This window comes from Manis javanica, chromosome 8 (assembly GCF_040802235.1).
Source record: "Manis javanica isolate MJ-LG chromosome 8, MJ_LKY, whole genome shotgun sequence".
NCBI lineage: Eukaryota > Metazoa > Chordata > Mammalia > Pholidota > Manidae > Manis > Manis javanica.
The window spans coordinates 96,543,508-96,687,686 of record NC_133163.1 but is presented as its reverse complement, the minus strand read 5'-3'; positions in this window follow the sequence as shown (position 1 = coordinate 96,687,686).

The following is a 144,179-nucleotide window of genomic DNA, read 5'->3' as shown; positions in this document are numbered from 1 at the left end:
GTGTGAGCTCTTTATATATTTTGGACGTCAAGCCTTTATCGGATCTGTCATTTTCAAATATATTCTCCCATACTGTAGCGTTCCTTTTTTTTCTATTGATGGTGTCTTTTGCTGTACAGAAGCTTTTCAGCTTAATGTAGTCCCACTTGCTCATTTTTGCTGTTGGTTTTCTTGCCCGGGGAGATATGTTCAAGAAGAGGTCACTCATGTTTATGTCTAAGAGGTTTTTGCCTATGTTTTTTTCCAAGAGTTTAATGGTTTCATGACTTACATTCAGGTCTTTGATCCATTTTGAGTTTACCTTTGTAGATGGGGTTAGACAATGGTTCAGTTTCATTCTCCTACACGTAGCTGTCCAGTTTTGCCAACACCATATGTTGAAGAGACTGTCATTTCCCCATTGTATGTCCATGGCTCCTTTATCAAATATTAATTGACCATATATGTTTGGGTTAATTTCTGGAGTCTCTAATCTGTTCCACTGGTCTGTGGCTCTGTTCTTGTGCCAGTACCAAATTGTCTTGATTACTGTGGCTTTGTAGTAGAGCTTGAAGTTGGGGAGTGAGATCCCCCCTACTTTATTCTTCTTTTTCAGGATTGCTTTGGCTATTCGGGGTCTTTGGTGTTTCCATATGAATTTTTGAATTATCTGTTCCAATTCATTGAAGAATGTTGCTGGTAATTTGAGAGGGATTGCATCAAGTCTGTATATTGCTTTGGGCAGAATGGCCATTTTGACGATATTAATTCTTCCTAGCCATGAGCGTGGGATGTTTCCATTTATTAGTGTCCCCTTTAATTTCTCTTAAGAGTGACTTGTAGTTTACAGAGTATAAGTCTTTCACTTCTTTGCTTAGGTTTATTCCTAGGTATTTTATTCTTTTTGATGCAATGGTGAATGGAATTGTTTTCCTGATTTCTCTTTCTATTGATTCATTGTTAGTGTATAGGAAAGCTACAGATTTCTGTGTGTTAATTTTGTATCCTGCAACTTTGCTGTATTCCGATATCAGTTCTAGTAGATTTGGAGTGGAGTCTTTAGGGTTTTTTATGTACAGTATCATATCATCTGCAAATAGTGACAGTTTAACTTCTTCTTTACCAATCTGGATTCCTTGTATTTCTTTGTTTTGTCTGATTGCCGTGGCTAGGTCCTCCAGTACTATGTTGAATAACAGTGGGGGAGAGTGGGCATCCCTGTCTTGTTCTCGCTCTCAGAGGAAATGCTTTCAGCTTCTCGCTGTTCAGTATAATGCTGGCTGTGGGTTTATCATATGTGGCCTTTATTATGTTGAGGTACTTGCCCTCTATTCCCATTTTGCTGAGAGTTTTTATCATGAATGGATGTTGAATTTTGTCAAATGCTTTTTCAGCATCTATGGAGATGATCATGTGGTTTTTGGTTTTCTATTTGTTGATGTGGTGGATGATGTTGATGGATTTTCGAATGTTGTACCATCCTTGCATCCCTGCGATGAACCCCACTTGGTCATGGTGTATGATCCTTTTGATATACTGTTGAATTCTGTTTGCTAATATTTTATTGAGTATTTTTGCATCTACATTCATCAGGGATATTGGTCTGTAATTTTCTTTTTTGGTGGGGTCTTTGCCTGGTTTTGGTATTAGGGTGATGTTGGCTTCATAGAATGAGTTTGGGAGTATTCCCTCTTCTTCTATTTTTTGGAACACTTTAAGGAGAATGGGTATTATGTTTTCTCTGTGTGTCTGATAAAATTCTGAGGTAAATCCGTCCGGCCCCGGGGTTTTGTTCTTGGGTAGTTTTTTGATTACCGTTTCAATTTCTTTGCTCATAATTGGTTTCTTTAACTTTTGTGTTTCTTCCTTGGTCAGTCTTGGAAGGTTGTATTTTACTAGGAAGTTGTCCATTTCTTCTAGGTTTTCCAGCTTGTTGGCATATAGGTTTTCATAGTAGTCTTTAATAATTCTTTGTATTTCTGTGGGGTCTGTCGTGATTTTTCCATTCTCATTTCTGATTATGTTGATTTCTGTTGATTCTCTTTTTCTCTTAATAAGTTTGGCTAGAGGCTTATCTATTTTGTTTATTTTCTCAAAGAACCAGCTCTTGGTTTCGTTGATTTTTGCTATTGTTTTATTCTTCTCAATTTTGTTTATTTCTTCTTTGATCTTTATTATGTCCCTCCTTCTGCTGACTTGAGGCCTCATTTGTTCTTCTTTTTCCAGTTTCGATAATTGTGATGTTAAACTATTCATTTGGGATTGTTCTTCCTTCTTCAAGTGTGCCTGGATTGCTATATACTTTCCTCTTAAGAATGCTTTCGCTGTGTCCCACAAAAGTTGGGGCTTAGTATTGTTGTTGTCATTTGTTTCTATATATTCCTTGATCTCTATTTTGATTTGTTCATTGATCCATTGATTATTTAGTAGCATTTTGTTAAGCCTCCATGTGTTTGTGAGCCTTTTTGTTTTCTTTGTAGAATTTATTTCTACTTTTATACCTTTGTGGTCTGAAAAATTGGTTGGTAGAATTTCAATATTTTGGAGTTTACTGAGGCTCTTTTTGTGACCTAGTATGTGGTCTATTCTGGAGAATGTTCCATGTGCACTTGAGAAGAATGTATATCCTGTTGCTTTTGGATGTAGAGTTCTATAGATGTCTATTAGGTCCATCTGTTCTAGTGTGTTGTTCAGTGCCTCTGTGTCCTTACTTATTTTCTGCCCGGTGGATCTATCCATCGGGGTGAGTGGTGTGTTGAAGTCTCCTAACATGAATGCATTGCAGTCTATTTCCCTCTTTAGTTCTGTTAGTATTTGCTTCACATATGCTGGTGCTCCTGTATTGGGTGCATATATATTTAGAATGGTTATATCCTCTTGTTGGACTGAGCCCTTTATCATTATGTAGTGTCCTTTTTTATCTCTTGTTACTTTCTTTGTTTTGAAGTCTATTTTATCTAATATTAGTACTGCAACCCTTGCTTTCTTCTCACTGTTGTTTGCCTGAAATATGTTTTTCCATCCCTTGACTTTTAGTCTATGCTTATCTTTGGGTTTAAGGTGAGTTTCTTGTAAGCAGCATATAGATGGGTCTTGCTTTTTTATCCATTCTATTGCTCTGTGTCTTTTGATTGGTGCATTAAGTCCATTTACATTTAGGGTGACTATTGAGAGATATGTACTTATTGCCATTGCAGGCTTTAGATTCATGGTTACCAAAGGTTCAAGGTTAGCTTCTTTAGTATCTTACTGCCTAACTTAGCTCGCTTATTGGGCTGTTATATACACTGTCTGGAGATTCTTTTCTTCTCTCCCTTCTTATTCCTCCTCCTCCATTCTTTATATGTTGTGTGTTTTGTTCTGTGCTCTTTTTAGGGGAGCTCCCATTTAGACCACTCCCTGTAGGATGCCCTGTAGAGGTGGTTTGTGGGAAGCAAATTCCCTCAGCTTTTGCTTGTCTGGGAATTGTTTAATCCCCCCATTGTATTTAAATGATAGTCGTGCTGGATACAGTATCCTTGGTTCAAGGCCCTTCTGTTTCATTGCATTAAGTATATCATGCCATTCTCTTCTGGCCTATAGGGTTTCTGTCGAGAAGTCTGATGTTAGCCTGATGGGTTTTCCTTTATAGGTGACCTTTTTCTCTCTAGCTGCCTTTAAAACTCTTTCCTTGTCCTTGATCCTTGCCATTTTAATTACTATGTGTCTTGGTGTTGTTCTCCTTGGATCCTTTCTGTTGGGGGTTCTGTGTAATTCCATGGTCTGTTCGATTATTTCCTCCCCCAGTTTGGGGAAGTTTTCAGCACGAATATTATTCCTTTTTGCTTGGTCACATAGTTCTCTTAGTGTTGTTTCATTCCTGGAGATCCTTTTATCTCTCTCTATGTCAGCTTCTATACATTCCTGTTCTCTGGCTTCTATTCCTTCAATGGCCTCTTGCATCTTATCCATTCTACTTATAAGTCCTTCCAGGGATTGTTTCACTTCTGTGATCTCCTTCCTGACATCTGTGATCTCCTTCCAGTCTTCATCCCACTGCTCTTGCATTTTTCTCGGCATCTCATCCCATTGCTCTTGCATTTTTCTCTGCCTCTCTGTCAGCATGTTCATGATTTTTATTTTGAATTCTTTTTCAGGAGGAGTGGTTAGGTCTGTCTCCTTCTCAGGTGTTGTCTCTGTGATCTTTGTCTGCCTGTAGTTTTGTCTTTTCATGGTGACAGAGATAGTGTGCAGAGCTGGTACAAGTGACCACTGGAAGAGCTTCCCTTCTTGTTGGTTTGTGGCCTTCCTCACCTGGGAGAATAGCGACCTCTAGTGGCTTGTGCTGGGCATCTGTGTGAAGACAGGGCTTCTGCTTCCTACCCGGTCGCTATGGGGTTTATCTCCGCTGTTGCTTTGGGCATGGCCTGGCTGGGGCTGCTCCTCCAAAATGGTGGAGCCCCATTGGAAGAGGAGTGGCTGGGAGGCTATTTATCTCTGTAAGGGGCCTCTGTGCTCCCTGCTGCCCAGGTGGTTACAGTGCCCAGTGATCCCCAGATTCCCTGCCTCTGGTCTAAGTGACCTGTCCGGCCCCTTTAAGACTTCTAAAAAGCACTCTCCAAACCAAAACAACCACAGCAACAATGAGAGAGGGAACAGGAAAAAAAAAAAAAGAATGAAAAAACGCATAATTTTTTTTTTTTTTTCCTCATGCGCCGGTCCCAGGCACCCGCTCACTGGTCCTGCTGCCCTGCCTCCCTAGCACCAGGGTCCCTGTCCCTTCAAGGCGTCCAAAAAGCACCCACCCACTGGTCCTGCAGGAAAAACGCATGATATTCTTTGTCCTAAGGCGCCGGTCCCAGGCACCTGCTCACCAGTCCCGCCGCCCTGCCTCCCTAGCACCAGGGTCCCTATCCCTTTAAGGCTTCCAAAAAGCACTCACCAAAAAGTGAAAAAAAAAGGGGAAAAACGCGCGATTTCCTCCGTCCTCAGGTGCCGGTCTCAGGCACCCGCCCACCGGTCCCACAGGGAAAAACGCGGGATATTCTTTGTCCTCAGACGCCGGTCTCAGGCACCCGCTCACCAGTCCTGCCGCCCTGCCTCCCTAGCACCGGGGTCCCTGCCCCTTTAAGGCTTCCAAAAAGCACTCGCCAAAAAGAGAAAGAAAAAGGGGAAAAACTCGCGATTTCCTCCATCCTCAAGTGCCGGTCCTGGGCACCCTCTCACCGGTCCCACCACCCTGCCTCCCCAGCAATGGGGTCCCTGTCCCTTTAAGGCTTCCAAAAAGCACTCGCCAAAAAAAAAAAGAAAAAAACGCTCTGGTTTCTTTCCACCCGCCGGGAGCCGGGGGGAGGGACGCTTGGGTCCCGCCGGTCTGGGGCTTGTATCTTACCCCCTTCACAAGGCGCTGGGTTCTTGCAGGTGTGGATTTGGTCTGGATGTTGTCCTGTGTCCTGTGGTCTCTATTTTAGGAAGATTTTTCTTTGTTATATTTTCATAGCTCTATGTGTTTTTGGGAGGAGATTTCCACTGCTCTACTCACGCCGCCATCTTGGCTCCGCCTCCCTAGAAGAATTTTTAGTATCACATTTTACACTTAGGACTGTGATCCATATTGACTTACTATTGGTATAAGGTGTGAGACAAATGTCAAGATTTATTATTTTGTAAATGGTGTCCAGTTTTCCCATAACTATTATGTGGAATGATTATTTTATATCCATTAAATTTTGTATTTTGGTAAAAATCAGTTCTCTATATTTGTTTAGATCTATTTTTTGAGTTCTCTCTTCTGTTTAATCTGTGTCTATATGCTTAGCATTACTCTGCTTGATTGTTGTATATTTACTGTCTTAAAAGTGGATAGTGTGGAACCTCTACTACTTTTTTTCATAATTATTTTAGCTATTCTAGCTATTTTTCCATTTTCTAAAAAAATGTTAAACCATATTATAAATATCTGTAAAAAGCTTGTTGGGCTTGGGATTGGAAATGCATTGAATCTAGAGATAAATTTGGGGGATTTGACATCTTAACAATATTGAGTCTCGTATTCTATGAACATAGTGTATCACTCTTTCTGCATCTTTGGAAAAATGTATATTCAGGTCATTTGCCAATTTAAAAAATCAGGTTATTTTTATATTTGCTACTGAGTTTTGAGTTCATTATGTATTTTGTATATTAATCTATAATCAGACATATGGTTTGCAAATATTTTCTCCCATTGTATAGATGCTTTTTCATATTGTATATGCATTGTTAAGGTCACTTGATCAATATTATTGAGGTCTGATGTTTCTTCATTAATTTTCTGTCTGGCTGGTTTATCTAATGTTGCAAGTGGGGTACTGAAGTGTTTTATTGCTGTCTATTTCTCCCTCAGATTTTCTAATATTTGCTTTGTATATTTAGGTGCTCCAATGTTGGTTGCATATATATTTACAATAATTACACCTTCTTATTAAATTGACCTCTTTATGATTAAATGACATTGTCTCTTGTTACTGTTTCTGATATGAAGTTTACTTTGTCTGATACAAATGGTTACCCCTGATCTTTTGGTTTCCATTGCATGGAATATCTTTTTCTATCCCTTCATTTTCAGATTACATACATCTTTAAAGCTGAAGTGAAGTCATTGTAGGTAACATAGTCAGGTCTTCTTTTTATCCATTCAGTCAATCTGTCTTTTGAGTGATAATCTATTAAAAATTAAAGTAATTATTGATAAGTAAAGACTTACTGTTGGTATTTTGTTAATTGTTTTCTGGCTGCTTTGTAGTTCTTTTGTTTCTTTCTTTCTCTCCTGCTTTCTTCCTTTGTAATTTCATGATTTCTTACTGTGTTATGCATTGATTGTTTTCTCTTTCTCTTTTTCATCTACTATGTTTTTGTTGTGGTTATCGTGAAGATATATGAAACATAATTATAATAGTCTCTTTTATGCTAAGAACAAGTTAACTTTTTTTTTATTACTATGGTATCATTAATATACATTGTGGTTACTAGATTTCCCCCATTATCATGTCCCCATCACATACCCCATTACAGTCACTGTCCATCAACATAGTAAAATGCTACAGAGCTACTACTTTTCTTCTCTGTGCTATACTGCCTTACCTATGTGCCCCATCCTATATTATGTGTGCTAATCATAATGCCCCTTAATCCCCTATACCTCCCTCCCCCCCCACCCTCCCCAGTCCCTTTCCCTTTGGTGACTTTTAGTCCATTCCTGGGTTCTGTGAGTATGCTGCTGTTTCATTCCTTCAGTTTTTGCTTTGTTGTTATACTCCACAGATTAGTGAAATCATTTGATACTTGTCTTTCTCCACATGGCTTATTTCACTGAGCATAATACCCTTTAGCTCCATCCATGTTGTTGCAAATGGTGGGATTTGTTTTCTTCTTATGGCTTAATAATAATCGAATATGTATATGTACCACATCTTCTTTATCTGTTCACCTACTGATGGACACTTAGGTTACTTCCATATCTTGCCTATTGTAAATAGTACTGCAATAAATATAGGAGTGCCTATGTCTTTTTGAGTCAGGGATCTTGTTTTATTTGGGTAAATTCCTAGGAGTGGAATTCCTGGATCAAATGGTATTTCTATTTTTACTTTTTTGAGGAACCTCCATACTGCTTTCCACAATGGTTGAACTAATTTACATTCCCACAAGCAGTGTAGGAGGGTTCATCTTTCCCCACAGCCTCGCCAGTATTTGTTGTTGTTTGTCTTTTGGATGTTGGCCATCCTAACGGGTGTGAGGTGATATCTTATTGTGGTTTTAATTTGCATTTCTCTGAATATTAGCAATCTGGAGCATCTTTTCATGTGCCTGTTAGCCATCTGAATTTATTCTTTGGAGAAGTGTCTGTTCAGATCCTCTGCCCATTTTTTAATCATGTTATTTGCTTTTTCTTTGTTGAGGTGTGTGAGCTCTTTGTATATTTTGGATGTCAACCCCTTATCAGATATGTCATTTATGAATATATTCACTCATACTGTTGGATGCTGTTTTGTTCTACTGATAGTGTCCTTTGCTGTACAGAAGGTTTTTTTGTTTGATATAATCCCACTTGTTCATTTTTGCTTTTGGTTCCCTCGGCCAGGGAGACATGTTCATGAAAAAGTTGCTCATGTTTAGAATCAAAAGAGTTTTGCCTATATTTTCTTCAAAGAGTTTAATGATTTCATAACTTCCATTCAGGTCTTTGATCCATTTCTTGTTTACATTTGTGTATGGCGTTAGACAGTAATCCAGTTTCTTTCTCTTAAACGTAGCTGTTCAGTTTGGCCAGCACCAGTTGTTGAAGAGGCTATCATTTCCCCATAGTACATTCATGGCTTCTTTATCATATATTAATTGAGCAAAGATGCATGGGTTTATATAAGGGCTCTCCATTCTGTTCCATTGATCTATGGATCTGTTCTTGTGCCAGTAACAAATTGTCTTGATTACTGTGGCTTTGGAGTAGAGCTTGAAGTTGGGGAGCATAATCCCCTGTGCTTTATTCTTCCATCTCAGGATTGCTTTGGCTATTTGGGGTCTTTTCTGGTTCCATATGAATTTTAGAACTATTTGTTCCAGTTCATTGAAGAGTGCTGTTGGTGTTTTGATAGTCATTGCATTGAATCTGTAGATTCCTTTAGGCAGGATGGCCATTTTGACAATATCAATTCTTCTTAGCCAAGAGCATGGGATGAGTTTCCATTTATTGGTGTCCTGTTTAATTTCTTTTAAGAGTGTCTTGTAGTTTTCAGGGTATAGGTCTTTCACTTCCTTGGTTAGGTTTATTACTAGGTATTTTATTCTTTTTGATGCAATTGTGAATGGAATTGTTTTCTTGATTTCTCTCTCTGCTAGTTCATTGTTAGTGTATAGGAATGCCACAGATTTCTGTGTATTAATTTTGTATCCTGCAACTTTTCTGAATTCAGATATTAGTTCTTGTAGTTTTGGAGTGGAGTCTTTTGAGTTTTTTATGTACAATATTATGTCATCTAAAAATAGTGACAGTTTGACTTATTCTTTACCAATCTGTATGCCTGTGTTTCTTTGTTTTGTCTGATTGCCATGGCCAGGACCACCAGTAGTATGTTGAATAACAGGGGAGAGTGTGTATCCCTGTCTTATTCCTGATCTTAGAGGAAAAGCTTTTAGCTTCTTGCTGTTATGTATGATGTCGGCTGTGGGTTTGTCATATTTGGCCTTTATTATTTTGAGGTACTTGCCCACTATACCCATTTCTCTCAGAGTTTTTATCATGAATGGATGTTGAATTTTGTTGAATGCTTTTTCAGCAACTATGAAAATGATCATGTGGTTTTTGTCCTTCTTTTTATTGATGTGGTGGATGATGTTGATGGATTTTTTAATGTTGTACCATCCTTTCATCTCTGGGATAAATACCACTTGATCATGTTGTATGCTCCTCCTAATGTATTTTTGAATTTGGTTTGCTAATATTTTGTTGAGTGTTTTTGCATTTATGCTCATCAGGGATATCAGTCTGTAATTTTCTTTTTTTGTGCTGTTTTTGCCTGATTTTGGTATTAGAGTGATGCTGGCTTCCTAGAATGAGTTTGGAAGTATTCCCACCTCTTCTATTTTATGGAAAAAATTTAGGAGAGTGCATATTTTGTCTTCTCTGTAGGTCTGATAAAATTCAGCCATGAATCCATCTGGCACAGGAGTTTTGTTCTTGGGTAGTATTTTGATTACTGATTCAATTTCTTTGCTGGTTATTGCTCTGTTTAGATTCTCTGTTTCTTCCTTGGTTAGTCTTGGAAGGTTGTATTTTTCTAGGAAGTTGTCCATTTCTTCTAGGTTTTACAGCTTGTTAACATATAGATTTTCATAGTATTTTCTAATAATTTTTATATTTCTGTGGGGTCTGTCATGATTTTTCCTTTCTCATTTCTGATTCTGTTGATGTGTGTAGACACTCTTTTTCTCTTAATAAGTCTGGCTAGAGGCTTATCTATTTGGTTTATTTTCTCAAAGAACCAGCTCTTGGTTTCATTGATTTTTTCAATTATTTTATTCTTCTCAATTTTGTTAATTTCTTCTCTGATCTTTATTATGTCTCTCCTTCTGCTGACTTTGAGCCTCGTTTGTTGTTCTTTTTCCAATTTTGATAATTGTGACATTAGACCATTCATTTGGGATTGTTCTTCCTTCTTAAATAGGCCTGGATTGCTATATACTTTCCTCTTTGAACACACTTGACTGCATCCCACAGAAGTTGGGCTTTGTACTGTTTTTGTCATTTATCTCCATATATTGCTTGATCTCTGTTTTAATTTGGTCATTGATCCATTGATTATTTAGGAGCATGTTGTTAAGCCTCCATGTGTTTGTGAACATATTTGTTTTATTTGTACAATGTATTTCTAGTTTTATGCCTTTGTGGTCTGAGGAGTTTCTTGGTAGAATTTCAATCTTTTTGAATTTACTGAGACTCTTTTTATTGCCTACCATGTGGTGTATTCTGGACAATGTTCCATGTGCACTTGAGAAGAATGTCTATCCTGATGCTTTTGGGTGTAGAGTTCTGTAGATGTTTGTTAAGTCCATCTGTTCTAGTGTGCTGTTCAGTGCATCTGTGCCCTTACTTATTTTCTGTCTGGTGGATCTGTCCTTTTGAGTCAGTGGTGTGTTGAAGTCTCCTAAAATGAATGCATTGCATTCTATTTCCTCCTTTAATTCTGTTAGTATTTGTTTCACATATGTTGCTGCTCCTGTCTTGGGTGCATATATATTTATAATGGTTATATCCTCTTGTTGGACTGACCCCTTTATCATTATGTAAGGTCCTCGTTTATCTCTTTTTACTTTCTTTGTTTTGAAGTCTATTTTGTCTGATACAAGTACTCAACACCTGCTTTTTTATCCCTATTGTTTGCATGAAATATCTTTTTCCATCCCTCGACTTTTAGTCTGTGTATGTCTTTGGGTTTTAGGTGAGTCTCTTGTAAGCAGCATATAGATGGGTCTTGCTTTTTTAATCCATTCTATTATGCTGTGTCTTTTGATTGGTGCATTCAGTCCATTTACATTTAGGGTGATTATTGAAAGATATGCACTTATTGCCATTGCAGGCTTTAGATTTGTAGTTACCAAAGGTTCAAGTGTAGCTTCCTTACTATCTAACCATTTAACTTAACTCCCTTGTTAAGCTTTTATAAACAGAGTCTGTTGATTCTTTATTTCTGTCCCTTTTTATTCCTCCACCTACATTCTTTATATGTTTGGTGCTTTATTCTGTACTCTTTTATGTTTCCTTTGACTGCTTTTGTGAGTAGTTGTTTTTATTTTTTGCCTTTAGTTAGTATTTGGTTTGTCTTTTTGCTTTGTTATAATTTTATTTTCTCTGTTGACATCTATTTAGGCTTAGGAGTGCTTCCTTCTGGAGCAGTCCCATTAAAATCCTGTAGAGTTGGTTTGTGGGAGGCAAATTCCCTCAACTTTTGTTAGTCTGGGAATTGTTTAATCCCTCCTTCATATTTAAATGATAATTATGCTGGATACAGTATTCTTGATTCAAGGCCCTTCTGTTTCATTGCATTAAATATATCATGCCATTCTCTTCTGGCATATGTTTCTGTAAGATTTCTGTTGAGAAGTCTTATGATAGCCTGATGGCTTTTCCTTTGTGGGTGACCATTTTTCTCTCTCTGGCTGCCTTTAATAGTCTGTCCTTGTCTTTGATCTTTGCCATTTTAATTATTATGTGTCTTGGTGTTGTTCTCCTTGTGTTCCCTGTGTTGGGAGTTCTGTGGGCTTCCATGGTCTGAGAGACTATTTCCTCTCCCAGTTTGGGGAAGTTTTCAGCAATTATTTCTTCAAAGACACTTTCTATCCCTTTTAATCTCTCCTCTTCTTCTGGTTCTCCTATAATGTGAATATTGTTCCATTGGCTTGGTCGCACAGTTCTCTTAATATTCTTTCATTCCTGGAGATTATTTTTTCTCTCTCTGCCTCAGCTTCTCTGTGTTCCTGTTCTCTAATTTCTATTCCACTAATGGCCTCTTGTATGACATCCAGTCTGCCCTTAAGTCCTTCCAGAAATTGTTTTATTTCTATTCTCCCTCCCAACTTGATCCTTTCACTCCTGCATATTTCTCTGCAGGTCCATCAGCATGGTTATTTCCTGTATTTTGAATTCTTTTTCAGGATGATTGGTTAAGTCTATCTCCCCAGGCCCTCTCTCAGGGTTTGTTTAGGTAATTCTGGGCTGGACCAAATTCTCCTGCCTTTTCATGGTGATAGAGGTAGCTGTAGATAGGTAGCATGTGTGTCATCTGGGAGAACAAAATCCTTTCCTGCTTGCTGGTTGCCCTGCCCCTCTCTGCTACCTGTGTCAGTTACCTGCACACCTGGAGCAGCCTCCAGATTAAGCCCCTAAGCTGCCATGGTCAGGGTCACTGTCACGGTAGCCCAGAGCCCTGTGGAGAGTGGTAGGCACACTAGGTGTGCTCTCCTGCAAGAACGGCACCCTTTCACACCTTACCCCAGTTAACTCTGCATGTACCAGGCAGCTTCCCACTGGCAGCAGACTCTGGGTCTGGCACAGCTGGCTGTGTGCCAGGAGGAGATTCTGGGCCATTGTTGTTGGTGCTGTTGCCCTCCAGCTGCTCTGCCTCTGTGGGTGGTCGTGGCCACGTGGCCTCCGCAGGCACACGTGTCCACTCTCCACCTGTCAGCCACTGTGTCTGGACCATGCCGGCCAGGAAAATGATTGGCAGGCTGCTTACCACCATGAGGGGTTTCATGGATGCATTGCCACCCAGGGGGCAGGGGCGTCTGAATTTCCTCAGGATTCCCAGCCTGCTGGGTTGAGTGTTCCGGGACACTTCTGTCCAGCTGTGAGGCCCCTGTCCCTTAAAGAATTTCAAAAATCACTTGCTTTTCTTTTGTCCCAGGGAAGCTGGCTTCAAGGGCCTGCTCACAGATTTTATTTTTCCATTTTTCTAATATCCAGCACACCATGCAATGTGTGTCTGTGCTCCCGGTGTGCATTACTAGAGCTGGTTATTTAGCAGTCTTGGGCTTCCACTCCCTCCCTGCTCTGACTCCTTTCCTCCTTCCTGGGACCTGGGGTGCGGGAAGCACTCGGGTCCCACCGGCCGTGGCTTGTATCTTACTCCCTTTGTAAGATGCTGAGTTCTCGCAAATGTAGATGTCGCCGGGCTGTTGTACTGTATCCACTGGTCTCTCTTTTAGGAATAGTTGTATTTGTTGTATTTTCCAAAATATATATGGTTTTGGGAGGAGATTTCCGCTGCCCTACTCACACTGCCATCTTGACCCCCCCTTTTTATATATAGTTTTGCTGGTTATGTAATATTTTCAACTTTTTTTGTGTGTCTCTGGAATTTCTTTATTTGGCCTGCCTTTTTGAAAGAGATGCTCATTGAACATGGAATTTTAAGATGACATTTTTTTTCTTACTACTTTAAAATGGTCTCTCCCTGTCTTCTCACTTGAATTATTTTTGATGAGAACTCTCATGCTGTCTTTATCTTAGATCATATGTACATAATGTGTCCCTTTTTTCCCTTCAGACTGCTTTTAAGATTTTCTCTTCCTATTTGATTCTGAGAAGTTTGATTATTATGTGCATTACTACACTTTTCTCCACGGTTTTGTACCTGGAGTTGCTCGACCTTCTTAGATCTGTAGGTATGTAGTTTTCATCAAATTTGGGGGAAAAAATTGGCCACTATTTCTTCAAATATTTTTTCTTTCTTCTTTACTTTGGCGACTCCACTTAAATGTATATCACATTTTTTGAAGTTTTCTCACAACTAACTCACTGATACTCTTTTCATTTTATTAGTTGGTTTTTCTCTGTATGTTTCATATTGGATAGGTCCTGTACTATGCCTTAAAGTTTGTTAACCTTTATCTCTGCCATGTCTAATCTGCCACTGGTTATAGCCAGTTGATTTTTTAAAAATCTGAAGCACTGTAGTTTTCACCTTTTTTTCCTTTTATTTTTGTTAAGTTATAATTGATATACACTCTTATGTAGGTTTCATATGAAAAACAATGTTACTACATTCACCCATATTATCAAGTCCCCCCAATATCCCATTGTAGTCACTGTCCATCAGTGTAGTAAGATGCTGCAGAGTCAAGTAGTTTTCACCTCTTGAAGTTTGATTTGAGTATTTTTTGTGTCTTTGATATCTCTACTTAAATTTTAGAATGTTTGCAATACTATTATAGCAAATCTCAAAATGTCCTCTACTAATTAGAACATCTGAATCAATTCTGAGTTGGTTTTAATTTGTTGATTATTCTCCTTATTATAGATTATAGATTATATTTGTTTGCTTCTCTGCTATAATAAGTAATCTTTGCTTGGATACCAGACATAGTGAATTTTTTCTTTGCTGAGTTCTGAGTATTTTTGTATTCCTATAAATCTTTTGCTTTGTGCTGGGATTCAGGTAAATTCTTTGGGAAAAGTTTTATTCATTAGAGTCTTGTGTTGTGTGTAATTTTTAGGAGGGACTGGAGCATTGCTATTATACAGATAATTATTTATTACTACCAAGATAAGAGTCCTCTGTCTGTATTGGAGGCTGCCTCATGAATCTTGAGGTTATCCAATATGGCTGGTAGGAATAGGTGGTGTTCTTAGGCTTGTGTAGGCATAAGGCACAGTTACCTTTAATCTTAATGGTATGAGTCTTTCTCTAGCCTTGGGTAGTTTCCCCACACACATGGGCTAAGCAGTACCCTAATGATTACTTGAGAGCACCTCTATGCAGATCTCCAAAATTTTCTCTTTGGGTGGCTCTCTCCTCCCTGGTATTATGTCCTTTGAACCCTGATCTCCTTTTCTCCCAAAATCTCAGCTCCATCTCCTCTAGTCAGGTAATCTGGATGTAGCTGGCTTCCTCCTCTCCGTGCTATAGCCTAGAAACTCTCTCAAGGCAGTAAGCTGTAATCATCACAATACTCAGGCTCACATCATTTGTTTCCAGTATTTTGCAAGCCCTTACTTTTAATATTTTCTTCTATCCTACCCTCCTACTTTTCTTTCCTTACTTCTACTGTAGTTTCATGAGGATATTACCCTATACTTGTCAGAAGGAAACTCCCAAAGAACCACTTTTTATTTCTTTGACGTATACAACATGATCATTTGATATACATATACATAGTGAAGTGATTACTGCAGTTAGGAGACCATTATGCTAAATAAGAACATTGCTGAAAAGAAAATACTGCATGACCTCACTTTTATGTAGAGTCTAAAAATGTGTAATATATAGAAGAGAGTAGAACTAGGTTTCTAACAGGGGAAGGGGTGGGGAAAAGTGAGATCTTAGTGAAAGTACAAAGTTGTAGCTATGAAGTACAAATACTCCCAATGTATACAGAATAATGACTATAGTTAATACTGTATTGAATATTGAAAATTTGTTAAGATAATAGATCTCAGATGCCCTCATAGAAAAAAAACACTTTGTTTGATTATTGCCCTATTGTTGCATTGTTTTTATGCCTTTGTTCTGCTTTCTTGTTATTTCTTTTGGTCATTTTATTCTATTTTTTATTTTCTTAACTTCTTGATTTGGATACTTGGCTTATTAATTTTTAGTTCTTCTAGTATAAGATTCAGTAACTTTTTCATTAGTTTGATGCATCATGTTTTAAATATTGTTCAGTACTGAATATTTTCTAATTTCTTATGATTTATTCTTTCATCAGACTTATTTTGAACATTATTTTTGAAAATATTTAAATATATGTTAGTTAATTGCAGTTCTGTTATTGTTTCTAATTTAAATACATTATTAACAGAGAACAGTCTTCATAATTGAAATTTGTTGGCAATAGTTGAGATTTTATTTGTGACCTAGTTTTGTTTTGCATGATGTTTGACAAACATTTGGCTGATATAAATTATTTGATGGCAAATCCTCAGTTAAATAGAATTGAGTGCTGTACATTTTAGATTTGGTATATTACTCTGGACATTCAAGGAATACTGTATAGTCATGCATTAAAAGAAATGATAAAAGAGTCTAATCTAATTATTATTTTTTATTTATTTTTATTTTTTTATTTTTTATTTTTTATTTTATTATTTTTTTTTTGAGAGGGCATCTCTCATATTTATTGATCAAATGGTTGTTAACAACAATAAAATTCAGTATAGGGGGGTCAATGCTCAATGTACAATCATTAATCCATCTCAAGCCTAATTCTCGTCAGTCTCCAATCTTCTGAAGCATAACGAACAAGTTCTTACATGGTGAACGAATTCTTACAGAGTGAATAAATTCTTACATGGTGAACAGTACAAGGGCATTCATCACAGAAACTTTCGGTTTTGATCATGCAATATGACCTATAAACCATCAGGTCAAATATGAATATTCATTTGATTTTTGTACTTGATTTATATGTTGATCCCACATTTCTCCTATTATTATTATTATTTTTATTTTTAATAAAATGCTGAAGTGGTAGGTAGATGCAAGATAAAGGTAGAAAACATAGTTTAGTGCTGTAAGAAGGCAAATGTAGATGATCAGATGATCAGGTGTGTGCCTATGGACTAAGTATTAATCCAGGCTAGACAAGGGCAGCAAGACATCCACGGATGCAGAAGATTTCTCTCAAAGCAGGGGGGGTGAGGTTCTGAGCCTCACCTCTGTTGATCCCCAAATTCTCACCTGATGGCCCCCCTGCGACTATGCCTGTCTTAGGTTGTTCCTCCCTTGAGGAATCTTACCCGTCTCTGGCTAACCAGTCATCTTCCGGGGCCATACAGGGAAATGTAAAGTTGGTAAGTGAGAGAGAAGCCATATTGTTTGCAAAGGTTAGCTTTTTACTTCTTTGCAGATTTATGCCCTGTGGCTTCTATGCCCAGCACTTGTCTCGAGGTATCTTTACCACCTGGAGGAATTATGATACTCGGTAAATTAGATATGAGGCACGAATTCTATTTAAGGTTTGTAATTAGGAAGGAAGAAGAAAAGCTATAGATGTAGCATATGAAGGAAACTTGGGAGGATTGATTATTTCTTTGACATATCTTCTTGTATAGTACCTTAAGTATGTATAGGTTTTAAACTACTAACTAATTTGCACACACATATTAACATAATAGGAATACGGTGACATAAACAAAGCAAATCTATAATTACCAGCCATCTCCAGTGAAGCCAAGAAAACCATTTAGGCACCCTAGGCATTTGTGAAAATTTATCTATGATATGATGGATATTTTCCAACTGTACTTGAACCATCAGACAAATTAAAGCAGCCCATTTCTGGGATCTGTTCACATCCCATATGTTCTTTTAACCATAGATAGTCTATAGTCATGAGATTTTGGGGTGCTACAACTTGCACCCCTCCCAACCCCTGGTTGAGTTCCAACAGTACAGATCCAGTCAAATTCGTTGTCTCACTGTATGCACATGCCAGCCTAGACATCTCCCTCCTCCTTCTTATGGCAAGTCCAGGAGACGGTGGGCTGGATGCAGCCACAACCGCAGCATCGTCCGGATCCCTGTGGAGGCTTTTTGATGATCATCCCCCGGCACGAGTCCTCCAGAGAGTGCTGATGCCGGAAGCTCCTCCTCATATCGTATCTTAGTTCATTTTCTGGGTATCCAAGCTAGGCCTTGATCTTCTGCGTAGAAACAAACAGACCCTTTGCCCACACTTTGACATGCCCTCTATACCACTGTGCAGAACTCATTGGAGGTCAGCACACAGGAACTGCTTTTTTTTTTTTTTTTTTAATTAAGAGAAAGGAATATTATCAGCAAAGAGTACCTCCATAGCTGATCATCTGACACCCTTTAAGTGATCAACATTAAGGATATTTAAAGCATGCGTTGATCTTTGATTTACCAATAATTTTATCCTGTTAAGGAGTAATCCCCCTTTTCTTTCTTTCTTTCTTTTTTTTTTTTTTAAATTTTTAATCTACACTTACCTGAAGAATACTATGTTTACTATGCTCTCCCCTATATCAGGTCCCCCCTAACAACCACATTACGGTTACTGTCCATCAGCTTAGCAAAATGTGGTAGAGTCACTACTTGTCCTCTCTGTGTTGTGCAGCCCACCCTCCCCTTTCTCCCTCCCCCCCATGCATGCTAATCTTAATACTCCCCTTCTTCTTCCCCCCCCTTATCCCTCCCTGTCCACCCATCCTCCCCAGTTCCTTTCCCTTTGGTACCTGTTAGTCCATTTTTGGGTTCTGTAATTCTGCTGCTGTTTTGTTCCTTCAGTTTTTCCTTTGTTCCTATACTCCTCAGATGAGTGAAATCATTTGGTATTTCTCTTTCTCCGCTTGGCTTATTTCACTGAGCATAATACTCTCCAGCTCCATCCATGTTGCTGCAAATGGTTGGATTTTTCCACTTCTTATGGCTGAGTAGTATTCCATTGTGTATATGTACCACATCTTCTTTATCCATTCATCTACAGATGGACATTTAGGTTGCTTCCAATTCTTGGCTATTGTAAATAGTGCTGCGATAAACATAGGAGTGCATCTGTCTTTCTCAAACTTGATTGCTGCGTTCTTAGGGTAAATTCCTAGGAGTGGAATTCCTGGGTCAAATGGTAGGTCTGTTTTGAGCATTTTGATGCACCTCCATACTGCTTTCCACAATGGTTGAACTAATTTACATTCCCACCAGCAGTGTAGGAGGGTTCCCCTTTCTCCACAGCCTCGCCAACATTTGTTGTTGTTTGTCTTTTGGATGGCAGCTATCCTTACTGGTGTGAGGTGATACCTCATTGTAGTTTTAATTTGCATTTCTCTGATAATTAGCGATGTGGAGCATCTTTTCATGTGTCTCTTGGCCATCTGTATTTCTTTTTTGGAGAACTGTCTGTTCAGTTCCTCTGCCCATTTTTTAATTGGGTTATTTGTTTTTTGTTTGTTGAGGCGTGTGAGCTCTTTATATATTCTGGACGTCAAGCCTTTATCGGATCTGTCATTTTCAAATATATTCTCCCATACTGTAGGGTTCCTTTTTGTTCTATTGATGGTGTCTTTCGCTGTACAGAAGCTTTTCAGCTTAATGTAGTCCCACTTGCTCATTTTTGCTGTTGTTTTCCTTGCCCGGGGAGATATGTTCAAGAAGAGATCACTCATGTTTATGTCTAAGAGGTTTTTGCCTATGTTTTTTTCCAAGAGTTTAATGGTTTCGTGACTTACATTCAGGTCTTTGATCCATTTTGAGTTTACCTTTGTATATGGGGTTAGACAATGGTCCAGTTTCATTCTCCTACATGTAGCTGTCCAGTTTTGCCAGCACCATCTGTTGAAGAGACTGTCATTTTGCCATTGTATGTCCATGGCTCCTTTATCAAATATTAATTGACCATATATGTTTGGGTTAATTTCTGGGGTCTCTAATCTGTTCCACTGGTCTGTGGCTCTGTTCTTGTGCCAGTACCAAATTGTCTTGATTACTATGGCTTTGTAGTAGAGCTTGAAGTTGGGGAGTGAGATCCCCCCTACTTTATTCTTCTTTTTCAGGATTGCTTTGGCTATTCGGGGTCTTTGGTGTTTCCATATGAATTTTTGAATTATTTGTTCCAATTCATTGAAGAATGTTGCTGGTAATTTGAGAGGGATCGCATCAAATTTGTATATTGCTTTCGGCAGGATGGCCATTTTGACGATATTAATTCTTCCTAGCCATGAGCATGGGATGAGTTTCCATTTATTAGTGTCCCCTTTAATTTCTCTTAAGAGTGACTTGTAGTTTTCAGAGTATAAGTCTTTCACTTCCTTGGTTAGGTTTATTCCTAGGTATTTTATTCTTTTTGATGCAATGGTGAATGGAATTGTTTTCCTGATTTCTCTTTCTATTGATTCGTTGTTAGTGTATAGGAAAGCTACAGATTTCTGTGTGTTGATTTTGTATCCTGCAACTTTGCTGTATTCCGATATCAGTTCTAGTAGTTTTGGAGTGGAGTCTTTAGGGTTTTTTATGTACAATATCATGTCATCTGCAAATAATGACAGTTTAAGTTCTTCTTTACCAATCTGGATTCCTTGAATTTCTTTGTTTTGTCTGATTGCCGTGGCTAGGACCTCCAGTACTATGTTAAATAACAGTGGGGAGAGTGGGCATCCCTGTCTGGTTCCCGATCTCAGTGGAAATGCTTTCAGCTTCTCGCTGTTCAGTATAATGCTGGCTGTGGGTTTATCATATATGGCCTTTATTATGTTGAGGTACTTGCCCTCTATTCCCATTTTGCTGAGAGTTTTTATCATGAATGGATGTTGAAATTTGTCAAATGCTTTTTCAGCATCTATGGAGATGATCATGTGGTTTTTGTCTTTCTTTTTGTTGATGTGGTGGATGATGTTGATGGATTTTCGAATGTTGTACCATCCTTGCATCCCTGGGATGAACCCCACTTGGTCATGGTGTATAATCCTTTTGATATACTGTTGAATTCTGTTTGCTAGTATTTTATTGAGTATTTTTGCATCTACATTCATCAGGGATATTGGTCTGTAATTTTCTTTTTTGGTGGGGTCTTTTCCTGGTTTTGGTATTAGGGTGATGTTGGCTTCATAGAATGAGTTTGGGAGTATTCCCTCTTCTTCTATTTTGTGGAACACTTTAAGGAGAATGGGTATTATGTCTTCTCTGTGTGTCTGATAAAATTCCGAGGTAAATCCGTCCGGCCCCGGGGTTTTGTTCTTGGGTAGTTTTTTGATTACTCTTTCAATTTCTTTGCTTGTAATTGGTTTGTTTAACTTTTGTGTTTCTTCCTTGGTCAGTCTTGGGAGGTTGTATTTTTCTAGGAAGTTGTCCATTTCTTCTAGGTTTTCCAGCTTGTTGGCATATAGGTTTTCATAGTAGTCTTTAATAATTCTTTTTATTTCTGTGGAGTCTGTCGTGATTTTTCCATTCTCATTTCTGATTATGTTGATTTGTGTTGACTCTCTTTTTCTCTTAATAAGTTGGGCTAGAGGCTTATCTATTTTGTTTATTTTCTCAAAGAACCAGCTCTTGGTTTCGTTGATTTTTGCTATTGTTTTATTCTTCTCAATTTTGTTTATTTCTTCTCTGATCTTTATTATGTCCCTCCTTCTGCTGACTTTAGGCCTCATTTGTTCTTCTTTTTCCAGTTTTAATAATTGTGATGTTAGACTATTCATTTGGGATTGTTCTTCCTTCTTCAAGTGTGCCTGGATTGCTATATACTTTCCTCTTAAGACTGCTTTCGCTGCATCCCACAGAAGTTGGGGCTTAGTGTTGTTGTTGTCATTTGTTTCTATATATTCCTTGATCTCTATTTTGATTTGTTCATTGATCCATTGATTATTTAGTAGCATGTTGTTAAGCCTCCATGTGTTTGTGAGCCTTTTTGTTTTCTTTGTAGAATTTATTTCTACTTTCATACCTTTGTGGTCTGAAAAATTGGTTGGTAGAATTTCAATATTGTGGAATTTACTGAGGCTCTTTTTGTGAGCTAGTATGTGGTCTATTCTGGAGAATGTTCCATGTGCACTTGAGAAGAATGTATATCCTGTTGCTTTTGGATGTAGAGTTCTATAGATGTCTATTAGGTCCATCTGTTCTAGTGTGTTGTTCAGTGCCTGTGTGTCTTTACTTATTTTCTGCCCGGTGGATCTATCCTTTGGGGTGAGTGGTGTGTTGAAGTCTCCTACAATGAATGCATTGCAGTCTATTTCCCTCTTTAGTTCTGTTAGTATTTGCTTCACATATGCTGGTGCTCCTGTATTGGGTGCATATATATTTAGAATGGTTATATCCTCTTGTTGGACTGAGCCCTTTATCATTATGTAGTGGCCTTCTTTATCTCTTGTTACTTTCTTTGTTTTGAAGTCTATTTTGTCTGATATTAGTACTGCAACCCCTGCTTTCTTCTCACTGTTGTTTGCCTGAAATATGTTTTTCCATCCCTTGACTTTTAGTCTATGCTTATCTTTGGGTTTAAGGTGAGTTTCTTGTAAGCAGCATATAGATGGGTCTTGCTTTTTTATCCATTCTATTACTCTATGTCTTTTGATTGGTGCATTAAGTCCATTTACATTTAGGGTGACTATTGAAAGATATGTACTTATTGCCATTGCAGGCTTTAGATTCGTGGTTACCAAAGGTTCAAGGTTAGCTTCTTTAGTATCTTACTGCCTAACTTAGCTCGCTTATTGAGCTGTTATATACACTGTCTGGAGATTCTTTTCTTCTCTCCCTTCTTATTCCTCCTCCTCCATTCTTCATATGTTGTGTGTTTTGTTCTGTGCTCTTTTTAGGGGTGCTCCCATCTAGAGCAGTCCCTGTAGGATGCCCTGTAGAGGTGGTTTGTGGGAAGCAAATTCCCTCAGCTTTTGCTTGTCTGGGAATTGTTTGATCCCACCATCATATTTAAATGATAGTCGTGCTGGATACAGTATCTTTGGTTCAAGGCCCTTCTGTTTCATTGCATTAAGTATATCATGCCATTCTCTTCTGGCCTGTAGGGTTTCTGTTGAGAAGTCTGATGTTAGCCTGATTGGTTTTCCTTTATAGGTGACCTTTTTCTCTCTAGCTGCCTTTAAAACTCTTTCCTTGTCCTTGATCCTTGCCATTTTAATTATTATGTGTCTTGGTGTTGTCCTCCTTGGATCCTTTCTGTTGGGGGTTCTGTATAATTCCATGGTCTGTTCGATTATTTCCTCCCCCAGTTTGGGGAAGTTTTCAGCAATTATTTCTTCAAAGACACTTTCTATCCCTTTTCCTCTTTCTTCCTCTTCTGGTATCCCTATAATACGAATGTTTTTCCTTTTGTATTGGTCACATATTTCTCTTAGTGTTGTTTCATTCCTGGAGATCCTTTTATCTCTCTCTATGTCAGCTTCTATACGTTCCTGTTCTCTGGCTTCTATTCCTTCAATGGCCTCTTGCATCTTATCCATTCTGCTTATAAATCCTTCCAGGGATTGTTTCACTTCTGTGATCTCTTTCCTGACATCTGTGATCTCCTTCCGGACTTCATCCCACTGCTCTTGCATTTTTCTCTGCATCTCATCCCACTGCTCTTGCATTTTTCTCTGCATCTCATCCCATTGCTCTTGCATTTTTCTCTGCATCTCTGTCAGCATGTTCATGATTTTTATTTTGAATTCTTTTTCGGGAGGACTAGTTAGGTCTGTCTCCTTCTCAGGTGTTGTCTCTGTGATCTTTGTCTGCCTGTAGTTTTGCCTTTTCATGGTGATAGAGATAGTTTGCAGAGCTGGTACAAGTGACCGCTGGAAGAGCTTCCCTTCTTGTTGGTTTGTAGCCTTTTCCTGGGAGAATAGCGACCTCTAGTGGCTTGTGCTGGGCAGCTGTGCGCAGACAGGGCTTCTGCTTCCCGCCCAGTTGCTTTGGGGTTTATCTCCGCTGTTGCTGTGGGCTTGGCCTGGCTGGGGCTGTTCCTCCAAAATGGTGGAGCCCCGTTGGAGGGGGAGCAGCCAGGAGACTATTTATCTCCGTAAGGGGTCTCTGTGCTCCCTGCTGCCCAGGGGGTTAGAGTGCCCAGAGATCCCCAGATTCCCTGCTTCTGGTCTAAGTGACCTGTCCTGCCCCTTTAAGATTTCCAAAAAGCACTCTAAACCAAAACAACAGCAGCAACAATGAGAGAGGGAACAGAAAGAAAGAGAAAAAAAAAAGGAAAAAAAAGGAAAAAACAAGCGATTTTTTTTTTTTTTTTTTGTCCTCAGGTGCCGGTCCCAGGCACCCGCTCACTGGTCCTGCTGCCCTGTCTCCCTAGCACCAGGGTCCCTGTCCTTTCAAGGCTTCCAAATAGCACCCACCCACCGGTCCCGCAGTGAAGGAACGCTCAATATTCTTTGTCCTCAGGCACTGGTCCCACGCACCCGCTCACCAGTCCTGCCGCCCTGCCTCCCTAGCACCGGGGTTCCTGTCCCTTCAAGGCTTCCAAAAAGCACTCGGCAAAAAGAGAGAAAAAAAAGGGGAAAAACGCGCGATTTCTTCCGTCCTTAGGTGCTGGTCTCAGGCACCCACCCACCGGTCCCACAGGGAAAAATGCGGGATATTCTTTGTCCTCAGGTGCCGGTCCCAGGCACCCGCTCACCAGTCCCGCCACCGTGCCTCCCTAGCACTGGGGTCCCCGTCCCTTCAAGGCTTCCAAAAAGCGCTCGCGAAAAAGAGAAAAAAAAAAAAGGGGAAAAACGCACGACCTCCTCCGTCCTCAGGCACCGGTCTCAGGCACCCGCCCCCAGGTCTCGCAGGGAGAAACGCGGGATATTCTTTGTCCTCCTGCGCCGTTCCCAGGCACCTCCTCACCGGTCCCGCCACCCTGCCTCCCCAGCAACGGGGGCCCGTCCCTCTAAGGCTTCCAAAAAGCGCTCGCCAAAAAAAAAAAAAAAAAAAAAAAAACCGCTCCGGTTTCTCTCCACCCGCCGGGAGCCGGGGGGAGGGGCGCTCGGGTCCCGCCAGGCCGGGGCTTGTATCTTACCCCCTTCACAAGGCGCTGGGTTCTTGCAGGTGTGGATGTGGTCTGGATGTTGTCCTGTGTCCTGTGGTCTCTATTTTAGGAAGATTTTTCTTTGTTATATTTTCATAGCTCTATGTGTTTTTGGGAGGAGATTTCCACTGCTCTACTCACGCCGCCATCTTGGCTCCGCTCTAATCTAATTATTTTAATAGCAGTATACTTTGTTTATTCCATTAAATCATTTAAATTGTTACATTAATTTTAATTGTAATAATAGCAAGTTTTCCAGCTGAAAAACAATAAACAAGAAGCAATTTTAAATACTACAGTAATAGTATTAGATTCTTACTGTGTACGAGCGTGTTGCATACAGATTTCTCCTATAGGACACAAAGGAGATCCTTTTGGAGTAACGGCTCAAAAAATTTAAATTACCTTTGAAATATGTCAAGTTCCAGTCCACATTTACTGTCACTTAGTCCTTCCTTTTCTCTCAATCCCACAAAGCCTTGAAGAACCTGAGTGAATTTTGTAGTGTCACCTATATTTAATGACTTCAGATATCAGAAAAGTCTGTGGGCTCTGAATTGGTTTTCTTTTGAGTAAAATAGCTTAGATTTTATAATTGTAATGCCTGAAGTAGGAGTGTTGTAAATATTATGTGAAATATGGGCTTTATTCTCACAGTGACTCTGTCAAGCTGAATTTGACAGAAACAGCTGGTTTGATTTATGAGCTCCTCCAGCACTAGAAAATACTGCCTCTTTGGGAGTCTGTGAACAATGATGATGAGCCAAGAATTGCATCTAAGCCTTCTAAGTAAAAGTTGTCCTGTTCTTTATTGGATGCAAATAGTAAATATGGTGGTATGAATTTATTGCAGCATGACAGATAAACTTAATAAAAACTCTTCATTGGAGAGAAAAGTCAGAATGGACAGTCTCATATTGGTACTCAACCTCAACTGGATTTGAATCTGTATCTCTCCTTTTTCACTTTGAGATATGGCTAAAAAATACACACCAAAATACCCCTAGGCCCTACGTCAGCAAAGTACTTCACAGCATTTAGTGTTTTGGTTCTGAAGTAGACAATGAAGAAACAATTAAGAGGCTACAAGTGATTTTAAAGGGTCTTTTCAGAGTAACATATTTTGATAAATGTTTTGAGAATAACAGGTAATTAACTTACTCTTCTTTTGGGATCATATATAAATTTTGTAGCTTTTCTTGTGTGGCTGGAAAAGGGTATCCAGTAATAGGTCAAAGAGCATGAAAATGAGAGAGAGGTGTCTGTTTAAACGTGGCGTCCTACTGAAGTCAGTGTATCTGGCTTCTCAGCAGTGGACCTGAGGACATGAAGTCTGCCAGTCTTTCATATATACTTCCCTATTTCTTAGTATCCTCCATGGGAGTGTGTGGGTCCTACTTGAGGAAGTGATAACAAAAGTTACAGTTGAGATGTTATATACTGCTTTGGTTTATAAGCTTATTGAATACAAAGATTGCTTCTTATCTTTGGATCTCCCATACTACAGAATCATTTCAGGCATGATAGGTAACTATATATGTTCTTTAATTGAATTTCTACAGCAGCCACACACCATTGGTATCCTAAAAAAATTATTTTTGTTTAGATTTGCTATAACTTGTTAAATTGGATTTCTCAGATTGGTTATGAGCACATGTCAAAGTGTTTTTGCAAACATTTCAAGAGAGGAGAGATTCAAGATGGCAGTATAAGAGGTGAGACAGAGAACTCCTCCCAAAACCACAAATAGTATAAAAATATAGTTAACTAATACAACTAACCCTAAAACAGCAACAAGAAAGAAAGTGGAACCAGGCTGCCTACAGACCTCACAACAGAGCAGACCTCACACAACAGGGTAAAATTTGAAGTCTTAATTTGGCAGGACCCAAGCCCTTCCCCAACCCCAGCTGACCTGCGGGAAGAAGAGAAATGGAGTGGGGAGGGGGTGAAAGCCTGGGACTGCTGAACACCTGGCCCTGGAGAACTGCTTTGTGAGCAGAAACCTACATTGTGTGGTGCTCTGGAGGTTGGGGAACTGGGACAGGTGGAGTGCTTGAGAGACTGAGATTCTGGCTGTTTGTGGAGGAGGGGATCTACACATGGCCACTCTGGGACAAGGGAAAGACAGGCGGTCTGAGAGGCTTCCCAGCAGCAAGTGGGCTGCTGAAAAGGTGGGGTTTGCATGGAACTTACTGTGCGGGGGAGGGGAGAGCTAGATGAAGTTGTCTGGGCATGTTCTGCCGAGCTGGTTGGGAACTTTGAAGAGCTTCAGGCACTCCATCTCCCTGGTTGCCTACTCAGCTCCGAGTCCCCCACTGTGACACACAGCCTGCTGTGCCTTCCTCCTAGCCTGCCAGCACCAGTTTGCAAGCCAGCAGTCAATATGCTGGCATCAGGACAACCAGAGGGAAGCCCTGCTTACAACAGCTAGAAACACTGAGCACAGAGGCTTACACCTGTGTGCTCAGCCCACTGGCTCTGACACTGGAGACAGGTACCACAGATGGGAATCACAAAAACAAATCTTTCATCCCCTAAGGGACAAGCTCCACTGCCCTATGACCCCCAACCTCACTCTAAGGGGCTGAGCAGCTCCAGAGACTGGAGCTTCTCGGCACTAGTGGGCACCACACAGAAATATGAAATATCAAAAGAACATGGTTCACACCAAAATCTCACAGACCCCAGAAAAAGGGCCAAATGAAACAGAACTCACGAACCTTCCTGAAACAGAGTTCAAAATAAAAATTATAGACATACTTATGGAGGTACTCAGGAACGAATTTATGATGGAGATTCAATCATTAAGAAATTTTGTATGTGAAATTGAACATACAATGGAGGGATTTAAAAGCAGGTAAGATGTAGTAGAAGAGAGGGTGAATAGAATAGAAATTAGAGAAGAGGAATACAAAGAAGCTGAGGCATAGAGAGAAAAAAGAATCTCTAAGAATGAAAGAATATTTAGAGAACTGTGTTATCAATCCAAATGGAACAATATTTGCATTATAGGGGTACCAGAAAAAGAAGAGAGAGAGAACGGGGATAGAAAGTGTCATTGAGGAGGCAATTGCTGAAAACTTCCCCATTCTGGGGAAGGAGATAGTCTCTCAGGCCATAGAGGTGCACAGATCTCCCAACACAAGGGAATCAAGTAGACAACATTAAGACATATAATAATTAAAATAGCAAAGATCAAGGATAAAGATAGACTTTTAAATAGTAGCTAGAGAGAGAACAAAGATCAGATGCAAAGGTAAACCCATCAGGCTATCATCAGATTTCTCAACAGAAACCTTACAAGCTAGAAGGGAGTGCCAAGATATATTTAATGCAATGAAGCAGAAAGGCCTTGAACCAAGAATACTCTACCTGGCAAGGTTATCATTTAAATTTGAAGGAGGGATTAAACAATTTTCAGGTAATCAAAAGCTGAGAGAATTTACCTCTCAGAAATGACCTCTACAGTGCATTTTGGAGGGACTCCTATAGATGGAAGTATTCCTAAGACTAAACAGATGTCACCCTAGGGATAGACAAAGAGTACAGAATATAATTCATAACACACAAAGAATGGAGGAAGAAGAAAAAGGAGGCAAAAAAAAAAAGAACCTTTAGATTGTCTTTGTAATGGCATATGAAGTCAGTTAAATTAGACTGTTAGATAGTAAGGGAATTACCCTTGAACCTTTGGTAACCATGAATCTAAAGCCTGCAATGGCATTAAGTACATACCTATTGATAATCACCCTAAATGTAAATGGTCTGAATGCACCAATCAAAAGAAATAGATTTACTGAATAGCAAAATAAAAAGACCCATCTATATGCTGCCTACAAGAGACTCACTTCAAACCCAAAGACATACACAGACTGAAAGTAAAGAGATGGAAAAAGATACTTCATACAACTAATAGAAAAAAGCAGGAGTTGCAGTACTTGTATAAGACAAAATAGACTTCAAAACAAAGAAAGTAACAAGAGACAAAGAAGGACATTACATAATGATAAAAGGGTCAGTCCAACAAGAGGATATAACTATTATAAATATCTATGCACCCAGCACAGGATCACCTACATATGTGAAACAAAAACAAACAGACTTAAAGGAGGAAATAGAATGTGATGCCTTCATTTTAGGAGACTTCAACACACCACTCACTCCAAAGGACAGATCAACCAGGCAGAAAATAAGTGAAGAGACAGAGGCACTGAACAACATATTAGAACAGATGGACCTAATGGAAATCTACAGAACACTCCATCCAAAAGCAACAGGATGCACATTATTTTCAAGTGCACATGGAACATTTTTAAGATTAGATCACAAAAAGAACCTCAGTAAATTCAAAAAGATTTAAATTGTACCAACCAGCTTCTCAGATCACAAAGGTATGAAACTAGAAATAAATTACACAAAGAAAACAAAACAGCCCACAAACACATAGAGGCTTCAGAACATGCTCCTAAATAATCCATGGATCAGTGACCAAATAAAAAGAGAGATCAAGCAATGTATAGAGACAAATGACAACAATAATTCAACACCACAAAACCTGTGGGATGCAGTGAAAGCTGTGCTAAGAGGGAAATGTATTGCAATACAGGCCTATGTAAGGAAAGAGGAACAATCCCAAATGAACAGTCTAAGCTTACAGTTAAAGAAAGTAGATGAGAAAGAACAAAAGAGGCCCAAAGTCAGTAGAAGGAGGGACATAATAAAGATTAAAGCAGAAATAAATAAAATTGAAAAAAATAAAACAATACAAAGAATCTGTGAAAGCAGGAGCTGGTTCTTTGAGAAAATAAGCAAGATAGATAAATCCCTAGCCATACTTATCAAGAAAAAAAGAGAGTCCACAAACATAAACAAAATCAGAAATGAGAAAGGAAAAATCACTATGGACACCACAGAAACACAAAGAATTATGAGAGAATACTATGAAAAATTATATGGTAAAAAACTGGATAATCTAGAAGAAATGGCCAAGTTTCTAGACAAATACAACCTTCCAAGGCTGACCCAGGAAGAAACAGAAAATCTGGATAGACCAATTACCAGCAAAGATATTGAACTGGTAATCAAAAACTACCTAAGAGCAATACCCCTGAACAGATGGTTTCACTGCTGAATTTTATCAGTCACTTAGTGAAGACCTTATACCCATCCTCTTTAAAGTTTTCAAAATAGTAGAAGAGGAAGGAATACTCTCAAACTCATTCTATGAGGCTAACATCACTCTAATATCAAAACCAGGCAGACACCACAAAAAAAAGAAAATTGCAGACCAATATCCCTGAAAAATGCAGATGCAAAAACACTCAACAAAATATTAGAAAACAAATTCAAAAATATATAAAAAATATCATCCATCATGATCAAGTGGGATTCATCCCAGGGATGCAAGGATGGCACAACATTCAAAAATCCATCAACATCATCCACCACATCAACAAAGAGAAGGACAACAAAGACATGATCATCTCCATAGATGCTGAAAAAGCATTTGACAAAATTCAACATTCAGTCATGATAAAAACTCTCAGCAAAATGAGTATAGAGGTCAATGACCTCAACATACTAAAGGCTATATATGACAAACCCCCAGCCAGCATTGTACTTAACAGAAAGATGCTGAAAGCATTTTCTTTAAGATCTGGAACAAGACAAGGATGCCCACTCTCCCCACTTTTATTCAACATAGTTTTTGAGGTTCTAGCCATGGCAATCAGACAACACAAAGAAATAAAAGGCATCCAGATTGGTAAAGAAGAAGTCAAACTGTCCCTGTTTGCAAATGACATGATATTGTACATAAAAAACCCTAAAGAATCCACTCCAAAACTACTAGGTCTAATATCTGAATTCAGAAAGTTGTGGGATACAAAATTAATACACAAAAATCTGTTGCATTCCTATACACTAACAATGAACTAGCAGAAAGAGAAATCAGGAAAACAATTCCATTCACACTTGCATCAAAAAGAATAAAATATTTAGGAATAAACCTATCCAAGGAAGTGAAAGACCTATACCCTGAAAACTACAAGACACTCTTAAGAAATATTACAGAGGACACTATTAAATGGAAATTCATCTCATGCTCTTGTCTAGGAAGAATTAATATTGTCAAAATGGCCATCCTGCCTAAAGCAATCTACAGATTCAATGCAATCCCTATCAGAATGCCTATAGCATTCTTCGATGAACTAGAGCAAATGGTTCTAAAATTCATATGGAATGACCAAAGACCCCAAATAGCCAAAGAAATACTGAGAAAGAATAATAAAGCAGTGGAATTATGCTCCATGACTTCAAGCTCTGCACAAAGCCACAGTAATCAAGACAATTTGGTACTGTCACAAGAACAGAGCCACAGACCAGTGGAACAGAATAGAGATTCCAGACATTAACCCAAGCATATATGGTCAATTAATATATGATAAGGAAGCCATAGACATACAGTGGGGGAAATGACAGCCTCTTCAACAGCTGGTGTTGGCAAAACTGAAGAGCTACATGTAAGAGAATGAAAATGGATTATTGTCTAACCCCATACACAAAAGTAAACTGAAAATTGATCAAAGACCTGAATGTAAGTCATGAAACCTTGAAATTTGTAGACAAAAATATATGCAAAAATCTCTTGGACATGAACATGAGCAACTTCTTCATGAAAATATCTCCCTGAGCAAGGGAAACAAAAGCAAAAATGAACAAGTGGGACTGTATAAAACTAAAAAAGCTTGTGTACAGCAAAGGATAGCATCAGTAGAACAAAAAGACATTCTATAGTATGGGAAAATATATTCATAAATGACATATCCAATAAGGGGTTGACATCCAAATTATATAAAGAGCTCACGCACCTCAACAAACAAAAGGCAAATAAGCCAATTAAAAAATGGTCAGAGGAGCTGATCCAGACACTTCTACAAAGAAGAAATACAAATGGCAACAGGCACATGAAAAGATGCTCCACAGTGCTGATCATCAGAGAAATGCAAAATAAAACCACAATGAGATATCACCTCACTCCAGTTAGGAGGGCCAACATCCAAAAGACAAACAACAAGAAATGTTGTCAAGGCTGTGGGGAAAGGAGAACACTCCTACACTGCTGGTGGGAATTTAAACTAGTTCAACCACTGTGGAAAGCAGTATGGAGGGTCCTCAAAAAATTCAAAATAGAAATACCATTTGACCCAGAAATTCCACTCCTAGGAATTTATCCTCAGAATGCAGGAGCCTAGTTTCAAAAAGACATATGCACCCCTATGTTTATCACAACACTATTTACAAAGCCAAAAAATAGAAGCAACCTAAGTGTACATCAGTAGATGAATGGATAAAGAAGATGTGTACATATACACAATGGAATATTATTCAGCCATAAGAAGAAAACAAATCCTACCATTTGCAAGAACATGGATGGAGCTGGAGGGTATTAAGCTCAGTGAAATAAGCCAAGCGGAGAAGGCAAATACCAGATGATTTCACTCTTCTGTGGAGTATAAGAGCAAAGGAAAAACTGAAGGAACAATACAGCAGCAGAATCAAAGAACCCACGAATGGACTAACAGTTACCAAAGGGAAAAGGACTGGGGAGAATGGGTGGGAAGGGAGGGATAAGGGGAATAAAGGGGAATTATGATTAGCACACATAATGTAGGGTGGGTGTCATGGGGAGGAGTGTATAACACAGAGAAGACAAGTAGTGATTCTATAGCATCTTACTACGCTGATGGACAGTGACTGTAATAGGGTATGTGGGGGGAACTTGATAATAGGGGGACTTTAGTAACCATAATGTTCAAGTAACTGTACATTAATGATACCAGAAAAAAAATGTTCATCTAAAAAGAAAAAAAGAAAGAAAGAAAGAAAGAAAACACTGTCAAAGGTTTCTGTCCTAGAAGAGATATTTTATCGGAAAGAAACATTGTTAGTTAATTATTGTTAGGGTAGATTAAAAAATATCTGTTAAAATATTTTAGGATTCTTACTCAGCTGGATGGCAAACTTTATTTCCCAGAATTTTAATCTCATTTAGGTATACAATAATTCACTCAAGTACTTTATCAGAAGTCGCAATTTCTTCCTTGATGAATTAATGTCCCGCATCATTATAAAACCATTGTTTTATTAACACAACAGAAGACACATAGGTTAATTTTTCAAAAAAGAGTAGAAGGCTCAGAACAGGTTTGGAAAACATTCCTTTCACATTAGTTTTATTAAAATACTTTACTATTGAAGACAAATAGTGATTCTACAACATTTTGCAATGCTGATGGACAGTGACTGTAAAGGGGTTTATAGGGGGGACCTAGTATAGGGGAGAGCCTAGTAAACATAATATTCTTCATGTAAGTGTAGATTAATGATAACAAAAAAAAAGAAATAAAGAAAAGGGGGATTACTCTCTGATAGGATAAAACTAACTGTAAATCAACAATTAATGCATGCTTTAAATATCCTTAATTTTGATCACTTAAAGAGTGTCAAATGATCGGCTATGGAGGTACATCTTTCTGATATTATTCTTTTCTCTTAAAAAAAAACAGTTCCTGTGTGGTGACCTCCAATGAGTTCCACACAATGGTATAAAGGGCATATCGAAGTGTGGGCAAAGGGTCTGTTTGTGTTTATACAGAGGATCAAAGCCTAATTTGGCTACGCAGAAAATTAACTAAGATACGATATGAAGAAGAACTTCCAACATCAGCACTCTCTGGAAGACTCATACCAGAAGATGATCATCAAAAAACCTCAACAAAGATCCACGCACTGCTACAGCTGTAGCTGCATTCATCCCACCGGTTCCTGGACTTGCCATGGGAATGAAGAAGGAGATATCTAAGCTGGCCTGTGTATACAGTAAAACAACAAATTTGACTGGATCTATACTGTTGGAACTCAACCAAGAATTAGGAGAAGTGCAAGTTGTAGCGCTCCAAAATCTTACAACTACAGACTATCTACAGTTAAAAGAACATATGGGATGTGAACAGTTCCCAGGAGTGGGTTGTTTTAATTTGTCTGATTTCTCTCAGACTGTTCAAGTACAGTTGGACAATATCCATCATATCATAGACAAATTTTCACAAATGCCTAGGGTGCCTAACTGGTTTTCTTGGCTTCACTGGAGATGCCTTTTAATTATAGATCTGCTTTGGTTATGTAACTGTATTCCTATTATGTTAATGTGTGTGCACAATTTAATTAGTAGTTTAAAACCTATACATGCTTAAGTTACTCTACAGGAAGATATGTCAAAGAAATAATCAATCTTCCCATGTTTTCTTCCACCTGCTACTTCTATAGCTTTTCTTCTTCCTTCCTAATTACAACCCTTAAATAGAATTCGTGCCTCATATCGAATTTACCGAGTATCATAATTCCTCCAAGTGGTAAAGATACCTCAAGACAAATGCTGGGCATAGAAGCCACAGGGCATAAATCTGCAAAGAAGTAAAAAGCTAACCTTTTCAAACAATATGGCTTCTCTCTCACTTACCAACTTTACATTTCCCTGTATGGCCCCGGAAGATGACTGGTTAGCCAGAGACGGGTAAGATTCCTCAAGGGAGAAACAACCTGAGACAGGCACAGTCACAGGGGGGCCATGAGGTGAGAAATTGGGGATCAACAGAGGAGAGGCTTAGAACCTCACCCCCCCTGTTTTGAGAGAAATCTGCATCTGTGGATGTTTTATTGTCCTTGTCTAGCTTGGATTAACACATAGTCTACAGGCACACACCTGATCATCTACATTTGCTCTCTTACAACACTAAACTATGTTTTCTACCTTTATCTTGCATCTACCTACCACTTCAGCATTTTATTAAAAATAATAATAATAATAATAATAATAATAATAATAATAATAATAATAATAAGGGAGAAATGTGGGTTCCACATATAAATCAAGTATAAAAAGCAAATGAATATTCATATCTGACCTGATTGTTTATAGTTCATAATGCGTGATCAAAACCGAAAGTTTCTGTGATGACTGCCCTTGTACTGTTCACCATGAAAGAACTTATTCACTATCTAAGAATTTGTTCTCCATGTAAGAACTTGTTCGTTACGCTTCAGAAGATTGGAGACTGACAAGAATTAGGCTGGGGTGGATTAATGATTGTGCATTGAGCATTGACTCCCCTATACAGAATTTTATTGTTGTTAACAACCATTTGATCAATAAATATGAGAGATGCCCTCTCAAAAAAAAAATTTTTACTATGACTATAGTATGTTAAAAAAAACTGCTGTTGCATTCCCGAATTTCAATTTGCATATAGCTTGGTTGGTAGTTGGCTCTTCTCTGGCCAGCTCTTTTTCCTGAAGAGAGCAGCCTGTTATTACCTTTTGTGGAGGAGGAGATAGGAGATGTGGAGGCGAGGTCATGGCTGTGCAGAAATTGTTTGGCACCCTTTCTAGAGAAGCAAGAAGGCAGAGGAGGGATATCTAGATCACCACTATTTTCCTACTTTCCCTTTTCTTAATTTTATATATATGTTCAAATTGGAATTTGCCTCTGTAGTTGGTAGTAGGTAAAGATCAAATAGTATGTTTTTTTCTTCTAATGAGTCATTGTTACCGCTCTCTACTCTACAGTTAGTCATTCCTTATTTATTAGTAATGCTATCCATGTGGTATATTAAAACCCGTGTATTTTGAATCTCACTGTGAGCCTTCTACTCTTTTTAAAAAAATTAACCTGTGTCTTTTGTTGTGTTAATAAAACAATAGTTTTTTAGTTATGCTTTATATTATGTCTTAAAATGTTGTGGATCAGATCCTCCTCTTTACTCTTGTTAATTGTTATCTGAAGCCTGGTAGTCCTTCATTATCCCTTAAATATTGAAGTAATTTCCATTAACTTTTTTAAAATAATGAAATAAATAGATACTCTTTTTAATTCATGGCTAGTTTTAAGAGCTCTTGGTCTTTTGTTTTCTGACATTGTACTGTTTCTATGTTGACTTTTTTTTTTAACTTCCTCAGTCTAAGAATTGGTTTTTCAATTCTCAGTCATATCTCCTCAAATATTGCTAATTTTCCATTTTCTCTGTTTTTACAATTTGGACTTAATGTGTTGGAGTATCTTAGCCTTTCCTCCATGTTTCTTCTGTCTTTTTTATAGTTATCATCTTTTCATATCTCTGGATTTCATTGTGAGTTATTTATTCCTGTTCATAAATTCTCTTTAAATGTGTCCAGTCTGATTCTTCACCCAATTGTTACTTTAGTGTTTTCTCTTATTAACTTTTTTTTTTTTCCAAATCCATCTGGACAACTTTGATAGTCTCTAGTGCCTTCACCATTTGTGCAACTCCTTTTATTTTATCTTGTTAGAAATATTAAAATAATGTCTCTATTTGGAAGCTGGTGACTCTAGTATCTGTAATACTGACGGGGTCTGCTTCCCTGTTCTTTGTGCTGAATCATGCTCATAGTTCTTGTGTTCTTCTTAGCCTAATGATTTGGTTTTAGATTTGTACTTTTGAAATATTATTCATTGTGGCCTGAGAGAGGATTTGTGTTTACTTCTTCCATGAACCTAGAGTAACCTTGGGATCATTTAAAACTAAATGTATAGGTTATGTGAATTCATTTCCAAAGTCCACATAGCTGTGAACTTGTAATCAGCATTTTCAGGGGAGGTTCTTTTTTCATCTTACCAAGAGCAAAAGCTAACACAGACGTATTTCTCAGTTTCCTCTCTCTAAGGAGTGTGTTTTAGTTCATCTGCTCTGGGTCCACCTTTCTGTAACCTTGGCTTTATATAGAGCTCTGTAGTCAGACCTCTCATCTTTGTCAAAACTTACACTTTGTCTCCTGTCCATGACAGTGGCCATTAAAACTTAAGAGTATGAGCCACAAGTATGACATATGTCTCTGGGGCTTTGGTCCCAGTTTGGGTTCATGCATCCTTACCATATTTGAATTAATTTGTCTGATTGTCATGAATTCAACCATGTTATGTATAACACACCAGACACAGATAGACACACAAATACACACACACAAAAGCCCACTATGTTCATTTCTCCACAATTACTACTTTGAAACATTTTCTCTGAGCTTCTAGTCAGGCTTATTGCTAGAAATAGAAATTTTATGATGATAGTTATCAAATGTTTGATGGTTTGATGAGTGAGTTGATGAATGACTATATGAATAAATTAAAAAAATATATAGAGAGAGAGCCTCTATAATTTTTGATGTAGGATACTTGAAAAAAATATTCCTGAAAGGTCTTGAGGTTCATAAAAAACTTTACATTTTGGTCTGATGAAAAAGTTGACTAATATATTCTTTATACACACATTTTGCTTTGGTGAAGTTTTCAGAAATAGGAAATATGTCCAGTCAAATCTACATTTCCCAGCAGGAAAACTAAATAGTTTTTATCTATGGAAAGAGATAAATCACAATTTAACAATGATTAGTGACTTGTTAAACTTGTATTTCATATTTTGTATAAAATATAGAATAACAATAACCACATTAATAGCAAGTAAGTTAAATTCAAAATTTGATATCACATAAATTGCTGAGTATTTAGTGGTTTTCCAGTGTAATGTGAATTTACCTTATTGCCATCACATATTTCTGGCAGAAAAGCCTTTTTTTAACAATTTAATTCATTAGTTTATTGTTGGAAATAGAAATAGTACTTTATTTCTAAAATTTTATTATAATGTAACCATTGCATTTTCCTTATTTTAGCTATGCCTGCAACCTTGAAATTTTCTATAATAGTTGGAGCTTAAAATCCTTAAAATCAAACTTAGGTTAAGACTGGTAAGGTAAATATTAATAGATAATAGCAGGCTTTGCATATAAATATAAGTTTTATTAAAATTCTGGGTTCTATAACCATACTCTATGTTAGGAATATCTGCGAGAGCAGGAAGTGCTTTGAAGATGTCATTCTGTTGACATGTGTAAATTGGCATTAGTGCGAATGTGATTCAGGGTATGAGAGAGAATGATTTCTAGGAATGGAAGAAATGCTTTCTCCAGTGGTACACAAATAGTGATATTTGAATGTTATTGCTTTTCTAAAGAATGTGGCATGCACAGTAGGGCACTATGAGTAGTCAGGATTGTGGTTCCTTAGGCAAGTTACTAACACCTAAGTTTAGGGGCAGAGGTTTTGGTATGACACAAATCTGGGTTAATGTCTCAGTCTCTGCAACTTCTGTAGCTGTATGAATTGAGCATGTTACTATCCCTTAACCCACATTTTCATCTCTGAAATGAGCATGAGATCATACCTTCCTTACAGGGTTATTGGAAGGATTATTGTGATTAAGGTTATTGAAAATGGAGGCAGAGTGCTAACTAATGGGTCTGACACACATAAGGCATTCAACATCATAATTTGTAGAGTTGCTGTGAGGATCACATGATATAAAGCAAGTGAAAATGTTTTGAAAACACTGAAGCACTATACAGATGTTTCAGTGTTTTAATAAGGATTAAATTAAGATGGTAACATTATCTTTCTTGAAAATTATCTTTACACAAAATCAATTTTCCAGAAAAAGTAAAACTTGCTAGATTTTTCCAAGGACTTAGCCAAGAAATCCTTGTGCTTCTTCTTGTATATACTGAAATAATAGTTTATTGTCATTCTACCCATCAACTTTTATCAAAAAAAATTTTAAGGAAAATTCTATGTGTCTAATTCTATAGTAGGGATTTAGAGAATAAACACATACCTAGGAGATACTATGTGCCTGAGGACATTGGTATGAAAGCAGAAAATCATACTGAAGGCAGGATAAAATATAAGCTCTAACAGGAATAGAAAAAATATGATGGAGAATCATAAAAGGAGGTGTAATACATTTTGATTCAGGCGATAGAGAAAGCTTCAGGAAAACAGTTGGATTTGAGCCAAGTCTTGAAATAAAAATAGCATGTCATCCTGCATTGGCAACAGTGGGGACATGACAGGCTGTGTGCTCAGCCTGATCGGTGGCATGGAGGTTTGCATGTAGGCAGTGAGCTTGGCACTTACTAGTAGTCCTATGGAACTGAAGAACACTATATATGAGAGGTTTAGCTGTCAATAACGAAGGTTATCCACTGTTGGCCTGGCATTTGCCTGTGTGCCCTGGACCTGGCTGTTGTGAAAGGCTGGCGGGTCTAACTGTCTGAGATGGGGCCAGTGGCTTTTGGCAGCATAATGTACAGACAAGTGTAGAAAGGATGGTTTAAAATAAAAAACTAAGAGTCCTAGTCTGGATCAGAATTGGGCCCTGCCATTATTATTTTTTTCTCTGCAGAGAGCTGAATAATGAAATGAGCAGTGAACTGCCAAATTATGTTATGCAGAGGTGAAAACATAAAGACAGCTCTGGGTTAGGGACCCAGAATCAGAAAATATGGACTCAGTAGAGATCACAACACAGATTAAATATACACAGAAAAGAAGAGACTACCTTTTGGTGACATTCATCACTTCCTTAAAGCTATACTTCATAGCATTTCTATAAATACAAGAACATTGTTGTTGAAAATATGCAGAACACAGTTATGGAATATACATTTACTTATATCTTATTTTAAAATTCTTTAAAAGCTGTCTATGTAGATGCTTACCTTATTTCTCAGCTCATTATTATTTCATATTTACATTAATAAATAGAAAATATCAAAATTTAAACAATGGTTAAATCATGAAATAATGATATATATACTTTCTAAAACAGTATACCATCATTCAGTAACAATTGTAGAGGTAATGTAATAATGTAGATAAATGTTCTTAATAAAAAGTTAGATGAAAACAAAATAGAAATTGATATTTGCATTGAGATTACCAGGATGAATGCATACAGAAAAAATAATCAAAAGAAGCATGGAAAATGAAAGTTGATGGACTAGTTGATAGAAGTTGGTATACTTCTTTATTTTCATTTTTATTGTGTAATCCTATTTTTATAATCAGCATTGAAAAATCAATCCTTGTTTAAAATGCAGTGAAAATCTCTGGACTTGATATAGGGCATCTGAAATATTATACAACATTTTTAATTAGACAAGAAAATCTTCCCTTTACTTCAAATTCTGTTTACTTTCATCTGAAAATCAATCTGAGTATTTGCAACAAAAGGAAGATACTAGGATAGTAAAGAAAGCTGTGTAGATGCATGCTTAGATAGCGGTGGAGGGATCTGTGCATTACAGAATATTTCAGAAAAGTGTTTAGACAGGCATACAGTGTATTAAGATGTAAAATGTAATATTTTATGTAGTCAAATATTACAGTGAGAATCTATGAAGTTATTGTTAAAATGTCGACTCATATCATTAAGCATTGAAAAAAAAGTTGATATCTAAGTTGGAGGCAGAAAAAAGAATACTCTGTTCAATCATATATCTGTAAGGTGGCAATAACCAGGCATTAAGTTGTAAAAAAAAGTGTGGAGATTTTTCTTTTTTTCTTTTTAAGCAGAGAAAGGCGATTCTAGTTTGATAGGGAGGAATGAAAGTAAAGAAAGGGCAAGAGACAAGACATTATCACAAAAAATGGAGGCCAGAAAGAAAGTAGAGGAAAAACTACACAAGTCAATAAGGAAGAAAATGAGACAGGTAACAGAAAATAATAATGAAAGAATAAAGATAAAGAACTGATTATGTATGATTTGGGGGTAAGAAAATACTGCCTACATCATAGATTTAAAAAGGAGGAGAAACAGAGATTCCTAATGGAGGAGAAGTGTGAGTAATTGGGCATGGAAGGTGATTGCAGTGCATTTTACTCTTCCAGTGGAGAATTCCTAAGTGTCTATTTCATACCACTCTTTGTTCTAGGTATTTCCACAGATGTGAGCTGACAGATCCTGTGTCTGCTGCCATCCAAAAAGACAAAAAAGTGTGTGTGAGTTAGGGGGAGGTTGCCCAATATCAGAAATGTGATTAATTTAACCTTTGGTAAAGACAAAAGTTACATGATTGTTTCTTTAAAACTTTTTACATTTATATAGTTGATGTACACTGGAATAGGAAAAAAAGTCCTTTGTATCTGAATGGAATTTCACAGGTGAGAAAATACCCTTCAGAATCATAGGTAAACTTACTATAACTGCCATAGGGTATAAAATGAAGCAGTGGCTCTTTGAACACTGTTGAAAATAGGCACCAAGTCCAGTGCTGGATGGGAGGTAAAAATGAATTGAAAGCAGTTGTTTGGCTGTGGAAACTCACAATCTGCCTTCCAGAATGATGAAGTAAACTGCTGGAACCGGCACCTGGGGCCTCTAAACTGCTGTTGCTGTGGCTTCTGGCCTGTGGCTTGAGCTTGCACTTGCACCTGGGTATTAGTGATCCCACTGTACTGACAACTGATTCTCCTCATGCTCTGCTTCAAAATGTTCCTCTCGTGTGATTACAGGGAGGATGGTTGTTTTCTTTCTCACAGTGCTGTGTATGAGCTCTTGCAAGGTGTACCGGTGATGAGGGTGCCCCTGCCACATCCATTTAGTCCCCTGACATCAGCACAGATGTAGCGGGCAGCTTCATCACGCTGCCGACTTCCCTCAAGCATGCTGGTTTCTTCATTTCTTTCAGTCCTTTCTCTGCTGTGCTGTGAACTTTAGTAACACCACATAGGATATGATGCCCATCAAACTCCGATCCTGCCCTTGGCCATTAGTTGAGCTATGATGCAGGATTTCAAAGCCACATCCAAAGAGACATCACCTCCAAAGATGATCAAAATAAGCAATTGGAAATATGAGTAAATGGAATAATATCCAACCAGACTGTACAGTATGAATGAGGAGGACAAAAATTTATGCATAAAATGTATTATAACCTAGGATAATCTGAAGATTTATTACTAAAATGACCACAGGCAAACCAAATGTGTCCGTAACAAAAAGAGGGTTCCTATTTAGAAATAAAGAAGCTGATTGGCACAAAATGGTTCTTACAATGATTGGAATCATGAAGTAATGGTTGAATTTATGATGAGAAGTGATAGTAGAAAAATAGAAGGTAGACACATATCACAAGGAAGAAATGATCAGAATGAGAAAAATGTCAGAAGGTGCAGGAGACTGTCAGAATAGAGAGCAGGTGCTGAAGAAAATGCAGCAAACGAAACAGGACTAATGGCAAAAGAAAACATTTGAGCTAAGATGTAACGATTTTTAAAAACCTTGCTGAAATACCAGCAAGCTGCTGTATGTAACTGGTTTATTGAGCCTGGTGGACCCTGAAGGTCTCATGCAAAAAAATAAACTCGTTTCTACCATCTGTTAAACAAGCTCTGCTGACTTTTCTTCTGCACCTGGATGAAGCCACTGTGGCAGTGGCTCTGACTCTAGCTTGATTAAAATCACCTAGAAGGCTTGTGAAAACCAGATTTCTAGGTCTCCTCCCAGCATCTCTTATGCATAGGCCTGGAGTGGCTCTGAGAAGCTGTATTTTAAACAAGTTTCCAAATGATTCTGATGCTTCTGGAGAGGGTGGGGCAGCACGCTTTGAGAGCATTGCATTAGGATTTCTCGTTCTCTCAAGTAATTAGTAGTTACATTTTTGTGATGTTAAAAAAATAATTGTCTATAATTACAGCTTTATCTCTTTATCTGATTCATAGCTTTTCACTCAAGCCCACTCCCACTTTCCCAAAAAATGAAGGAAAAAGAGCTGCTTTAGCTGCAGTTCTGGAGTGGAAGCGTGCAGTCGGGGGGAAGGCTGTGTTAGGTCTCCTGCTCCCTCTGGGTGCACACCCTTATCTATATGTTACCTGCCTCTTTTGTCTCTTCAGGCTTGGTAAGGGGAGGATGGGCATAATCTTTTGTACTAAGGCATTGTTAAGGAGAATCTGTGTACGTTAAATGTCTAATATTAATGCCTTTTCACTGAAAAACACAGGGAACTCTAAGGAGCACCTTCAGTAGTGGGTGGTGTCGCCTCAGTAGCCATATCAGCTTCCCCTCAGTTCCTGGCTTCCTGCCAATGGGGTCCCACTGACTTCTTCTTCTGTGGTCAACATTTCTTTTCTAGGAAGTCCCAGTTAATTGAGAAGTAGAGAAGGAAATGGAGTAAAAAAACCAGTCTTCTAAGTTTTTAGCCTGTCCTGCCTTGTCTTCTATTGTTCTCAGAAACTCCAAAAACTACAGGAAAAATTGAATTTAACATCTTTTTACTATAAAATATAAAATGTTCAGATATGTTCTGCATGTTAGTTTAAGGCCATAGACTCAAAAATATAAAAATACAGTTCTGTGTTATCTCCCATGAATTTAAATCAGACACTGAACCTCCATCTTACAGTTGCTTTGGGGATTTTACTCCCTCCTAGGATTATACAGAATCTACCAAGAAAATGAGAGTTAAACTTCTAAAATGAGGATAAGACTTCAGATCTCTATTTCATGCTTGCCACTGATACCCTGTTGTCTAAACTTTCAAAGACCCCTTTATGCTGTTAACTCTTTGATTGCAAATGCTACATGCTAGATACAGAAGAGATGTTTGATGGTGTGGGAAACTTGGTGCCCTTACTCCTGTGAGTCTAATCACTTTCCTGAGGACACTGCCATATTGGGGTTGGAGTGGCATCACATTTAGTTGAATGATCATATGTGTTGGTGGACAATGAAATGCTAGTAGATAGTAAGGCACAGGACAATGCAAAGATGTGGTTCTATATGCTTTACTGACAATGGTATTGATAAAGACTGTTGTTAACCTAGGTAACTGTAACTGTTTGGAAAGCTCACAAAATGAGAACATTAAGCTTAAGGCCCTGTACTCCTGGTCAAGTTATGGGTGGAGAATCAAAATCCTCTAAGTCGTTGCAAAAGAAATCCCTTATCACTTGTAACGGGAAGGCAGACATAGCCACAGGTCACATCCAAAACTTGATTTACAAGTTACAGTGTTATAAAACTATTTAAATCTCAACCTTTTCAGGTCTCCTATGCTAAAATAAGATAAAGAGGAAATAGTGGGATCCTGAGACTTGGGTTGGTACAAATTTGGGCATATTCAAGCATGGCTAAGAATTTTAAACTGAAAACTACTGCAGAATCATTGCTACCTATGAAAAGGAGGGAGCGTATATGGAAATGGTTTCTAAGGATGTTGGTCCAAAGATGACAATGTGGAAAGTTAGCTTAAGCCTAACTTATTGGTATGCGTATACTCATCTGGAAATTGTGATTTGTATTGTTGGCTGAAGCAAGTGACTGTGGGCCTTCCTCAAAGGTGACCCACAAAGAAGGGAGATAGTGGAACCTCCTAAGCATAATCCGGAGGAAAGTTTCTGAAAACTTAAGGAGATGAAAATGTTGGAGTAAAACTCTTATGTATAATATGTTCGGCCACCTCCTAACCCTAGGAAAGCCTAAAGAACACTCCCTTGATCAGTGCATTAAAAAAAAAAGTCAGCATCTATAAAACATTCTTTGGAACTTGTCCTCTAATGGCCAGAGATGATCATGGACATCCCAGTATGTAATTGGGTCCCCCAATTATATAAGAATATTCAGATCACAGAGTAATAGGGGACATGTCATGGTCCTTCAGCGCTGGTACATCCAATTTTCACAAGTGGGTAACTGAAGGGAGCATAAAGTGTTTCGACTCTTAAGCTCTCGTGTTGCTGAATGATCAGCTGATCAAGGATGGGATTCCTGTGAAGGAAACAGAGGGGCAGGTGGGTTTACATAAACTGATAAATTTCAGGTCTAGTTGGAAGAAACATGACTCAAGCCACCATAGTGGGATCCACACCCCCTTACCCAGTTTGCAGACCCAGAGTTCCTTCATCGAGGAGTAGACTGGTCCCTTGGCACCATGGCCACAAGGGCACAGTATAACACTTCCTTCCAGCATTCATCATCTGTGGCCATTTAGCAGGGTGTGTGCACTGGAAAAAAGAAAACTTTCAAGTTTTCTAGACATTATTAGATACTGACTTCAAATGAAAGCTAGTTCTTAACCACTGCACTTTCCCATTTATCATCATGACCACTGATTAATGTGTGGCTTATGGATATTAAATGATAGAATGTGTTTTGGCCAGGATCCATTCCAGTGCACATCCAATTGGTATGTAGAAATATCTATGGTTATTTCTCCAGTTTGGGTATGTATAGTAGAAATCTATCTAGCTATCTATATCTGTCATTATCTCTACCTAATAACTGGCAGAAAACCCACACTGGTTCCCTGATCCATGAAATAAGGACTGTTATATGCAGAAGACCAAATTCTCATTCCTGGTGCCCACTCGTTGCCATGATAGTAAACTAAAAAGCAGCATCACTTCTAGGGAAGTGAAGAAACTGGTACCATGTCAAAACCCAAGTATGTTAAAGTGCTTATTCGTCTCATGCCCATATTTGAATAGCCTGTTTGACCAAGCAAATAATATACATATCTTGGAGAGTGACTATGGAAATCTTAAAAGTAATCAAATGATGTGTTAATTTGAGTTCTTGGAAAAGCCAACCCTTAGACAAGAACTTGGGTGCAGGCGTTTATAGGAGAGGTGATCTCAGAAAGCACAGGCACAGGTACAGGGGAACTGAGATAGGGAGCCTTACAGTTTTCATGCACATTAATAGGGGGAGGTCACTGCTCCACTCACCTGGGACTCAAGTCTCCTTTGAGGGACCATGTGACTTAGAACTGGCCACTGAGGGAGACTGGGAAGCTGACGTACTTGTCACTGATTCCTGCCCTCCATTGGTTGAGATATGCCTTTGGTGACCTTATATCTGGCATTTTGAGGCTGACCTGTGCTTGGGCTGAACAAGCTCTTATTTCTCAGGGGAAAAGGAAGAACACTCAGGCTGAGAAGCACAGTGATACATGTGTTTGACTTAGAATCCATTCGTGTACACAGGAGCTGCAAGGGGAGGTACGGGGACATGTTCACTCTGAGGTATGAACAGCAGCTGTTACAGGTGGAGATGCCAGTACGACGTCCCCAGATCCTGGTATGCAGCTATTAACATAGAATATATATTCTTTTCTATTTCAATCACAAAGAAACCCTAAGCCTGACTGATATACTAGCTTTCTAGAATCTCTTCTCTTTCCCTTTCTTTCTTTGCCCTTAATGACATTCCTGTCACTTCCCTATGCCAGTTGGATACCTACAATAATCTCTTCAATTTTTAAAATTTGTATAAAACAAAGCAAAACCCAAAACTGCCTCTGATTTTTTGCATCTTTTGCTTTTTATCTTACAAAATACATCAACAATCAATAAAACACTCAGATCTCTGAAGCAAAGAATTACCTGACTACCTTATTGAAAAACAAAGAGAAAACAAAGACAGAAACATATTAAGAGAATATATGCAGGTTAATATTTTAAATATCATTCTGTCATGCATTTTCCCCTAGTGTTCTCATAAGTATTGTTTTCTTTGTTCCCTCAAGATTTGACTGCTCATGACTTTCATATGATCAAGAGTAAATGAATACAAAGACTTCTAGTAAGGACAGGAATATCTCACCCAGCTGGACCTTGGGAACATGTTTAGGAGTTTCATACATACAGAATGAACTAAGAATTCTCACTTCTTAAAAATTTGCTCTATTCCAGGAATTGTGCTAAGTACTTTGCATGCAACTAACTCTTTATCCTCACAAACTTCTGTGAAGAGAATATTATTATTATCCCCATTTTAAGTCTAGGAAACTGAGGATCAGAATGGTCAAGTAGTTTGTCTAAGGTCATATAATTGGCAATGGCAGATGGGGCTTTGGACTAAGTTCTTGTCCCTAGAATCATGCTTCCTCAAACAGCTATGCCAATGCAAATTCTCAAGAGTTTAAGAAAGTGGCTATTGGTACCAAAAATTGAGAGACTGCTCACCAGATGAGGGTATAAGGATGAAGGTTTAGGGGAAGTGTAAGGCACTGGTTGTGTGTGTATATATTTGTGTGTGTGTGTGTGTGTGTGTGTGTGTGTGTGTGTGTGTGATCTTGGAAATTAAAGAGCCATAAGAAGGCTGACGAAAACCCTCCACAAATCTCAGGTTGATGAGAAAACTGTGCATGCACAAGAAAGAACCCAGTAATGCCAGTGAAAAGTAAAAGCCAAGGGAGACAATAAAAATGGCTGCAACTCTGACTGCACCCCCCAGTTGGTACCCAGATCACCTGACAGAGTGAGGGAGCCTTAAGAGGTTACAGAGAGTTGAGCACAATCTTTGCCAAAATCACTGGCCGATCACTGAGCTGTGCAGACACATATGTGACCCCTAAGAAGCTGGTTAAAAAGTAAAAATAAAAATTTTATAAAGTTAATGAGCAGAGAGAACAGTGGTCACCTACCATGTTGGGTGGGGTTGAAGGGGACTAGAGTCCTAGATTAAGTCTAGGAATTTGTTTTTTTAAGTAATTTAGCAGAGACATTAATGGTCACATGCTTGGGGGGAGAAGATTCTAGATCAAGTCTAGGCAGTTACTGAAAGTAAACCAAGCATCGTCAGGAAAATAAAACACAATCCAGTGTGGCTACAATATTCTCCAAAATGTCTAGTTTTCCACAATAACAACAGCAAAAAAAACAAAATACTGGTGTAGAGAAAGAGGAAAGCATGGACTATACTCAGGAAAAAGAAATAGAAGTTGAGTGAATTAAAGGAAAATATATGAAAACAATTAAGAGATCTTAACAGGAAAATAGAAACTATAAAAGAGGATAATGTGAAAATTCTAGGGTTGAAAATCACTACAACCAAAATGAAAAATGCAGTAGATGGATGCAACAGAAAACTTTTGATGTCATAAGAAACAGCCAATGAATTTGAAGGCAGAACACCAGAAAGTTTCCAGTCCAGAAAGTACAAAAATAAACAATTGAAAGGAAATGGAATCTCAGAAACCTGCCATATAGTTGTAAGCATCCCATCATACATATAAGACAAGTCCTGGTAGAAGAAAAGTAATTAAATGGTGCTAGAAAAGTCATTTGAATAAAAAAAGAGGCTGAAACCTAAAATTTGATTAGAAAATATTAACCTATCAATTCAAGAAGCTGAATGAATCTCTAGTCAGGAAAACACAAAGGTAACTACATCTAAACTACCAGAACCACAATACTTAAGGACAAAGAGAATTATTAGCCTGTATTTCTACCTCAGGAAACTACCAAAAAAGAAAAACTTCGAGGGAGAAAAAGGAAATAATAAAGATCAAAACATAAGTCAATGATATAGAAAATGAAAAGTTTAAAGAAAATGAGTGAAAATAAGAGTAGTCTCTATAAGAAGATCCTTTAGCTAGTTAGACCCAGGTGGTGGGGAGGGGATAAGAATGCAGATTATCATCAGAAATGAAAGAGAGGACATCTCAAAAAATTCCGTCAAAATCAAAAGAATTGAAGGAAATGTTATAAACAACTTTATGCCAACACATTACATAACTTAGATAAAATAGATTCCTAGAAAGACACATTAGCCAAATTGATTTTTAAAATTAATATTGGAAAAATTAATTGGAAAAATTAGACTTCTATTAAGCAAAGTTACTAAGTCTTTATTATAATTCTTCAGTAAAAAAAAAAACCCAGACCAAAATTGCTTCATTGATAAATTTTGTAAAAACAGAAGGAAGTAATAATGCAAATCCTATGCAAACTTCTTCAGAATTAGAGAAGGCACAATTTCCTAAATCATTTAAGGAGACTAGTATTAATGTAATAAAATTATGAATACATCACAAGAAAAGAAAATGACACTATATATGCTCATCAACATTGACGAAAAAATCTTCAAACAATATTAGCAAACTAAATCAATCAACATATAAAAAGAACTCTTCATCATGACCAAGTTTGGTTTATCCCCAGAATACAAGTGTTTTTCTTTTAACATCTGACAATAAATTAACATGGTACACTATATTAATGAAATGAAGGTTAAAGTCATATGATCATAATATATATTGAAAAAGCATTTGACAAAATCCAACATTCATTCCTAGTAAAAACTAAAAAAAAAATGTGAATAGGAGGAAATGTTCGCCATAAAATTGTCAGTAGGTCGCTTGTATTTTTGTATGTCTTGCAAACAAGGTATTGATTGTTCTGGACTATGTTTTCAAAACTGGAGAGCAAGAGGTTTAGAAAATAGAGAAGGTGGTTCCCTCCAGAATAAACAGTACACTCCTTACATGTTTAATAAAGACATCCTTACATGTCTACTTCTGGAACTAAAGACAAACATGTGTACTGCCTGTTAGAGAATATTTGGATCCCCTAAGATCAGAGTTCCTCTTCAGTAACACAAGTCACCAAATGTGCAGGTATAACATGGCCCTCTACATCATATTGAGGGAATTAGGGCTCCAGGAATGTGTGCAAAAAAATGCCGATACTTCAGCAGCTGCTATCGGTATGAGTTAAAATCTTTTGTTTTTGAATCAAAAGTCTTTTGCCTTCTGCAAGTACATTAAACTCTGTCAGGCTAACTCATTAGTTTGAAAATATGGTAAGATCTCAGACCCTTCCCAATTCTTTAGAGGTATTTCCTCAATCTGATAAAGGATATCTAGCAATAACATACATCTAACATAATACTGAACATTAATTCTTTCTCACTAAGATCAAGAACAAGCCAAAGTTGTCCTTTATCTCCACTTCTCCTCAAAACTGTGCCTGAGATTATAGTCAGTATAGTAGGAAAGAAAAAGGTGTAAAGATTAGAAAGGAAGAAGTAAATCTGTCTCAATTTCAAGATAACTTGATATCTACATAGGATGTCCTATAGCTTGCAGGTGGGGGTGAGGAGAAGCTACTAGAACTAATAAATGCATTTAACAAAGTGAAAAATTCAAGACCAATGGACAAAAATCCATTTTATTATTATATAGTAGTAACAGATAATTGGAAAAAGAGAATTTAAAAATAATACCATTCAGAAAGCATCACAAATATGAAATACTGTGGGATACATTTGAGAAAAGATATAGAAAACAAATACACTAAATTATGAAATTTTACTGACTGAAATTGAAGAGGATCTAAGTGGAGCATTATGCCATGCCAATTAATCAGAAGTTTCAATACTTTAAGATGTCAGGTCTCTAAACTGATACATAAATTAAATGTGAGCCCAATCAAAATATTAGCAGGATGTTTTGTAAAGATTGACAAACTGATTCATAATTTTTATGGCAATGAAAAAGACCTATAATAACCAAAAAAACTTTGAAATAGATTAAGAAATTTCAAGGATTCATATTACTTCAACTCTTTTTATAGAGCTAAAATAATCAAGAGAATATGGCATTGGTGTTGTAAACTCGAATCAATAAACTAAAGAGAAAATTCAGAGAATTCAGAATTCTCAGTCTTTCCTTTTTATGATCTTGATGATTTTTTTCTTGTTTTTATTCTCAGAGTTAAGATTTATTACAGTGAAAGGACATAAAGCAAATTCAATGAAGAGAAAAGGAGCATGGGGTGAAATCCGGAGGAATCCAGGCACAGCTACCAAAAGTCCACTCCCAGCAGGCATACAGGACAAGCGTAATTCCTCAGGTATTGTGTAGAATGTCTTTCAACTGATATTTCTTCATGATTAAATTGTGTTTATGGGTTTTGCGGAATAATACACAGAGGTAAGTACCTTCTCATTGCATTGTATCAGCGTGTATATAATAATGGCATGAGCATATATTTTCTTCAGTGAAGTGTCTGAGTTGACATTTTTAAGATAGTTACTCTTATTATCAAAGAATGTGCCAGATCTTTTCAATTATAGCTAATATTATCTTTTTCCATCTCTGAACATTTGGAATGTTTTTGATTTTGAATACCTTTTTCATATAATTTGACAAATGTTTTAATAAGCTTCTTATTATATAGTTTATATTTTTATTGATTTTCCCCTCCATTATATCTATTGACAGATTATATGTCTATAAATGAAAAACACTAATTCCTGCATATTTATTCTTTCATTTGGCCACATTATAGGAGTATCTATAGTTTATAATGGTGTTTAATGGATTATTTTTAATATTCCAGTTATACTATATACAACAAAAACTTAAATCATAGCATTGTTACATGGAATATTCAAATATTTTCAAAACAATGTTGATTGCTACATTAATACACGGAAAGATTGCTATGTCACTAAGAAAACAAAGCAGAAGAGAAAATGATGGATTTCATCTGGAGTTGAATTTACTTGAGGTACTTACTAAAGATGTAGACTACTATCCTCCCCATCCCAAAGCTAGTAAACTGAAAATTCAGGGAGACCCAGAATTCTGTATTATTAACAAACACCCCTGGTGGCTCTGAGATATATATATATATATACACACACATAATTCACAATAAAATCTGATTATGTATAAGACATATACATAAGAAAATTTTAAATTATCCACTTGAATAATAGTGAATTCAATAATAATTTTCAATAAATTCTTTCATTCTGTGATCATCATACTATCTCTTAATTTAAAATAAGATGTGACAGGATCCCATCAATGATAAGGAATTCATCAAATTACTTCTACTTCAGTATTAGAAGAGAATTAAAAAGGTCTTTAATTAACACTTTAATTATTTTAAGAAACATCATGGGATTTCAGATTTTGGAATACTTTTTAATGGTAATGGTTCTGTTATGTGAGAAAGAGACAGAGAGACCCTGTGGAAGAGGGCCTGTGTTACTGGTTTTGAGGAGGGTCAAAAATAGCTCACTTAAAATTCAGGAACATCTAAATAATTTGTGGGGACAAGTGCAAAATGAAAATATGACTTACTGCTTTTGTACAAAATTTTTAATTTTAAGACAGTAATAACAGACTATTGAACCAGGCCCAAGGCCCTTCTAATCATAGGATCCATTGTGACTGTCTACATTGCATGCCTGTCAAGCTGACTCTAAACTTAATATTCTAAGGATGAGTTCAAATTTAAAAATAATTATAGTCTCAGCTTATCATGTACTTATTATAGTTTTTGGGGAACCATTGAGCAGAGAGTTCCGAACGAGATTACAAATGGTTAAGTCTTTGTAAGAGACATTTACTTTCAAACATTCTTTCCTCAGGTGATCTAATTATTATATATTTTTTTCAAATGTAAAACACACTTGCATAGTGATTAAATTCATTCCGTGGAATTTTATTTGCTCTATACATATTTTTAAAATATTTCAATGTCTATGTAGTAGAATCCTTGTAAATAAAAAATACGTGCATATGAGGGCAATGACAAATGTATATTTAGAACGTTTGGAAAGATAAAAGGCATCTTGAGCCAGTTGGTACTGCTTTAAAAAAAAAAAAACTTCAGTAAGTTCAAGAAACAAAGGATATTTTGTTCTCTCAGGAATATTCATCCTAAATGGTTAAATGGTTTGCACCTTAAAACAGTTTTAACTCTGGTAAGTTGTTATATTGTGGATTTCCATCCAGTGAAAGGAGAAATTCTGTCTTCTTCACTACAATGTTACTAGTGAGGTTTTCTTACTTGAATTCTTCCACTGATAGCAAATGCTGGTGTCTTCTGAGTAATGGAGGAAAGGATTTTTTAAATGCTAGGATTAGGCCCTTTTGTAGTCCTTCTGAATTTTAGGTCTTCAAAACATTAGATTATGAAGATTGGTTCACAGAAAATTGTTCTCTCTCAACCCCCACCTCTCCAACCCCATACCCTGCTCCTGTTTATATTCAGCATGAGACTAATAGAGTCTGGTCTCCAACTGTAATGGACATTATTATGTCTTTGAGTATTCAAGGAGATCATCTAATGGAAATGTACAATGGAGTAATTTACATTAAGTCTTAAGTCACATCTAAAAATTCTCACTGTTAATGAATCCCTGCGGTCCTGGGGCAGTATATTATAGCTAATTCTGGTTCTTTCTTGAAGATTTGATTCAGCAAGAGGAGTATCCTTTGTGGGTTTGTTACTGTTTCTGTTTATCAATGTCCCTGAATGTAGTAATAGGAAAAATGGAGACATATATTAAGCAAAAGTAATTTGTAAAACAATTCTGTAATCACACAATTCTGCCTTCACCGGGAACAAGAATTAACATTTGTAAGGCATAATTGAAACAGTATTAAAATATCTTATGGTCATCGTATGAAATGAGTATTAATCCTCATTACACTAAAGAGAGAAAGGCTTAGGGAGGACAATGTGCCCATTGGTAAGGCAGGGACACTTGCCTGGAATTTGGCTGTTGGCCTCTGAATCCCAGGATTATCCTCCACACACCACGGAAGTCCAGGATAGAAGTGTATAGGCATCTTCACTGTGTTTTTCTCTCTTACTCAACACCCAGTATCTCCATATTTTGCTAGTTCATCACAGCTCCTCACTGACATATCTGCCCAAAAAGTTGCTGGATAGTTCGCCTTAGTTATCTTTGATCTAATAGTCTTGCTCTTTATTTAGGCCCATTAACTATTCTTACCACACTCAAAGCCCAAGTCAAGTTTCACCTCTAGAATTACTTTCTAAATCCAAATTACATGAAATTCTACTAACATAGGACAACATGGTTTGTATTAAGTGCTGGGGTGACAGCTGAATTGGAAAGAAAATGACTTTGAAGCAGAAAAAACCTTGGTTTATAACTTAAAATTTGTGTGTTGTTTTACAAGAGATATCACATTTCAGTTTTCTCAACCATTTATGGGCTAATAGCTTCCACATAATTTTGTGAAGATTAAATAAAAATTATATCTTAAGTCCCAAACATGGTAATTGGTACATGCTAAGTATTAGAAACATTATTTCCATTGTTTTTCTATTCTGCATCTGTGAACTCTATAGCCAACACAATCAACACGGTCAAATCACCTGTTATCTTAATGTAGCACTTAAATAGTTGATGTTCACCAGGTACTGCAGCAAGACCACCAGATACCGGAGTATATTTCAAATGAAAAGAAAACTTATATGTGTATTTTATAATAATCTCTTTCTTCTAAAACTTCATGTAAAGCAATGTCAGCTCTCTAGTCAAATCAGAACAACATATGTATTTTGTTGGGCTTGACAATGTTTTACATTTTTGTAATTAATGGTCAACATTTCAGAATCGGAATTTTCCAATTTATCTTAAAGCATCTGAAAAATTTGTAACACAGGTTCTATATTCCTCCAGGGAAAAATTCAACCAAAATTCCTGAACAGCTGCTCCACCTGTTTGGCACATGCCTTGTCTATTTCTCTGTGATTCCATTTTTGCCTGTTTTTTGGGACCCAGGCATGTTCATTCAGTTACCTGTTTGGTAATTTTTCCCTCTCATTCCACATTAGTAGAATTACTAACATCCATGTATCTGCCAGCAGTCTGGTTAAGGTGATCTAGGCTTTTTCTACTGTGCTCTTTAATATTCTTTCCTTCTCTACCCACTGTCCAATACTGAATCCACTCCCACTTCATTAGGTATGTGTTACAGTGGCACTCCCCTTCCAAGTACAAAAGTCCGTATAATTTTCCTGTTGCTGCAGTAACAAATTACCATAATTTTAGTGGCTTGAAACAACACACATTTATTACCTTTCAGTTCTAAACATCGGAAATCTTAAATAAGTTTCACTAGGCTAAAATCAGAATGTCAGCTGAATTGCATTCCTTCTGGGATCTCTAGTGGAAAATTCTTTCCTTTCTTTTTCTAGCTTCTTTATTCTTACCACATTGCTTGGGCCATTATAAAGACCCTTGTAATTATGTTGGGTCTACCTAAATAATCCAGGATAATCTCCTCATCTCAAAACACTTAACAAATCATAGTCCTCTTGCTGTATAAAGTATCATATTCACAATTTCTGCGGGTTAGCATGTGGGCATCTTTGGGGGGAGCATAATTCTGCCTGTCATGGTGGCCTGCCCCTAAGACAGTCTTGATCACAGATTTGATTGGGAGAGGTGAGATTCTTACGTTCTGCCTGACACCCTTTGTTGGAAAGTCTCTTCCTCCTCCAGACCAGCTATTTCAGGTATCTGTAGATATCTCTTCTCTGCTTCCATCATAACACAAAATATCTTCCCGAAGTGGTTTAGAAATCACTACTTGTAACTTTCCTGTATGGCTAGGTATCCTCTACTTCCCTCAGAAAGAATGGGAACCAGCATTATAACTTGCTCGTGTTCTGATTATGCTCTGTGAAAGGAACTCTTACATGGGGATCCACTTATGTAGAGAAGAGAGAAATAGCTCACCTCTAATACCCATCTGTAAAAGTAAAATAATTAGTCTTTCAAAACAAAACTGATGCATAGCTCTATTAATGAAGGTACTTCCTTGTAACATGCTGCATTGACAGCCCTATCACTGCCACCATTAGTGATAAAATATATTTCAGGACTTGTGTTATTTGTAAGGTGTGAGAATGCACTCACGTCATAATTGTCAAAACCTCTTGAGAGAGGATTTGCCTGTGTCTCATTGACTTGGGTGACTTGGGGGTGATCAGTAGTCTTCCTTAATCAGGATCCTGTTCTGTGAACCATTCTCTTTCAGCTTCACTTTTGTCTTGGCCTAACCTCAAGGAGCATGCAATTAAGGTATTATGATTGCTTGAAGAAATCTTCTTCAAAGTAATTTATACTAACCCAGAGGTGAGGGAACCAAGACTATATGCCACCTTTATACAAATCAGACCAACTTTAGTTTCTAGGAATTTTTAAACTGTGTGTATGTGCAAGTTTTCAGAACCATTTTTTTTTCAGTAATCTTAATGAAAAGGTAATGAAGTATAGATTTCTTTGCCACAATCAGAAGTTTTATGTTTAGTGGCTAAAGACCACATTAATAAGTAAGTTACTTAAATTTAGCTTTTAATGTATAAATAGAGTATACAATAGGAAAATAGTGACATTACTGAAAAAAAACAGTCATTTTTTTTAATGCTATTGTATTTTGCAATTACTCTGTACCTCCTAGGTGCCTATCTCCCAAATACTCACTGATGACTTTATTTACCTTTAGGTTGCAAAGTCCATGACATTAGATCTTCGTCTCCTAAAATCTGAATTTCCAATCTTCATTCTTCCTAGTGCAGGTCTTTTTATTGATCAGCTGAATGTCTAACTAAACAAATATGATAAAAACCAGGTTTTGGAAAGAAAATGTAACTGTGCAAACATACATTTCTTCTCCCAAATCAGTTATTCTTTACTGATGTAAAATTATTTTTAATTATTAAAACTACTTAAGAAATATGAACACCAAGAATCTTCCCATTTTCTACTGCTTAATACATATCTTGCACTGTAGCATCAGCTCATTAAGATGGATGAGATAGGAAAAAAGAATTTTTTCTGCCAGCAGTTAAGCAGAAATTTTCATTTGTCAGGATATACTGTTATATGTCAGAATATGAGACACTGATTTTATAATGAAGAGAAGAATCTGGATGAAATTCTAAAGATGAAAATCATAAGCAAAGCAAAGGCTGCCTTACCTTACCTCTGAAAGCATTTGTGAGGATGAATCCTTTCTTCTAAGGGAAAATAATTAACACAATCAATCATGTTCTCTTTAGAGCCTATGGATACAAATTGCTAGTCTAGACAGTGTTTGTTTAAAAGTGGTTTAAAGTTTTTAATATAAACTAATCTAATGTTAACTAGCAAAGGGAAAAAATAAAAACTATGTTCAGCAGTATTTCAAGCATTTGTCTTTACTAATATCTTAATAATATAAAATCATTACAGAAACAATGAAATTGCTCTTGGACTAGACATGGGATAAATTGAAAAGCAATGTGTCTTTTCTAGTGGACTATGGACAGAGCTACCCAAAGTTCAGAATTGATGGAAAAAATAAAACTATCTTAAGATGACATGAGATAATTTCCAGAGTTACTTTCATTTGCTCAATATATTGAGGGATTGTTAATCATAAGCACATAAACACCACAACAACTGAAGACACTGGATATTTGATGCACATGAATATGTTAAGAATTAGTAAAGGAAACTATAAAATTAATTAGGGACATGAAAGATATTGTTACTTTCCTATATAGTAAGACCAAAGGATGTCTTTTAATAAAAGGAAGAAAAACCATAATTTTGAGAATGCATTTACATTATTACTTTAAGCATAAAGAATGTCCAGTGTTCTGGGCATCTTTCCTTTGCACCTTCAAATCTTATTCATGCTCACCAAGCCCAGTGCTGACCCTTACACTTGGCATTATAGATTCTATTGCCCTGTGGCTTCCAGACAGGTTTTTGTCAAGGAGAAAAAGGGAAGGATCACATGCAAGAGGTAAGAGGGAAAGAATGATCAGCATATCTGTTCCCTTGGTTTCCTTCCTCCATAGTCATTTTTTGCTGTTTATGTGTCCCCACTGAAAAATCTCAGCCTCACCCTCTGCACCCAGTCCTCTCTCTCTTCATATTGTAGTTTACCTTCCTTTTATATACCCTTTAGTTAAAGAGTAATATTGGCCTCTACTGTTACTACCTTACCGGCCCAAGTACAGCACTCACATTTTTCTTTACCTATTACCTATGACTTTACAAATGCATTTTCTATTAAATTCTCCTCATACTATCTTAACTTGAGTTTTCATCTATTTCTTCCTGAGAGTAGGTGGGGTATATAAAGTATATGCTCATGTGGCCTTAGATTCTCACAGTTAAAAAATGAGGATGATATGGTTCATCTCAGTTGTCTCTGAATAAGCTGAGCCGAAATTTCCAAGTATAAGAATGAACTGGTAAAAAGCTTTATTTCAATTTCTTATAAAAATATTTCTGGGGCAGGGGGGGCGGAGCCAGGATGGCGGTGTGAGTAGAGCAGTGGAAATCTCCTCCCAAAAACACATAGAGCTATGAAAATATAACAAAGAAAAATCTTCCTAAAATAGAGACCACAGGACACAGGACAACATCCAGACCACATCCACACCTGCAGGAACCCAGCGCCTTGCGAAGGGGGTAAGATACAAGCCCCAGCCCAGCGGGACCCGAGCGCCCCTCCCCCCGGTTCCCGGCGGGTGGAAAGAAACCGGAGCGGTTTTTTTTTTTTGGTGAGCGCTTTTTGGAAGCCTTAAAGGGACGGGCCCCCGTTGCTAGGGAGGCAGGGTGGCAGGACCGGTGAGCAGGTGCCTGGGACCGGCGGCTGAGGACAAAGAATATCCTGCATTTCTCCCTGCGGGACTGGCGGGCTGGTGCCTGAGACCGGTGCCTGAGGACGGAGGAAATCGCGCGTTTTTCCCCTTTTCTTTTTCTCTTTTTGGCGAGCGCTTTTTGGAAGCCTTAAAGGGACAGGGACCCCAGTGCTAGGGAGGCAGGGTGGCGGACTGGTGAGCGGGTGCCTGGGACTGGCACCTGAGGACAAAGAATATCCCACGTTTTTCCCTGCGGGACCGGTGGGCAGGTGCCTGAGACCGGCACTTGAGGACAGAGGAAATCGCGCGTTTTCCCCCCTTTTTTTTTTCTCTTTTCTGCGAGTGCTTTTTGGAAGCCTAAAAGGGACAGGGACCCCGGTGCTAGGGAGGCAGGGCGGCGGAACTGGTGAGCGGGTGCCTGGGACCAGTGCCTGAGGACAAAGAATATCGAGCGTTCCTTCCCTGCGGGACCGGTGGGTGGGTGCTTTTTGGAAGCCTTGAAAGGACAGGGACCCTGGTGCTAGGGAGACAGGGCAGCAGGACCAGTGAGCGGGTGCCTGGGACCAGCACCTGAGGACAAAAAAAAAGAAAAAAAAAATTGCTTGTTTTTTCCTTTTTTTTTTTCTTCTTTCTGTTCCCTCTCTCATTGTTGCTGTTGTTGTTTTGGTTTGGAGAGTGCTTTTTGGAAGTCTTAAAGGGGCAGGACAGGTCACTTAGACCAGAAGCAGGGAATCTGGGGATCTCTGGGCACCCTAACCCCCTGGGCAGCAGGGAGCACAGAGACCCCTTACGGAGATAAATAGCCTCCTGGCCGCTCCCCCTCCAAACGGGGCTCCACCATTTTGGAGGAACAGCCCCAGCCAGACCAAGCCCACAGCAACAGCGGAGATAAACCCCAAAGCAACTGGGCAGGAAGCAGAAGCCCTGTCTGTGCACAGCTGCCCAGCACAAGCAACTAGAGGTCGCTATTCTCCCAGGAAAAGGCTACAAACCAACAGGAAGGGAAGCTCTTCCAGCGGTCACTTGTACCAGCTCTGCAAACTATCTCTATCACCATGAAAAGGCAAAACTACAGGCAGACAAAGATCACAGAGACAACACCTGAGAAGGAGACAGACCTAACTAGTCCTCCTGAAAAAGAATTCAAAATAAAAATCATGAACATGCTGGCAGAGATGCAGAGAAAAATGCAAGAGCAATGGGATGAGATGCAGAGAAAAATGCAAGAGCAATGGGATGAGATGCAGAGAAAAATGCAAGAGCAGTGGGATGAAGTCTGGAAGGAGATCACAGATGTCAGGAAAGAGATCACAGAAGTGAAACAATCCCTGGAAGGATTTATAAGCAGAATGGATAAGATGCAAGAGGCCATTGAAGGAATAGAAGCCAGAGAACAGGAACGTATAGAAGCTGACATAGAGAGAGATAAAAGGATCTCCAGGAATGAAACAACACTAAGAGAAATATGTGACCAATACAAAAGGAAAAACATTCGTATTATAGGGATACCAGAAGAGGAAGAAAGAGGAAAAGGGATAGAAAGTGTCTTTGAAGAAATAATTGCTGAAAACTTCCCCAAACTGGGGGAGGAAATAATCAGACAGACCATGGAAGTACACAGAACCCCCACAGAAAGGATCCAAGGAGGACAACACCAAGACACATAATAATTAAAATGGCAAGGATCAAGGACAAGGAAAGAGTTTTAAAGGCAGCTAGAGAGAAAAAGGTCACCTATAAAGGAAAACCAATCAGGCTAACATCAGACTTCTCAACAGAAACCCTACAGGCCAGAAGAGAATGGCATGATATACTTAATGCAATGAAACAGAAGGGCCTTGAACCAAGGATACTGTATCCAGCACGACTATCATTTAAATATGATGGTGGGATTAAACAATTCCCAGACAAGCAAAAGCTGAGGAAATTTGCTTCCCACAAACCACCTCTACAGGGCATCCGACAGGGACTGCTCTAGATGGGAGCACCCCTAAAAAGAGCACAGAACAAAACATACAACATATGAAGAATGGAGGAGGAGAAATAAGAAGGGAGAGAAGAAAAGAATCTCCAGACAGTGTATATAACAGCTCAATAAGTGAGCTAAGTTAGGCAGTAAGATACTAAAGAAGCTAACCTTGAACCTTTGGTAACCACGAATCTAAAGCCTGAAATGGCAATAAGTACATATCTCTCAATAGTCACCCTAAATGTAAATGGACTTAATGCACCAATTAAAAGACATAGAGTAATAGAATGGATAAAAAAGCAAGACCCATCTATATGCTGCTTACAAGAAACTCACCTTAAACCCAAAGATAAGCATAGACTAAAAGTCAAGGGATGGAAAAACATATTTCAGGCAAACAACAGTGAGAAGAAAGCAGGGGTTGCAGTACTAATATCAGACAAAATAGACTTCAAAACAAAGATAGTAACAAGAGATAAAGAAGGCCACTACATAATGATAAAGGGCTCAGTCCAACAAAAGGATATAACCATTCTAAATATATATGCACCCAATACAGGAGCACCAGCATATGTGAAGCAAATACTAACAGAACTAAAGAGGGAAATAGACTACAATGCATTCATTGTAGGAGACTTCAACACACCACTCACCCCAAAGGATAGATCCACCGGGCAGAAAATAAGTAAAGACACACAGGCACTGAACAACACACTAGAACAGATGGACCTAATAGACATCTATAGAACTCTACATCCAAAAGCAACAGGATATACATTCTTCTCAAGTGCACATGGAACATTCTCCAGAATAGACCACATACTAGCTCACAAAAAGAGCCTCAGTAAATTCCAAAATATTGAAATTCTACCAACCAATTTTTCAGACCACAAAGGTATGAAAGTAGAAATAAATTCTACAAAGAAAACAAAAAGGCTCACAAACACATGGAGGCTTAACAACATGCTACTAAATAATCAATGGATCAATGAACAAATCAAAATAGAGATCAAGGAATATATAGAAACAAATGACAACAACAACACTAAGCCCCAACTTCTGTGGGATGCAGCGAAAGCAGTCTTAAGAGGAAAGTATATAGCAATCCAGGCACACTTGAAGAAGGAAGAACAATCCAAAATAAATAGTCTAACATCACAATTATTAAAACTGTTAAAAGAAGAACAAAGGAGGCCTAAAGTCAGCAGAAGGAGGGACATAATAAAGATCAGAGAAGAAATAAACAAAATTGAGAAGAATAAAACAATAGCAAAAATAAACGAAACCGAGAGCTGGTTATTTGAGAAAATAAACAAAATAGATAAGCCTCTAGCCCAACTTATTAAGAGAAAAAGAGAGTCAACACAAATCAACATAATCAGAAATGAGAATGGAAAAATGACGACAGACTCCACAGAAATACAAAGAATTATTAAAGACTACTATGAAAACCTATATGCCAACACGCTGGAAAACCTAGAAGAAATGGACAACTTCCTAGAAAAATACAACCTCCCAAGACTGACCAAGGAAGAAACACAAAAGTTAAACAAACCAATTACAAGCAAAGAAATAGAAACGGTAATCAAAAAACTACCCAAGAACAAAACCCCGGGGCCGGACGGATTTACCTCGGAATTTTATCAGACACACAGAGAAGACATAATACCCATACTCCTTAAAGTGTTCCACAAAATAGAAGAAGAGGGAATACTCCCAAACTCATTCTATGAGGCCAACATCACCCTAATACCAAAACCAGGCAAAGACCCCACCAAAAAAGAAAATTACAGACCAATATCCCTGATGAATGTAGATGCAAAAATACTCAATAAAATATTAGCAAACAGAATTCAACAGTATATCAAAAGGATCAGACACGACGACCAAATGGGATTCATCCCAGGGATGCAAGGATGGTACAACATTCAAAAATCCATCAACATCATTCATCTCATCAACAAAAAGAAATACAAAAACCACATGATCATCTCCACAGATGCTGAAAAAGCATTTGACAAGATTCAACATCCATTCATGATAAAAACTCTCAGCAAAATGGGAATAGAGGGCAAGTATGTCAACATAATAAAGGCCATATATGATAAAGCCACAGCCAACATTATACTGAACAGCGAGAAGCTGAAATCTTTTCCTCTGTGATCGGGAACAAGACAGCGATGCCCACTTTCCCCACTGTTATTTAACATATTACTGGAGGTTCTAGCCATGACAATCAGACAAAACAAAGAAATACAAGGAATCCAGATTGGTAAAGAAGAAGTTAAACTGTCACTCTTTGCAAATGACATGATATTTCACATAAAAACCCTAAACACTCCACTCCAAAACTACTAGAACTGATACCGGAATAGAGCAAAGTTGCAGTATACAAAAGTAACACACAGAAGTCTGTGGCTTTCCTATATACTAACAATGAACCAATACGAAGAGTAATCAGGAAAACAATTCCATTCACAATTGCATCAAAAAGAATGAAATACCTAGGAATAAACCTAACCAAAGACGTGAAAGACCTATACCCTGAAAACTACAAGACACTCTTAAGAGAAATTAAAGATGTCACTAACAAATGGAAACTCATCCCATGCTCGCGGCTAGGAAGAATTAATATCGTCAAAATGGTCATCCAGCCTAAAGCAATATACAGATTTGATGCAATCCCTATCAAATTACCAGCAACATTCTTCCACGAACTGGAACAAATAACTCAAAAACTCATATGGAAACACCAAAGACCCTGAATAGCAAAAGCAATCCTGAGAAAGAAGAATAAAGTAGGGGGGATTTCACTCCTCAACTTCAAGCTCTACTACAAAGCCATAGTAATCAAGACAATTTGGTACTGGCACAAGAACAGAGCCACAGACCAGTGGAACAGATTAGAGACTCCAGAAATTAACCCAAACATATATGGTCAATTAATATTTGATAAAGGAGCCATGGACATACAATGGTGAAATGACAGTCTCTTCAACAGATGGTGCTGGCAAAACTCGACAGCTACATGTAGGAGAATGAAACTGGACCATTGTCTAACCCCATACAGAAAAGTAAATTCAAAATGGATCAAAGACCTGAATGTAACTCATGAAACGATAAAACTCTTAGAAAAAAACAGGCAAAAACCTCTTAGACATAAACATGAGTGACCTCTTCTTGAACATATCTTCCCGGGCAAGGAAAACAACAGCAAAAATGAACAAGTGGGACTATATTAAGCTGAAAAGCTTCTGTACAGCAAAAGTCACCATCAATAGAACAAAAAGGAACCCTACAGTATGGGAGAATATATTTGTAAATGACAAATCCGATAAGGCCTTAATGTCCAAAATATATAAAGAGCTCAGCCACCTCAACAAACAAAAAGCAAATAATCCAATTAAAAAATGAGCAGAGGAGCTGAAAAGACAGTTCTCCAAAGAAGAAATTCAGATGGCCAACGGACAGATGAAAAGATGCTCCACATTGCTAATTATCAGAGAAATGCAAATTAAAACCAGAATGAGGTATCACCTCACATTAGTTAGGATGGCTGCCATCCAAAAGACAAACAACAACAAATGTTGGCGACGCTGTGGAGAAAGGGGAACCCTCCTACACTGCTGGTGGGAATGTAAATTAGTTCAACCATTGTGGAAGCAGTCTGGAGGTTCCTCAAAAAGCTCAAAATAGAAATACCATTTGACCCAGGAATTCCACTCCTAGGTATTTCCCCTAAGAATCCAGCACTCCAGTTTGAAAAAGACAGGTGCACTCCTATGTTTATTGCAGCACTATTTACAATAGCCAAGAATTGGAAGCAACCTAAGTGTCTATCAGTAGATGAGTGGATAAAGAAGAGGTTGTACATATACACAATGGAATATTACTCAGCCATAAGAAGAAAACAAATCCTACCATTTGCAACAACATGGATGGAGTGGAGAGGGTATTATGCTCAGTGAAATAAGTCAAGTGGAGAAAGAGAAATACCAAATGATTTCACTCATCTGTGGAGTATTAGAACAAGGTAAAAACTGAAGGAACAAAACAGCAGTAAAATCACAGAACCCAAGAATGGACTAACATTTACCAAAGGGAAAGGGGCTGGGGAGGATGGGTGGGTAGGAAGGGATTAGCGGGGGGAAGAAGAAAGGGGATATTATGATTAGCATGCATAAAGGGGGGTGGGAGAAAGGGGAGAGCTGTACAACACAGAGAAGACAAGTAGTGATTCCACAACATTTTGCTATGTTGATGGACAGTGACTGTAAAGGGGTTTGTGAGGGGGACCTGGTATAAGGCAGAGCCTAGTAAACATAGTATTCTTCATGTAATTGTAGATTAATGATAACAGAAAAAAAAAGAAAGAAAAGGGGGATTACTCCCTGATAGGATAAAACTAACTGTAAATCAACGATTAAAGCATGCTTTAAATATCCTTAATTTTATCATTTAAAGGGTGTCAGATGATCAGCTATGGAAGTACAATTTTCTGATAATATTTCTTTCTCTTAAAAAAAAAAAGCAGTTCCTGTGTGGTGATCTCCAATAAGTTCTTCAGAATGATGTAAAGGGTATATCAATGTGTGGGCAAAGGGTTTGTTTGTGTTTACACAGAGGATCAAAGCCTGATTTGGCTACCCAGAAAATGAATTAAGATATGACATGAAGAAGAACTTCCAAGATCAACATTCTCTGGAAGCGTCATTCCAGAAGATGAACATTAAAAAACTTCAACAAAGATCCTGGCACTGTTGCAGTTGTAGCTGCATTCATCCCACCGGTTCCTGGACTTGCCATTGAAATGAAGAAGGAGATATCTAAGCTGGCCTGTGCCTACAGTAAAACAAAAAATTTGACTGGATCTCTACTATCGGAACTCAACCAAGAATTAGGAGAAGTGCAAGTTGCAGCACTCCAAAATCTTGCGACTACAGACTATCTACTGTTAAAAGAACACATGGGATGTGAACAGTTCCCAGGAATGTGTTTTTTAATTTGTCTGATTTTTCTCAAAGTATTCAAATTCAGTTAGACAATATCCATCATATCATTGATGTTTTCACAAATGCCTAGGGTGCCTAACTGGTTTTCTTGGTTTCACTGGAGATGGCTGGTAATTGTAGGTCTGCTTTGGTTATGTAGCTGTATTCCTATTATGTTAATGTGTGTTCGCAATTTAATTAGTAGTTTAAAACCTGTACATGCTTATGGTACTCTACAAGAAGATATGTCAAAGAAATAAACAATCTTCCCATGTTTTCTTCTGTCTGCTACTTCTATAGCTTTTCTTCTTCTTTCCTAATTACAACCCTTAAGTAGAATTCGTGCCTCATAACGAAATTACCGAGTATCATAATTCTTCCAAGTGGTAAAGATACCTCAAGACAAAGGCTGGGCATAGAAGCCACAGGGCATAAATCTGCAAAGAAGTAAAAAGCTAACCTTTTCAAACAGTATGGCTTCTCTCTCACTTACCAACATTACATTTCCCTGTATGGCCCCGGAAGATGACTGGTTAGCCAGAGACGGGTAAGATTCCTCAAGGGAGGAACAACCTAAGACAGGCACAGTCGCAGGGGGGCCATCAGGTGAGAAATTGGGGATCAACAGATGTGTGGCTTAGAACCTCACCACCCCCCTCCCTCTTTTGAGAAAAATTTTCTGCATCCGTGGATGTTTTGTTGCTCTTGTCTAGCTTGGATTAATACTTAGTCTATAGGCACACACCTGATCATCTACATTTGCCCTCTTACAGCACTAAACTATGTTTTCTACCTTTATCTTGCATCTACCTCCCACTTCAGCATTTTATTTAAAAAAATAATAATAATAACAATAACAATAAGGGAGAAATGTGGGATTCACATATAAATCAAGTATAAATATCAAATGAATATTCATATTTGACCTGATTGTTTATAGTTCATAATAAGTGATCAAAACTGAAAGTTTCTGTGATGACTGCCCTTGCACTGTTCACCATGTAAGAACTTATTCACTATGTAAGAATTTGTTCACCATGTAAGAACTTGTTCATTATGCTTCAGAAGGTTGGAGACTGTTGAGAGTTAGGTTTGGGTTTGATTAATGATTGTGTATTGAGTCCCCTATACAGAATTTTATTGTTGTTAACAACCATTTGATCAATAAATATGAAAGATGCCCTCTCAAAAAAAATAAAATAAGATAAAATAAAATAAAATAAAATAAAATAAATAAATAAAATGCTTTAATGTCAATTTAAAAAATATTTCTACATGTTTACATTCTAAATAAGAATGTTTGCATTCATATAGTATGACCTAATTGCACATATTCATAACTGCTGTCAATAATGCAGGGTTACATAGATATGAAAATTAGCTGTTGTGGCCACTCTGAAGTATCAGCATGAACCCACATCCAAAATTTGTATGTTGAAACTCATCATACAATACACACCAAAGTGGTATAAAAAGGTTTATTACTTACATAGTTGAAGCTTTTCTGAAATAAACAGGGTAAGCCTCCCAAGATGATCCAAAAATGGCCTGAGATGGCAAGAAATGGAGACTGACTAGAGGTTTTTATTGTAGTGAGGGGCTGGGGCTAAGCAGTTTGACAAGGGGTTTCATGGTTTGAATCTCCCTCCAGTGCCAAGGATTATCAGCTTTCCCAACTGTGGCGCAGAGGGTAAGAAGGAGAAGAAAAGTTTAAAAGCTATTAGCAGTTAAACATAAAAAAATGAGGTCAGATGTGTATTACATTAGCTGGTAACTAATTTTAATCCAAATGTATTTTGCCTACACATCATTTACTCAACTTACTTCACAATACCAAACCTACAAATCAAGATCCTTTGTTTAAAGACTTCTTTTATTTCAGAAAATGTGTCTCAATTTTTTGGCATGCATTAATTATTTTAAAATTAACATAATTATATTTTAATGAGCATCTTTCCATAAAATCAGGGAAGCATGGAATGAAGCTTCTTTTGCCCAATATTTTATCTAAATAACTGAGCTTCCATTTGGAATGTAGAAAACTAGCAAGAGAATCATTCTCACACTAAAGCAAGAACAACAAAAACAACAAAAAGCTCCAGACAACCTGCAAATTCACTATTTTCTTCATTCCATCAGAGAATTGAGGCTGCTCAGCCACAAACTAACCTGAAATATAAGGAAATACAGGTAATTTGAAAGAGAGACAAAACAGGAACACTTACTTCCCTGGGTCAGATGATTCTGGGCCCATCAGTAGAATCCAGCTAAAATTTTTAGCAAGTTGGTAAAGGCTAAATATGGATTAGATAAAATAGAAGATCTGGGTTATACAGGTTTGATGGGAATTTAATATTTGCAGACCCACTTGCAAGCCATTCATCTCACTGAGTGTTCGTATTACAAACTGCAGATTATAAAATAAATTAGCCATATGAATGGAAGTACAACATAGAGAATATAACCAATAATTAAAGTATCTTGGTATGGTAACAGGGGGTAACTATGCTTACTGTGGCAAGCAATCTAGTAATATATGTAATTGCTGAGTCACCTTGTTGTACATCTGAAACCAATGTAATTGTATATCAACTTCATTCCTACTAAAAACAAGAAGAGTTTGTCAACAGTACTGTTCTTCATAGTACAGGCCTGGGGAAGGAAAAGCAACCATTATAGGGAAGGTACAACACCTGCCTGGATTTTTCTCCCTTGCTTTTCCTATAGAACAAGAATTCTAACTGTTCAAGGAAGAGCAAAACAAGAAGAAAAAAAAAACAGTGCAAACCTGTCACACTTAGGGAATTAAAGAAAATAGGATCGCTGCTGAAAAAAGGTAACAAAACTAGAACTTCTGTCTTATGGGAAAGGTAGAATTGCTTGCTGGTCCCAAACCAGTAGAGCTCTACTATAGCTTAAAGTGGGACCTACTAACTAGGAACCTAGTGCCCTCCTGAGACTTAAACTAAAACAGAATACGAATGGACACCGTCTCCCTGAACCCTGCTACCAGGCCAACAAACATCAAGTAACAAAAAACAGTTTTCTGCTAGGTAAAGGCCAAAAGCATATAGACAAAGTCTTTCTGGTTGAGGGTCCATACAAATGGAAGACCTAAAGATGAGGATGAACAGATACTGAAATAAAACCAATGACAAACAAACACCTACCCAAAAAAAGAGTTACTACCACTGGTATATGAACCCTGTGCTACTATACAGAAGGGAACCAAAGTAAAAACAAATCCCAAAAAATGTCAACTCCTGACTAGATTGATGCAATTCCTACACTAATTGCTTATCTGAAGAAAAGTAAGCTCATTACTCATACATTAAGGAAAACAAACTATTTATCTAGTCAACCTCAATCTCTAGGACCCTACTCAAGATGTCCAACTATCAAAAAATTTACTAGGCATAAAAAAAAGTAAGTTGAAAATAGCATGCTGTCAAATAAAAAATAAACCAACTAAACTCAAATAGGGCATAGATTTTTGAACTGTAAGAGGCAATAAAAAAACTAAGATTAATATGCTAAATATTCCAGTTAAAAATATGGATGAAGTGAAATATCACATGGGTTCTGTGGTAGTTCTGTGTGTCAGTATGGCTAGATTATTGTACCCAGTTATTCATTCAAACACTTAACTAGGTGTTGCTATGAATGTATTTTGTAAATGTAGATATAAAAGGTCAGAGAATACTAAGCAGCATACATACAAAACAAAACACCTAGCATGTCAGAATCAAACTGTTGAAAACCACAGAGAGAAAATCTTGAAAAAAATAGAAAAAGAACACATTACATACAAAGAACAAAGATAAGAACACAGCAGACTTCTCTTCAGAAACTGCGCAAGGCAGATAAAATTGGAGGGTCTCACTCAAAATGCTGAAGGACAAAAAAAAATATCAGTTGAGCATTCTATGCCCAACAACAACAAAAATCTTTCACAGTTAAAAAGAAAATACTATCAAAAACAATTATTTAGAGGTTTTGTTGCCAGTTAACCTACAAAAAACATTAAACCAAATTCTTAAGACAGAGGAATATTATTCAAAGCAAAATTACCAAAGATAAAGAAAGATTAAATAATAATAATTGAATCAAAGTTTGTGTGGTATGTCTTTTACCATTCTTTTACTTTTAACCAACCTATATTATTATACTTAAAAAAATTTCTTATGATTAAAGATGGCAGAATGAGAGGTAAGACAGAGGCTTCCTCCTAAAACCACATATAATATGAAAATATAATTAATACAACTAATTCTGAGAGAGCAACAGGAAAGAGGACTGCACCAGACTGTACACACCTGGAGAAAAGAGCAGACCTTACCGAATGGGGTAACGTACCAAAGCTGTGGCCCAGCAGGACCCAAGCCTTTCCCCCACCCCAATTCACCAGTGGGATAAACAGAAACTGAGCAGGGAGGGCGTGGAAGCCTGGGACTGCTGAATACCTAACTCCGGAGAACTGCTCTGGGAGCACAAACCTACATTTCATGGTGCTTTCATGATACTCTCAAGATTAAGGGGTTGAAAAGATAAGACAGGCAGAATTCCTGGGGAGACTGAGATTCCAGCTGCTTGTAGAAAGCAGGAAACCATATATGGCTGCTCTGGGACAAAAGCTTAAACCTGTGTGCTCGGCCCACTGGTTCAGGCAGTGGACACATGCATAGCAGCCAGGAAGCAGGGAACAGCTCTTTCCTCCCCCAAGCATGAATACCACTCTCCTGTGACCCCTGACATTGCTTGAGGGGCTGAGCAACTCCAGAGAGTAGAGCTTCTGGATACTAAAGGGTGCCATACACAAATATGAAATGGGAAAGGAACCTGCAGAGCAAAATTAATATAACTCTGGAGAAATATTTAAATGACATGGACCTTATTACTCTTCCTGAAAGGGGGTTCAAAATAAAAATCCTCAATATGCTAATGGAGGTATGGAAAGATATCCAAGAACTCAGGAATGAATTCAGGTTGGAGATCCAATCACTGAACAACACAGTGGAGGGTAATAAAAGCAGGTTGGATACAGTGAAGAAGACGATAAATGAAATAGAAACTAGAGAAGAGGAATGCAAAGAAGCTGAGGCACAGAGAGAAAAAAGGATTTCTAAGAATGAAAGAATACTGAGACAACTATGAGACCAATCCAAACAGAACAATATTCACATTATAGGGCTTCCAGAAGAAGAAGAAGAGAGATAAAGGGATAGAAAGTGTCTTTGAGGAAGTAACTGCTGAAAACTTACCTAATCTGGAGAAGGAGATAGTCTCAGGCCGTGGAGATCCACAGATCTCCCAACACAAGGGACCCAAGGAAGACAACACCAAGACATATAGTAATAAAATTGGCAAAGATCAAGGATAAGGATGGGCTATTAAAAGCAGCCAGAGAGAGAAAAAGATCACGTACAAAGGAAAGCGCATCAGGCTAACATCAGACTTCTCAGCAGAAACCTTACAGGCCAGAACAGAGTGGCATAATGTATTTAATGCAATGAAGCAGAAGGGCCTGGAACCAAAATTACTTTATCCAGCAAGATTATCATTTAAATTTGAAGGAGGGATTAAACAATTTCCAGATAAGCAAAAGCTGAGAGAATTTACCTCCAACAAACCATCTCTACAGTGTACTGCATGGAAGTGTTCCTAAGGTTGAATAGTTGTCACCAGAGGTAATAAAACCACCGTGAAGAAAGTACAACAGCTAATTACTAAGTAAATGCAAAATTAAATTAACTATGCCCAAAGTCAACCAAGGGGTAGACAAAGAGTATAGAATATGATACCTAATATATAAAAATGGAGGAGGAAGAAAAAGTAGGAGAAAAAGAAAAGAACCTTTAGATTGTGTTTTTAATAGCATATTAAGTGAGTTAAGTTAGACTATTAGATTGTAAGTAGTAAGTTAACCTTGAACCTTTGGTAACTACAAATCGAAAGTCTGCAATGGCAATAAGTACATACCTATCAATAATCACCCTAAATGTAAATGGACTGAATGCACCAATAAAAGACATAGAGTCACTGAATGGATAAAAACACAAGACTCATCTATATGCTGCCTACAAGAGACTCACTTTAAACCAAAAGACATACACAGACTAAAAGTGAAGAGATGGAAACAGATATTTCATGCAACTAAAGGAGACAAAAAAGCAGGAGTTGCAGTACTTGTATCAGACAAAATAGACTTCAAAACAAAGTCACAAGAAACAAAGAAGGACATTACATAATGATAAAGAGGTCAATCCAACAAGAAGATATAACCATTATAAATATCTATGCCCCCAACACAGGAGCACCCACATATGTGAAACAAATGGTAACAGAATTACAAGGGAAAGTAGAATGCAAAGCATTCATTCTAACACACCACTCACTCTGAAGGACAGATCAACCAGACATAAGATAAGTAAGGAGACAGAGGCATAGAACCACACAGTAGAACAGACAGACCTAACAAACATCTACAGAACTCTACACCCAAAAGCAACAGAATACACATTCTTCTCAAGTGCACATGGAACATTTTCAAGAATAGATCATATACTAGGCCACAAAAAGAGCCTCAGTAAATTCAAAAAGATTGAAATTGTACCAACCAGTTTCTCAGACCACAAAGGTATGAAACTAGAAATAAATTATGCAAAGAAAATGAAAAATCCCACAAACACATGGAGGCTTCACAACATGCTCCTAAATAACCAATGGATCAATGACCAAATAAAAACAGAGATCATGCAATATATGTAGACAAATGACAACAATATTTCAACACCGCAAAAATCTGTGGGATGCAACTAAGGCTGTTGTAAGAAGAAAGTATATTGCAGTACAGGCCTACCTCAAGAAAGAAGAACAATCCCATATAAGCAGTCTAAACTCACAATTAATGAAACTAGAAAAAGAAAAACAAATGAGGCCCAAAGTCAGTAGAAGGAGCAACATAATAAGATTTGAGAAGAAATAAATAAAATTGTGAAGGGTAAAACAATACAAAGAATCAATGAAAGTAAGAGCTGGTTCTTTGAGTAAATAAACAAAATAGATAAACCCCTAGACAGACTTATCAAGAAAAGAAGAGAGTCTACTCACATAAAAAAAATCAGAAATGAGAATGGAAAAATCACTACGGACACCACAGAAATACAAAGAATTATTAGAGAATACTATGAAAAATTATATACTAACAAAGTGGATAACCTAGAAGAAATAAATGTACAACTTTCTAGAAAAATACAACCTTCCAAGGCTAACCAAGGAAGAAAAAGAAAATCTGAACAGACCAATTACCAGCAACGAAATTGAACTGGTAATGAAAAAACTACCTAAGAACAATAACCCATACCAGATGGCTTCACTGCTGAATTTTATCATATGTTTAGTGAAGACCTAATACCCATTCTCCTTAACGTTTTCCAAAAAAAAGAAAAGGAGGGAATACTTCCAAACTCATTCTATGAGGCCAGCAATACTCTAATACCAAAACCAGGCAAAGAACCCACACAAAAAAATTATAGACCAATATCCCTGATGAACATAGATGCAAAATTACTCAACAAAATATTAGCAAACCAAATTCAAAAATACATCAAAACCTCATCCATCATGATCAAGTAGGATTTATGCCAGGGATGCAAGGATGGTGCAACATTAGAAAATCCATCAACATCATCCATCACATCAAAAAAAGAAGGACAAAAATCACATGATCATCTCCATAGATGCTGAAAAAGAATTCAACAAAATTCAACATCCATTCATGATAAAAACTCTCAATAAAATGGGTATAGAGGACAAGTACCTCAACATAATAAAGGCCATATATGACAAACCCATAGCAAACATTATGCTTAACAGTGAGAAGCTGAAAGCTTTTCCTTTAAGATGGGGAACAAGACAAGGATTCCCACTTTTCCCACTTCTACTCAACATAGTACTGGAGGTCCTAGCCACGGCAATCAGACAACACAAAAAATAAAAGGCATCCAGATTGGCAAGGAAGAAGTGAAACTGTCCCTGCTTGCAGATGACATGATATTGTACATAAAAACCCTAAAAAATCCACTCCAAACTACTAGATCTAATATCTGAATTCAGCGAAGTTGTGGGATACAAAATTAATGCAGAGAAATCTATGGCATAACTATACACTAACAATGAACTAGCAGAGAGAGAAATCAGGAAAACAATTTCATTCAAAATTGCACCAAAAAGAATAAAATTCCTAGGAATAAACCTAACCAAGAAAGTGAAAGACCTATACTCTGAAAACTACAAGACACTCATGAGAGAAATTAAAGAAGATACCAATAAATGGAAACACATCCCATGGTAATGGCTAGGAAGAATTAATATTGTCAAAATGGTCATCCTGCCTAAAGCAATCTATAGATTCAATGCAATTCCTATCAAAATACCAACAGCATTCTTCAATGAACTAGAGAAAATCGTCCTTAAATTCCAAAAGACCCCGAATAGCCAAAGCAATTCTGAGATGGAAGAATAAAGCTGGGGGCATTACACTCCCCAACTTCAAGCTCTACTACAAAGCCACAATAATCAAGACAATTTGGTACTGGCACAAGAACAGACCTGTAGACCAATGGAACAGACTAGAGAGCCCTGATATAAACCCAACCATATATGATCAATTAATATATGATAAAGGAGCCATGGATATACAATGGGGAAATGACAGAATCTTCAACAGCTGGTGTTGGCAAAACTGGGCAGGTACATGTAAGAGAATGAAACTGGATTATTATTTAACCCCATACACAAAAGTAAACTCGAAATGGATTAAAGACTTGAATATAAGTCATGAAACCATCAATCTCTTAGAAGACATCATAGGCAAACATCTCCTGAATATAAGCATGAGCAACTTCCTCCTGAAAGCATCTCCTCGAGAAAGGGAAACAAAAGCAAAAATGAACTCATGGGACTACATCAAACTAAAAAGTTTTTGTAAGGCAAAGAAAATCATCAACAGAACAAAAAGGCATCCTACAGTATGGGAGAATATATTTGTAAATGACATATCCAACAAGGAGTTAACATCCTAATTATATAAAGAACTTAGACACCACAACACCCAAAAATCAAATAACCAGATTAACAAGTGGGCTGAGGATATGAAGAGACAGCTCCAAAGAAGAAATTCAGATGATCAACAGGCACATGAAAAAATACTCCACATCACTAATCATCAGGGGAATGCAAATTAAAACCACAATGAGATATCACCTCACACCAGTAAGGATGGCCAGCATTGAAAAGACTAAGAACAACAAATACTGGTGAGGATGTGGAGAAAGGGGAACCCTCCTACACTTCTGGTGGAATGTAAGCTAGTTTAACCATTGTGAAAAGCAATATGGAGTTTCCTCAAAAAACTCAAAACAGAAATACCATTTGTCCCAGGAATCTGACTCCTTGGAATTTACCCAAAGAATACATCTTTGCTGATTCAAAAAGACATATGCACCCCTATGTTTATCGCTGCACTATTTACAGTAGCCAAGATATGGAAGCAATCTAGGTGTCCATCAGGAGCTGAATGGATGAAGAAGATGTGGTACATATACACAATGGAATACTACTCACAATGGAATATAAGAAAGAAATATAAGAAAGGAATATAAGAAAGAAACAAATCCTACCATTTGCAACAACATGGATGGAGCTGGAGGACATTATGCTCAGTGAAATAATCCAGGCTGAGAAATACAAATGCCAAATGATTTCCCTCATTTGTGGAATATAACAGTGAAGCAAAACTGAAGGAATAAAATGGCAGCAGACTGAGAGACTCCACGAGTGAACTAGTGGTTACCAAAGGGGAGAGGTGTGGGAAGGCTAGTAGGGAGGGAGGGAGAAAGGGATTGAGGGGTATTATGTTTAGTACACATGGTGTGGGGGATCACGAGGAGAACAGTGTAGCACAGAGAAGGCATATAGTGGATCTGTGGCGTCTTACTACACTCATGGACAGTCACTGCATTGGGGTATGGGTGGGGACTTGATAATATGGGTAAATGTAGTAACCACATTGTTTTTTCATGTGAAACCTTCATAAGAGTGTGTATCAATCACACCTTAATAAAAAATTTGAAAAAATTTCTTATAGTCAGCATATAGTTGGGTTTTGTCTTTTTGTTTTTCTACCCATTCACATAATCTCTGCCTTTTGATGTGGTTAACTCATTTATATTTAATGTAATTGTTGATATATTTTTATTTGGGTGTTAAATTATGTTATTTTTCTGTTTTTCTCGGATTTTTTGTTCCACTGCCCCTCTTTTCTATCTTCTTTAAGTGTTTTTAGTATTCCCTTTGAGTATTCACTATATACATTTTGACTTTGTAACTTTTTATTTCATTTTTACTGGTTGCTTTAGAAATTAAACATACCTATATTTCTCAGTCTACTTAGAACTAGTACTTTACCACTTCAAAGGCAATGTACAAACCTTACCACCATATAAGTGCTAAAAATCTTTACCCTGGTCCTGTTTATATCATATATATATCAAACTCACAAGACAATGTTATATGTTTTTGCTTCTAATCATAACACATATTTTTAACAAAATTAAAAATAAAATATTTTATTGTACTTATCCATATATTTACAATTTCTGTTGTATTTTTACATTCTCAAATTCTATATTTTCTTCTGTATTCATTTTGCTTTCATCAGAAGAACCTCTTTAAAGTTCCTTAGGGAAGGTCTACTAGGAACAAATTATCTTAATTATCCTTCATCTGAGAGTGCCTTTTTTTTCACCTTCCTTGCTGAAGAATATTTTCATAGGATATAGAATTGTGTATGATAATTTCTTTATGGAAGTATTTAAAAAATAATTTACAGTGTCTCTTGACCTCCATTATTTCTGATAAGAAATCTATCCTCTAAATTGTTCCCCTTTACTTAATGTAGCATTTCTCTCTGGGTTCTCAAGATTTTTTTTTTGTCTTTGGTATTCAAGATTTAGATTATGATGTGTCTGGGCATTTTTTTTTTGTTATTTAGTTTGGAGTTTACTGTGTTAGTTTAATCTGTAAAATTATTTATATGTCTTTTAACAAAATTTAAGAAAAATTTAGCTGTTATTCCTTCAGATACGTATTTGTCACCATAGTCTTTCTCCATAACTTATAGACTTCAATAAATTAATGTTAGACATTTCATTGCTGTTACATAGATTCTGAGGTGTTACTCATTTTTTTCTATAATCTTTTCCTCTCTTTTTTTTCAGACTGGATAATTTATAGTAATCTACATTCAAGTTCAAGTTCACTTGACTCGTTTCAGTGTCATTTTCATTTTATTATTGAGCCTATCCAGTGAATTTTTATTTCAGTTATTTCATTTTTCAGTTAAAATTTACATTCAGTAGTATCATTAAATTCCATTCTGAGACTTACCCTCTTTGTATTCATTTCAAGAATATCCTTCTTGACTTCCTGCACGCAGTTATAGTAGCTGCCTTTCAAGTCTTTTTCTGATAGTTGCAATAGCTGGGTTATGTCTGAGTATGCTTCTGTTAGTTATCTTTTCCCTTGAGAGATATTAAGATTTTTCTAATTCTTTGTCACATAAATTTGGATTGCATCCTGAACATTTGAATATTATAACATTCTTGATATCACTTAATTGACAAGGATAATGTTTGATTTTAGCTGAAATCAATCCAGTTAGGTTTGATCCACAAATTCTTATCCAAATTCTGGTGATTCAGTTCTCTAAATTTTACCTTATTTACATCTGTATCACATGTGCATGGTTTGATGGCTAGTCTGGGATCTGGGTGATCATGGGCACGTTGGTGCCATTTTCAAAGCCTTTGCTATGTTGTTTAAGTCAAAAACGTGCATATCAATCTTAAGAGTGATACCAGGTGCCTACATACAGCATTATGGTATCTCTTTCCTGACATCTTCCTCTCTCTGATTTCCCTGATACTTTCCAGCTCCCAGTATCTTGGTCTTCTGGCTGTAAAACTGGATCTTTAGTTTCCTCACTCATTCTTGAAATTTCTACTCTTGTGTCTGCCTTTAGCACCAAGAAACAATAGCATTTACAGGGGGGGAGAAGCAATGTAGATTTCCTGCATGCTCTCAGGACCATAGTTCCTGTGGCCATAGAAAGAAACATCCTCTCTTAAGAGTTGCAGGCCATTGCCCAGTTTTGTTGCCATTGTTTGCCACTGCCTTAAAATTGCCTGGACTCCAGAGTGCGAGAGGACAATAAAATCCAGAGGATCACCCCCTTCCTTTGAGGCCCTTAACATGCCCCCTTTCCTATTCCTGAGAGCAGGTTGGTTTCTTCTAGAACTCTGTCTGTATCCACTGAAGAGCTCTGGGTTGCCTGTTGACTTTGAATACAAGATGAGAGACACTGGAGGGAATAAAGGACAGTTACTGCTGGTTTGTTTTAACTTCAAGTTTTGTTTACTTCCCCAATATACATCATACCATGTAATTAACTTTTTTGTTAAGATATCTTTGATATAAACTCTTATGAAGGTTTCACAAGAAAAAAAATGTGGTTATTACATTCACCCTTATTATCGTGTCCCCCTGCCATACTCCACTGCAGTCACTGTCCATCAGTGTAGTAAGATGCCACAGAGTCCCTATTTGTCTTCTCTGAGCAATACTGTCTTCCCTGTGACCCCACACACACCATGTGCACCAATCATGATACTCCACAATCCCCTTCTCCCTCTCTCCCCACCCCTCCCCTTTGGCAACCACTGGTCCCTTCTTGGAATCTGTGAGTCTGTTGCTATTTTGTTCCTTCAGTGTTGCTTCGTTGTTATACTCCACAAATGAGGGAAATCACTTGGTATTTGTCTTTCTCAACCTGACTTAGTTCACTGAGCAGTGTCCTCCAGCTTCATCCATGTTGTTGCAAATGGTAGGATTTGTTTCTTATGGCTGAGTAGTATTCCATTGTGTATTTATACCACATCTTCATTATCCATTCATCTACTGATGGATACTTAGGTTGCTTCCATATCTTGGCTATTGTAAAAAGTGCTGAGATAAACATAGGGGTGCATATGTCTTTTTGATTCAGAGAAGTTGTATTCTTTGGGTAAATTCCAAGGAGTTGTATTCCCAGGTCAAATGGTATTTCTGTTTTGAGTTTTTTGAGGAACCTCCTTATTGCTTTCCACATGGCTGAACTAGCTTACATTCCCACCAGCAGTGTAGGAGGGTTCCCCTTTCTCCACAACCTTGCCAACATTTGTTGTTCCTAGTCTTTTCTATGTTGGCCATCCTAACTGGTGTGAGGTGGTATCTCATTGTGGTTTTACTTTGCATTTCTCTGATAATTAGTGATGTGGTGCATCTTTTCATGTGCCTGTTGGCCATCTGAATTTCTACTTTGGAGAAGTGTCTGTTCATATCCTCATACCATATAATTTTTAGATATTATCCAGAGATAACTTCATGCCTTATGTCCAGTATTTTGAGAGGCATTCAGTAAAGGGGACACAGTAGAAAATGCTTACTACATCTTGAATGGCACTGGAAGCCTTTGATTATATAAAGAAATTCAAGAAAATCAAGTTTAGTTAGCATATGTTTATGTGACAAAAATGTTTCTTTTACATGTTTAGTAAATTACAGTTCTCTGGTAACCACCATCATTGGAATAATAATAAAAATTATCAACATTTATGTACTATTTAAAAGGAGTTTGCATGAACCACATACCATTTTTATTTTTTTCAACAACTCTGAACAGTATTATTAAGTGTCTCCCCAAAAAGGAGGCCCAATTTAGAGAATCTGTTTCCTTTCAAGCTCATCAGCTAGTAGCTATCAATGTCAGGTCACAGTGAGGTTTTTCTGATCAGAGGTTTGATGTTTTTCCTTTTTTATACATACATGAATATTTTCTGAAATGTCAAAGAATCTAGAAAGCAGCAATAATCATACTAGCCGTAGTGAATCAAAGTTTTAATGTTAATCAGTCAATATTACAAGTAGTCTTTTATGTAGTGCTTTGAAGATCAGGCCATTTTTTATGAGCTAGACAATCAACAATACATTGACAATTTTTAGGAAAACTAATACAGACTCTTGACTAACAGGTAGTAATATGACTAATATGGTAAGTAGGAAGCTACATGAATTAGTTAAAATTCTTATTCAAATACTGAATTCTGCTGAATACCTTGAAAAGGAAACTACCAGTGTCAGTGATTAATCTGTGAAATCTTTTAGAGCCAATGAGACACTCTCTAATAAAAAAGAGAAAGTTTGTGTGATATTTAAATAAATATATGCTATTAATGAGTACTTAAATATATTTAATTGTCTTGTATGAGATAATGAAAATTATGTATTTTTTAATTTGAAGTCATATTCATAATTATACATAATTAATTGCCTATAATTATATATAAATTGGAATACATATATATTCCAACTTATTAATGACATTTATTTTATAGTAAAACTCTCACCTAAGTATGTAAGAAAATTCAGAAAGACTCTTTTCAGAATCTAGAGATACCCTTCTCAAGACTTCACCTGCATGAATTAAAGGCCTGAAACTCACAGGGGAAAAATAGGGCATTAAACAATAGGGAATTTTAGTCACATACTGCATGCCAGATGTTCTACACACACATTTCAGGGGTTGCAGGAAAAGGTAGAGTAAGGGTTGTGCAAATAGTACTCTCTGGAGTGAATAGTAACATCTGTACTCTCATCAGTTCAGAGATAAAGGGGCAGGGAAAAACTGCACCCTAGTCAAGGGGAACTGCACTGGTGGAATGTGTGCTAGATGCTGAAAATTAAATAGGAACAACCTGTACTCATCAACTTGTCCTCCAGGTAAAGATTTAGAGAATTCTGGCAACATCAAGCAATGAAGTTATGCATTGTCAGTATTTTAAACATAAAAATCCCTTATATGAAGTTTTTGGACAATAAGACATGTTAAAATATGACTTACAAAATCTTTCCTGTTTATTAGTTTTTGCTTTATGGAATTTCATTGATTTGCTGCATACATGAAAGAACATGAGCTTATTACTTTGTTTTTGTTGAAACTGGCAACAATTCCAAGTGACTTATGACCAAGTCTGAGTACATGTAACTTATCCTGTCTCTTAACAAAACCATATGTAGATAAATATTTCCTTACTTAAAAGTCAGTATGGGTTGAATTGTGTTTCCCAAAAAGACATGTTGAAGGCTTCCCTTTGACAAATGTAAATAGTATCTTACTGGAGTAGCATGGGTCCTTAACCCAGTATGACTTCGTCCTTATAAAAACACATGAGAAGATAGACGAGGGCACATGAAGAGAACATCATATCATGACAGAGGTAGAAACTGGAGTGGTGCAGTTGCAAGCTGAGGATCGCCAGCCCCACCAGAAGCTAGGAGGAGGGGAGGAAGGTTCTGACAGGGAGCTGGGCACTACTGATACCTTGATTCTGGACTTCTAGAGCATACAGAATGTAAACAGATGAAACACTGAGGTAGAAACATGGAAGCTTTAAAAAGAAACAACTAGAAATTCTAGAACTAAAAGATACCATAATCTGAAATAAGGAGGCACTTAGAAGTAGACTGGCACAGCAGAAAATATATTGACATATCAGTGAGCTCAAATTATACAGTCTGAAACACCTGAGGTAAGTGAAATCAGAAAAAGCATCCAAAAGCCACAGAAAAAAACAATAAACTGTATGATTTGCATTTAATTAATATCCAAGAAAAAGACAAGAAAATGAATGGGAGAAATGTGTAAAAATAATTCTAAACTTTTCCATCATTGATGAAAAATGTCAGCCCACAGGTGCAAGAAACACAGATACAAGCAATTTCCAAGCAACATAAATACAAAGAGAACATTAATAGTGCCCAATACAAAACTAAGACTGAAACAAAACTAGTGAAGGCTGTTCTTTCATTAAGCTGTGGCAAGAAAACACTTAAGCCATCATTGTCATTTCAGTTAGAGATTCAAAAATTTCAGAAAAGAGAATAAATCTTATGGCATAAAAAGAGGAAATAATGACACAGTCATGAATCGTCAAGCATTCTATTAATGTGTGATTTTTGGAAATGGTGGGATTTCCTAACCAGTCTTCAGGTACATCTGTTAATCCCTGCTGACTATAAAAGAGCAAGTGGGCAGTTTGGGAACATTTCAAAAGAAGAAAAGAGTACCAAGTATTAGGGGTAGAGATTTTTCTGTAGCTAGCCATGTCCTGGAACAAGTGAGGGTTGATGCAGTGTTTTTCTTGTGTGTGGTCGAACTGTCATTCTGGTCCTTATGTGGGGGATGTCTGCCATCAGTCACTTTCTCAATGGAAAAGTAATGAAATCTGAATAAAATATGGAGTTTAGTTAGCAGTAATGTACCCACGTCTGTTTCATAGTTTTGACAAGTGTATGGTACTAATATAATTAATAAAAGATGTTAACAAGGGGGAAAGTGGATCAGGAGCTCTGTGCTATCTCTGAAAATCTTTTGTAAATCTATAATTATTCCAAAATAAAAACTTTATTTTAAAAAAAATGGTCTTATTCTTGCTTCAGGCAGGGCAAAAGAGGTGCATCTGATTATTCATTGACCCTGTTTATTCTTTTCCTTATCTCACAAAAGATATTGATAGGAATGAAGGATGTGAAAGACAATATGTGCCAAACAATTATGAGGATGAGCTTATTCAGGTTATTGCAATCAGGAGAATATTCATCAATGCAAAGGAACTCTCAAAGAAAAGAAAAGGAGCATGGGGTTTTATAGAGGCAAGTAAACAAGGGAGTCATGAGGAAGAGTGGACACTAAGTCAAACTGAAGGGCGGAGGCAGGTTTTGTATCATATCTGTGACAAGGTGGTCCTTCGGATTGCCTCTCAGTATACTGCAGGGTGGGGGAGTTTCTCTGCCGTGGCAGCTTTCAAGATGCACAGAACTTCGGTGAAGTTTGGTGGTGTCAGGGGTTTGAATGCTAATGCTGTTATGTTTGCTCCCAAGGAAATCATCATTTTCTCAGACCCAAGATTCTGTAGAGGGACTGAAATGGAATCATAGGTCCCACAGCCTTTCTAGAAGCCCCTGAGAGGAGATATGAAGTAAGAGTAGAACTCTAAATGGAAAGGCTCTCTAAGGGAACAGAATTACACATTGTAACTCATGCAGTAAAAGCTTAAAGACTGACAAAAACGGAGGAGGAAACTCTGACAATAGTGATAAGTGAGTGTTACAGTTGTCTCTCACTCTAACCCATTAAACTAACTCTAGAATTGCCAGCCCCAATTTCTCCTACTTTGTACCCCCTAAAAGAGAAAAACTTTTGCTGGTTTTCTCAGTTTACATAATAAAATATTAAACAGAAGGAAATGGTGAGGAATAGAAATGAAAGAGGCATAAAGAAAAAAGAAAACCAGAAGAGCTGAAGGTAGGCAGGATTATTTTGTTGGGTATTTGAAAATGCAGCTGAGAAGTTTTGGAGTGTGAAGCAGTACATAGGAAAGACAAGATACGTTGAAACAATTTTTTAAAAAGGAACTATATATTTAAATTCTTCTTAATAATCTTTAGGTGTATGCATAAACATTTAAATTTCTTTTTAATTACTTCTGGCTTTTGAGCTGTTTTTCTTAAACACAATATCGTTGATGAACACAATATTATTCTGAGACTGAACTACATGGGCCCTGGTTTCTTAAAGTTTACGTAAGAAAATGTGTTCACATCGGATCTGCTGACAGTTGGGGCATAGCTCAGTGGTTCTCAGTCTTGGCTGCTCATGGGAATCCTCTGGAGAGCCCACAAAATACTGGTTCCTGGATTTCATCCCCAGAGATTCTGACTGAATCAGTCTGACTGTGGCCTAGAACTCACTAGTTGGAAATACCTCCTAGTAATTATAAGGTGCAGCCACGATTGAGAATGACTTGTATTAGGTGGATGCAAACCTGACAGTAATGGGTAAACCCATTTCTGCTTACAAAAGTATTGGTTATTTTTACCTCAAGGGAGGAGCACTTCTCTGATATCTTCTTAATGAAGTAGCTGCTAACCTTGCAAATACATGTGATGAGCAGGAGCTGACAGAGTACATCTTTCAGACTGCCTTTCCTCAATTAGCCATTTCTATCTACTACCTTACTAATCCCACTTTCCCACTATCGGAGTCATACTCAGTAACACAAAAAAAAGAGGGTGCACCAGTAGCAGACAGCACGGGATCCAGGAATGTGAGGATTGCCTAAATAATGCTTTGTTTTTACCCAACTGTAGAAATAAACACTTTACAGACAACTTTTCAAGATGGCGGCTAATATGTAAAACAAAGTTGAAGCATAAGTCATAATTGCACACTATTTGTTTTATTCCTTTAATATGGACTGGAAAGAGCCTAGTAGCATTTTATGTGATCTTTTTGACTCTGTTTAAAGGGAAGCTGTGAAACAGATGGATGTCCTGCTGACAACCACCCGGGAGGCCAGCTTCTGAGAGAGATGTGGGAAGCTTAAAGCAGTTTCAAGGTGATGAGGGGGAGAAGCACAAATCCTATTAACAAATAATGGAATTTGTACATCCCCTGTACCTCCAAAGAGGAACTTGCCTGCATGCCTTTTCTTACTACTTGTTTTCACTTAAAAAGCTATTAAAGCCTGCTTTACTCTTGGAATAGGGCACATCTTCTCATTGGGCCCATTATCAGACACAATAAATAGATTTGAGCTCAGAGACTTAGGCACTTTAATTGCCACTATGCACTTTTCTCAAGTAATAAAAAGAAAATATCAACTTTTATGTCTCCCCTTTGATATGGTCTGTGTATAGTGCCAGCTCTTTATTCCCCCAAAGACTCACTCTCTGCAAAAGAAAAATTGGTCTGATGGTATTGTTTGCCATTAAAGAAAATCAATAGTCAAACTTAAAAAGTGACCTTACTTGAAGTAAAACATAGAGGCTATTCAACATGTTATATACACATGTGCAGCAGTTTGTTCCTTTCATTATAAATGACCTAAAAGGGAAGTTTCTGAAGCCAAATGGAGAATGGCCAATGGCCTAAAAATAAGTGTTGAGGAGTTTATTAGCCTGCTCTGGACAGAACCAATCTTAGAGTTTGGCTGTATTGCATAATGTAAAGAGCAAACATGTTAATGTAAAAAAAATACGGATTTGAGTCTTGACTTCATAATTTACAAGTTGCATGACATTGGGCAAATTATGTAACCTGTCTATACCCCATTTCCACAGGCAAAACATAAGAATAACAGTATCTATTGTTAATAAAGGACATTGTAGTTACAATACCCAAAGCATAATACAGTCACTCAAAAAAAAATAGTAGGAATATTTTCTTGACCTGCATCATTTTCTTCTCTATATTTTGCAAGCAATGCCAAAGGCCTTAGAATCTTCTTTTGTATCTTCAAAGAATTAGTCCTTAATATTTTTATAAGTTGTGAACTTTGAAAGTGGGCTGAACACTATAAATTTTTCTGCCAACTACCAACTTTATATGTACTTACACTTTCTATACAAGTCAGTTAAAAGCCTCTATCAAACAGCTATTGTTCTGTCCTTCAAACCCATAATATTCATTTTTAAGGAAGTTCTCTGGGTGCTGGTACCTGAACAGATAATGAGGGTTGACCAAGAGGTCATAAGGGTAACAGAAGTGATTTCCATTCATAGTGAAGTGCTAGTGTTCTCCCTTATTCATAAAGAAAGGGCAATCCATTGATTTCCCTAGGTCATAGTATTGGGGATATGGTTTATTATCATATATGGTAGAATTTGGAAGCTTGAAATTGAAAGAATACAGAAGTATCACCTAAATTACCAGCCTTTGAAGTGAGATCATTATGCTGGGAATATGTTGTTTCCATTTGATCAATACCTGACATTGCAGGCAATTTTTTGATATATAATGCTGTGGCAAAAGCTAAATTTTTTGTACTAATATTAATTTGCTAGAATTTTAAAATAATAAAGTTAAAGCCAATGGGATTATTTGGTCCATAAAAGACAGAAATGAACAAATAAAAATCAAGATAGATGCACAAGTAGTCTTTTTGGTTGCTGCTGTTTGAAAAAGGAAAAGGATATTTTCAATTTTATTTCTCTCTTAACCATACAGACTAAGGCTGGACCATGCAACAGTGTGCTAAAAGCCTGGACTAAGCTCTGCCAAATCATATCTTTAATCGGTTATCACTCTTCAATTGCATTACTATGCTCTAAATATGGGGTTGAATTAAGTAAACCATTACTTAATTTGTGAGAAGTCTATTTGATAGTAAGGAATACGCTTGTATTAATGATATATGTCATTATGACATATGATATGTATTATAAGGGATAGGTGAAGATATACCTATTTCCTTTCATATCTGATTATAAATAAATTACCCTTTTTTGTTATATTAGCATAGTCTTAAGAGTATATGTTATTGATTTACTTGGTCCTTGAGGGAAACTGAACTGAGCTAGATAGACAGGAGTTCCACTGTTTGCCTTTAAAAAGCTCTCAGGCAAGTCAGTAGAAGATAATTATATGCATGCATATTGGTCATTATATATATCATAGTATCATAGTATTTATAATTATAAGAAAAACTATTTATGATTTCTCCAATGTGTTATTATGCCCCAATTTAATCATTTTTCCCTTTGTTTCATCCTGACTTCTGAATTTTTGCTTCTCTAAATTCAAGACTATTTTATAGCCAAAAAGCATATCACTTCAAATTAAGTTTCCAGGGGGACTCCTTTGAGCAATTGTTTTGTAGCATTTCAACCATAAGTATGGATCAAGGGAAGTGTTGGTCAGGCATTCCTTAATAAATATTGGAATGAAATGGGCAATGAACCAAAGAAAAGCAATTGCTTCCTCTTTATCTCTTTATGACCAATTTCTTTCTGGTTCTCTAAAATGTAGTGTAACTAGTCTGCCATTATACCTAGTTTAGAGATTTGGATGATGAATAATTGACTCATTGTCTTATACTGAACCTCATTATTCCTCTATAGTACCTTTGAGAGGCTACAGTTATCATCAAAATAGATGGCATTTGTGGAATAAATTCCTTTCTGTGTTTCTAACCAGTCATTTGAAGTGCGTATCAGGTCATCTTTTATCAAGCCTGTTAGTCTCTTTTGTTAATGGAAACTGACATTTCAAATTCCAGCTGTTATGTACCTAAGTAGATATGCATTATACAAACAAAAGAGCAGCTACAGAAATCTCCTGTATCCATACTGCCATGTAGCCATACTGCCATACTGCCATCTAAATATTTTATTTAGATTTTATTTTAGTTGTCTTCTCAGACATGATTGTGCAGAAATTTTTTTCACATACTTTCAAGAATATTAATAGCAAGAAGATGATATTCATCTACAGATTTAAATTCCAGAGCAACATCAGCAGATGCTGTGATCCGTAATGTGTGATCAGTGGTTGACCTTTTGTCTTCCCTGTGGAATTTCATTAATTCTGATATAGATTGGAAAAATATCTGTTTGCAAAATCTGGCACAATTCAGTGGAGTTTCATTCTTCTGGGATATGACTGACTTTACACAGGTGATCCTAGTGAAGGTAGGTTCATTTTACAAATAACAAATTCAAGGTATAATAAATAACAAAATGGATATGGAAATTGCTAAAAAAGTTCAGAGAAAGAATATATAAAAATCAAATGTGGGATTAGATATGATTTAATATTCATTCATGTCTTCAGTCTTTCCACAAACATGGATTGCCTATAATGTGCCTGGTAATAAGGGAGCTATGTGGAGTATTCAATGACAAACACATTTTGTTAAGTATAGAGGGGGCTACCAGTAAGAACACAGAAACACAGTGTACTAAAGTCCAGAGGGCAAGGAACCAGGATCTGAGAGAATATAGGAGGAGCATATAATGTATAATTTATCCTGAGGGAACCAAAGAGCCCAGGAAAGAGCTCGAAACACTTCCCAAAGAAAGGAAGTGCTCAGAGAATGCAGTAATTGAGAGACCAGAGAGGACAGAGCACGTCCAAAATGTAGAAATCATTCAGAATGGTGAGACTGCATAGTATAAAGAAGCAGCATGATAAAAGATGAAATTCAAGTGGTTTCAGGCTATTGTTATCCATATTAGAATTTGTCTTAATGCCTTGAAAACACTAAGAAATTTTAATCAGAGGAGGACCATGATCAGATGAACACTTTAGAAAAATCACTTTGCATGCAGTTTGGGGGATTACTGATAAGGTGGGAGGAAAAGCATGGCCCTTTAGGAGGCTATTTCTATTAGCAAAGAATAATGTAGAATGGCATGGTGAATGGGATGGATGAATCAAGAGATAAAGAATATAAAAGGATACAAACCTTGGTAGTTTAAAAGTGCACATGATATGGTGGAATGCTTGCTTGTATTTTGGCCAGGTAATAGGGTAGTTGGTGGAATTATTCAATGTTATAGGGAAAAGAGAATGTAAGAATGGATAGGAACTTACAAATTGCATTTTTATTATCAGTGTGATAATCCAGAAGTGATGTCCAGTGGCAATTGGTATTAGGGTCAGGGGCCCAGAAAGAGAAGTACACTGGAAATATAGTTTTGAGAATCAGAAACATGGAGGTGGATATGGTTCTCCTGAGATAAAACTTGCAGTGAGAGGGATAAAATTGTGAAGAACATTAAGGTTTAAGAGCATAACCCAAGAATTCCCCATGAAGGAAACTTAGAAATATGTGAGGTAACAAATGCCAAAGAAACAGCAGTAGAGAAAATCCAGAATGCCCAACTATTGTTAGAAGTCCTGTAACTTTAGGACCAAAATTGTCATTTTCACTGGTGATTATTGTATGAGTATTTTCAGTGCAGAGAAGTAAATGGCAAATGGGGAAATAATGGCAGAGATCACAGCAACACTTTAGATAGCAAATAAACAAAACAAGCCTTGTGGAATGGTTAGCATATTTGAAGATGGAATGCTTGAGAACCCCAAACTGCTGAGGGGTCTAAGCAATGCAGAGAGGCATGGCAGGGTGTGTTAAAAGAGAAGTGAGTACTCTGGATGGAATGGATCCATACAGAAAAAAGAGTTTCAAACCTTTTGTATTCCCATACATGCAGTTGCCTCAGCACTATACTCACCTTTGAATCCAAGTGCCATAGAAATGCCTCTGACTGGCAGAGCCTGAATAGAAGGAAATCTGGATAAATGAGTTTTCTAGATTCTCTCCCAGAATGTAGCATTCATAAGTTTGTAATTTATCTATATATAAGAAAGGTGTTCAAAGATAATGTCCCCTATTACGTGAGACTGTTTTTGGAATGCTATCAGGCAAGTCAGAAGTAAAATCTGTTTTAAAAGCTATGCTTACAGAGGTTGGATTTCATTTGGGATATACTGAATGTGAAAATTGAAATCATGAAAAAATGTAATGGCAAATGTAAAGCTCAGGAATATGGTGTAGATTAGAAGTCCTCTGGTAAGAAGTTACAGTTAAAATTATGGGCATGGTTGACATCAAGAAAGCAGTAGAGAATGACAAGATAAATTCCTCAAGGTATTGGAGGATTCCTTTGCTTAAAGAAAGGGTAAGGTAAAGTGAAAACAGGACTCAGGAAAAATAAAATGAGAAATACAGGGAGGACAAATAGGTGTCAGCCAATAAAGGACAGTGTTTTAGGACAGATAAATGTTTAAAGGTACAAATGCAATAGAGTAGTTAAAAGGACTAAGAGTTTATTTGATCTTGAGAAGTTATTGGTGACCTTAGAGAGAGCATTTTCATTAGAACCCTAAAGAGGAAAGACTTGGATTACTAAATATATTAGCCCAGGTCCTCCAAGAAGTAGATACAGACAGGATTAAAGACTTGAAGATTTTATTAGGGGAAATACCTGTGAAAGATAATGGAGATGGAGCAGGAGAAATTGGGGAAAGTCATGAGTTGGTGAAACAAGTCTGACTCCAGGTAAAAGAGAGAGGCAGGGAAGGTGAGTAGAAGCTCTCAGAGGCATGTGCAGGTTAATGAAGCTTCAGTAAGGTCACTGGACAGTCCTTGATCTGGCTGGCAATCATAGGAATCCTGTGTCTTTGAGGAATGAGCCTTTTGTACTGAGTATCCCTGTTTACTCAGTCATTGCCTGTAAGCAGTTCATAGGAAAAGTCTCTGAGCCAGTGCAGCAACGGATTTAAGAGCTCAGCAACTGGGTCCCTTGATTAGTTTTGCTCTGTAGAGTTGGAGGCCCGCAAGGCAAATTCTCATGGACAACATAGCTAGGTAAATGAGGATATGGAGATAAATTATCAGCAAAGAGTATCTAGAAGTAAAACAAAGGGGAGATATGAGAAGGTTGTTGAAGAAGGTTGAGCAAGCAAAGCATATGTAATATGAGATGATATGGTCTCACATGTTCTATGTTATTTATTAGGATACTGAGGATGTTATAATGTTTATAGGTGTTTACAAATTGTCTACAGAGTGTACTAATTGCTAACATAAGTGGTAGTAGATAATAAAATGTAATCCTGTAATTAATGGGAGGGCATGAAGCCAAAGGTGCAGATGGAGGAGCTTAGTCTGGGCAAGAAATAGAGATAGTTCAACCTCAAAAACCAAAGTGAGAAAAATACAAAAAGGGAAATACTGAACAGCTTTAGAAGGAGAAGAGGAAAACAAATTGCCTTCTGTAAATTAGGAAGCAGGGTCATCTGGTGGAAGAAAGTAAGAATAAGATCAAGTTGGAGATTGAGTCCAGGAAGAAAATTTGTACCTCATAATGTTGGGGGCACCTTATTTGGTCCCAACACTAGGCTAATGAAGTGATTTCTGTAAAGCCATGTGAATACAGACAGAAAACTTCCTTCAAACTGTACATGATTCTACATCAAACAGTATGTGATTCTCCTGCAGAGTTCAGCAGCTTGGGATCTCAAAGATGAGTATTAAAATTTGGGAGGAACAGATAATTAGAGAAGTTATTCTAAAGTGATATTGAGAGTAGAAATGAAATGATTCTAAATATGAAGGTAATTGAAAGTACAACCAGAGTGGCTGAGACTCCCATAGTATAAATTTTGAACCTTAGACAATACATAACTATTCAAATTTTTTTCTTTTTTCTCTAGGGTACTCTTTAACATCTTATTTTTCTTGAGCACCGTTAGTTTTATTTTTTACTTTAAATTGAATTAGAGTTGATATACAATATTATACTGGTTTTAGGTGTACAACATAGTGATTCAACAATTGCAGACATTACTAAATGCTCACCAGAGTATGTAGTTACTATCTGTCACCATACAAAGATATTACAATATTATTGACTATATTCCCTGTGGTGTATTTTCCTTCCTGTGATTAATTTATTTGTAGTGGAACTTTGTACCTCTTTACCCCCTTCACCTATTTTGCCAATTCCCTAACTCCCCTCCCCTATGGCGACCACCAGTCTGTTCTCTCTGTTTTTGAGTCTGTTTCTGTTTTGTTTGTTAGTTTCATTGTTTCATTTTCTAGATTTCACATTAAAGGGAGATCATATGGTATTTGTCTTCTCTGACTTATTTCACTTAAAATAATATTCTGTAGATCTATCCATGTTGTTGCAAATGGCAATATTTCATTCTTTCTTATGACTGTCTAATATTCTGTTAAACATATGTACCACATATTCTTTATCCATTCATCTATCAGGGGACACGTAGGTTGCTCCCATATTTCAACTATTTTAAATAATGCTGTGATAAACATAGGAGGGCATATATCTTTTTGGATTAGTGATTTTGTTGTCTTTGGTTGAATTCCCAGAAGTGGAATTATTGGGTCATATGGTGTTTGTATTTTTATGTTTTTGAGAAGCCTCTACAGTGTTTTCCACAGTGGCTGTACCATTTTTACATTCCTATCAACAATGTATCAGAGTATGTCCAGATCATTATAAAGTTGGTGATAAATTAATCATAATAAAATCTGACCATAATCAAAATTGAAATCCTTAATATCATTTACTACAAATATAAAATTCTGCTTATCTTAAGGAAGTTAGAATTAAAAGACTTTATGATTCATGTATCTAAGTGAAACACACATGCCATCTGTCCACCCTTCTTCTATCCCATTATTAAGTTACCTACAAATCACTCAGGTGTGGTTAAGAAGAGCCAAGAAAAGCAGTTTGCAACCTATCATATGGCTGAAGATAAGCAACAGTTTCCATTAACTGAGTAGCAGAACCAAAAATTAGGTTCACATATATCATGAAAAAAGGAGAATAGATTTTATTCAAGTAGCCATGATCAGGACATAGAACACAAATAATTAATAAACTAATACTGATCCTCAATTTCTCTTTAACAATCAGTCTTGAAAAGTGCTTGAATCATGTTGTTATTCATTCTTACATTCATACAATACATACTTATTGGACATACAATCTGTGCCAGCCACCTTATAGGGGTGATCAAGATAGCCTCAACTTGTACCTTTGTGAATTTTGCCTTTTGCCTTTTAGGGCCTTGCTGCTTCAGATGTAGTCCCAAGATTTTCAGTACCTACATTACCTGGAAGGAGCTTGTTTAAATGCAAGATCCATGGCCCTGTCCAGACCTACTGAATCCAAATCTGCATTTTAAGGAGAGTCTGGCATGATTCAAATTCAGAGAAATGTTTGATAAGCACTTTTTAGTTAATACTAGCAGGTTAAACAGTATCACTATGCTATAAATATGCTTGTAGGAATATAGAGGCACCATGGGCACACACAGAAAACCCCCTGACTGAGACTGGAGTGCCAGGGAAAACAGGCATTAACCTTTACTCTGTGAAACTTCTTTAAAGTAAGAGGACTCTGGCTACTGAAAATATACAACAGCAAGAAGGTTCTGCCTAGAAAATAAGTCCACCACCACTCCAGTGTGGCTATCTCTTGCATCCTTGGTCCATTACTAGAAGTGTATTAGAATGTTGCAACTTTTAAATATTTACTAGATTCCATATTAATCCCACACCCTGTTTTTATTTATAAATATAGCTCATTGCTATATCATTCTATAACTTTTCCACTTTATGCATCCTATTGGAATTTATTTTTAGTGGGTTATCTTCCAATCGTCTTCAGAAAGTTTCTGTAGTTATTAACATCCCTCAGAAATACAGATAAGTATTTTCCAGAGGGTCAACTTTCAAGCTTCCCCCATCCCCATTTTACTTACTCATTGCCCACAGTAAGATGTAGAATCTATTGTAGGTCACTTCTGGCAATAATCAATTTTGTATTTGCATTTTCCTCATATCCTTTGAAATCTCTGTTAAACGATGTCATCAAAAATGGTTTGATGGGATTGGGATTAAAGACAGAGGCGTGAGAGGAGAGACAGAGGCTTCCTCCTAAAACTGGATACAATTACAAAATTTAATTGGCACAACTAATCCTGAGAGAGCAACAGGAAAGAAGACGGCATCAGACTGCACACACCTGGAGAAAAGAGCAGACCTCAGCAAAAGGGGTAACGTACCAGAGCTGTGGGTCCATGGGACCCAAGCCCCTCCCTCATCCCAGCTCACTGGTGGGAGGAAGATAAACGGAACAAGGAGGGAGTGGAAAGCTGGGACTACTGAATACCTAGCTCTGGAAATCGGCGCTGGGAGCACAAACCTACATTTCATGGTGCTTTCATGAGACTCGCATGACTACTGGGTTGGAAAGTTAATACAGGCAGAGATCCTGGGGAGACTGGGATTACAGCTGCTTGTGTAACTCAGAGATCCATATCTGGCTGCTCTGGGACAAAAACTTATACCTGTGTGACTGGTCCACTGGCTCAGGCAGTGGAGACAGGCACAGGAGCCAGGAGGCAGGGAACAGCTCTTTCATACCCCCAGTACCGCTCAGATGCGACTCCTGACATTGCATCAGGGGCTCAGCAGCTGCAGAATAGAGCTTCCAGACACTAGAAGGCGCCATATACTAACATGAACCGACAAAGGAACCTTGTCCAGAGTAAAATTGTTGATACAACTCCAGAGAAAGATTTAAATGATATGGAACTCGTGACTCTTCCTGAAAGGGAGTTCAAAATAAAAATAATCAACATCCTAATGGAGGTAAGGAAAGACATCCAAGAACTCAGGAATGAATTCAGGTCAGAGATCCAATCATTAAAGAACACGATGGAGTGTATTAAAAGCAGGTTGGATATGGTGGAGGAGACGATAAATGAAATAGAAACTAGAGAAGAGGAATACAAAGAAGCTGAGGCACAGAGAGAAAAAAGGATCTCTAACAAAGAAAGAATATTGAGAAAACTGTGTGACCAATCCAAGCGGAACAATATTTGCATTATAGGGATATCAGAAGAAGAAGAGATAGAAAAAGGGATAGAAAGTGTCTTTGAGGAGGTAGTTGCTGAAAACTTCCCCAATTTGGGGAAGGAGATAGTCTATCAGGCCATGGAGATCCACAGATGCCCCTACACAAGGGACCCAAGGAAGACAACACCAAGACACATAATAATTAAAATGGGTAACATCAAGGATAAGGACAGACAGATAAAAGCAGCCAGAGGCAGAAATAAGATCACATACAAAGGAAAGCCCATCAGACTAACAACGGACTTCTCAGCAGAAACCTTACAGGCCAGAAGGAAGTGGCATGATGTATTTAATGCCATGAAGCAGAAGGGCCTGGAACCAAGATTACTTTATCCGGTGAGATTATCATTTAAATTTGAAGGAGGGATTAAACAATTTCCAGATAAGCAAAAGCTGAGAGAGTTTATCTCCCACAAACCATCTCTGCAGTCTATTTTGGAGGGACTGCTATAGATGGAAGTATTCCAAGGGTTGGGTAGCTGTCACTAGAGGTAGTAAAATCATGGTAGGGAGGGTGGAGCACCTGACTGTGAGGAAAATTCAAAATTAAATTGACTATCCCCAAAGCCAATCAGGGGATACAGAAAAAGTATAGAATCTGATAACTAATATATAAAAAACATAGGAGGAAGAAGAAGGAGGAGAAATAGAAAAGAACCTTTAGATTGTGTTTGAAACAGCATACTAAGTGAGTTAAGTTAGACTCTGAGATAGTAAGGAAAGTAACTTGGAACCTTTGGTAACCCCGAATCTAAAGTCTGAAATGGCAATAAGTACATACCTATCAATAACACCATAAATGTAAATGAACTGAATGCACCAATCAAAAGATATAGAGTCACTGAATGGATTAAAAAACAAGACCCATCTATATGCTGCTTACAAGAGACTCACCTCAAACCCAAAGACATGAACAGACTAAAAGTCAAGGGATGGAAAAAGATATTTCATGCAAACAATGGGAGAAAAAAGCAGTAGTTGCAGTACTAGTATCAGACAATATAGACCTCAAAACAAAGAAAATACCAAGAGATAAAAAGGACCTGACATAATGATAAAGGGCTCAGTCCAACAAGAGGATATAACCATTCTAAATATATATGCACCCAACACAGGACACCAGCATATGTGAAACAAATACTAACACAACTAAATGAGGAAATAGAATGCAATGCATTCATTTTAGGAGACTTCCACACACCATTCACTCCTAAGGACAGATCCACCAGACAGAAAATAAGTAAGGACACAGAGGCACTGAACAACACCCTAGAACAGATGGACCTAATAGACATCTATAGAACTCTATACCCAAAAGCAACAGGATACACATTCTTCTCAAGTGCACATGGAACATTCTCCAGAATAGACCACATACTAGGCCACAAAAAGAGCCTCAGTAAATTCCAAAATATTGAAATGCTACCAACCAACTTTTCAGACCACAAATGGATAAAACTAGAAATAAATTGTACAAAGAAAGCAAAAAGGCTCACAAACACATGGAGGCTTAACAACATGCTCCTAAATAATCAATGGACCAATGACCGAATTAAAATGAAGATCAAGCAATATATGGAAATAAATGACAACAGCAACACAAAGCCCCAACTTCTGTGGGACCCAGCGAAAGTAGTCTTAATAGGAAAGTGCATAGCAATCCAGGCATATGTAAAGAAGGAAGAACAAACCCAAATTCATAGTCTAATGTTACAGTTATCAAAATTGGAAAAAGAAGAAAAAATGAGGCCTAAAGTCAGCAGAAGGAGGGACATAATAAAGATCAGAGAAGAAATAAATAAAATTGAGAAGAATAAAACAATAGAAAAAAATCAATGAAACCAAGAGCTGGTTCTTTGAGAAAATAAACAAAATAGATAAGCCTCTAGCAAGACTTATTAAGAGAAAAAGAGAATCAGCACAAATCAACAGTATCAGAAATGAGAAAGGAAAAATCACGACGGACCCAACAGAAATACAAAGAATTATAAGTGAGTACTATGAAAACCTATATGCTAACAAGCTGGGAAACCTAGGAGAAATGGACAACTTCCTAGAAAAATACAACGTTCCAAGACTGACCAAGGAAGAAACACAAAATCTAAACAACCAATTACCAGCAAAGAAATTGAAGTGGTAATCAAAAAACTACCCAAGGAAAAAACCCCTGGGCGAGATGGATTTACCTCGGAACTTTATCAGACACACAGAGAAGGCATAATACCCATTCTCCTTAGAGTTTTCCAAAAAATAGAACAGGAGGGAATACTCCCAAACTCATTCTATGAAGCCAAAATCACCCTAATATCAAAAACAGGCAAAGACCCCACCAAAAAAGAAAATTACAGACCAATATCCCTGATGAATGTAGATGCAAAAATAGTCAATAAAATATTAGCAAACTGAATTAAAATATATATCAAAAGGATAATACACCACGACCAAGTGGGATTCATCCCAGGGATGCAAGGATGGTACAACATTCAAAAATCCATCAACATCATCCACCACATCATCAAAAAGAAAGACAAAAATCACAGGATCATCTCCATAGATGCTGAAAATGCATTCGACAAAATTCAACATCCATTCATGTTAAAAACTCTCAACAAAATGGGTATAGAGGGCAGGTACCTCAACATAATAAAGGCCATATATGATAAACCCACAGCCAAAATCATACTGAAGAGCGAGAAGCTGAAAGCTTTTCCTCTATGATCAGGAACAAGACAGGGATGCCCACTCTCCCCACTGTTATTTAAGATAGTACTGGAGGTCCTAGCCACAGCAATTAGACAAAACAGAGAAATACAAGGAATCCAGATTGGTAAAGGAGAAGTTGAACTGTCACTTGCAGATGACATCATATTGTGCATAAAAAACCCTAAAGACTCCACTCTAAAACTACTAGAACTGATATCGGAATACAGCAAAGTTGCAGGATACAAAATTAACACACAGAAATCTGTGGCTTTCCTATACACTAACAATGAGTCAATAGAAAGAGAAATCAGGAAAACAATTCCATTCACAATTGCATCAAAAAGAATAAAATACCTAGGAATAAACCCAACCAAAAAATGAAAGACCTATACCCTGAAAACTATAAGACACTCCTAAGAGAAATTAAAGAGGACACTAACGAATGAAAACTCATCCCATGCTCATGGCTAGGAAGAATTGATATCGTCAAAATGGCCATCCTGCCCAAAGCAATATACAGATTTGATGTAATCCCTATCAAATTACAAACAACATTCTTCAATGAACTGGAACAAATAGTTCAAAAATTGATATGGAAACACCAAAGACCCCGAATAGCCATAGCAATCCTGAGAAAGAAGAAAAAAGTGGCGGGGATCTCACTCCCGAACTTCAAGCTCTACTACAAAGCCATATTAGTCAAGACAATTTGGTACTGGCACAAGAATAGAGCCACAGACCACTGGAACAGATTAGAGACTCCAGACATTAACCCAAACATATATGGTCAATTTAATATTCAATAAAGGAGCCATGGACATACAATGGGGAAATGACAGTCTCTTCAACAGATGGTGCTGGCAAAACTGGACAGCTACATGTGAGAGAATGAAACTGGATCACTGTCTAACCCCATACACAAAAGTAAATTCAAAATGGGTCAAAGACCTGAATGTAAGTCATGAAACCATAAAACTCTTAGAAAAAAACATAGTCAGAATTCTCTTGGACATAAACATTAGCAATTCCTTCATGAACATAACTCTCTGGGCAAGGAAAACAAAAGCAAAAATGAACAAGTGGAGCAGTACCTGGGTGGTGACCTCCAATGAGTTCTACACAATGGTATAAAGGGCATATCAAAGTGTGAGCAAAGGGTCTGTTTGTGTTTATGCAGATAATCAAAGCCTAATTTGGCTACCCAGAAAATGAACTAAGATACGATATGAAGAAGAACTTCCAACATGAGCACTCTCTGGAAGAGTCATACCAGAAGATGATCATCAAAAAACCTCAACAAAGATACAGGCGATGCTGCAGTTGTAGCTGCATCCATCCCACCAGTTCCTGGACTTGCCATTGGAATGAAGAAAGAGATATCTAAGCTGGCCTGTGCATACAGTAAAATGACAAATTTGACTGGATCCATACTGTTGGAACTCAACCAAGAATTAGAAGAAGTGCAAGTTGTAGCGCTCCAAAATCTTACGACTAGAGACTATTTACAGTTAAAAGAACATATGGGATGTGAACAGTTCCCAGGAATGGGTTCTTCTAATTTGTCTAATTTCTCTCAGACTGTTCAAGTACAATTGGACAATATCCATCATATCAGAGACAAATTTTCACAAATGCCTAGAGTGCCTAACTGGTTTTCTTGGCTTCACTGGAGATGGCTGGTAATTATAGTTCTGCTTTGGTTATGTAACTGTATTCCTATTATGTTAATGTGTGTGTGCAATTTAATTAGTAGTTTAAACCTATACATGCTTAAATTCTACAAGAAGATATGTCAAAGAAATAATCAATCCTCCCATGTTTTCTTCCGTCTGCTACCTCTAAAGCTTTTCTTCTTCCTTCCTAATTACAACCCTTAAATAGAATTTGTGCCTCATATCAAATTTACCGAGTATCATAATGCCTCCAAGTGGTAAAGATACCTCAAGACAAATGCTGGGCATAGAAGCCACAGGGCATAAATCTGCAAAGAAGTAAAAAGCTAACCTTTTCAAACAATATGGCTTCTCTCTCACTTACCAACTTTACATTTCCCTGTATGGCCCTGGAAGATGACTGGTTAGCCAGAGACGGGTAAGATTCTTCAAGGGAGGAACAACCCAGGACAGGTAGTCACAGGGGGGCCATCAGGTGAGAAATTGGGGATCAACAGTGGTGAGGCTTAGAACCTCACCCCCCCTTTTTTGAGAGAAATCTTTTGCATCTGTGGATGTTTTAATGCCCTTTTCTTGCTTGGATTAACACATAGTCTACAGGCAGACACCTGATCATCTGCATTTGCTCTCATACAACACTAAACTATGTTTTCTACCTTTATCTTGCATCTATCTACCACTTCAGCATTTTATTAAAAATAAAAATAATAGTAATAATAAAGGGAGAAATGTGGGATCCACATATAAATTAAGTATAAAAATCAAACAAATGTTCATATTTGACCTGATTGTTTGTAGTTCATAATATGTGATCAAAACCGAAAGTTTCTGTGATGAATGCCCTTGTACTGTTCACCATGTAAGAACTTATTCACTATGTAAGAATTTGTTCACCATGTAAGAACTTGTTCGTTATGCTTCAGAAGATTGGAGACTGATGAGAATTAGGCTTGGGATGGATTAATGATTGTGTATTGAGCATTGAGTCCCCTATACAGAATTTTATTGTTGTTAACAACCATTTGCTCAATAAATATGAGAGATGCCCTCTCAAAAAAAAACAATGAACAAGTGGGACTATGTTAAGCTGAAAAGCTTCTGTACAGCAAAGGACACCATCAATAGAACAAAAAGGTACCCTACAGTATGGGAGAATATTTTCGTAAATGACAGATCTGATAAAGGCTTGACATCCGAAATATATAAAGAGCTCACACTCCTCAGCAACCAAAAAGCAAGTAATCCAATTATAAAATGGGCAGAGGAGCTGGTCAGTTCTCCAAAGAAGAAATTGAGATGGCCAACAGACAGATGAAAAGATGCTCCACATCACTAGTTATAAGAGAAATGCAAATTAAAACTACAATGAGATATAATCTCATACCAGTAAGGATAAGGATGGCCACCATCCAAAAGACAAACTACAACAAATGTTGGCAAGGTTGTAGAGAAAGGGGAACCCTCCTACACTGCTGGTGGGAATGTAAATTAGTTCAACCAATGTGGAAAGCAATATGGAGGTTCCTCAAAATGCTCAAAATAGACTTACCATTTGACCCAGGAATTCCACTTCTAGGAATTTACCCAAAGGATGCAGCACTCCAGTTTGAAAAAGACAGATGCACCCCTATGTTTATTGCTGCACTATTTACAATAGCCAAGACATGGAAGCAACCGAAGTGTCCATCAGTAGATGAATGAATAAAGAAGATGTGGTACATATACACAATGGAATATTATTCAGCCATAAGAAGAAAACAAATCCTACCATTTGCAACAACATGAATGGAGCTAGACGGTATTATGCTCAGTGAAATAAGCCAAGCAGAGAAAGACAAGTACCAAATGATTTCACTCATCTGTGGAGTATAAGAACAAAAGTAAAACTGAAGGAACAAAACAGCAGCAGAATCACAGAACCCAAGAATGGACTAACAGTTACCAAAGGGAAGGAGACTGGGGAGAATGGGAGGGTAGGGAGGGATAAGGGTGGGGAAGAAGAAAGGGGGCATTATGATTAGCAAATATAATATGGGGGTTGAGGGAAAGGGGAGGGATTTGCAATGCAGAGAAGACAAGTAGTGATTATACAACATCTTGCTATGCTGATGGACAGTGACTGTAATGGGGTTTGTTGGGTGTGTCTTGGGGTAGGGGAGAGCCTAGTAAAGATAAATAAAAATAAATTTAAAAAAAATGCTTTGATGTACAGGTGGTCTAATAAAAATCACTGCTTCTTGTAATAGTGATAATAATAATTGTTATTGCTTACATTTATAGAGCATATTTATTTACTAGGCCATGGGCAAGTTCCCTCCATCCATTTTCGTTTCCTACGTCCATCATATAACCCCATGATGTATTTACAATTAGTCCAGTTGTATCACTGTGAATGCTTAGAGAGTTTAAATGCATTGCCTAATACCTTGGAACTGACAGAGTCAGAAATCACACCCAAGTATGTTGAATTTGATCACCTGAGCTTGATGCCGCTACTATTCTGAGGAGGATATAAGAAAGTGAGCAGTGGTGAAGATGTTACCATAGCTTTTGTACTGAGAGGAAATCACTCATGAAATAACATCTTTTATGTACCTATGCAAACCTCTGCTTTTTAAAATTAATCTAGGGGATTCTAATTAACTTTTAAATGTTGAAAGGTAGGAATATGTTCTGGGGAGAAGTAGTTCTTATCGTGCAAGTCAATGACCTTAGTAAAGAGGGGGTTCCTAGCTACTGTGTTTTAGTTTTGATCTTCCAGTACACCTGAATGTTGTTCTGCTGTGATAATAGTCTGTCTCAGCTCATCTTGTCCAAGTCACCATTTATTTAGAAAGCGTACCACCTGAACTATCACATTTGTCTGTATTTTCAATTAGGAAAACATTGTATTTTCCTTCCTCTCCTCAAGCACTTCCAATAGAAACACCTGCATTGATTGCTGCTATCAAATGGCACAATATGCCTAAACCAAGCACAGTTTTCTTGATTTATTTGGCTACTAGTTTTTCAGATCTTTTCCAGTTTCCATACTCTATTTAAGCAATAAAGTTTGATAAAGTGGTGGTGAGTGTGACTCTCAGGGAACAAAGATTCATGGAAAAAATAGGAGTCTAGGCACCTTTACCCCCTCAGGAGCATGACAATAACTTTGCTATACACAATAGAGGGCTTCATACTATGATTATAGTACAGAATTCATACTGACAAATCACAGTGGCCAGTAAGAAAAGAGGCTTGGCTGGGTTCCATTGATGTGATCCTAACATCCTGGTCAACCAAACTAAAGATCTATTTCTAACCAGAATGTTCAATTGAATATGTCACAGTCTTTAAAAAATTCAAACTAATGAAACTAGTCTATATGACAAATTTTCTGCAAATACTGAAAATGATGCCTATTTTATTTCTGACACTCACTAATGTTTTCATAACCTTAGTAACAGTTTGAAAGAGTGGGATACCCAGCTGTGCTTTTTTTCTTTCTCAGTCTTCTCTAGTTTTACATGAAAATGTCTCTCTTTAGTGTCCAAGAACAAGTACGTGATCTCTGAGTGTGGAAGGAAACAAGCAAGAGGATGGAAATACAGTTATGAAAGAAAGTCAGTACTGACCTTGAACTATTTTGAAACAAAGAGTTTTATCTCAGAAATTTTAATTTAAACTATTGTTGAAAAAACTAAAAAAATAACTCCCCCTTTAAACCCATTTTAGAATTAATGTGTGTGCATTTTACAAATCTGGAATTTTATACAATGCATCTCACAGCAGGATTAGGCTTAGTAGGTCTGTCCTGCTAAGCAGGTCCAACAGAGCCACAGCAAATTAACTTAGAACCTCAAATATAGTTGTCAATCTTTGATGTGAAAAGAGATATAAAGAGATGCACAACTTATTAATTCATTAATTATACTCTCATAACAATTCAGCTTTGAATACTTTAATATCAATTTCAAAATCAAGAATGAACTAAGCAAAAATGTAAAAACATAAAAAATAATTACCTAATAACAGTGTAGTTGCCAACTGCTATGGCCATTTTTTATAAAATTATTTAGTAAATATTTAGCAATTATTTTTGAAAAAATTTGAAGTGCAACATAATGGGTGCAAGAAGTTTTCTCTCAAGAAAGATAGCTTCAAAGTCATGTTAAATTGTTTAATTTTAATAGGAGACCTGGATGAAAGATGGGCAAGACTAAAGTTTAACCGCTGTAAATAAATTGGTAAAATTGTGGCCCCATTTTTTCTGACTTACCCTATTTGGGGTCTTCTACAACCCAAACACTGCAAAAGGTGTTTCTTTGTTTTTTCAAGGACGCCATAGCAGAGTCTGCTTTGGAAAAGGAGAGAGGGGGGAAGGCAGAAAAAGCAGGACTTCTTTTTGAGTTTTAATCTCTCTAGAACCTACTTTGCATTCATAGACTCAGTAACTTGAAGTGACATAATAATTAGCTTGGTCAGTGTACTTTGTTTTTGTTTGGAGTAGTCATACATTCAGCAAAAGTAATAACCATTTTTTCCAAAGTACTCCTTTGGATTTGGCCGCAAATATGGAAACCAGTGAGAAATAGAGACAACAATTCTTACCATATAGGCATTTACAGCAGAATAACTAAGTAGAGCCATAAACAAATATATAGTAATATGTAGTATTAGGTATAAAATGACATAAAAGAGTACCCAAAATGTCTTCTGAGTGATCAGAGATTAAGATAGATGGAATAAGAATATACAGATTACACCATATGATTGAATATAATAAAGTCACTGTAAAGGATGCTGTATTACGTATATTGAAAACAGAAGTATTTCCACAATATACTGTCAAATAGTTTCAAAAATAACATTTATTAATAATCCAACTTATTTTAAAAATACATATATTTGCATCTTTCTGTATTGTATATCCAATGTGAATTCAAGTATAAAAGATGGTATATAGGTCTAGAAGAATGTTCTCCAAAAGTTTAGTGGTAGATGTGTCTTTATAGTGGGACTTGAAAAAGATGGCCTTAATGTTCCTCTCAGCTTGACTAAACTTTAGACAGGCTTCTTTCTGACTGTGGCGCCAGAACTCCCTTTTCTTAGAGCATTTGCTTTAGAAAATTTGCAATTGTAAATTCTTTCTCCTAGATCCCTTTTCCCACACCCCCCACAGTATAAATTTCCTTCTAATTTCTTGCCAATTTTAACCATCCAGGAATGTCTTTTCTCTTGTACCTGGGAACAATGCCTTTGAAATGTAGTCATCAAGATAGAGACCCTGTCTTTCGGTCTCTGTGAGGGAATAGGAGCCCAACTTCCATGATGTGCAACTAGCAACCACAGATGGCCTCATCACATTGATGGCCTCATCACGTGGACCAACCTCACTCTTCACACATCCATACTTTTCCACAGCCCATCCACTGCTTAAAAACTCTCCTGCCTTTTTTTTCAACAAACTTGAGTTCAAAGTCTCTCTGCTGTTACAGTAGTCTTGACCACTATTGCAAGTCTTGAATAAACCTTACTTGCCTATTTAATTCCATATGATTTTTCTTTGACAGGCTTCAGATATATGATTTTATGTCTGTAATATTTTAAGTGTTATAAGTATCACATGATGCCATTTGGAGCAATCAAAAACCTCAAAACAGAAAAAAAAGGCTTTTGTTATTAGTGATATTACCATTAGAATTCACCAGAAAATATTTGCCTTTTAAGTCTAACATGTTTCTGTTTAGATCATTCCAAAGATGTAGCATTTGTGTAGCTAGAAAATAGACTTTTTTCCTCTTGTAGACTGCTCTAGTATTTACTCTCCAAAGGCCTCCCAGCAGTTACTCCCTCACTCAGCATTTCTTTTTTCTTGTGTTCTTGTTTTATTTTGCCACTGAAATTGTTACTTGGCAAATATTATAAACCATAATGCCTTACCTACTTTACCAAAAAAGACTAATTTGACCAAAACAAAACAAAATGAAATCTAGGCCTTGTGATACATATCCTAAAGATAGGATGAATGATAATAAGTTTTATGCATCTAACCCCCAAATCTCAATTGCTTAATGCACATTTTCCTAAACAATGAAATCTTCATATCTCCCATTGATCAAAAAATAATCTTATAACTGCTTTTCTTCACAGGTCCATGTTGCTCACTTTGTGGTTGATAATACTGCAAATCAAATAGCAATCAGAATAAATGAGCTGCCACCAGTTGGAGTCATAGTTGGTGCTACATATTGTCAAAGATTGTTCACACTAATCAACTAATAATGACACTACTGCTTCTGTCATGCTAAACAAAATCCCCTCAGTTGTGCAACACAATTACTTCTAATAACCTCTGAAACCTTTGCGTGCTTAAAGAGACTGTTTCAGAGATCATCTGGAGACCTATCAGAGAATAAACCAGGGAAGAAAGAATGTACCAGATGGAGATTACTCTTTAGTAATTAACTAGACATTGCTCCTTTGGGTCCATAACATTTTCTAACATCATGAGGCATTTCCTTTAGCATAATGATGCATCTATATTAATAAATTAGATTGGGAGCAGCTAGGAGATAGTGTTAAATATTAAACATTTCATACATGAATTCTATTATTAATAGCTTATCTTTAGCTTAAGAAAAGGTAGGCTAAAGTGACAGTCAATAAACAAATTTAGAGACATTAATATTAAAGGAGAGCCAATGAATTCAGACTCATGACAAAATGCATATTTGTTCTTTTCTCGAGAGAGACGACATACCGTCATGATCATTAATATAGTAGAGATTTACTTTGAAATGGAAAAGCTGAAAATACTTTGAACTAAGACAATGAATCACATGTTCAAATCATTGGAATTCACCAACTTTGAGAACTATTCTCTTCCCATGTGGGTACTAGGCTGCTCAGAGGTACGAAGTTAGATGACAAATGAGCCATGACATCCTCTATGACACAGACATTGTACGTCTTGTTTCAGGAAACGTTTAAAAGGAGGGGTGTAGAAACTTTCAGAGGCGGTGAGAGTTTCATTAGGCTAAAGAAGCCATCCCTCCATTTGTCACTGTTAAAATTTGTGGTGAAAAGCATAAAAACACATTCAGGTTCAAGCTGAGTGCTGTCTGACAGGCTGACAGACAGGCATTTTCCTGGCTTTGAAATGCAGATTCAGGGTGATACAATACTCTGTCATTATTTCAGGCCTTATAAGGCATTTAAGTGACAGCTGGTTGCCTCAATGCCATTTTACTAATAGTCTAAGGTGAGGTCCTTAGTAATGCATGAAGCTCTTTACAATGTTAACCCTTTAATACTAACAGGGAATTTTCAATATACTAGTCTTAATTACTTGGGATATTTTATGGGACTTTCTAATTTAATTGTCAGTTATCCCTCATGGGGAAAATTGAGACTTTCGCAAACCTTTCACAAGGAAAACCATGTTAGAAATGGTGGAAAGATGTTCACAAGATATGTTTCATTAAAGGTATTTACTGAGGATCTACTGCACACCAAGGGTCAGTGATGTCATTGTATTACCACGGTCACTTCTTTTCAGCAACAATAAAGGGGGTTATACCATCTTCCCTAGAGACTAGAAACTGAGTTTTGACAATCTTATGTGATTTGTCCTAGGACCTTGAAATAAGGAGTGTGGTCCTTGGGGCCCGCAGCATGTGTTAGAGATGCAGGATCTCTGGAACCCCTCAAACCTACCAAGTCAGTACTCGTTTTAACAAGACTCCCAGGTAATAATGCACCTGAGTCTGACAGTCACACTCCTGGGACACATACTTAGGAAGGGAGAGTCTTCTTACAGATCCAGCTTGGTTTAGCAACATATGAATTCCATTCTCTTTTCAGGAAATCATGCCATTTGTTACCACATGTTTTGTTATCATTCTTGTTTTTTTTTAATGAATCTGTTCCTCAGTGAGGCATGAACTGGAATTGAAATACTTTATGCAACATTAAGGCTAGTTCAAGTTTAGATCTTTTCAAGTCCTTTTTCTTTTTCCAATACCAAATTTTGATGCTACAGGTATCTGCAGTCAGTGAAAAACAGAATTAGACTTAGAGATAAACTAGAAGTTTAAAATATGGCTTTACCAAGTTACTTGCATATTAAAAAGATTGTAAATACAGGTGGGAGTCTTTATGCAGCAGGGACATGATTATTAACATAAAGAAATGAAAAGCTAATGTTAATATTTTAATTCAACATTGAATGGGATATAGTAGATATTTGGGAGTTGAAACTATTGAAAAATTCCTGACAATTCAACACATTTTACTCTGTGTTTCATTTTTTCTTTTCTATTTTTTGTCACCAATCATGATATCTTCATTTTTTTCCTTCTTTCATCTTTCCTCTCCTTCCCCAGTTCTAATTTATTTGTTTATAAATTTAAGAAACATTCCACATACCTATTTATACACCCAGGTCCTAAAAGCTTAATTGTCTGTACTAGGGAGCGTTAAGCGCCAGGCTTGTGGATGCTATGTACTTTCAAATTGTAGTTTTCACTTAAAGCAAAAAAAATAATTTTTTATACACATGAAAAATGCAACAATCTCATGTTTAGAAAGCTTATTCATTACAAATAAATGTGAACTGAAAAATATTAGGACAGCAATTATTCATAATATTCTAATTATTTGACTCTCAGTATATTTTAAAAATTTATTTTTCTTGGATAGAGTAAATACATTCAACTTGTCATCTTGTGTTATAGCTAAAACATTATTAGGTGCTGCACCTGTATTTCCTTAAAACACAATTCAGCTATTGTTGGAATAGTTTCATAAGTTGAAACTACTGATATGCTGAAATCCTAACTCCCCAAGGTGATGGTAGTGAGAGGTTATATCTTTGGGAGGTGATCAGATCATTGGGTGGAGCCCTCATGACTGAGATTGGTGCCCATGTAAAAAAGACCCCAGAGAGTTCTCTCACCCTTTCCTTCATGTAAGGACACAAGAAGATGGTTGTTTATGAGCCAGGGAGCAGGACGTTACTGGACAGTGAATCTCACAATCTTGATCTTGGATTTCCCAGGCTCCAGACTTATATTTCTTTTGTTTATAAGACACTCAGTCTAAGTTACTTTTGTTATAACAGCCCAAATGGCGGAGACAGAAGTCAAGTGTCTTATTCCAGTATTTCAGTAATTTCAGTAATGCCAAGGAATGATTGTTTTTATAATTAAATCATATTAGACTCCCAGCTTAAATAGATTTAAAAGGACAAAACATAGAGCCATCACAAATTTAAACCCAAAGTATATCTGCTGCCTTTTCCATTCCTCTCATCTATACAAGCCTCCTGCTTTTGATTTTCCCTCTGAAGCCTGCCCATTCTTTCAGGCCCACCTCAAACCCAACTTCTACTGGTCTTTCTCACTAAAACTCTGCTTTAGACAAGTGCTACATTGGCCTGCCTTTTCTTCTCACCCCCTGCTTCTAACACTGATTTTTACATTTGATTATATTCTATTTATGCCTTTCCTAAGAAGGGACTAAATCATGTAAGAGCAGAAACCTCAGACTTCTTTTGGTCACTCAAAGTGCTGTGTATGGGGTTGGGAACTCAGAATCCACAGATTTTTATTGAAAAAGATTTATCTAGCAGAAAAGGGTGCTTATAAGATGAAAGTAGGTTATTTCATCCTGTGACTATTCAGAAAACAGTTGCATCTTTCTTACTGTCCTTTCTTATCAGGCACTTGGACAGAATATCCATTGAAAATGGGTTATTAATGAATTGAGATATTGGAAAAATGTCCTGGTTAAGTAGTATAGAAAAAAGGATCAGAATTATGACTTCACTTCTTACCAACTCCATGACTTGAGCAACTTTCCTAACATTTCCAAGGCTCAAATGAGTTATATACAACGGTGCTAATGGTGACACTTTTATGTGGGCTTTTTGATGTTAAATAAAAGTATATGAAAAATTACTTAATGTAATCCCTTCTAAAAAGTGGGTAATCAATGAAGGTTTTTTTGTCAAACAGTGTGAATGTGTTATCTGTATTCAAGTCCAGTAAATATTATGAAATGTATTTTAATGATAAGTGAAAGGTTTAAGTGAGCTAGGAAAGGTATAGTAGATGCTCTTTATTTGATTCTTATGAATCAGACACAGTGTTAGATAATTTAAATCATAATGCTTCTTATTAACCTAAAAACATTTGAATCTTCATGGCAATATTATAAAGTACTAATAGTTAATTTTACAGATGAGGAATTGAGAATTTAAGTAACTTGCTCAAGGCCCAAATTCTAATGGAATTAATCAAGCAAGACTTATGAGGTTTAAACATAAAAGCAATTGTATTTCTGTTTCCTACTGTCCCTTTATACTGTCAGTGTACATACTCCTTCCACAACCCCAGGAGAAAGACTTGGACAGAACTGGCATTGTTTTGGTCACTGGTAGGAGGCAATTTTGCTCAATTTGTTTCACAATTTATTAGGTAAAAATGTCTGCTTCCATAAAATCATCAAAGCTTTCAACTTGATCAAAGGTAAAGCTTCTTTCCACCATTCCTGGCTATAGCTGCTTACCTCAAGGGAAGGGTTGTGGTCACCAGCACCTCTCCTCTTCACTTTCTTACCTACCATGTAGGTAAATTATGGACCCCTTCAAGATAATAGGAAAAAGCTGAGGGAGGAGAGTTAAAAGGTGAAAGAGCATTATTTTTTGACTGATACATTGTAGATTGGCATTCTGGTCTATGGATTGGGAGATGTTTAAAGTTCCTTTTGGTCAGGCACTTCCATGGAGCCTTTGAAGATTGCCTCTACCACTCCTATATATCATTGTTGATGTTTTCTCACCTACAGTTTCCTAAATCTGGGTAAGTGCCCTCAATTCTGGAAAGTACTCACTCCTTTCTCCGGCCTTAGGAATCCAGTCATTTAACTCCTTACTATCTGTTCCAGCTCCAGGTTGTGCAAGCTTATCCTAGCACATTACAACTGTCCTTCACTTTGCTATCAAAGTTGTTAGCTACTCCATCCTTATGCTACAGATTTCCTAAGCAAGAACAAGGCACTAATTTAGTGTATCTTATAAGGGCTACATATCAACCTCTCTAAGTGGCCTTTTTGAAGACTTTCCCACTAGGCTTAAGGTGAAAGATGGACACCTATCCCCACCTCTTCCCTGTGTGTGTGTGTGTGTGTGTAGGGTGGGTTAGAATGAGAGGGAGGCATTAAAAGCATATGAGCAGCTTTATTAAAAATTATATTCACGAGAATCCTGTATACACACCCCTCTACCACACCCAATCTACAACATCACAACACTTTTATAATCTTAATGTAGGTACACTGTTCAAAAGCTGCACAGCTATTATAGGCTAAGTCTGCAAAATTTATACATAGTTGATCATGTCCTTTGAAATGGAAAATGTAAGGCATGAAGTTGGAATTCCCAAGTCTGTCTATAATCATGCTCTTTCCACTTACAGAGAAAACTAGGTCAAAGGATAGTTTAACTTAATTGCTCAGTTTAGGTTCAGTGATTTCTGAAATTTATGTATCATTTAACCATTTAGAGAAGGCAGCAATGATTCCTTTTTGTGTTCCTTGGTCAAACTCAATATTACTTCCTTATTTCCAGCCCCACTGTATAACTAGAAAGAGTACATTCTTTAGAGGGATAAATAACAGGACTCACAGAAATGGGATCTTCCAAAACACAAGATTCCACAAGTATAAGAACATCAAAAAACAATAGCCACAAGACTGATAAATTAGACAATAATACTGTAAAATGGGCTGCATTCTTCAGAAAGTGCCATATGGATGAACCCACAGCTGTGGCAGAAAAAAAAAAAAGATAAGAATAGTATAAAAGAGGTCAGTCCACAGGAATCACCACACAGGCTGCCAACTGTTTTCCAGGGGCTGATGGAAGTTCACTCCAGTATTACTAATACACACTTTACAAAGGTTTCACTTGAAAAACAATGTAGTGAGGGCAGAGCCAAGATGGCGCCATGAGTAGAGCAGTGGAAATCTCCTCCCAAAACTATATATATTTTTGAAAATACAAAAAATACAACTATTCCTTAAAGAGAGACCAGAAGACACAGCACAACAGCCAGACTTCATCTACACCTGCGAGAACCCAGCGCCTCGCAAAAGGGGTCAGATACAAGCTGTGGCCTGGCGAGACCAGAGCGCCCCTCACCTCAGCTCCTGGTGGGAGGAGAGGAGTTGGAGTGGGGAGGGACAGGGAGCCCAGGACTGCTAAATAGCCAGCCCTAGCCATCCACACCAGAGTGCAGACCCACAGTGTGTGGTGTGCTGGATGCTAGGGAAACAGGACAGTAAGACCTGTGAGCAGGTGTGCACAGCCGGCACCCCTGGTACAAAGAAAAGCAAGTGATTTTTGAAAGTCATAAAGGAACAGGGACCCCACAGCTGGATAGAAGTGTGCCGGGACACACAGCCCAGCAACTGGGAATCCCGGGGAACTCCGGGCGCCCTAATCCCCTGGACAGAAGGGCAGCTTGGAGGCCCCTCACGGAGATAAACAGCCTCCCACCTGTTTCCCCTGTGATGCGGCTCTGCCATATGGGAACAGCAGATTGAGGCTGTCCATACCCACAGCAACTGCAGAGCTTAACTCCACAGTGGCCGGGCAAGAATCAGAGACCCCCATCTGCATGCAGCTTCCCAGCAGAAGCCAATGGAGGTGGCTGTTCTCCCAGGAGAGGAAGGCCACAAACCAGCAAGGGACATTCTCCCAGCCAACACAAGCGCTAGCTCTGCAAAACTATCTCTATCACCATGAAAAGGCAGAAGAATTTGATACAGACCAAAATCACAGAGTCAACCCCTGAGAAGGAGATAGGCCTAATAAATCTTCCTGAAAAAGAATTCAAAATAAAGGTCATAACCATGCTGACAGAGCTGCAGTGAAATATGCAAGAGCTAAGGGATGATGTCTGGAGGAAGATAGCAGAAATGAAACAATTTCTGGAAGGATTTTTAAGAAGAATGGATAAGATACAAGTGGCCATTGATGGAATAGAAACCAGAGAACAGGAACACATAGACACTGATGCAGAGAGAGATAAAAGGATCTCAAGGAATGAAACAATATTGAGAGAATTGTGTGACCAATTAAAAAGGAACAATATTTGCATTACAGGGGTACCAGAGCAAGAAGAGAGAGAAAAAGGGTTAGAAAGTGACTTTGAAGAAATAATGGCTGAAAATGTCCCCAAACTGGGGGACGAAATAATCAATCAGACCACAGAAGTACACAGAACTCCCAAAAGAAGGGACCCAAGTAAGACAACACCAAGACACATAATAATTAAAATGACAAAGATCAAGGACAAGGACAGAGTATTAAAGGCAGCTAGGGAAAGATAAAAGGTCACTTACAAAGGAAAACCCATCAGGCTATCATCAGACTTCTCAACAGAAACCTTACAGGCCAGAAGAGAATGGCATGATATATTTAATGTAATGAAACAGAAGGGCCTTGAACCAAGAACACTGTATCCAGCATGATTATCATTTAAATATGAAGGAGGGATTAAACAATTCCCAGACAAGCTAAAGTTGAGGGAATTGCCTCCCACAAACCACCTCTAAAGTACATGTTAAAGGGACTGCTCTCGATGGAAGCACTCCTAAGGCTAAATAGATGTCACCAGAGAAAATAAAATCACAGCAAAGAAAGCAGACCAACCAAATACTAACTAAAGGCAAAAAATAAAATCAACTACCCACAAAAGCAGTTAAAGGAAACACAAAAGAGCACAGAATAAAACATCTAACGTATAAAGAATGGAGGAGGAGGAATAAGAAGGGAGAGAAATAAAGAATCATCACACTGTGTTTTTAATAGCTAAATAAGGGAGTTAAGTTAGACAGTTAGATAATAAAGAAGCTACCTTGAAGATTTGGTTTCCACAAATCTAAAGCCTGCAATAGCAATAAGTACTAATCTTTCAATAATCACCCTAATTGTAAATGAACTGAATGTACCAATCAGAAGACACAGAGTAATAGAATGGATAAAAAAGCAAGACCCATCTATATGCTGCATACAAGAAACTCACTTCAAACCCAAAGACATGCACAGACTAAAAGTCAAGGGATGGAAAAAGATATTTCATACAAAAAATAAGGAGAATAAAGCAAGTGTTGCAGTACTAGTATCAGACAAAATGGACTTCAAAACAAAGAAAGTAACAAGAGATAAAGGACATTATGTAATGATAAAGGGCTCAGTCCAACAAGAGGACATAACCGTTATAAATATATATGTACTCAACACAGGAGCACCAATATATGTGAAACAAATACTAACAGAATTAAAGGAGGAAATAGAACACAATGCATTCATTTTTGGAGACTTCAACACACCACTGTCTCCAAAGTATATATCCACCAGACAGAAACTAAGTAAGGACACAGAAGCACTGAACAACACACTAGAACAGATGGACCTAATAGACATCTATAGAACTCTACATCCAAAAGCAACAGGATACACATTCTTCTCATGTGCACATGGAACATTGTCCAGAATAGACCACGTACTAGGCCACAAAAAGAGCCTCAGTAAATTCCAAAATATTGAAATGCTACCAACCAACTTTTCAGACCACAAAGGTATAAAACTAGAAATAATTTGTACCAAGACAGCAAAAAGGCTCACAAACACATGGAGGCTTAACAACATGCTCCTAAATAATCAATGGATCAATGAACAAATTAAAATAGAGATCAAGGTATATATGGAAACAATTGACAACAACAACACAAAGCCACAACTTCTGTGGGACACAGCAAAAGCAGTCCTAAGAGGAAAGTGTATAGCAATCCAGGCATACTTAAAGAAGGAAGAACAATCCCAAATGAATAGTCTAATGTCACAATTATCAAAATTGGAAAAAGAAGAACAAATGAGACCCAAAGTCAGCAGTAGGAGGGACATAATAAAGATCAGAGAACAAATAAAATTGAGAAGAATAAAACAATAGCAAAAATCAATGAAATCAAGAGCTGGTTTTTTGAGAAAATAAACAAAATAGATAAGTCTCTAGCAAGACTGATTAAGAGAAAAATAGAATCAACACACATCAACAGAATCAGAAATGAGAAAGGAAATATCACGATGGACCCAACAGAAATACAAAGAATTATTAGAGACTACTATGAAAACCTATATGCTAAGAAGCTGGAAAACCTAGAAGAAATGGACAACTTCCTAGAAAAACACAACCTTCCAAGACTGACCAAGGAAGAAACACAAAATCTAAACAACCAATTACCAGCAAAGAAATTGAAGTGGTAATCAAAAAACTACCCAAGGAAAAAACCCCCAGGCAAGATGGATTTACCTTGGAATTTTATCAGACATATAGAGAAGACATAATACCCATTCTGCTTAAAGTTTTCCAAAAAGAAGAAGAGGAGGGAATACTCCCAAACTCATTCTAGGAAGCCAACTTCACCCTAATACCAAAACCAGGCAAAGACCCCACCAAAAAAGAAAATTACAGACCAATATCCCTGATGAACATAGATTCAAAAATATTAGCGGAACAAATTCAAAAATATATCAAAAGGATCATACACCACGATCAAGCGGGATTCATCCCAGGGATGCAAGGATGGTACAACATTCAAAAATCCATCAACCTCATCCACCACATAAACCAAAAGAAGGACAAAAACCACATGATCATCTCCATAGATGCTGAAAAAGCATTCAACAAAATTCAATATCCATTCATGATAAACACTCTCAGCAAAATGGATATAGAGGGCAAGTACCTCAACATAATAAAGGCCATATATGATAAACCCACAGCTAACATCATACTGAACAGCGAGAAGCTGAAAGCTTTTCCTCTGAGATCAGGAACAAGATAGGGATGCCCATCCTTCCCACTGTTATTTAAGATAGTACTGGAGTTTCTAGCCATGGCAATCCGACAAAACAAAGAAATACAAGGAATCCAGATTGGTAAAGAAGAAGTTAAACTGTCGCTATTTGCAGATGACATGATATTGTACAAAAAACCCTAAAGATTCCACTCCAAAACTAATAGAATGGATATCAGAGTACAGCAAAGATGCAGGACACAAAATTAACATCCAGAAATCTGTGGCTTTCCTCTACACTAACAATGAACCAATAGAAAGATAAATCAGGAAAACAATTCCATTCACAATTGCATCAAAAAGAATAAAATACCTAGGAATAAACCTAACCAAAAAGTGAGACCTATACCCTGAAAACTATAAGACACTCTTAAGAGAAATTAAATAGGACACTAACAAATGGGAACTCATCCAATGCTCTTGGCTAGGAAGAATTAATATCGTCAAAATGGCCATCATGCCCAAAGCAATATACAGATTTGATGCAATCCCTATCAATTTACCAACAACATTCTTCAACGAACTGGAACAAATAGTTCAAAAATTCATATGGAAACACCAAAGACCCAGAATAGCCAATGCAATCCTGAGAAGGAAGAACAAAGTGTGTGTGTGGGGATTTCACTCCCCAACTTCAAGCTCTACTACAAAGCCGTAGTAATCAAGACAATTTGGAACAGGCACAAGAACAGAGCCACAGACCAGTGGAACAGAATAGAGACCCCAGACATTAATCCAAACATATATGGTCAATTAATATATGATAAAGGATCCATGGACATACATTGGGGAAATGACAGTCTCTTCAACAAATGTGCTGGCAGAACTGGACAGCTACATGTAAGAGAATGAAACTGGATCACTGTCTCATCCCATACACCAAAGTAAATTCAAAATGGATCAAAGACCTGAATGTAAGTTATGAAACCATAAAACTCTTAGGAAAAAACATAGGCAAAAATCTCTTGGACATAAACATGAGTGATTTCTTCATGAACATATCTTCCCGGGCAAGAAAAACAAAAGCAGAAATGAACAAGTGGGACTACATCAGGCTGAAAACCTTCTGTACAGCAAAGAACAGCATCAATAGAACAAAAATGTACCCTACAGTATGGGATGATATATTCGTAAATGACATATTCAATAAAGGGTTGACATCCAAAATATATAAAGAGCTCATATACCTCAACAAACAGAAAGCAAATAATCTAATTAAAAATGGGCCGAGTAGCTGAGAAGATAGTTCTTCAAAGAAGAAATTCAGATGGCCAACAGACACATGAAAAGATGCTGCACATTGCTAGTTATCAGAGAAATGCAAATTAAAACCACAATGAGATATCACCTTACACCAGTAAGGATCACCACCATCCAAAAGACAAACAACAACAAATGTCGGCGAGGTTGTGGAAAAAGGGGAACTCTGCTACACTGTTGTTGGGAATGTAAACTAGTTCACCCGTTGTGGAAAGCATTATGGAGGTTCCTCAAAAACCTCAAAATAGAAATATCATTTGACCTAGCAATTCCACTTCTAGGAATTTACCCTAAGAATGCAGCAGCACAGTTTCAAAAAGACAGATGCACCCGTATGTTTATCGCTGCACTATTTACAATAGCCAAGAAATGGAAGCAACCTAAGTGTCCATCAGTAGATGAATGAATGGAGAACATGTGGTACATATACAGAATGGAATATTATTCATCCATAAGAAGAAAACAAATCCTTCCATTTGCAACAACATGGATGGAGCTAGAAGGTATTATCCTCAGTGAAATAAGCCAAGTGGAGAAAGACAAATACCAAATGATTTCACTCATATGTGAAGTATAAGGTAAAAGAAGAACTGAAGGAACAAAACAGCAGCAGAATCACTGAACCCAAGAATGGACTAACAGTTACCAAAGGTAAAGGAACTGGGGAGATGGGAGGGAAGGGGAGGGAAGGTTAAGGGTGGGCAAGAAGAAAGAGGGTATCACAATTAGCATGCATGTATAATGCGGTGATGGGGGAATGGGGAGGGCTGTGCAACACAGAGAAGACAAGTAGTGATTCTACAACATCTTACTACGCTGATGGACAGTGACTGTAATGGAGTTTGTTGGGGGGACTTGGTGAAGGAGGGACCCTAGTAAACATAATGTTCTTCATGTAATTGTATATTAATGATAACAACAACAACAAAAAAGAATTGTATAAAAGGAAATATACAATGATACATTTGGGATAGATTTTTAAACTGTTCAGGGATATATTTCTTCCATTCCTATAATAAGGCAGATGCCATAAAGCATTAGGAATAAGAACAAATAAGGGTATGACAATTTCAGTAGAACTCCTGAAAGCTGTCTAGTTTACAAAGACTGAAGATGAAAAAATTGATAAAGAAAATAAGGAGTATTGGAAAAAGAAGTAAAAGAGCAACGTTTTTGTACACTTGTGCACAATTAAGAAAGAATAATGGCACCACTTAAATTTCAAAACTTCTGAGAGTTGGATTACCTTTGGTTAAGGATATACTTCCACATATTTTATTACTATTACATTTTATTGAAATATAGTTGATATATCAATATTATAATTCATTTCAAGTATACAACATACTGATTGGACAGCCAACTACATTGTTAAACACCCATCCTAACTGTCAACATAGAATGATGTTACAGAACTATTGATTGTATTTTCTATGCTGTACTTTACATCTGCTTGACTAATTTATTTTATGATTGAGATTTTGTATCTCTTTATCCCCTTCACCTATTTCAACCACTTGCTCCCACCCCTCCCACCAGTCACTTCTCAATGTCTATAGGTCTTTATGTTTTATTTGATTATTTTGTTTTGTTTTGTTTTTTATATTCCACATATAAGTGAAATCATATGGTATTTTTCTTTCTCTGCCTCGCTTATTTTTCATAGCATAATACCTTCTAGGTCCTCTCAAATTGTTGCAAATGGCAGGATTTCATTCCTTTTTATGCTGAATGATATTCTCTTTTATATATATATCACATCTTCTTTATCCATTCATCTATGGCTAGGCACCTTGGTTGTTTTTACATCTTTACTATTGTAAATAATGTGGCAGTAAACATAGGAGTACATATTATCTTTTCAAATCAGTCATTTTATTTTTTTCAGATATATGCCCAGAAGTAGAATTACTGGGTTGGGTAGTATTTCTATTTTTAGTTTTTTGAGGAACTTCATACTGCTTTCCATAGTGGCTGGACCAATTTACATTCTGACCAACAGTATCAGAGAGTTTCCTTTTCTCCACATCCTCACCAACACTTGTAATTTCTTATCTTTCAAATAGTGGCCGTTATGACTGGTGTAAGGTAGTAACTCATTGAGGTTTTGATTTACATTTCCACGATGATTAGTGATGTGGACCATCTTTTCATGTGCCTGTTGACCATCTATGTTTCTTTGGAAAATGTCTGTTCAGGTCCTTGTCCCTTCTTTAATTGGGTTATTTGTTTTTTTGGTGTTGAGTCAATAAGTTCTTTATATATTTTGGGTATTAGCCCCTTACTGGATATATCATTTGTAAATATATTCTCCCATACAGTAGGTTGCCTTTTTTGTTTTGTCGATAGTTTCCTTTGCTGTACAGAAGGTTTTTAGTTTGATGTAATCCCAATTGTTTATTTTTGCTATGGTTTCCCTGGCCAGTGTAGCTGTATTCAGAAAAAAAATTATTCGTGCTGATGTTCAGGATATTCCCACCTGTTTTCTTTCTATGAGTTTTATGGTTTCTTGTGTTATATTTAGGACTTCAGTCCATTTAGAGTTTGCTTTTGTACATGGTGACCCAGTTTCAATATCTTCCATGTACCTGTCTACTTTTCCCAACACCATTTATTAAGCAGACTGTCTTTTCCCTTTTGTGTATTCTGCCTCCTTTGTCATATATCAATTGATCATGTAACTGTGGGTTTCTTTCTGGGCTCTCTATTATGTTCCATTGATCTACGGGTCTGTTCTTGTTCCAGTACCATACTGTTTTGATTGCTGTAGCTTTGTGTTATAGTCTGAAGTCTGGGAGCATGAATCCCCCAGTTTTGTTCTTCTTTCTTAAGATTGCTTTGGCTATTCAAGGTCTTTTGTGGTTTCCATATGACATGCAATTTTTCTAACTACACAACTAAACGAACTGGAAAAAGGACAAAGAAATTTTGAAGTCTGAAGTCAGTCAGAGGGACATAATAAAGATCAGAGCAGAAATAAATTAAAATAGAGAATAAGAAAATAATAGAAAAAAAATGAAACCATTTTAGGAACTTCCATACTGCTTTCCATAGTGGTTGGACCAATTTACATTCTGACCAACAGTATCAGAGAGTTTCCTTTTCTCCACATCCTCACCAACACTCGTTATTTCTTATCTTTCAAATAGTGGCCATTATGACTGGTGTAAGGTGATAACTCACTGAGGTTTTGATTTACATTTCCATGATAATTAGTGATGTGGACCATCTTTTCTAATTTCCTCTAATTCATTGAAAAATACCATTGGTATTTTGATATGGATTTCATTGAATCTGTAAATTACTTTGGGCAGGATGTCCATTTTGACAATATCCATTCTTCCTACCCATGGGCATGGGCTAGATTTCCATTTAATTGTGTCCTCTTCATTTTCTTTCATCAGTGTCTCAGTTTTATCAGTACATATCTTTTACCTCCTTGAGTAGGTTTATTCCTAGGTATTTTATTATTTTTGATGAATTATAAGTGGAATTAGTTTCTTGATTTTTCTTTATGCTAGTTTACTGTTAGAATACAGGAATGAAACAGATTCCTGTATATTGATTTTGTCTCCTGTGACTTTGCTGAATCTTGTTATTAGTTCTAATAGTTTTTTCATATAGTCTTAAGGGTTCTCTATATACACTATCATATCACCTGCAAATAGTGACCGTTTTACTTATTGCTTACCAATTTGGATTCCTTCTATTTCTTTTTCTTGTATGAGTGCAATGGCTACAATTTCCAATACTATGTTTAATAAAAGTGATGAGAGTGGGCATTCTTGTCTTGTTCTTGATCTTAGAAGATTTTAGCTTTTCACCATTAAGTGTGATGTTGGTTGTGGTTTGTCATATATTACCTTTATTATGTTGAGATATATTCCTTTTATACCCACTTTGTTGAGAGTTTTGTCATGAATTTTGTCAAATGCTTTTTCAGCATCTATTGAGATTATCATAGGATTTTTATCCTTCCTTTTGTCAATGTGGTATATCACATTGATTGATTAATAGATTTTGTACCATACTTGAATCTCTGGAATACATCCTATTTGGTCATAATGGATGATCTTTTTTATGTATATTTGAATTTGGTTTGCTAATGTTATGCTGAGGATTTTTGCATGTATGTTCATCATGGATATTGGCCTATAATTTTCTTTATTTGTATTGCTTTGCCTGGATTTGATATTAGAGTGATACCCATAGAATAAGTTTGGAAGTATTCCCTCCTCTTCTTTTTTGGAATACTTTAGGAAGGATGAGTATTATTTATTATTTTTTAAATGTTTGGTAGCATTCACATGTGAAGCAATGTGATCCTGATTTTTGTTTGTTGGGAGTTTTTTTATTACCAGTTCAATTTTGTACTGGAATTTGGTCTATTCAGATTTTCTGTTTCTTCCTGAATCAGTCTTGAAGACTATATATTTCTAGGAAATTGTCCATTTCTTCAAGGTTGGCCAACTTATTGACATGTAGTTTTTCATAGAAGTCTAATAAGTTTTTGAATTTCTGTGTTGTTGTTTGTAACTTCTCTTTTCATTTCTGAAATTGTCTATTTGTGTCTTCTTTCTCTTTTTTCCTGATAAGTCTGGCTGGAGGGTTTATCTATTTTGTTTATTTTCTGTAGAAATCAGCTCTTGGTTTCATTTTTTTTCTATTATTTTCTTATTCTCTATTTTAATTTATTTCTGCTCTGATCTTTATTATGTCCCTCTGACTACTGACTTCAGACTTTCTTTGTTATTTTTCCAGTTCCTTTAGTTGTGTAGTTAGATTATTTGGGATTCTTTTGTTTCTTGAGGTGTAGGCCTGCATTATTATGTACTTCCCTCTTAGACCACTTTTTCTGTATCCCACATGTTTTGAACCATTGTGTTTCTGTTTTCATTTGTCTTCATGTATTAATTGATTGATTATTGTTCTACTGATTACCTAGAAGCATGTTGTTTATCATCAATGTGCTTTTGGGTTTTTATTTGTTTGTTTTGTTTATATTGATTTCTAGTTCCATACCATGGTAGTCTTAAAACATACTTGATACAATTTCAGTATTCTTTAATTTATTGAGGCCCATTTTGTGCCCTAATATGTATTCTATTCTCAAGAGCATTCCATGTGCACTTAAAAAAAAAAGTGTTTCTGCTTTGGGTGGGATGTTCTATATATATTCTTGAATATTTCATGCCACTCCCTTCTGACCTGTAAACCTCTGCTGAGAAATCTGTTGATGGCCTTAGGGCATTTCTCTTATGGGTAACTGTCTACCTCCTTCTTGCTGCTTTTAAGATTCTCTATCTTTGCCATTTTAATTACTATATGTCTTGGTTTTTGTCTTCCTGGGGTTCCTTTTATTAAGGGCTCTCTGAACTTCTAGGACCTGTGCATCTGTTTCCTTCCCCAGGTTAGAGAAATTTTCAGCTATTATTTGTTTAAAGAAATTTCTACTCCTTTGTCTTCTCTTCTTCTTCTGGGACCCCTATTTTGCATATATTGCTTTGTTTGGAGTTGTCACACAGCTCTCTTAGTCATTTTCAAAAATTATTTTTCCCCCTCTGTTTCTCAGCTTGGTACTCTGCATTTCTCTATCTTCTATCACACTGTTTCTTCTCTACACTTCCAACAGTCTGCTATTCATTCCTTCTATTGTTTTTTTTTACATCAGTTACTGTATTCTTCAGCTCTGAGTAGCTCTACTTCAAATTTTCTAGCTCTCTTGAAGTTCTCACTGAGATTTTCCCCAGATTATTGTACATGTTTATGACTGTTACTTTGAATTCTTTATCAGGCAGATTGCTAATCTCTGTTTCCTTTAGCTCTTTTTCTGGTGTTTTATCTTGTTCTTTTGTTTGGAACATATTCCTCTGCCTCCTCATTTTTTTCTTGGTTTCTGTGTTTCTTCCTTTATATTACAGAGATCAGTTATGCCTTCTGGTCTTGAAAGTAATGGCTTTATGAAGTGGGTATCCCACTTCCCAGAAGCTGAAGGCTCTTTGTTCATCAGTTCCTGGTTCTCTTTTTTTTCTGAGCTGCAGTTGCTTTTGCTGGGCTGTAGGCAGAGTTCTTTTCTGCCTGCCTGCCAGCAATGGCTGATTCCCCACAGCTAGGCTCTGTGTTCCCTTTGCTTGACATTAGGTGCTTCTGCTGGTATTCATTGTAGGCAGGTCCACCCTCTGCCAGGTGGTCAGCAATGGCATACTACTGCTGGGTTGAGTGTGCCAGGTTGGGTGTGTGTATCATGGGGCACTGGGGTTGAAAGAGTGGAGCAGGTAGAGAGTTTTGAGCTATTTCCTGCAAGTAAGTGTCTAGCCAGTTAGGCTGAGGGAGGATCTGAAGAGTCCAAAAAGTGTAGTCTGCCCTTTGCCTGCCAGTCAGCAAAGTCAGACTGCTGCTGGACTGAGTGTTCCAGGTGTGACAGGTGCACAGGGGAACACTGGCATGGGGCTAATCCACCAGTGAGGGAGATGGAGAGTTTCAGAGCTGGCTCCTGCAAGCCCCTGACTAGTTTTGTTGAGGGAGGGCTGGAAAGCGAGGAAAGTGTCATTCACTCTCCACCTGGCAGTCAGCAAAATTGGACCACTGCTGGCTTGAGTAGGCATGGTATGTGTGTGTGAGTTTGTGGATGTGTGTGCATGTACCCAGAGATGCACCTCTAGAGTTAGGCCACCAGCAAGGAATATAGAGCATTTGGAGCTGGCTCTCCTGCCCTGTGAATTAGGCTGAGGGAGACTTGAAAAAGCATCACCCACTTGCCCTCTCTCCACCAGAGAGAGCCCCCACTTCCACCTTACTCCTTTGGCATACTTCCCAGTGCTGGTAAATCTTTCAAACTGCTACCTCTCTATTGGGACTCAATGGGACTGATGGAGCATGCCTGTCCTCACAAATGGCAGATCCCCTCCTCCCAGAGTTGTTGTGCTGTCCCTGGTGTCTAGCTGCATAAATCCTCAAAGCCTAATGCAATGTGGGCTCATATTTCTGGAGCAGATCTTCATGGCCAGGCCTGCCATATTCCTGAGTATTTTTGTCCTCGCCACTCCTTTCTTGTCCCTCCTGCTTGTGGGTTGGGATGGGCAAAGGGCTTGGGTCTTGATCAATCACAGCTCTGCTACATTACCCCTCTCAGTGTGGCCTTGTCTTCTTTACCAGGTGTAGATGGTGTGTTCTGCAGGCTTCAGGACATTTTCAGAGTTAGTTGTATTTGTTTTAGTTGCTTCCTTGTTTTGTATATAGGAGGAGGTTTTCACCTTGCTGTCCTTCTCAATCATCTTTTGGCCACTGTTTGTTGTTTATAGTTAGGGTCTTTTCTTCTTAAAAAGACTCTTTAACATTTCTTGTAGTTCTGGCTAAGTGATGATGAACTCTTTTAACTTACATTTATCTGTGAAACTCTTTGTCTCCTCTTCCATTCTGAATGATAATCTTGCTGGATAGAGTATTCTTGGTTGGAGGGTTTTTTTTGTTTGTTTGTTTGTTTGTTTTTCCTGTTGTAGCACTTTGAATACATCATGCCACTCCTTTCTGGGCTGTAAAGTTTCTGCTAAAAAATCAGTTGATAGATAGCCTTATGAGGTTTCTCTTGTAAGTAACTCATTGTTTTTATCTTGATGCTTTTAAGATTCTTGGTCTGTATTTGGTCTTTGACATTGTAATTATGATGAGTCTTGCTGTGTATCAACTTGGGTTTATCTTGTTTTGAGCTTTCTCTTATTCCTGGATCTGGATGTCTGTTCCTTTCCCTAGGCTAGAGAAGTTTTTGAATATTATTTCTTCAAATAAATTTTCTATTACTTTCTCTCTTTTCCTTCTGGAACTCCTAAAATGCAAATGTTTGGGTACTTGGTATTGTTCCAGAGCTTCTTTAACCTATCCTCATTTCTTTCATTTTCTTTCTGCTGATCAGCTTGAGTGCTTTCCATTCTGTCTTCCACTTTTCTGCATCTTCTAATTTGCTGATCCCCACTAATGTATTTTTCACTTCATTTATTGTATTTTTTTTATCTATGATTGGTTTTGTTTTATATTTTCTATATCTTTATAGGGATTTTCACTGAGTTCCCCTACTCTTCTCTCAAATCTGGTGAGCATAATCATTAATTTGGACTCTTTATCAGGTGGATTGCAAGACCCACTTTCATTTATTTCTTTTTCTGAAATTTTTTAATTGTTTTCTTTTAAGCATATTACTCTATCTTCTCATTTTGTTTCAACTTTCTGTGCTTGATTCCTTGAACTCATAGAAAGGGATTCCTCTCCCAGTCTTGAAGGATTGACCTTGTGTAGAAAAGGTCCTCTGGGTTGACCTTGTGCCTGGTGGTTTTGGTTGGCTTGCTGGAAGCCTTGTGAGCTTGAGTGGGGGTGTCTTGGGGTCAGGAATCTCATGGTATGGTTGGAGGGGGTCATGGTCAGAGGTGTTCAGTTGTAGGAGCCTGTGTGAGATTATAATGATGTATATATGATATTAGGTATGTCCCTTAGGAAATCTCCACCTCCACATCTACCAGCTCCATGCCCACAGTGTGACAAAGGTCAAGGCATGCTCTTCAGGGGTGGGTGGCAACTGGCCCTGCACCCATAATGCAGTCCCAGGCTGCAGCACAGCCTCAGGAAATCTCTCCATCATGACCACTGGCTCCAAGTCTGAGTCTTCAATGTAGTAGTGGATCATGCATGCAGCACCAAGATGTTCTTTAAAAGGTGACTGGATAAACAAACTGATGAATCCATAGAAATAACTATTATTCAGGCATAAAAGGAAATGAGCTACCAGTCTACCAAAAGACATGGAAAAACTTTTAATGCATTTTACTAAATGAAAGAAGTTGGTCATAGGCTGTATCCTGCTTGAATCAAACTATATAGCATTCTGGAAAAGGCAAAAGTAATGACAATAAAAAAGAACAGTGTTTGCCAGCTTCTGGGTGAAGGAGGAGAGGAATGAACAGGTAGCATACAGGGTATTTTTAGATAAGTGAAACTGTTCGTGTGACATTGTAATGATGGATATATGATACTAGGCTTTGTCAAAACTCATGGCACAAAAAGTAAACCCTGATGTAAATTATAGACTTAAGTTAATAATAATGTGATCAAGTAACAAATATTGCTTCATCAAGTAACAAAAATAACACATTAATGCAAGGTATTAATAATAGGGGGAACTGTGAGTGGGGGTGACACAGTCTGCATGGAAAATCTTTGTCATCTGCTCAATTTTTTGTAAACTTAAAACTTTCCTAAAATTGTAAGTCTATTAATTTAAAAAATATTTTGAAAAACCCAAGAGATGCTGTGCCAGGAAATATTAAAAAGCTAAAATTAATGCTATAAATAACATATTTGCTTATCTGCTTTTAGGCTGCCCACATCTTATTAGAAGTCATTGATTAGAAATAAAAATTTTGATACATAGATGTGAATTAAATTGTAGAAAATTATACATGAGAAATAATATATGACAGATAGGGTAGAACAATTTAGTGTAGGGAAAATAATCCTATATGCTTTTGAAAACTATTTAAGTGAGTGCTTCATTTAGGATACTTTTTATCTGTAAGTAAAAGAACATTCAGACTTCAATTTGCTTAAAATTTATGGAAAGCTATTATCTCACCTAACAAGAATGTTAATGGAGGATATCTATAAGTTTGGCATAGTCAATGGAATATAAATTGGGAATGTTTTTCTCTCTAGTGACAGAAACACCAAGAAATAATACCTTCAGAAAAATAAAAGTTTTATTCCCATTATGGGAATTCTAGGGTCTAGAGTTTGGTAGTTGCGGACATTGGTTCAATCTTTGCTGTCAGAATCAAAGTCTATATTAATCTCTTGATTTCCTGATGTTTGCATTGTTGCAGAACGTCTTCTATTTCTTGAGTATTACATGACTTTTCTAGTCAGGAAAAGGAACAGGTCAGAAAATAAGAGGGCATTTCATATACATTCATTTCTCTTTTAAAGGGTTTTCCTGGATGCCTCACTCACCCAACCCTTCTACTTATATCTCATTTGCCAAAACACTGTTGCATGGACTACCATCTGCAAGGAATACTGGAAAATGTAGTTTTTAGTTTGTCACAGTGACATCCCCCACAAAGTCTGAGTTCTGTTGGTAAAGAAGAAGGCAAGAATGGATATTAGGCATGTGACTAGAAGTTTCCAGCACAAAATTCTCATCTCTCTGCAGTGCCATCCTCAGTGCCTCAGCTTTGCCCTTGACCTGACTCCCTTAATATTTGCAAATTCCAGTAACAGTTCAAAAATAATCACATCTAGACTTGAGAACATTCAGAGGCTGAAAGAACTGATTACTTTGGTTATATCCTTCCTAGAGGCCAAGAGAAATTTCCCAGATGCTTCTATCCTCACCAGACTTTGATTCATTGACTAGAATTGGCCATAAACGTTCATAAACTAATCTCCTCCAAAGAATATGGGATTGTCATAATTGCTCTAGAATGATCAAGATTCACAAAATCTAAATTCTTCCATTTAAGAGGAACCGAGGAGTGTTTGCTGATAGGTATCCAAAAATATTTGCTACAGGGTTACTGCACCATGCAATAAATAATATTCTAAATATCAGCCTTGAGTGATAAAAAAAAGACTTTTCTTGGTAATTTGCATCTTTATTTAGAAAACTTACCTCTGTGAAACTCCTCATTCCCTTATGAGAAATAAATCAGTCACTCGCTTATGTTAGTCATAAAAAACCCTTTCATATTTTCTCACAAGGTTGCTATTTGTGAATATGGCAAATGGGACCTTAGGTTTTATCTCCTCATGAGGGTCATCTTCAGAATGAAGCACCATTACTCATGCTGAATGGCTGTCTTAGCTGTTATAGATTATATTGTTTATTTTGAGTTTCTGAGTTAATGAAATATGGGATAATAATTGGTATTTGCCATGATATAATAAAAGCACAGTAATATTACATATCATTATTGAACACTTACTAATCCTGTTACATACATTATTGCATTTAATTTGCACTATAAACATGAGTATCATACACTTTTTATTGCCTCAAAAATTATTGGTCCTAGGTCATACAACTAGAAAGAGCAAGTCCAAGATTTGAATCCAGTCTTGACTCCATATGTTTCTGTGCTCTTTATAAGCTTGATATATGCCCTCATACATTTATGAAATGTGATTTTTGGTGCCCAGTAAAGGAGCTAGAGTGCAGCAGATTTATCCAACACTTAGAGTTCCCATTTAGAGATATTAGTACAAAACAAACATTATTACTTAGTACAGAACAAATAAACAAAACAAATGAACAGTAAGTTTTGATTGATAACAATTGTGCCATCCTCTTTTGTTTCTTATCTTTCCTTTTTTCTTTTTGCTGATGATGAGCTTGAAATAAAAATTCTTTGAAAGTGAACTGAGGAGCAAACAACTTATACCCACCAATGTAGAGACACTTTGACAAATTGCCTCCAGTAGTATAGACTTGGGGAGACATATCAAGGAAGATAACTTACCTAGTTCAGAATCAGATTTGGGGTGGAAAAAGGATATTCAAATCATAGCTATTCTAGAAAGTGAGTAGGAAAGCCATCATCTATCAAAAGCCAGCATGTAGAGATGATATCAGTTCAAGACCATGAAAATCCCTTTAGGTAACAATAGGAAATTGACGCCAAAATGGGCCAAATGGAAATTGACGCCAGTGGGTAGAGTATGTGACCATGTCACATTGATTAGTTTTCTTAAAATTTTTATTTATTTATTTATTTATTTATTTATTTATTTATTTATTTATTTATTTATTTATTTATTTTGGCAACATTAATCTACAATTACGTGAGGAATATTATGTTTACTAGACTCCCCACTTCACCAAGTCCCCCAACATACCCCATTACAGTCACTGTCCATCAGCATAGTAAGATGCTGTAGAATCACTACTTGTCTTCTGTGTTGCACAGCCATCACCATGACCCCCACACATTTTACATGCTAATCATAATGCCCCCTTTCTTTTTTTCCCACCTTTATCCCTCCCTTTCCACCCATCCTCCCCAGTCCCTCTCCCTTTGGTAATTGTTAGTCCATTCTTGGGTTCTGTGAGTCTGCTGCTGTTTTGTTCCTTCAGTTTTTTCTTTGTTCTTATATCCACATATGAGTGAAATCATTTGGTACTTATTTTCCTCTGCCTGGCTTATTTCACTGAGCATAATACCCTCTAGCTCCATCCGTGTTGTTGCAAATGGTAGGATTTATTTTCGTCTTATGGCTGAATAATATTCCATCATGTATATGTACCACATCTTCTTTATCTATTCATCTACTGATGGGCACTTAGTTTGCTTCCATTTCTGGGCTTTTATAAATAGTGCTGTGATAAAAATAGGGGTGCATCTGTCTTTTACAAACTGGGCTGCTGCCTTCTTAGGGTGAATTCCTAAAAGTGGAATTCCTGGGTCAAATGATAAGTCTATTTTGAGCTTTTTTGAGGAACCTCCATACTGCTTTCCACAATGGTTGAACTAGTTTACATTCCCACCAGCAGTGTAGGAGGGTTCCCCTTTCTCCACAACCTCACCAACATTTGTTGTTATTTGTCTTTTGGATGGTGGCGATCCTTACTGGTGTGAGGTGATATCTCTTTGTGGTTTTAATTTGCATTTCTCTGATGAATAGCAATGTGGAGCATCTTTTCATGTGTCTGTTGGCCATCTGAATTTCTTCTTTGGAGAACTGTGTGTTCAGCTCCACTGCCCATTTTTTAATTGGATTATTTGCTTTCTGTTTGTTGAGGTGCGTGAGCTCTTTATGTATTTTGGATGTCAACCATTTATTGGATCTGTCATTTATGAATATATTCTCCCATACTGTAGGGTACCTTTTTGTTCTATTGGTGCTGTTCTTTGCTGTACAGAAGCTTTTCAGCTTAATATAGTCCCACTTGTTCATTCTTACTATTGTTTCCCTTGCCCGGGGAGATATGTTCATGAAGAGGTCACTCATGTTTATGTCCAAGAGATTTTTGACTATGTTTTTTTCTAAGAGTTTTATGGTTTCATGACTTACATTCATGTCTTTGATACATTTCGAATTTACTTTTGTGTATGGAGTTAGATAATGATCCAGTTTCATTCTCTTACATGTATGTAATGACTGGTGTTGGCCAGTTTTGCCAACACCAGTCATTAAAGAGGCTGTCATTTCCCCATTTTATGTCCATGGCTCCTTTACCGTATATTAATTGACCATATATGTTTGGGTTAATATTTGGACTCTCTATCCTGTTCCACTGGTCTGTGGGTCTGTTCTTGTGAAAGTTCCAAATTGTCTTGATTACTGTGGCTTTGTAGTAGAGCTTGAAGTTGGGAAGTGAGATCTCCCCAACTTTATTCATCCTTCTCAGGATTGCTTTGGCTATTCAGGTTCTTTGGTGGTTCCATATGAATTTTAGAACTATGTGTTACAGTTCACTGAAGAATGCTTTTGGTATACTGATAGTCATTGCATTGAATATGTAGATTGTTTTACACAGGATGGCCATTTTGACAATATTAATTCTTCCTAGCCAAGAGCATTTCATTAATTTCCAATTTTTAGTGTCCTCTTTAATTTCTCTTAAGAGTGTCTTGTAGTTTTCAGGGTATAGGTCTTTCACTTCTTTGGTTAGGTTTATTCCTAGGTGTTTTATTCTTTTTGATGCAATTGTGAATGGAATTGTTTAACTGATTTCTCTTTCTGCTAGCTCATTGTTTGTGTGTAGGAAAGCAACAGATTTCTGTGTATTAATTTTCTATCCTGAAACTTTCCTGAATTCAGATATTCTAGTACTTTTGGAGTGGATTCTTTAGGGTTTTTAATGTACAATATCATGTCATCTGCAAATAGTGACAGTTTGACTTCTTTGCCAATCTGGGTGGCTTGTATTTCTTTTTGTTGTCTGATTACCATGGCTAGGACCTCCAGTACTATGTTGAATAACAGTGGGGTGAGTGGGCATCCCTGTCTTGTTCCCCATCTTAGAGGAAAAGATTTCAGCTTCTCACTGTTCAGTATGATGTTAGCTGTGTGTTTATCATATATGGCCTTTATTATGTTGAGGTACCTTATTATGTTGAGAGTTTTTATCATGAATGGATGTTGAATTTTGTCGAATGCTTTTTCTCATCTATGGAGATGATCATGTGGTTTTTGTCCTTCTTTTTGTTGATGTGGTGAATGATGTTGATGGATTTTCAAATCTTGTACCATCCTTGCATCCCTGGCATAAATCCTACTTGATCATGATGGATGATCTTTTTAATGTATTTTTGAATTCGGTTTGCTAGTATTTTTGCATCTATGTTCATCAGAGACATTGGTCAGTAGTTCTTGTTTTTTGTGGTGTCTTTGCCTGGTTTTGGTATTAGAGTGATGCTGGCTTCATAAAATGAGTTTTGAAGTATTCCCTCCTCTTCTATTTTTTGGAAAACTTTAAAGAGAATGGGTATTGTCTTCTCTACATGTCTGATAAAGTTCCGTGATAAATCCATCTGTCCCAGGGGTTTTGTTCTTGGGTAGTTTTTTGATTACCGATTCAATTCGGTTACTGCTAATTGGTCTGTTTAGATTTTCTTTTTCTTCCTTGGTCAGTCTTTGAAGGTTGTATTTTTCTAGGAATTTGTCAATTTCTTCTAGGTTTTCCAGTTTGTTAGCATATATATTCTGATAGTATTCTTTAATGATTTTTTGTATTTCTGTGGGGTCCGTCATGATTTTTCCTTTCTCTTTTCTGATTCTGTTGAAATGTGTAGATTCTCTTTTTCTCTTAATAAGTCTGGATAGGGGCTTATATATTTTGTTTGTTTTCTCAAAGAACCACCTCTTGGTTTCACTGATTTTTTTCTATTGTTTTATTCTTCACAATTTCATTAATTTTTTTCTCTGTTCTTTATTATGTCCCTCCTTCTGCTGCTTTTTGGCCTCATTCATTCTTCTTTTTCCAATTTCAATAATTGTGACTCTAGACTATTCATTTGGGATTGTTCTTCCTTCTTTAATAAGTCTGGATTGCTATATACTTTCCTTTTAGAACTGCCTTCGCTGCATCCCACAGAAGTTGGGGCTTTGTGCTGTTGTTGACATTTGTCTCCATATATTGCTTGATCTCTATTTTAATTTGGTCATTGATCCATTGATTGTTTAGGAGCATGTTGTTAAGCCTCCATGTGTTTGAGAGCCTTTTTGTTATCTTTGTACAATTTATATCTAGCTTTAAACCTTTGTGGTCTGAGAAGATGGTTGGTAAAATTTCAGTCATTTTGAATTTACTGAGGCTCTTTTTCTTTTTGTGGCCTAGTATGTGGTCTATTCTGTAAAATGTTCCATGTGCACTTGAGAAGAATGTGTATCCTGCTGCTTTTGGGTGTAGAGTTCTGTAGATGTCTGTTAGGTCCATCTGTTCTAGTGTATTGTTCAGTGTCTCTGTGTCCTTACTTATTTTCTGTCTAGTGAATCTGTCCTTTGGAGTGAGTGAAGTGTTGAATTCTCCTAAAATGAATACATTGCATTCTATTTCCTCCTGTAATTCTGTTAGTATGTGTTTCACATGTGTTGGTGCTCCTGTATTGGGTGCATATATATTTATAATGGTTATATCCTCTTGTTGGACTCACCCCTTTATCATTATGTAATGTCTTTCTTTATCTCTTGTTGCTTTCTTTGTTTTGAATTCCATTTTGTCTGATACTAGTACTGCAACTCCTGCTTTTTCCTCCATGTTGTTTGCATGAAATATCTTTTTCCATCCCTTGACTTTTTAGTCTGTGTATGTTTTTGGGTTTGAGGTGGGTCTCTTGTAAGCAGTATATAGATGGGTCTTGCTATTTTATCCATTCTATTACTCTGTGTCTTTTGATTGGTGCATGCAGTCCATTTACATTTAGAGTGATTATTGAAATATATGTACTTATTGCCATTGCAGGCTTTAGATTTGTGGAAACCAAAGGTTCAAGGTAGCTTCTTTACTATCTAACTGTCTAACTTAACTCACTTATTAAGCTATTATAAACACAGTGTGATGATTCTTTATTTCTCTGCCTTCTTATTTCTCCTCCTCCATTCTTTATATGTTAGATGTTTTATTCTGTATTCTTCTGTGTTTCCTTTGACTGTTCTTGTGAGTAGTTGATATTACTTTTTGCCTTTAGTTAGTATTTTGTTTGTCTCCTTTCTTTGCTGTGATTTTATTTTCTCTGCTGACATCTATTTAGCCTTAGGAGTGCTTCCATCGAGAGCAGTCCCTTTAAAATATCCTGTAGAGGTGATTTCTGTGAGACAAATTCCCTCAACTTTAGCTTGTCTGGGAATTGTTTAATCCCTCCTTCATATTTAAATGATAATCATGCTGGATACAGTATTCTTGGTTGAAGGCTCTTCTGTTTCATTGCATTAACTATATCATGTCATTCTCTTCTGGCCTGTAAGGTTTCTGTCGAGAAGTCTGTTGATAGCCTGATGGGTTTTCCTTTGTAGGTGACGTTTTTTCTCTCTCTGACTGCCTTTACAACTCTGTCCTTGTCCTTGATCTTTGCCATTTTAATTATTATGTGTCTTCGTGTTGCCTTCTTTGGGTCCCTTGTGTTGGGAGTTCTGTGGTCCTCCATGGTCTGAGAGACTATTTCCTCCCCCAGTTTGAGGAAGTTTTCAGCAATTATTTCTTCAAAGACACTTTATCCCTTTTTCTCTCTCTTATTCTGGTACTCTTATATTGTGAATATTGTTCTGTTTGGCTTGGTCACGCAGTTCTCTTAATATTGTTTCTTTTCTGGAAATCGTTTTATCTCTGTCTGCCTCAGCTTCTCTGCTTCCCTGTTCTCTGATTCCTATTCCATTAACAGCTTCTTGTACCTCATCCAGTCTGCTCTTAAGTCCTTCCAGAGATTCTTTTATTTCTGTGTTCTCCCTCCTAACCTGCATATTTCTCTGCAGGTCCATCAGCATGGTTATGACCTTTATTTTGAATTATTTTTCAGGAAGATTGGTTAAATCTATCTCCCCATGCTCCCTCTCAGGGGTTGTCTGGATAATTCTGGACTATATCAAATTCTTTTACCTTTTCATGGTGATAGAGGTAGTCATAGGCAGCTTGTGCATGGGTCAGCTCAGAGATCAGAGTCCCTTCCTGCACCTTGCCCTTCTCTGCTGCCTGTGCCATTTACCTGCACACAGGAAGCAACTTCCTGTTTTATTTCCTGACCCACTGTAGGCATGGCAGCTGTCAGGGCAGCCCAGAACCCTGTGGGCAGTGGCAGGTGTGCCAATTGTGCTCTCCTGCAAGAATGGTGACCCTTCCTGCCCTGTCCCAACTCTCTGTCTGTGCTGGGCTGCCACACACCAGCGCAGCCTCTCAGTCTAACTCCGGCTGGCTGTGGAGGAGGCGCTGGGTGGCTGCTGTGGGTGTGGCCACTTTCAGGCTGCTCCCCTAATGTTGCGGGACCACACAGGAGTGGGAATGGATGGGAGCCTGTTTATCGCTGTGAGTGGCTTCAGAGCTGCGCTACCACCCAGGGGTTTTGGGCGCCCAAAATTCCCCAGGATTCCCAGCCACTGAGCTGAGTGTGCTGGGATGCTTCCGTCCATCTGTGAAGCCCCTGTCCCTTTAAGACTTTCAAAAAGCACTCGCTTTTCTTTTGTCCCAGGGGCACCAGCTGTGGAGACCTGCTTACAGGTTTTACTGTTCCATTTCCCTAATATCCAGCATACCATGCACTGTGTGTCTACGTTCCCAGCGCAGATGACTAGGGATGGGTATTTAGCAGTTCTAGGCTCCCACTCCCTCCCCACTCTGACTCCTTTTCTCCCACCAGTGGGCTGGGTTGGGGGAAGTGCTCGGGTCCCATTGGTCCGTGGCTTGTATCTTACCCCCTTCCTGAGGTGCTGAGTTCTCCCAGATGTAAATGTAGCCTGACTGTTGTACTGTATCTTTTGTCCTCTCTTTTAGGAATAGTTGTATCTGTTGTATTTTCAAAAATATATATGGTTTTGGGAGGAGATTTCCACTGTCCTACTCATGCCCCCATCTTGGCTCCTCCCCCACTTCTTAAAATTTTTATTTGAAAAGAATTAAACCTTTTAACAAAGGTTCCAGGCATAACACAAACTGAACCAAGTATTTAGAAACACAATACAGATAAGTAGAAAATTAGAAGGTATAAATAAACATACAAAGTAACTACAAAATCTAGAGATGTTAAGTAGGTTGTTTGTGGAAAGAGAATTCCCTTGTGAGCAGACACTTGTGTCCTTTGTTTTAACATTCACAGTAGCCTTGGAATGTGAATGAGTTAAGACCACCAGCATATTTGAGTAGAGATGGAATGTAGGACAACTTATAAAACAGATCTCTGTATTTCAGATCGTCGCTCACTTAGTAAGCTCCTTTAAATATCATTTGGTTAAGATTAAATATCTAAGTTAATCATTTTCTATTGTAGCTTTGTTAACAGATGAATTTTAAGATCTTTAAAAGTATTTTAACATACAAGTTCAAGGCAATTTGCAGAATATTAAAAAATCACTAACGATGTTAGAATATCAAAATGATACTGATTCTCCACTGAAGGATTTAACATTCAAATGAAAGTTTCAAGCACTATAATAAAACTGATTTTTAAAGGCTCTTTTTTTTACATTTGTTTTGTCTGCATTTGGAATTAGTATCATAACCTGAAGATTCTAGCCTAAGTAGGAAGAACTATGTCGATATATTTCTATGATTTAAGGACAATATTGCTTTATTTGAATAGGTGTATTAGTGCCCAGACATTTGGAAAATTTATAAAATTAGAATATGTTTCAGTAAAATGTATGTGTCCATACCCAAATATTCAAGGCAAACAAACAAAAATCTGTTATAATGCATTTGAAATGTTTTGAGTCCATTCAGTGGAATTAAACTGAATATACACTCTATCTTATTTCCTGAGACTTGTGAAATATACATAATTTCATTCATTCATTAAATAAAAATGAATGTGCATCTAGAGTTGTATCCATCATCTAACAAAGAATAAAGGTACACTAATTATGCCCAATTAAATGAAATATCATGGTAGAAAAGATAATGAGACAGACAGGAAAAAACAAATGGGCAAAGAGGAGCTTATTTAATAATGCCATTCCTTATATTTTTCAAAGTATAACTTTCAAAAAGTTAAAGATATCACTCCTGTAAAAGTATAAAAACATGTCAAACAATTTATTAAATTCATTAATTTATAAAGTAAGTAGTAATATAATTAAGCTGGTTCCATGAGCAATGAAGGAATATAAGTTTATATAGTCCATATAAAAGGTTTTTAATAAAAATGAATGTCAGCTACCACTCGAGTTTCCTGTTGTGCACATGACCATCATGATAAAGGAGCCGAGCCGAGCAAACCTGGCCACAGTAAAGGAGGGGCACTCCAGCAACGAGAGCTAGTGGGGGTGTTGCCTGACCAGAGAGTGAGGCTGAATGGGAAAACAGAGATCAAGAGTGGGCCTTCTATCAGAACCTCTTCCACACTGAATCCCAGAAACTTACAGCTCCCTCTCCCCAGAGACAACACATACAGGCCTAAACACAGAAGACTTTGACAGTGAAGTGGTTTTAAAAAGGAAAAGGTTTAGGATGAGATTGCAAGTTATATAATCCTGATTAAAGTCATAGCAAGCAATAAAGCCATATCTTTTTGGCCAATAAAGCAACACCAAAAGATCTTGGGGTGATCTTTTATTATACTCAATAGAAATCAATACCTTGAGTGTAACTTCAGTTTCTAAGCTTCAATTAATTAGTATATATGCTAGTTTTAATTAAATGTGGTTAAATGGAGATACATTCTCGAAGAAAATTAAATAATCCTTGTGTGGACTGGGTCAATCATATTCCAGGGCGATCAAAAGATCATCCTGCCCACTTTTTAGGGGCTTATTTTCTAGTTTAAAATAATTATTAATACATTTAAATTGACCTATAATCAGATATTTTTAAGTATTTTAATTCTTTATTAATGTTGGAAATAATCTTGGAAATCTTTGCAGTTGTGGCAAGTGTGGAGTTTCATTTGGCAAAAGCCTATGTTTTTGAAGAAACACATTTTACATCTTTCAGAATCTCATCTCTAATAATTTTCAAATCCATAATTGTGATGATCTCTAATGCTAAATCCATAGACTGGAAAAAACCAAGCTAGAACTGGGTCTGCTCTTGTCCTATACCAACTGTGAATAGAAAAGGTCTGAATTCTTAGACACAAAAGAAAGTCTTAGTAAACTAAAGGATAGTTCAGAGAAATAAAGACACAGATATCCCAAACTGTGAAATTATTGAAATTAAAATACTCTACTTTGGTTGTCTTTTAAGATACCTCAGAAATCTGTGTTAGAGACTTGCTCAAGACATTGGGATGGAAGATATCAATACAATAACAGCAGATTTTTGAGGGCAGAGCCTGTGTCACATTCATTAGTTTTCTTTAAATGTTTATTTGAAAATAATTAAAATTGAATAGCCTAGAATTATAGTGAGCAAAGACTTTGAGCTGTTGAACAAATGGTAGGCCCATATGAATATTGCTAGACAAATAGATTTCTACAAGTTCTCTAGATGAGTAGAGAAAATTATTTGTAGACCTCACTAAGCAACAGTAAATGCTGTGGTTACCCATGGGAAGTCAAGGGAGGCAGCAAATGATAAGGAAGAAGGACAAGAAAATTACTCAGATGCAGTACACTTGAATAGGCTGTAGGGCTGTAGAATATGCTTACTCTTACTTAGTCCTCTGTTCTATCATTACCTGAAAAAAGAGGAGGTAGCTCTATAACAGAAGATCTCACCATTAGAAATCTGGAAGGTAATATAATCTGTGTATAATAGAAAATCGAGTATGAACTTCCAGTTTCAGCTCCAGAAGATAGTTTGGAAGCTGCCAGCCTTCTTGTTCTGTGTGCCCCCTTCTTCCGGTCATAAAGAAGGATCCCTTTGAGGTTGAAGATTAAAAGACTACAAAAGTATCTCCCGATACATAAAAACCTCCTATATGTCATTGTTTCAGAAGTATATAATTTATTCACTGATGAGTAATAAAAAATAAACTGGTATAGCATTAGCACAGACATATTGTAAGAAAAAGGGTAGAAAAGAACAGCAGAATTTAAAAACGTAGAACACAGCACAAAAACATTTCCATGAAGCAGATGAAAATTGTGAGCAAATACCTTATCATGCATTTTCTTAAGCCTCTAGAAGTAACTGCCTCTATGAAGAAGGACTACAAATAATAAAGAACATTAATTTAGGGACAAGATGGCAAGGCATTAGGATATGGAGAAATGTAAGTTGACAGGATGCAGGAAGGAAGTGAAAAAATTAATCATAGGAAGAAAGATAAGATTGAATGAAATAAAAAGAATATTACATCTATGGGAACTTGGAAGGAAAAATATGCGAAGTGGTCAAACTAAAATGAAAATAAAGATATTTAAAAGACAAGACAGAAAAGGATAAATGTAAAAATATATAACACTAAGAAAAAATCAAAACTGTAACAATACAAATATTTAAAAATAACATTTTTCAAAGCTTTCCTGAAAAAAAAATAAGAGAGTGACTTCAGATTGGAAAAGGAGATCATGAAAGGGTATCTCAGGGAAAATCAACACAAAACATTTAACAGCAAGACACATCCTGGTAAACTTACTGAATTTAAAGGAATAAAAAAGGAATCTGTTAGCTAATTAAAGAAGGAGTTGAAATCACTTTTTAAGGAAAAAGATATCAGACTGGCTTCATATTTCCTCAGAGAAACATTCAATGCCAGAGAGTGATGGGGAGATAACTACAAGATACTTGAGAAAAGATAGTGTGAGCCAAGGATTTTATATTTACCTAAGTCAAAATTAGGTGGAAAGAGTAGGGAAAGACTGGCTCTGCCGTAAGCTAGGGAGTATTTTTCTTATGAGTTGTTTGTTGAGGAAATTATTGAAGAATTGAATTTCAGAAAACTAACAAATGACTGAAAACTTTGAGAAACAGATTTGTGGTATGCATAAATTATATTTAACTTTAACACAAACAGTGAAATAAATATGAAAGTCAGAATGAAAAGTGTCATCTGCCTAGATGGCACAAAAATGATAGAGCCAACCAATATTTGGGAAGAGGAAAGAAGGTAGGACATGAAATAAATTGCTAGTTCCCACTGCTGTAGTGTTTTTGTAGGACTGAGTTAAATGCGCATCAATCAGAATTGACAAATCATAAGAGAAGTTTACACATAATTTATAGTACCAAAGAGAATGGTAAAGAAAGGCTTCTTTGGTAGCCCATATGCCTCATTAATAGGGATGGATTCCCCATACCTTGATAATAAACAAAGGTGAAATGCAGCAATCAAGTTTGAGAAAGACAGATGCACCCCCATGTTTATCACAACACTATTTACAATAGCCAAAAATTGGAAGCAACCTAAATGTCCATCCATAGATGAATGGATAAAGAAGATGTGGTACATATACACAATGGAATACTACTCAGCCATAAGAAGAGGGCAAATCCTACCATTTGCAGCAACATGGATGGAGCTGGAGGGTATTATGCTCAGTGAAATAAGCCAAGCAGAGAAAGAGAAATACCAAATGATTTAACTCATCTGTGGAGTATAAGAACAAAGGAAAAACTGAAGGAACAAAACAGCAGTGGAATCACAGAACCCAAGAATGGACTAACAGTTACCAAAGGGAAAGGGACTGGGAAGATGTGTGGGTAGGGAGGGATAAGGGGGGGAAGGAGAAGTAGGGTGTTAAGATTAGCATGCATAATGGGGTGGTGGGAGAAAGGGGAGGGCTGTACAGCACAGAGAAGACAAGTAGTGATTCTACAACATTTTGCTATGCTGATGGACAGTGACTGTAAAGGGGTTTATAGGGGGGACCTGGTATAGGGGAAAGCCTAGTAAACATAATATTCTTCATGTAAGTGTAGATTAATGATAACAAAAAAAAGAAAAGAAAAGAAAGAAAGAAAAGGGGGATTACTCCCTGATAGGATAAAACTAACTGTAAATCAACAATTAATGCATGCTTTAAATATCCTTAATTTTGATCATTTAAAGTGTATCAGATGATCGGCTATGGAGGTACATTTTTCTGATAATATTCCTTTCTCTTAAAAAAAAACAGTTCCTGTGTGGTGATCTCCAATGAGTTCTACACAATGGCATAAAAGGCATATCAAAGTGTGGGCAAAGGGTCTGTTTGTGTTTATACAGAGGATCAAAGCCTAATTTGGCTACCCAGAAAATGAACTAAGATACGATATGAAAAAGAACTTCCAACATCAGCACTCTCTGGAAGACTCATACCAGAAAATGATCATCAAAAAACCTCAACAAAGATCCAGGCGCTGCTACAGCTATAGCTGCATTCATCCCACCGGTTCCTGGACTTGCCATGGGAATGAGGAAGGAGATATCTAAGCTGGCCTGTGAATACAGTAAAACAACAAATTTGACTGGATCTATACTGTTGGAACTCAACCAAGAATTAGGAGAAGTGCAAGTTGTAGCACTCCAAAATCTTACAACTACAGACTATCTACTGTTAAAAGAACATATGGGATGTGAACAGTTCCCAAGAATGTGTTGTTTTAATTTGTCTGATTTCTCTCAGACTGTTCAAGTACAGTTGGACAATATCCATCGTATCATAGACAAATTTTCACAAATGCCTAGGGTGCCTAGCTGGTTTTCTTGGCTTCACTGGAGATGGCTGGTAATTATAGATTTGCTTTGGTTATGTAACTGTATTCCTATTATGTTAATGTGTGTGCACAATTTAATTAATAATTTAAAACCTATACATGCTTATGTTACTTTACAAGAAGATATGTCAAAGAAATAATCAATCTTCCCATGTTTTCTTCCACCTGCTACTTCTATAGCTTTTCTTGTTCCTTCCTAATTACAACCTTTAAATAGAATTCGTGCCTCATATCGAATTTACTGAGTATCATAATTCCTCCAAGTGTTAAAGATACCTCAAGACAAATGCTGGGCATAGAAGCCACAGGGCATAAATCTGCAAAGAAGTAAAAAGCTAACCTTTTCAAACAATATGGCCTCTCTCTCACTTACCAACTTTGCATTTCCCTGAATGGCCCCAGAAGATGACTGGTTAGCCAGAGACGGGTAAGATTCCTTAAGGGAGGAACAACCTAAGACAGGCACAGTTGCAGGGGGCCATGAGGTGAGAAATTGGGGATCAACAGGCTTAGAACCTCACTCCCCATGTTTTGAGAGAAATCTTCTGCATCCGTGGATGTTTTATTGTCCTTGTCTAGCTTGGATTAACACATAGTCTACAGGCACACACCTGATCATCTACATTTGCTCTCTTACAATACTAAACTATGTTTTCTACCTTTATCTTGCATCTACCTACCACCTCAGCATTTTATTAAAAATAATAATAATAATAATAATAAAGGAAGAAATGTGGGATCCACATATAAATCAAGTATAAATATAAAACAAATATTCATATTTGACTTGATTGTTTATAGTTCATAATGCGTGATCAAAACCGAAAGTTTCTGTGAGGACTGCCCTTGTACTGTTCACCATGTAACTTATTCACTATGTAAGAATTTGTTCTCCATGTAAGAACTTGTTCGTTATGCTTCAGAAGATTGGAGACTGCGGAAATTAGGTTTGGGGTGGATTAATGATTGTGCATTGAGCATTGACTCCCCTATACAGAATTTTATTGTTAACAACCACTTGATCAATAAATATGAGAGATGCCCTCTCAAAACAAAACAAAACAAAGAAAAAAAAAACAAAGGCGATTACAGCACAGTGGGAATGGGATTATACTAGAGAATACTCTCTGTAGAGACCACCTAATTTTGCTCTGTGGGCTGCCAGTATCCAAATCCTAATGATGGTTCTAGTTACAGTGAAAGAGCACAAAGGAAACAACACAAAGATCACCTCTGGTAATTAAGGGACAGTAGCTTCATCTATTTATGTGTTAAGAATGCAAGTTTACTCACTGGGTTGATGGCTCCATTTGTCATGCTGTATTGGCAATACTTCATTGATCTAATTATAGCTGTCTATAGTTACATGGTTCACAATGTCACCATGACTTCATTGGAGTTTTCTAAAGGTTAAGGGAGACAGTATTCAATAATCAATATTATATTTAAAGAACAGTATCTAATTAAATTACCCTTGCTGAATGGAGGATGCCTTTGTGTTGATTAGATCATTTCTGAAGGCAAATTCCTCAGTTAACCGTTAAAACAACACTGAACAAGGAGAAGGGGGAGACTGATAATTCTTTTGCCAAGTTTCTGCAGTTCATTGGATTATTATAGAATCTCAGATGTCATTTTAATTTTTATTTTATTCTGCCTCACATTTAGCTTTAGTGAGGGATATGTGTGCTTGAGTCCAGCTCATGTTTCCAAACATTGCTATAATCAGCTAATATAATCTGGTCAGAGTCAGCTAAATGAATGTTCAAGAAAAACAGAAAAATGGATTTCAGAAAATAGCTGACTCCAGGAAACCTAAGGTTAAAGGAAATGCATTTATTCTGAAAAGCATCTATTAATCAGGAGTCTGTCTATTTGATTAAAAGCTCTTTTGGTAAAATGCAACAGAAATCCATTTAAACTAACCTATGTGTGAAAGGGATGAAAGAAAGGGATGTTTTTGTAAGAACAAGGAAGTAGGCACTGGGATTCAAGTGAAAAAATCACACCAGGACCGATACAGGCAATGGGAATATCAGGCCCTAAAGCAGGTGTTCTTAATTTTATGTCTCTCTGTATCTCTTTAATTGTCTCTTGCTTTTGCCTCTTGTATTCAGGTTCAGTCTGCTCTTTCTGTGTATGATTTGGTGCTCACATGATGAGCATTGACCATACTGCAGTGACAGTGTTAGTTATAAATTTGTTTTTCTTCCAAGTTCAAGTGTTTAGACACTGACATGTGTGACCTAACCCCAAATGTCTGGAAGAAAGATCCTCTCTGGCACAGCGTGAATCAGATGTACACCCACGTGCTTTTTATATATGACTTTTGGATTGTGCAGGCTCATGTAACATAAACACAACTGCACATGTGGGGAGTTTCAACAAAAAATCTCCCTGTCTTGAGAAACAATGCTTATAAGTTTCTACAATACTGCTCTAGTAAGGACTTTTCCTGAAGAAGTGTGAGTTTATCTGAGCTGTTTAACATCATGCAGCACATAAGTGGCAAAACTGAGATCAGCCTTAGTTAGGTCTGTCTCACTCCAAGACCCCCTTCCATTACTAAATTCACAAATGAAGGAAAAGTACTAAATTCAATTATTGGTACTAATTTGGGAATGCTAAGGCATACCAGCCACTTGAGAGGTCACATTGGAGGCACTGTCAGCCTGTATACATCCCTCACTGATATAAGAACCACTCAGATTGGGTTAACCATAAACAATAGTTTCTTTCTAGAGGCACCATGTGTGCCTGTGGGATTTCACTTCCTGTGAGGGAACCAGGCAGTATCTTGTCTCCCTCCAGGAAACAGAGTGGTCTGTACCTTCCTTGCCCCTGGCAGGCATTCAGGTCAGCCTCACTGGTTGCACATGTAACAGGTAATAGAATTGATGTCGACTTTCTCCTTGGGGGGCAAGATAGGTTCTGTGCAATTTTTAATACTTTATTCTGTATCTAGATTAATGCCTGAGACAAGCAGAAAAGCCAATAGAGAAATTTAAGGAGAAAGTTCCTTGATTTTCTAAGGTGGATACTAAAGGTTTGTGGGATTTGTTCAGCAGGGAGGTATGTCTCAGGTCAATACTGGTACCCTTATTATAAGTAGTTTTATTCTCAAGTATTAAAGTGTTTGTTTTTGATGAAAATTTATATAAGCAGCTTAGGGTGTAACAGTTTAAGGATCTTGATAGGTTGCTAGGACAACATGGGTTGTTCAGATTGTGGGGTTTTGCTTTTCAGATGGAAATATATCACTATGCCAGAGCTATATATTCTGTATGGTATAGATTCCATACTGGCTCCTTCTAGGACTGTTCTGGATTTCTTTCAAGCCCTCCTACCCACATGTCAAGGAAATCTCCATTATCTTGGGCAGGGTTTTTTTTCTTGGGGTAGTGACTCTTCAACAGGAGCCTCCCAGATAAATAGTTCCTGTCAAATGATACAAACGTCCAGTTGTCAAAGTACTTCCAGTGATGAATTATGCTTGCAAGCTATTTAGGCCTTATAAATGAGAGCTTGACAGTGAGGTTCTGCCAATATTTTGCTGAGCTTCTTTTTCAGGGGTAAATTAGGGGGTCTTAAAATTTTATTCATTTTATTCAATCCCTTATATGGGGTTCTGAAGAGAGAAAGGGATTATCAAGTTGCCATCTTAATCAGAACTGTGGTGCTGTCCTGTGAGTCACACCATTTGCTGAATAGTACAATGGCTGTCAAAGAAGCAGGTGGAATACAGTGTCCTGTGAAGTGGTATCATGTGTGAAAAGACCCCTGCCAACAAATCACTCCTCACCGAGTGTGTTAATGACATGCTATTCTGCATCTCTAGAGAGCTCCTGAAAAAAGACTCATCAGAGCTGTGCCAAATTCAGTGAACTAAAGAACACGACACTTGTTTAGAGAGGGGCATTGCATCTCTCCCAGTGTCAATTTTCATGGTAACTACTATATATTGAATACCTCATCCTTGTCTGCTTAAGTAATAATCAAATTACATATCATCATTTTTCATTCCCCATAAAACTTATGATCTCTGTTTTTCATGTAAAAAAGCATGCTTGGAAATAAGTCACTTATTCAAATCACACAGCTTGGAAGTAATAGAACTAAAATTTCAATGAGAAACTTTCTGCTGTCAAATCCATGCTATTGCTATAGGACAATGTGATGAATTATATAAACTATTAATAATCTAGCCAAAGATCTCATTTTAAATAATTTGTGCCCATTGTGGCAAGCATTTTTAATATGACTAGAAAACTAAAGACACACACATGCTCATGCCCTAAAAAAAGATGAAAGCAGAATAGTAAATAAAGAAAATAAAGGAAAAAATCTCACATTATTAGATATGTACTCATCAACCTAAATATCTGGAAATTGGGTATCCTAGAGGGCACAAGGTCAATTAGATGCTTCATAATATTAAGTGATGGTAACATTTGGAATTTTTATGGTCTGGAAAAGTTTTGAAGTTATAGTCTATAGTAGGTGACTTTTAATCAAATATTTAGACAGACTAAATAAACTAAATTAGGTTTCTAATTAAAGGTTAATAAGGGTAGAACTAGTAGAAAGTGTAGGCAGCAACATGAACAGCAAAAAAAGCTAGAAAAGTGTTTTGTAGTCTTGGATATCCAGCTAAATACTATAACTAAATTAGTTCTATTTTATTTTTAACTTCTTAGATTTAGATTCTGAGACTGAACCCTCAGTCTTATTTGTAATGTTCATGGAAATGTCTGCTGCTTATGGTTTATGAATATTGACATTCTAAAGCGAAGACAAAACTATTGATTTTTCATGAAATTTTTAAGACTAGACTTCAGCCGCTTTTATTTGATTTAAAGACAGTGGAAGCTGAATATATTAAATAATTAGTAAGGGCCTTTTATAAAACAAAGAAACCTGAAGTTACATAAAAATAAATATTTAATGACTAATATAGAAAACAAAGGATTCTTCCAGAGATGTAAATAAGAAATCTGTTACTGTATCTTCCAAAACTTTGAATACTGCCAAGAATTAATAAAAAATAAAACCAAGTAAGGAACAATATTAGTTAAACACTTAAGTTGTGTCCCATAACAATGAATCAGTTCTGATTTGGAGTTCTAGGTTTTTTTGGGGGGGAAAGGTGGGTAAGTGTAGTCTTACATTTGATGCCACTATTATTACCTAATACAACAATATTTTGGTATATTTCCAAACTATTTCAAATAGGAAATAATTAATGTACATTTTCAAACCAATTTTAAAGGATTATTTTATTAGTCTTCACAATAATCCTGTATAATATTTATTTTCCATTTTATGGATGCGGAAACTGTAGCTCACAAAGAACTACCTTGATATAATTCAAAAAGTAGAAATCAAATTTGCTTCTTTTAATTTTCATCCCAATATTCCTTTCATTTCACCACAATACTTCCCAATTATTTTCATAATTTATGGGCGTGTTCCTATGCTGTGACCTTGAGAACCAGTGTCAAGGTGGTTTCTGAAATACAAATACATTGATAAGTCCACAAGAGTAATGTTAAACTGGTAAGACTGACCAGCCAGAATGTGTTTCAGTGTATGCAATGAGTTAAAACAGTATCTTTTTAAGAAATATAAGGCCAGTGAGATCTCTTGTGTTTTACAAGTAAATAGGCTAATGAAAACTAAAGTCTCCCTTTTGGTATATCACCCTGGGAGAAGAGAGTCAGAAACAGACGGTAGGTTTCAAACTGAAGAGGAGGAAAAACAATCTACAAAGATTTTTAACTATATTGGATGATTACTCTCTTTCTCTCTCTCAATACATAGGTAGATAGATACCTATATTTGGATATCTGTGTATATGCATTTATATATATATATATATATATATATATAGAGAGAGAGAGAGAGAGAGAGAGAGAAATTTCATTATTATGCATATT